The 144,179-nt window shown below is 40.7% G+C and overlaps 1 protein-coding gene and 3 pseudogenes across 2 annotated transcripts; 1 reads left to right on the top strand and 3 right to left on the bottom strand.

Annotated features, from left to right (window-relative positions):
* Positions 1 to 20,735: 20,735 nt before the first annotated feature.
* LOC147001811 (uncharacterized) lies at positions 20,736 to 21,867 on the bottom strand (annotated as a pseudogene).
* Positions 21,868 to 27,464: 5,597 nt separating this feature from the next.
* Positions 27,465 to 34,666, bottom strand: LOC147001810 (disks large homolog 5-like). Of its 2 annotated transcripts, none has more exons than XM_085828966.1 (4): positions 34,537 to 34,666; positions 33,647 to 33,809; positions 32,556 to 32,687; positions 27,465 to 27,659 (listed from the first exon to the last, which is right to left on the bottom strand). In XM_085828966.1, exons 1-4 carry the CDS (start codon positions 34,664 to 34,666, stop codon positions 27,479 to 27,481), a joined length of 606 nt encoding a protein of 201 aa, XP_085685092.1. In that variant the 3' UTR covers positions 27,465 to 27,478. The 2 variants fall into 2 exon arrangements, with proteins under 2 accessions (XP_085685092.1, XP_085685093.1); XM_085828967.1 differs by lacking the exon at positions 27,465 to 27,659 and adding an exon at positions 31,695 to 31,866.
* Positions 34,667 to 62,034: 27,368 nt separating this feature from the next.
* On the top strand, positions 62,035 to 134,482 carry LOC147001808 (uncharacterized; annotated as a pseudogene).
* Positions 109,408 to 117,931, bottom strand: LOC147001809 (uncharacterized; annotated as a pseudogene).
* Positions 134,483 to 144,179: the final 9,697 nt, after the last annotated feature.

The following is a 144,179-nucleotide window of genomic DNA, read 5'->3' as shown; positions in this document are numbered from 1 at the left end:
TTTATATTCAGTTTTTAAATTATTTTTTATATAATTTAGATTATAGTTCTTTATATACGGTAAACAAAAACATTTGGTAAGCAGCTGTATACAGTTTCTTGGCTGTTTATGAGACTTACATTGACACTTAGTTGGATATTGCTGCAAAATCAAATTATACATTTACTACTTCACTAAAATTTTTGTATACTGTAGTGGCAACATTGTGGTTCTCTTCAAATATGGTTCTAGGAGCTTTCATTAACTGGTATAATGAATCATAAATATTATAATGTCCACACATTTCCCTTCTTTTACCCTATTGATTGATCAATAAAGAGAATGTTTTTATGTTTGAATTTTAGTACAATTCTTCATAGTTCTGGGTTTTCTTTCTTTTTTTTTATGTAGAATCAAAGAAAAGGAAGCACACACCCAAACACACATGGAGAGAAACATATATGCTACCACTAGCAATTTCATGATACCTGAAATTAAATTGTATGATTGTATACATGAGTGATTCCAAATGTCTAACAGAGAACTCCTTTAGCTGAAAAACATCTTCATCAAAGATGCTGGGTATAAAATCATCTCAAAAAAAACCACTGACCTTTCTTTTTCCAAATATAAAAGATTTGTAGAAATTAGACAAAATGTTTTTACAATACAAATTGCTTATTCAATAATATCAAATTTCTTGATATTACTTTAAACAAGATATGTATGAAGAATTGATAAGTCTCTGAAGAAAGATATTGAGCAAGGTATCAGAAACCCTAATTTCTTTCTCAGTCTGTTTATCCTTTGTGTAGAGGAAGGACACACTGATTTGTTTGAAATAATTTTATATCCAGTCACTTTGCTGAAGTTGTTTATCAGGTTTAGGAGTTCTCTGGTGGAATTTTTGGGGTCACTTAAGAATACACTCATATCACCTGCAAATAGTGATATTTTGACTTCTTCCTTTCCAATTTATATCCCTTTGATCTCCTTCTGTTGTCTAATTGTGAGAGAGTGGACAGCCTTGCCTGGTTCCTGATTTTAGTGGGATTGCTACAAGTTTCTCTCCATTTGGTTTGATGTTGGCTACTGGTTTGGACTTTGAATTCCTGATCTTTCCAACTTTTATCATGAACAGATGTTGAATTTTGTCAAATGCTTTCTCAGCATTTAATGAGATGATCATATGGGTTTTTTACTTTGAGTTTGTTTATATAGTGGATTATATTGAAGTATATATGTATATTGAACCATTCCTGCATACCTGGGATGAAGCCTACTTGATCATGATGGATGATCGTTTTGATGTGTTCTTGGATTCAGTCTGTGAGAATTATATTGGGTATTTTTACATCGATATTCATGAGGGAAATTGGTCTGAACTTCTCTTTCTTTATTGGGTCTTTGTGTGGTTAAGGTATCAGAGTAACTGTGGCTTCATAGAACAAACTGGGTAGAGTACCTTCTGTTTCTGTTTTGTGGAATTGGTATTAGGTCTTCTCTGAAGGTCTGATAGAACTCTGCAGTAAATCCATCAGGTCTAGAGGTTTTTTTTTTTTTTTGGTTGGGAGACTATTAATGACAGGTCCTATTTCTTTAGGGGATATGGGACTGTTTAGGTTATTAATGTGATCCTGATTTAACTTTGTAACCTGGTATGTGTCTAGAAAATTGTTCATTTCATCCAGGTTTTCCAGTTGTATCCAGTATAGGCTTTTGTAATAGGATCTGATGAGTTTTTGGATTTCCTGTTTCTTTGTTATTGCTCCCTTTTCATTTCTGATTTTGTTGATTTGGATACTGTTCCTGTGCCCTCTAGTTAGTTTGGCTAAAGGTTATCTATCTCGTTGATTTGCTCAAAGAACCAGCTCCTGGTATTATTGATTCATTCTATAGTTCTTTTTTGTTTCCACTTGGTTGATTTCAGAATGAGTTTGATTATTTCCTGCTCTCTACTACTTTTCGTGTATTTGCTTCTTTTTGTTCTAGAACTTTCAGGTGTGCTGTTAAACTGCTAGTGTGTGCTCTCTCCCATTTATTTTTGGAGGCACTCAGAGCTATTAGTTTTCCTCTTAGCACTGCTTTCATTGTGTCTCATAAGTTTTGGTACGTTGTGGGTTCATTTTCATTAAATGTTAAAGTCTTTTTTTTTTCTTTATATCTTCCTTGACCAAGTTATTGTTGAGTAGACTATTGTTCAACTTCCTCATGTATGCGGGCTTTCTATTGTTTTTGTTGTTATTAAAGACCAACCTTAGGCTGTGGTGATCTGATAGGATGCATGAAATTATTTCAATCTTCTTGTATCTGTTGAGACTGTTTTGTGATGGTCAAATTTGGAGAAGGTACTGTTTGGTCCAGAGAAGTCATATTGTTTTATTTTAGGATGAAATGTTTTATAAATATCTGTTAGATCCATTTGGATCAAAACGTCTCTTAGTTTCACTGTGTCTCTGTTTACTTTCTGTTTCCCCGATCTGTCCATCGATGAGAGTCAGGTGTTGAAGTTTTTTACTATTATTGTGTGAGATGTAGGGTGTGTTTTGAGCTTTAGTAAAATTTCTTTTGTGAATGTGGGTACCCTTGCAGTAGGAGCATAGATGATCAGAATTGAGAGTTCTTTGTTGATTTTTCATTTGATGAGTTAGAAGTCTCTTTCTTTAACCTTTTTGATAACTTTAGGTTGAAAATTAATTTTATCTGATATTAGAATGGCTACTTCTGCTTGTTTCATGCATCCATTTGCTAGGAAGATTGTTTTCCAGCCTTGTATTCTGAGGTAGTGTCTCTCTTTGTCACTGAGGTACATTTCCTATATGCAGAAAAATGCTGAGTCTGGTTTACATAAACAGACTGTTAGTCTACTTATTTTTATTGGGGAATTGAGTCCATTGTTGTTAATAGATATTAAGGACCAGTTATTGTTGCTTTCTGTTATTTTTGTTGTTAGAATTGGAATTATGTTTGTGTGGCTATCTTCTTTTTGTTTTCTTAAAAGAAGATTATTTTTTTGCTTTTTCTTAAGTGTAGTTTATCTCCTTCTGTTGGTGTTTTATATCTATTATCCTTTGTAGGGCTGGATTTGTGGACATCAATTCTTTAAATTAGGTTTTGTCATGGAATATCTTTCTTTCTTTATCTATGATAAATAAATATTTTGCTGGGTATAGTAGCCTGTACTGACATTTGTGTTCTCTTAGCATCTGTATGACATCTGCTCAGGCTTTAAGAGTCCCTGGTGAAAAGTGTGTTGTGATTCTGATAGGTTTGCTTCTATATGTTACTTGACCTTTTTCCCTTACTGCTTTTAATATTCTTTCTTTGTTTTTTGCATTTTGGTGTTTTGATTGTTATATGATAGGAGGAATTTATTTTCTAGTCCAATCTTTTTGGTCTTCTGTAGACTTCTTGTATTTTTATGGTTATCTCTCTCTTTAGGTTAGGGAAGTTTTCTTCTATAATTTTGTTGAAGATGTTTACTAGCCCTTTGATTTGAGAATCTTTGCCCCCTTTCATGCCTATTATCCTTGGGTTTGGTCTTCTCATTGCATCCTAGATTTCCTGGACGTTTTGGGTTAGGATCTTTTTGAATTTTGATTTTTTGACTATTGTGTCAATGTTTTCTCTGGTATATTCTACACCTGAGATTCTCTCTTCTATCTCTTTTATTCTGTTGGAGATGCTTGCATCTATGACTTCTGACTTTTTTTCCTAGGATTTCTACCTCAAGTGCTGTCTCCCTTTGTTATTTCTTTATTGTTTCTACTTTGGTTTTTAGATCTTGAATGGTTTTGTTCATTTCCTTCACCTGTTTGGTTTTGTTTTCCCGTATTTCTTTAAGGGACTTATGTGTTTCCTCTTTATGTGCTTCTACCTTTTTACCTGTGTTGTCCTATATTTCTTAAGGGAGTTATTTATGTCCTTCTTAAAGTCCTTTGTCATTATCATGAGATGTGATTTAAAATCAGAGTCTTGCTCTTCTGGTGTGTTGGGGGTATCAATGGCTTGCATCGGTGAATGAACTGGGTCCTGATGATGGCTGGTTGCCTTGTTTTCTGCTGCTTATGTTCTTGTGCTTGCCTTTTGCCATCTTGCCATCTCTGGTGCTGGCTGGTCTTGCTGTCTCTGCCTGATTCTTGAAACTCCTGTGAGCCAGTGATCCTTGGTTAGATGTGTCATCTCTGGGACACAGATAGAAACCATAAGGATCATGTCACAGGCTGCTCAGCAGTTCCTGTATCTTGTGGGCACCAGGTGAGTCCCACTTGACCCAGGTATTGGAGCAGTAGTGGAGTTCTTAGCTGTGATCTTAGCTGTGTTAGCAGTCCTGGGAGACCAGCTCTCTCTGGTCAGAATTTGTGTATGGAGTGCTGTGGCACAGGGTTAGATCAGGGTGCAGATGTATACTGGAAGTATCCATTTTCAATTTTATCAGAAAAAATTCTATATATGGCTTCAATATTACCAGAAATTTCTTCTGTACACATCTTTAATTTTATCACATATTTCACATACATATGTGTTCAGTCTTATCAGAATATTTTTCTATATGTGTCTTCAATTTTATCAGAAATGTATTTTACCAATGTCTGCCATTTTATCAGTAATTTTTTCTATATTTGGCCTCAATTTTATCAGAAATCTCTTCTATGTACAACTTCAATTTTATCACATATTTTTGCTAAATACCTTTACAATTTATTAGATTTTTTTCTCTAAATGTCTTTCATTTTACCAATTTTTTTTGTTTATATGTCTTCAAGTTGATCAGAATTTTTGTATATATATCCTCAGTTTTACCGAAATTTTTTCAATATATGCCTTCAATTTTATCAGAATTTTTATATGTAAACCTTCAATTTTATTACAAATTTCTTCTATATATGTCTTCAATTTTATCAGAAATTTATTCTATATATATTCAGTTTTATCAGAATCTTTTCTATATAAGTCCTACATGTGACAAAAAATTTCATCTATATACATGTTCAATTTTATCAGAAATGTTTTCTCTTGATGTCCTTAATTTTACCAACATCTTTTGCTATATATGGCTTCAATTTAATCAGAAGATTTTTTTCCTAATATGGATTCAATTTTTCAGAATTTTTTCTATATAATTTCTGCTATACATGTCTCCAATATTATCAGAAAATTTTCTATGTATGGCTTTAGTTTTATTATAAATTTATTCTAAATATGACATGAGTTTTATCAGAATTTTTTTCTATATACATCTGCAATTTTATCCAAATTTTTTTCTATAAATGTCCTCAATATTACCAGAAATTTCTTCTATATACAAATTCAATTTTATCACAAATTTCATCTATATATGTATTCAGTTTTACCAGAAACATATTCTTTATGTATCTTCCATTTTATCAAAAATATTTTCTATATAGGTCTTCACTTTTATCGGGAATTTCTTATATATACATCTTTAATTTTATTACAAATTTCTTCTACATTTACAGTTTTATCAAAAATTTCCCCCTTATTTGTCTTCAATTTTATCAGATATGTTTTCTATACATGTCTTCATCATTATCAGAAATATTTTCAATATGCATCTTCAATTTTTCAGAAATTTTTCTATATATATCTTCAATTTTATCAGTACTTATTTCTAATTATGTCCTCAATTTTACGAGAAATTTGTTCTATATACATATTCAATTTTATCACAATTTTTTTCTAAATATGTCTCAATTTTACCAAATTTCTTTTGTTTTTGTTTTTGTTTTTCGAGACAGGGTTTCTTTTATAGCCCTGGCTGTCCTGGAACTCACTTTTTAGACCAGGCTGGCTTCGAACTCAGAGATCCACCTCCCTCTGCCTCCCGAGTGCTGGGATTAAATGCGTGCACGACCACACCCGGATCCAAAATATTTAATAAAGTTAAAATTAAAACATAATTCAGATATAAAACTGTAAACCTTTTAATTTAAGAGAGATGTTAGAGTAGTGTAGCTAAGTTGACAAGTTTGATAGACAACACGTTATTAGTATGTATATATCATACCTTCAATTTCATATAATTGTTCTATGTTCAATGTATATCTAAGAAAAAAAGGTCATTTTAATGAGCAAACAGCAGCATGAGTTATAGATTGATTCAAATGCTATTTTTGATATTTTAGCTTGCAAAATCACACGAGAATCTGAAAGAACCTAGTGGGGAAACCCCCACTCAATTCTCGATTCAAAAGCTAGGGGTTTTTATAGAAAAGGGGTGGGGCTGAGGGAGGAATTGGCGCGGTTTCACATGATTGGTCCATTTAAACATCAACAGACTGTTAGAAGGGCGGGAGATAGGGAGGCACCAGGCCAGTCAGGACATGTAACTACGGGCCTGCCTGGGCATGTCCTGGCCTGTTCTGCTATGTTCTCAGCCTGAGATTTCAAAGCTTACAAACAACTCTTTGGGCTATTTGACATAAATTATATGCATCACAGGTCTCAAGTTTTATTTCCTTTCAAATCTACATGTACATGACTGAGTGTCTCTGTCCCTAATTGGCTCTAATTGGTAAATAAAATGACCAACAGCCAATGTCCAGACAAAAATACAGATGAACATTTAAATTTCCCAAAGAAGGGACTATGAGAAGAAAAAAAATAAAAGAGAAATGCTTGTGACAGAAAATCAAGATAATCAAGCCTACATCTACAAGAGAAAAAAACATACTATACATAAATATGGGGATAGAATAGTCTCATGAGCCACCCCTCCAATTGGGTCTGAGATAACAGAGATAAAATGTAGATTAAAAAATAATTCAGAAATTTGGGTGGGAGAGTATGCGAGCTACACAAAGGTCTAAAAATGCCCAGCCAATACACTGTTTAAGGCATATTAAAAATAAGACTATCTGTGTGTGGGTTTCATTCATGAATCCAAAACATTTGGGCAGCTGTAGAGAAGACATACACACCCACTGAAACATAGAACACTACCACATCATAAAGGCATGTTTGTCTGGACATATTCCCTTTATGGTCAAGTTTGCTCAATAAAATTAATTTTATGACTGGGTCTACTAAAGGTTGCCACAGACCCTCTGGGCCCCTTTGTCTGCATGGAACAGGTCTCTAGTCGCAGGTGGGCAAAGCATTGGATGAAATGACAGACAGATGCACACAGGAGAGGTTGTGTAGAATCTGAATGTAATTTGTCAAATCGAACATCAAACTTTTTATGCAGAAGAAAATAGGGAAGTTGGGTGACACACCAGCAAGGTACAAAGAGGTTACTGGATTCTTACAGAAAACAGAGGAATACAAACACAGAAGGTCTAACAGGAACTACCTGGGATAGAATTCATTGTTAACAACTGGGATCAAAAAGAGCTCCACCTAATGCCTCTTAATCTTAGAAGCCAGGGTCAAGGGCTTCGTGCCCTTGCCATAGTTCCTATTTTAGTCTATTGTATAGTCCACCTTCCCCCTAGGCCATTGTAAATACATGTGTATGGGTGTAACTCAGCTATCTATAGTTCTAAGTATCTACTCTGGTTTCTCCTTAGGTCTCAAACCTCCTTCTTCCTAGATGATGGTAAATTCCTGTGTAGGGCAGTGATTTAGCTTTTATTCAAAGTGATAGTGTAATACCAGAGGCAATTCTGAATGTCACTGAATAGGCAACATTCTTACTGAATTCCAAGCCCATGGTCTGCTCAAGGATTTTCTAGGATGTTGGAACACTGTTGAAGGCTTAGCTATGTCAGAATTCAATCTTAAAAGGCACTTACAATAAGATAATACTAAGAGAGAGCACATGGATCCATACACCAGACTAACGCGGGAATAGGGTATGAGTATATGGGTTAAAGAGAACGCCAGACTCCAGGACGTGAGTTTCCGTGAAACTCTCTGCCTCATGAGTGGCTTCTAGGTCTCTTGGCCTGTCAAGCTGACTCGACCGGAGTACATGGCAAAAGGTGCCATTCTTGATATTAAGATGATCAATTTTGAAATTGTAATTAGGATTTTAATCATCAAGGGCAAAAAGTTATCTTTTCTATGATAATATGAAATTTATAACTATATGGCCCCCATAGCTCTTAGCAGCTATATCCTTCCCAAACAAGGAAGGACTCTAGGAATCAGTGTCCATGCTCAGTCTTGGTGGTCATTGTCTCTCTCCAGAAAACACTTGTCTCCTGGATAATAGGGCCTGCAATCTGTGTAAACTAATGTGTTGTTATTTGTTTCTAGACATCTAGTCCCCATTTGGAGGCAGTCAGTTGTGGTATACTGTGGGTAATTCGGTCATAAAATAGTTTGGAAGTGGCTAAGGTATAGATAAGAACTGTTTTGGACATGTAGAATTTGAACATTTGTTGACAAGTTTGGATACACATCTGGTGGGGAGTGTCTGGTGAGATGTTTATCTCACAGCCTGACTGACAAACCATTGAACACAAAGAATATACTGCATCCTTTGTTTATGTCTCTGGGTCAGAGTGTAAGATCTGAGTTATCTTGTTTTTCTGATCTCTGTCTGCAGGCATTAACTCGAAGCAAGTTCTTGCTGAGAAGTTCCCTACCATGCTGAATCACCACATGCTGAAGGTGGCCCTGGAACTGCTTTATAACAAGTTTTCCATAGTCTCAGAGTACAATGAACAAAATTAGAGTAAAGCAGTAATGGCCTGCAGCCATTGCATTCTTACACAGTAAGACAGCAGTTGTGACCAGGTCCTTCCAGCTGTTGACAGAACCAATCAGACTCCAAGCATTGCAAGGGCAAGTACAAAAGAGATTGACCATAGAACACACAGCTCTTATCTCATCCAGCAATTTAACAACTGTCAAGACTTCTTATAATGAATGTGAAAGATGACACACTTCATTCATGGGAGAAAATGTGGGTTAACAGAGAGGGCACAATACAGTCAACAGGATACTGGGCATAATTTTACCTGTAGTTCAAATCAGTATTCATGTCAATGTACAAGATTTGAAAAAGTTCTACCCTCTCAGCACTTATCTTCCTGATATAAAATTTCATATCTTCTAGTTTATTCATATTCTTCATATGATTAGTGATGTTGCAATTTTGGGGTGATATTTTCCCAGCAGACACTGAAGATAGATAAACACAAATTCATTTGCATAGTTGATGGCCCAGGGCAGGGGAGACCCTTCTGAGTCCTGAAGAGAAGGTTGAGGAAGAGAAAAGCTCAGAGACAGGATTAATCACTGAAAAAGCAGAAAGGCTATATTTGAGTTGGTCTGCTAAGCTATATTCTTCTTCCCAACTAGCACTGTTGGTCACAACAAACACACACTCTTTAGTACAATACCCCTTGCCCTGAAATCCGTAAGCTGCCTCAGACATAAAGATTTGGGGACCATTTACAGCTCATGTCATATGTTATGCCAAGAAAACCTGAAGTTTATAGTGCTTAGCACCATCAATACCTAATCATGTGTTCAAATTCAAAGTGGCTGAGACATCAACAAATAACCAGATTAGAATCCTCCTCTGTTCTCTGCATCAGAGACTCATGTATCCTATAATAATCTAGAAGATGAAGTGCTTCAACTACCTGCCAATAATTGACACATTGTTATTCTCATAGTGCCGTCTCAGGGAAGACTTTGACATTCTAAATGAAATTAAATAGTTCCCAGAAAAGTAGCTGCAAGCTTGTCAATTCCTGCCTCTGTCAAATGAATTGTCAGAAATTCTAGATTCTTGGTCTGTCATTAAGAAAGTCCAAAGCTGGAGCTCTTAATATCTACTCAGGGAAGGCTCAGCTAAAGCCTACCTGTTCCAGGATTTTCCCAACTCTGCCCAGGACTCACTGTGCCTTCCGCAGAATGATTTCATTCTTCCACTTCTACAAGAAAGTATGCCAGATTCCTTCTGCCTTGGTCTGGTCTCTCCTTGATCGCCATTCTCCTTTTGAAATAGCCTGAGCAGCCAGGAAAACATTCCTGATTGTGAACCCAAAAGGCACTGAAGGAATATCCCACAGGCAGTTGCTGTAGCCACAACACAAGTGACATCACAGAACATTCTAGTTCTCTCCTAGATACAAGAGATTGTCCAAGGAATGCATTATTGATGATGTCACTGGGAAAGGCTAAGGCCTATTTGATAACTAGTTCTCCTCAAATTGACCAGTTTCTGTTGTGCATTTCCTGGAGCCTCTCCTGTGACCTGGCAAATATCCTATGGCAAAATCTCTTTCTAAATTCAGAGATTTCTCATCTGCTTCATTAGAAAACAAGTGCTTTCGATGGGAAGCATTGAATAGGACCCTGACATGCATAAGAGATTTTTTTTTTTTTTTTTTTTTTTGGTTTTTCGAGACAGGGTTTCTCTGTATAGCCCTGGCTGTCCTGGAACTCACTTTGTAGACCAGGCTGGCCTTGAACTCAGAAATCCGCCTGCCTCTGCCTCCCAACATCCAAATCTCTAGGGATGGTGAATGTAAGAGATATTTCTCAATAACAAATATACTACTTGAGTGAATTCTTGTGACATACAGTCTAATTTCCCAGGTTTTCCTTGTATCACAAAGGCCAATATCTTTCTCCTATACCTTTAGTTGTATAAAACCTGGATAATATTTTCTTACTGTGCATACCTTGATAGTGGGCATTGTTTCCATATACATATCCATGTGTTTCACTGTTTACAATCGTATCCTTTGCCAGGAAAACTCCCTTTTCTTTAGAATATAAGGGCCCAACAACAGGGTAAAAATAAAATGGCAAACTTTCTGTCCTATCTACAAAATATTAACTTGCACACCCTCCCTTTCTCAAATAAAACCAGACAATTAAAGTAGGTATCAGTGAGCAAAGGTCAACCTGGACTGTACAAATTACTGCGTTGTAGCCTCATAGCCATTACTTATTCAATATCTGTCTTCCTAAGTGTTGGCATGAGGATGCTGGGGGTTGCAATATGATACTCTACTCATAGCAAACATAAGACTCAGGAGGTAGGGCTGGAAGTGGAATGACCTGAGTTCTGGTTAAACCTCAATTTTAATGGGTCCATAAGTTCAGGATGGAGTCCCTTTGGCTTTGTCATCTGAGGCTTCTGCGTTCTTATGCTGGGTGTGCTGAATCTGTGCTACAATGCAACCTATCCTCACAGATGCAAGATGAAAAATCACGGATGTCTTTTGCAAGAAGACATCTGCCTTTGACTACCATCTGGAGCCACACAATATAAGTATGCAGAGCTCAAAATTGAGGTGAGGAGATTGTTGATGCCTTAGAAATTGAGGTCCTTTTCTTACAATATGGGTCCCATATTTTGCCATTGTGATTTTTCCCTGTTTTTTTCACTAAGGGTGGCTTGGTTGTTTCTTGGCCTAAAGGATTCTGGATCTAACACCAAGGGGCCTACTCCATACATGCTTTTTTTTTTTTTTTTAATCAAGAAAAGGGTTGTTGCAGAATCATGCCATGCAGCAGGAAGGTCAACTAGGCTGATCTTAGGTCCAGCTCACCTGGTACAGGACTGAAGACCTGAGGTATCTGGGGAAAGGAAGCAGCACACAGTATCACACAGCTCCCTCTACTGCAACTGCTAGAACTGTAATAGGGTTGTTTGTTTGTTTGTTTGTTCTCTATTATAAATACATATAAAGCTAGCCAGAGTTAGTACATGCCTTTAATCCCAGCACTCAGGTTTTTTTTTTTTTTAGATGTTGTTGTTAGTATTCCTATTGTTTCCTTTGTTTTTTGTTATTAACTCCCACAGCTATTTGCACTGTACCTAGAACATTAAGCCTATGGTCTGTACAATCCTATCATTCATGTTAGTCAGAAGTGGTTACTCCTCAGATGATCTCATTACTCAATTTCAAATAAGGAAAACAGTCACAGAAACATTAGTTACCTTGTATGGTCTCATGGAACCAACTCACCATGACTGTAGAGTGGTATCCCAATATTTTGGGTTACCTTAGATTCTGTTTTTGAGTTGACAGGCCTGTGTGGAAGTCTCCATTTAGGTGGCAGAGAGCCTGGTATAGCTGAAAGAAGGGATGCCCCTGAAGGCTAAGGCTGGCCCTTCAGTGCCTCTGAAGCCTGAGGCAGAGGTCTGCCAGCAACACAGGAACACATGGCCAGAGCTTGTTTGGGACTTAATTATGGATGAGCCCTGAGACCAGGATGAAAAGAAGCCTCCAGATTTCTGTTAAAGGTGGCACAGTCAGTTTGAAGTGAGGGGAATAATGGATCTTTGGAATGCAAGTCCTTCATTTTATTCATCTTTGCTATGTACACAGTATGTGTCAATGACAAAGTCACCCTACTTTACAACATCTAGCCATTCTAGATGTTAAAGTGTTTGCCAGTGTATACATACTAGAGTTAGTAGAACAATATTTTTACTCCCATTTTGTTAAATACTTTAATTTTGTTTCAGTATTAATATAATTTTTACCTAGTCACATTACATGTTGCTTAATGCAACCCCACATTCACAATGTTTCCCCAAAATTCATGAACTCTTATTCTCTGATCAGATGAGGGGCAACTATCTCAGGACATCTCTTCTACCAAAGCCAACTTACCCGGTCCTGTGAAAAGGTGTTGATGGTGCTGGAAATGGATGCCTTCTGCTTGGCTTTCCTCTTGCTCCATTTCCTGAATATGAGAAGTTCATACAGAACTGTCCTGGAACATGGTACTTCATTCAGATGGTTCACAAGAAGCCCTGGTTTTGTTAATGTTCCATCAAACCTACTCCCACTAGTATCCTAAGCCTGGCAAAGGCAATAAGACACAAGACATCTATTCCAGTATTTTTCAATTGTGCCCACATAGGTGGCAAAGTTAAGTGAGGTCACACACGGGACCTAAGAACATACTGCTTCTTTCATAAAGTATGTCCTAGAGGTTTACCATTTATAAAAACAGATAGATCCATATGCACTTGACACTAAAGTGCTCAACATACATTTATTTTGCCACTCAGTTTCCCCAAATATTAGAAGTCCCCAAATTTGGAGAAATTTGAATGAAAAAATATGTCCCTAGGGCTGGCGGTACCTCAAAAATGTGTGAGGACAGAGAACTCTTTGAGAATCAAAGAGACCAAATGTTTACCAAGATCAAAGTTGTAGCCCAATAGGAAAATCTAAATAATAAGCCATTGAGTGAAACATGAAAGTAGGAAGCCATAGGCCACAAAGGTAAGTGTTTCACCTTTAGGCAGATCTATTTCCAATTTTCTGAGGAACCTCCAGATTTATTTCCATAGTTGTCATAACACTTTGCACTCCCACCGGAAATGGAGCATTGTTCCTCTTTCTCCACATTCTCACCAACATGTGCTTTAGCCAGTTTTTGGTCTTAGCCATTCTTCACTGGAAAATGTACCAATCTCTGAGTCCCTTTGGTTTTCATTTCCCTGAAGACTAAGACTTTGCACATTTCTTTAAGTGCTTCTCAGCAATTCAAGTTTCCTTGATGTGAATTTTTTGTATCCTTCTATACCACATTTTCAGATTGGGTTCTTTGCTTTTTTGGTATTTAGCTACTTGAGTTCTTTAGATATTTTGGATATTAACCCTCTATAGGATGTAAGGTTAGTGAAGATTTTTTTCCCAATATGTAGGTTGCCAATTTGTCCTATTGGCTATGCCCTTTGTCTTACATAAGTTTTTCAGTTTTATGAGGTCCCATTTATCAATTTTTAATATTAGAACCTGAGCCATCTGAGTTGTGTTTAGGAAATTTGCCCCTATTCCAGTGAGTTTGAAGCTCTTTCTCAATTTTTCTTCAATTAGATTCAGTGAATCTGGTTTTATGTTGAGGTCTTTGATCCACTTGGACTAGATTTTTATTCATGGTGATAAATATGGATCTACTTTCATTTTTGTACATATTTACTTACTGCCAGTATGGCCAGCACCATTTATTGAAGATGCTTTCTTTTTTCCATTGTATATTTTTGGCTTCTTTGTCAAAGATCATTTGTCCATATGTGTGATTTAATTCCTGGGTCTTCAATTCTTTTTTTTTTTTTTTCTATTTTAAAATATTTTAATTTTACACTTCAAATTTTATCCTGTTTCCTGGTTTCTGGTTCAAAACCTATTATCTCGTGCCCCCTCCACCTGCATCTATGAGAGAGTTCCCACTTGCACACCCACTGTTGTCTCCTTGCCCTGGCATTCCCCTACACTGGCGCATCGAGCCTTCAAAGGAAAAAGTACCTCTCTTCCCATTGATGCCTGACAAGACCACTGTCTGCTGCATATGTATCTAGAGCTGTGGGTTGCTCCATATGTACTGTTTGATTGGTGGTTTAGTCCCTGTAAGCTCTGGGGCATCTGGTTGGTTGATGTTGTTGTTCTTCCTATGGTTGCAAACCCATTTAGCTCCTTCAGTCCTTTCTCTAACTCCTCCATTGGGGACTCTAGGCTCGGGCCAAAAGGTGGCTGCAAGCATCTGTCTCTGTATTTATCAGTCTCAGACAGAGCCTCTGAGGAGACAGCTGTAGCAGGCTCCTGTCATCAAACACTTCTTGGCATCTTTGATAGTGTCTGGGTTTGGTGTCTATATATGGAGTTAATCCCCAGGTGGGAAGTCTCAGGATGGCCTTTGCTTCAGTCTCAGTTCCACAGCTTGTCTCCACATTTCCTCCTGTGACGCTTTTGTTCACCCTTCTAAGACATTTTTTTTTTTTGGTTATTCTAAATGAATTTGCAAATTGCTTTTCTAAGTATAAGAACAATTGATTTGGAATTTTGATGGGGATTGCATTGAATCTGTAGATGCATGATGGCTATTTTTTACCATATCAATCCTGCCAATCCATGAGAACGGGAGATCTTTCCATCTTCTGAGATGTTTTTCAATTTCTTTCTTCAGAGACTTGAAGTTCTTGTCATACAGATCTTTCACTTGCTTGGTTAGAGTCACCTTCAAGGTATTTTCTTTTGTTTGTGACTATTGAGAAGGATGTGGTTTCCCTAATTTCTTTCTCTACCTGTTTATATTTTGAGTAAAAGAAGGATACTGATTTGTTTGATATAATTTATATCCAGCCACTTTGCTGAAGTTGTATATCAGGTTTAGCAGTTCTCTGGTTGTCAGTGCTTCTGACCATTGGTGTGCTGACTCCTGTGGTTGAATTATGGAAAGCTGCTCACCCCTGTTTTTGGAAAGCTGATAGAAGCTAAGGAGGGGGCCATCCTGTTGGAGGACCAGAATACTCAGTAAACTTGGACCCTGGAGTTCTCTCAGACACTGAAATACCAACCAGGCTGCATACAACGGCTGTTATGAGGCCCCCAAAATATATACACCAGAGGACTGCCAGGTCTGGATTCAGTCAGAGAAAATTCGCATAAGCCTCAAGAGAATGGAGGCCCTAGAAAGTTCAAAGGTCTGGTGGGGGTGGGGGCGGAGGTGAGGACATCCTGTGGACACAGGGGGTTGGGGGTGAAGGTATCGGATATGGTATGTGGGTGGACCAGGAGAGGAATAAAATCTGCAGTTTAGCAGAACATGGTGGCACACACATTTAAGCCCTGCACTCGGGAGGCAGAGGCAGGCAGATTTCTGAGTTCGAGGCCAGCCTGGTCTACATAGAGAAACCCTGTCTCGAAAAAAAACAAAACAAAACATAACAAAACAAAAACAAAAACAAAAAACAAACTAAAATATGTACAGCAAAAAAATTTTAAAAATAGAAGAAAGAAAAAAGAAGGAATTCTCTGGTGGAACTTTTGTGGTCAGTTAAGTATATGATCCTATCATCTGGAAATAGTGGTATTTTAACGTCTTCATTTCCAACTTGTATACCTTTGTCCTCCTTCTGTTTCTAATTGCTCTGGCTAGGACTCTGAGTACAATATTGAATAGGTAGGGACTGAGAAGGCATCCTTGTCTACTTCTTGATTTTAGTGGGATTGCTTCCAGTTTCTCTCCCTTTAGTTTGATGTTGGCTACTGGTTTGTTGTATATTGATTTTACTATGTTTAGGTATGGTCCATAAATCCCTGATTTTCCCTAGACTTTTATCATAAATAGATGTTGAATTTTGTCAAATGCTTTCTCAGCATGAAATGATCATGTAGTGTTTTTCCTTGAGATTGTTTAGATAGTGGATTATGCTGATGGATTTCTGTATATTGAACCATCCCTGCATCTCTGGGAAGAAGTCCACTTGATAATGATGAATGATCTTAAAGATTTGTTCTTGGACTTGGTTTTTAAGAAGTGAATTGCATAATTTTGCATTGATATCCATAAGTGAAATTCAGAAGTTCTTTCTTTGTTGAGTCTTTGTGTGTCTTGGGTATCAGTGTAACTGTGGCTCCATAGAGCACATTGGGTATTATTCCTTTTTTTTCTATTTTGTGGAATAGTTTGAAGGGAATTGGTATTAAGGCTTCTTTGAAGGTTTGAAAGAATTCTGCACTAAACACATCTGGTCCCGAGCTTTTGTTGATTGGGAGATTTTACCCATTGATTTCTCTAGGAGTTATGGGACAGTTCAGATGGTTTATCTGATCCTGATTTAATTTTGGTACCTGGTATCTGTCAAGAAAATTGTCCATTTCATCAAGATTTTCCAGTCTTGTTGACTACAGCTTTGTAGTAGGATTTGATGATTTTTTTTTTTGATAACCTTGGTTTCTGTCATTATGTCTCCCTTTCCATTTCTGATTTTGTTAATTTGTATATTGTATCTGTGCCATAAGGTTAGTCTGGCTAAGGGATTTTCTATCTTGTTGATTTTTCTAAAGAATCAGCTCCTGGTTTTATTGATTCATTGTATAGTTCTTTTTGTTTCATTTGCTTGATTTCAGCCTTGAGTTTGAGTATTTCCTGCCATCTACTCTTCTTGGGTATATTTGCTTCTTTTTGCTCTAGAATTTTCAGATGTTCTGTCAAGCTGCTAGTATATACTCTCTCCAGTTTCTTTTAGGAGGTACTCAGAGCTATGAGTTTTCCACTTAACATGGTTTTCATTTTGTCCCATAAGTTTAGGTGTGTTGTAACTTTGTTTTCATTAAATTCTAAAAAGTCTTTAATTTCTTTCTTTATTTCTTCCTTGGACAAGTTATAATTGAGGAGAGCATTGTTCAGCTTCCATGTGTATGTGGGCTTTCTGTTGTTTTTGTTGTTATTGAAGACCAGCCTTAGTCTGTGGTGATCTGATAAGTTGCATCAGATTATTTCAATTTTTTGTACCTGTTGTGGCCTGTTTTGTGAATGATTATATGGTCAATTTTGTAGAAGGTGCCATGAGGTGCTGAGAAGAAGGTATATTCTTTTGATTTAGGATAATATGTTCTATCGATATCTGTTAAATAGATTTAGTTCATAACTTCTGTTAGGTTCACTGTGTCTCTGTTTAGAATCCATATCCATTATCTGAACATTGATGAGAGTGGCTTACTGAAGTCTCCCTTCAGTATTGTGTGAGTTACAATGTGTGCTTTGAACTTTAGTAAAATTTCTTTTATGACTTTGGTTGCCTTGCAATTGCAGCATAGATGTTTAGAATTGAGAGTTTATCTTGGTAGATTTTTTCTTTTGATGAATATGAAGTGTCCTTCCTTATCTTTTTTGAAAACTTTAGGCTGAAAGTCGATTTTATTCGATATTAGAATGCCGAATTCATCTTATTTCTTGGGAATGTTGTTTGGAAAATTGTTTTTCAGCTTTTAATTCTGAGGTAGTATCTGTCTTTGTAAGTGAGGTGCATATCCTGTATGCAGCAAAATACTGGGTCCTGTTTACTTTTCCAGTCTTTTAGTCTATGTCATTTTATTTGGGAACTGAGTCCACTGATGATTGAAAACCACTCTGGAAATCATTTTGGTGGTTCCTCAGAAAACTGGACATACCTGAGGACCCAGCAATACCACTCCTGGGCATATACCGAGAAGATGCTCCAACATGTAATAATGACACATGCTCCACTATTTTCGTAGCAGTCTTATTATAATAGCCAGTAGCTGGAAAGAACCCAGATGTCCCTCAACAGAGGAATGGATGCAGAAAATGTGATGTAATTACACAATGGAGTACTATTCAGCTATTAAAAACAATGAATTTATGAAATTCTTAGGCAAATGAATAGAACTAGAAAATATCATCCTGAGTGAGGTAACTCAATCACAAAAGAACACACATGGTATGCACTCACTTATAAGTGGATACTAGCCCTGAAGCTTGGAATACCCAAGATACAATTAACAGACCACATGAAGCTCAAAAGAAGGAAGACCAAAATGTGGATATGTTGGTTCTTCTTAGAAGGGGGAACAAGATACCCATGGGTGGAGACAGAGAGACAAAGTGTGGAGCAGAGACTGAATGAAAGGTCACTGAGAGACTGCTCCATCTGTCTAACCATTCCCTATACTGTCACTGTACCCAGGTGCTATTGTGGATGCCAACAAGAGCTTGCTGACCAGAGCCTGGTATAACTATCTCCTGAGAGACTCTTTCAGTGCCTGTCAAATACTGAGGAGGATGCTCTAAACCAACCATTGGACTGATCACAGGGATTGCAATGGAAGAGATAGAGAAAGGACCCAAGGTACTGAAGGGTTTTGCAACCCCATAGGAGGAACAATATGAACCAACCAGTACCCTCAGTGATACTAGGGACTAAAGCATTAGCCCAAGAGTACACATGGAGGGAACAATTTCTCTAGCTTCATATTTAGCAGAGGATGGTTTTGTTGGTCATCAATGGGAGGAGAGGCCCACAGTCCTGTGAAGGATCGATGCCCCAGAGTACGGGAATGCCAGACCAGGGAGCTGGAATAGGTAGATTAGTAAGCAGGGGGAGCGGGTAGGGCATTGGGGGTTTTCAGAGGGGAAACCATGAAATGGAATAACATTTGAAATGTAAATAATGAAAATACTTAAAAGTATTTTAAAAGTAATTTAAATTTTAAAAGTATTTTAAAAATAATAAATAAACTGAAGTTCTAAATTATCCAGACATTTTGAGACTTGAGAAGGTCTTGGCTAATCTTCCTAACCTGTGTGTCCTTGTGTAATTAAGACAGGTTTCTTTGTGTGCTGGGGAGGGTAGTTGAAGGAAACAATTTTAATTTTCATCTGGCGGTGGCTTATTCCCTAAGGATGAGGAGGAATTCTGACCTTGTCTGCCAGGAATGGCACGGAACCATACATTGTTGTCCCATTTCCAGGCTGCAGAGCCCCACTGGTTTCTGAGCCTTATTGGTTGTTTGCTCTTGTCTACAAACCCTGTTCTCTCTTTTGGAGTAAATTGTCCCCTATTATATGAACTTAATTTTGTGTTTTGTCTTCCTACAGGATGTTGAGTAGCTGCTTAAGTAGTTTCAGGACCACTAATCATAGTGCTTTTATATAAGATTGAGTGGGAATATTATTTCAAAGTCAGCAGATGATCTCCAGAAAACAAAGAAAAAGAGTCAGTTTGATCATCTCAAAATAAAATAACATGGGAAAAGCTTAAAAACCAGTGACTGGACAAGTTAGTCATTTGGAAGAGTTGTTCATCAGCCTCTGGTTCTATCTGTACCTTCAAAGTCTACTCAAGGCTGGACTAACCTGAAGGAGTAAACACGAATCTCAGGGAGCACACAATGGCCATGGAATACTTTGTCCAAAGATAGATTCAGACAGTCTACAGGATGACAAACAGAACTCACCTGTGGAATGGGAACACTCTGGCCTTACAGTCTTATTCTGACAAAGGCTCCAGAATTCAAGATTACGAACCATAAAACTAGAGCAAATCTGTGTGTAGGACACTATTGGCTCATCAATCCTGGGATGCACCAGGGCATACATTAGGCACATATTTGTTATAAGGAATCCCTACAGGAATGAGAAGATAGGATGAAGACACAAGATCATCCCTCTAAAAAGAAGAGCTGAGAATGTTAACTCATCACCTTATTTGTAGAAAAGTCTGTGCATTCCCTTTTAACTTCCAGCTATGCATCTGTTTAAAAAAGAGAATGACAAAAGGCACAATGGGGAAATCCCAGCATCTTCAAGAAAACACCATTCTCTTCAATCACAGGAGAGTGGGTTAGGAATGCCTCCCCCACCCACCTGTACAACTCTTCCAGGGAAAACAGAGGCTTTAGAATCTAAAGCACAGACTCACATCTAACCAATGAGAGAGGCATTCTAAGTCAGATCATACCAGTCCACAGATACTAAATGATACAATCAGAAAACCTTTTGAGAAGCAATCCAATCCACCCTACCACCCACTGCCCCTCCCTTTCTTTTCTCAGACAGGGTCTTTTGTAGCTCAGGAGGGTCTTGAACTCTGGATCTTCCTGGTTCAGTGTTCCCAGTACCCAGCCTTGAGAGACATTTTTCAAACAATGTTTAACAGTAGGTGTCACAGTGTAAACTTCTGAACTTCTAAGGCCATCAAAAGCCATTTTACAACTATGTATATTAAAAAAGTCACCACTGTGTGTGTGATTGGCAAACACATTCTTGCATATTTCTGCATTTTCTTAAACTTTATTTACATTATGCTCTACTCTTAAAGTTTCCTTCTAATTATCTGCAAGCTGGATAACTATCTCACTCTGTCTCTCAATAATCCCCCCACGGATAGGAAAAGTTAAGTAAGGGCTGGAGGTACATTTCTGGGGTTGTCTGGTTTTGTCCCTAAAAGACACCCAATGCCCCTGGACCCCTTGGGGCATTCAGAGCTATAGCTCTTCAGAATAGCTTGGCTGCCTGGAAGCCATAGCTGGTCTCTTTTTCTGCGCTGTCAAGCAGGGTCACCGGGTTATCTGGGGAAACTCAACTCTTAACTTTAGTTGGGCCACCAGCGACCCCTTGCCCAGCACCTTCCTGGACCCCATGGCCAGGGCTCCCAGCTCACCTGACCATATTGGGGTCCTCCAATTCTCCAGGTGCCTTAGCACCGCCACCTTGAGGATGGTGGAGAGCCACATGCCCTCCTCACTGGTCTGAGGATGGTGGAGAGCCACATGCCCTCCTCACTGGTCTGCACTCACAGGCACTTCAGATTCAGGAAGAGGCAGCCTTTCTTCAAGTTGAGGGCCTTGAACACCTTCCAGTAGGCGCCTTAGCCGATCTCCTTCACGCATTCATACTGCTGATCCGCGCGACTCAGGCTGTCCTCCATGCTGGCTGCAGGCTGCAGGCGCCTCACAGTGGAACCGGGATGCGCACTCGCTGCCTTACAGGCCTCAGGGAGGCACGGAGTCAGACTCGTGGCCACCAGGCTAGAAGGATGGACCTCGGGCACAGCAGCAGTGAAACTCCGCCTATCCAAGTCACCTTGCCGCTCTGAGCTGTGCCATCACTGCAGGAGAGCTCCCATCCCTCCTCTTCCCCCTCCTCAGTGATTACAGAGTCCGCCCACAATCTCTGCACCTAGGAGGAGGAGACAGGTGGACAAGGAGAAAGTGATCAGACTGCCCGGGAGACTTCCACCGGGTTCCACCAGCTCCCCTCCTCCTCCCCTCTACTCGCCCTGGCTGCCTTATCCAGCCAGGTTTCTCGGAGAAAAACCAAGTTACTTTTCTTCCCTAGCAGGGCTCCTGCAGTCTTAGCGAGGAAAAGGTTGCTGGGGCACCTAGGGGATGAGCACCGCGCGGGAAGCAGCAGGATGAGATGTGGCGAGCCAAGCAGCCCAGAGTGTGCCTGGAGAATGTGTGTGTGGGGGGGGGAGGGGGTGGTATGGGAGGAGCCGGCACTTCAATGCCATGGCTCAATATTTATACCTATATCTTTGTTCTCCGCTGCACTCCCTGACTACGGGGTTCTAATCGTGCAGGGTACAGGGAGACCTGGGGTAATTCAGAAGTTGGCTTGAAAGCACCAGTGTTCACAGGTGTGGGGCCCCAGAATGGGGTTGGGGCTCCTAGGATCCTGTAACCTCATGCTGCCAGTATACCAGTGGGGGTGGTCAGACATCTGCTTGGAGATTGTTTCCTTTCTTTCTACGTTCAGTTTTTGTACAGGGAGACATTTGAAAGGGACTAGCTTTCACAAATGGTCTTTGGGGTATGGCAAGCTTAGTGGGAGATGAAATTCTCCTCCAGCTCAGAGGACCTAACTGGTGGATACTCAGGGAGGACAGACCATATGTTGGGGAGGGCTGGGGATACTCGAGGAGGGAGAGTGAGGGGTCCTGGAAGGGGAGAAGTGTCGTGCCACCCACCCCCACCCCCGCACACACACTAAGATCCCGAGGGTGTAGGAAAGGCAGGTCCATCACACTTTCGGTCATCCTGTCCTGAAAAAGTAACTTCAGGACTTTTCTAGCTAACTGGGACTGGTCCTTAAGTTTTCGACCCATGCAAAAGCAACCGCCCTTAAGATGGTGGGGGTCGGGGGCAGTAAACATAGGTCTCCCTGGTGTGAGAAGGGATGGCCCTTGTGTAGTGACCTCCAAGAGTCACAACTGTATTACTCTAAAGCTTCTTAGGAAAAAATATTCATTTGGGGTTCATAAGAAATCAGGAAACCCAGAGCTATCTGCCTCTCATTTCCTTGAAATACAGCATTGGTAATAACTGTAAAGCAGAAATACTGACTTTCCAGAAAAAGACGTCCCAACTACCCATGTTGAGGTTTCCCAGGCATGTTGAGACATGGCTTTCTTTTTAGGTAATATTAGTGTGACTACACATTTGGAGCCTTTTTGGATTTTCTTTATTTGTTTGAAATTGGAGCGTTGCTATTTTTTTTTAATTATATGTATGTTTTGCCTGCTGCAATCCGCACCTGGTACCAGCAAAACCTGCAAAAAGCAAGCCAACCAGGCACCAGGGGCAGGCCCCCACGGGCACCCAGCGGGGGCTCTAGAAATCCCACCAGGACCACATATGTGCACCAAATGCATGCAATTCCTCCAGAAGCCAGAACAGGGCATGGTGTTCAACCCAGAGACTCATTAATAGGATTGTTAGCTGCCTCTGGGTCCTCTGGTGGATAAACAAATGCTCTCAATGGAAGAGCCTTCTTTCCTGTCCATACACTACATTTCTTCTTTGTCCTTCCAGACTGTGTGGTTTTTAATTAAACAAGATCATCCACAATCAAAGATAGAAGTTTATGGAGACCTATAGGTTCAGGTGCTTGAAGATGGAATGCTAATTTCCATAGGTTACCTAGCAGGCACCCATGCAGAGCTCTTGTGGGTTCAAGATAAGGTCATAGAATTGAAAAAGTTGGAGCAGACCTGTCACCTCTCATGTAGGATAACCAGGAAGACTAGGCATGAAATGCCTAATTGATGAAATGCAGAATTGAGAAGTTCCTCAGTGGGTAGAAATGGAGGAAGGAATAACCATTTAAGGCCAGCTCACCAGTGTTGGGATGAAACTTCAAACTCCCCTGCATGGATGGAGCCTGAAATAGAGGTCACATGCCTATGGTGGAGAGCATGTCTGTGCAAGGCTAGGAAGGGAGAGTGATGGCTGATATTGATCTTAACCACACTAGATCTCAGAGTTTATTGAGGTAGTACTTCTTCCAGTGGATGCTTCATGCTTGTGAAGGTCTCCTAGAACAAATCTCATTTCTGAGACTAAATGTGAGTCAGAGACTTAATGTGTGAAGGAATTAATCACCTGGTTCCCCAAACTGTTGCTGTCAAACCATGGCTTTTAACCAGAAGCCTGAGAAGGACTGGGGGATGTGTTAAGTTGCTCACTGTCTTTGGACAACTTCTCTTTCTAAGCTAACTCTGACACAGAAAGGGACACCTGTAAACACACAGGAAACCAATCATTATCACGTGATACGGCTCTTCTTGTCCATCTTTCAATTCTCTGGTGGATCCTGAGCCTTATTTACTTGTAGGTCTTCAGTGTAGTGCTTGGCTGTATTGGTAAATGCTACCTGTCAAGTAGCTTTACCTGATATCTACTAATGCTATTTGTGCAGGTACATAACAGCTTGAAATCAGTCTTTAAATGAGTAAACTGTCTCGAGTATGCAGTGTGAAGTGAGACACTTCCTTTTTGCTTTAAGATAGATATTCCTAGTCTTGAAAGCATTCTCTCAGCCATTCTCAAGGACCAATCTTGTAGCAGCCATACTGACTATGGTGTCTCAAATTGCCACTTGCCTTGTAGCTGTTGTAGCAGATGAATGAAGTTACAGGCCTGGACTGTAACTCAGGGAGCATGGACATTTATTAGGTTCAATCATAGCACGGGGAGGTCAAAGAGAAGAAAAATTACCCCATCTCATCCAGACTTGTTGGAGACAAAAAACTGTGAGGCTTCATGGAAGCTTTTAAAGTCTGCCACCCTCCTCATAGATCCCTCCCAGACTCCATTTATTGCCCTTAATTGAGTAGATATATTCTCTGGGGAAAGTTTTCATAGTTGCGGTATAACCCCCAATGTAAATATGAATACATAGATTATTAAACTCTGTGTCTGTGGTGACTGGCTGATGAGATGGCTCAGTGGATAATGGTAATGCGACCAAGCATAGAGACCTGAGTTCTTTCCCTGTGACCCACATGGTAGGAGAGAAAAAAAACTACATATTTTGTCCTCTGGCTTTCATGTAGGTAGGGGTGCCAAGTCTTAGCCCACAGCAGCTCAAGTTTCCCATTGCTCACTTACTGAGAACTCTCCATCAGATACACACATGAAATTATATGATTCTATGCTCCATTTGAGAGATTCAGTACTTCTTTATTTTTACTTTTGTTGCCCAGAATTAGAAAAACCAAGGAGGCCAGCTGTGGCTGTAGGTCTCTGCATATTTACATTTAAATGGTGATGGAGAGACCATGCAATTAGAGGGACTGCCCACAACAGGACACAATGGAAACCTCTCAGGAGCCTGCAGCAGCTACTTGTAAAAAAGGATGGTGTCTGTGTTCTTGAGAAGCAGGAGACACATTCCTCCTGGGTACCTGCCATTTGAAATAAGGGGCTGCCTGATGTAGGCTGTGATAGAAACATCTCAATAGCCTGTGGAAGCTTTTCAAACTAAAACATAATTCCCCTTTATCTTAACCTTAGCCCTGTACAATCACTGTATAGAATTCATTGTGCATGACTGCTTTTCAGCTGGCCTTCATGTGTATAATTATTCTATTATATCTGAATTTCCTATTTCTTTCTACTTCTGCTTTGGTGTAGTCTGTGAAACTCGATGTTTCTTGATGTAATGATTCTTAAACTATGAAAAATTGAGATATAAGGAGCTCAGTACAGCACACTTCAAAATGTCCCAGGTGTATGCTGTGTGATCTCATCTTGGAAACTATGTAATAACTGTGTAATGATAGTTCCAGATTAATTCATGACTTTTAAAGAAAATTTGAATAATGCATTAGAAAATGAAATAGAGACAACATGTGGACCCGAGAAATGTAAAAGTTATTGATGTTCTGAAATTAGTTTCACACAACATTTGAGAGTAGTCCTGAATAATAAAATATAGATTATGTCATGTGCTGTATGCCAGTCAAACTAAGTCAAAACACTGGGACTCTTTTATGAGAGTTATTGTGTGCAATGTACAGAATCAGAAAGCTAGCAGAAGTACTGAGTTAAGGGTTAAGCACCTCTGACCCATTCAGTGCTTTGGTAGAGGCTTTCCCATCAGAGCCCTACCCTGCAAAGCAGAGGTTGAATCTCCAGTACACACCAGCTACTCAATTGAATGCCTTGTTTCCTTTTGTAAAGAAATGGAGGAGGCCATTCAGCCACCATCTGGGAAGGCTCTATCTCATTTTCAGAGCCACTGCAATTGCAAGATTTTATCTTGGCACCAGCTCCATTGTCTTATGCCAGTATGCTCTGCATTGCTCACTTTCCCGTGGTAGTGTCAGTGATGGGCTCTGCACTATGATTTGTCCCTGTTACCTGGTGTTACTGTTCAAAAATCTGCTTCTCTGATCTAAAGAGAAACTTCAAATCACATTCTAAACTGCTTTTGCTCTGAAAGGTGATGGGTGCTTCTACTTTTTTACAACAAAGTAAACATATCTCATGAAACTCTTTCTATAGGTATGATCCATTCCACTAATATAGCACACAAGGAAGGACAAAAGTGCATATCAGGGGATGGAGAAATAGCTCTTCATTTGAGAATATGTTTCTCAAAAAACCCACATGGCATCTAACAGTCCTCTGTCATTTAGTTCCAGGTGAAACCCCATAACTTCTTCTGGCCTTTGGGAAATGGCATGCAAGTGTGGCACAGACCTACAGAAGGCAAAACATGCATAAATATAAAATAAATCAAAATAACAAACAAAATCACCACTGGGGCGAAAGAAAACAGAGGGAGAAAACTCATAGATCATATGGGCTTGGATTTTGTCTCAGCTTTTAAAAACATCTGGATACTGAATACTGAACTACACACTGTGCTTGTGTTAAAACCCCCAAAAGGAACCAAATGTATTGTCAAGCACAAAATTCACTCTCATAGTCAAGAAAAACAATAAAATCACCAAAAAAATTCCCTATCTCAAAAGGTCCTAAAATTGAATATCTAGTAGAAGTTACCACTGATAGAACACTTGAAGGAAAGCAGAAGCATACATGTCTGTGTTTTCTGACAGCTTTTATATTCCCTTAGAATATGTTTTTATTTCCTGAAAGACATTTCAGAAATACTGATATATTTCCCATTAATTTGTTCAACACTATCATTCACTGTATTTTAGTCGCAGCTAAATATTTGACATGCAAGGATACAGCATGGTGAATTTTTCCATCATGACATCGGTATCCACAGACTTGGACACACTAGACACACTGAATGTAAAATCAATCACTTTTGTAGCTCAGTCTGGCTGAGAAGTCATTATGGAATCCAAGCCCCTTACAGAGATCCACCTGTGTCTGATAGGTGAGAGATTTCAGTAGGGTGATACCACAGCTGAATAAAGAAGTTTCTTATGAGTGAAGAGTTGGAGATCATTGTTTTAATCTTAAGAATACATTCAATTTATTCGATAGTAACTAAAAGTGGGCAGTCAATATGTACAGTGTATAGCCTTATCAAAATATTAAATCAATTACAAAATGAAACAACAGCAAAGAAACAAACAAAAAACTTCTAATGAAACGAAAGAAAACCAAAGAACAAAAGTAATCAGAGCTCAAACCAAAATCCAAAAACAAGAATTGTGCTAAACAGATTTCTTTTGCTGTTATTTTATAACAAAGACTGACAGCAAATGACTTTCCTTGGCAACACAGTAGAAAATAAGTTACTTCTGGTAACAAACTTTACAAGAGAAATTTAAGTAGGTCTCCTTTTTTGGAGTGTGGGTTTGAAGAATATGGACACCCAAGACTAAGCAAATACATGTTACCAACTTTGGCTCAAATCTTTACAATTTTGTAGAATGATTTTGTAATTTTCCTTGATTACCTATCAGGACAAGAAAAATTTACACTCTCAGAATCTTCCTGCCTTCCTAGCAGCTCTTGATCTGTCTCAGCACATGTCTGAATCCCTGTACATGTTCACTCTTGCGGAGCCAGAGCCCAGATGAAATTAAGGGCTATTCATTGCAATGAAACAAAAATAAAGGAAGAAAATGCAGCAGATGATAGCTATGATTACTGGGGATGAGATGAAATATTTGATTCACACATGCAGAGCTTCCCCTATAGAAGTTCTCTTCAAAGGAGACCTTATCCTGGTCTATTCCATGTTCCAGGTTCTGCTGGAGTATTTCACACCTAGGGAAGGAAGGAACAATGGCCCGGTTAGTGTTTTTCAATTCAGTTCTACGTCCCACACTAGATCTATTCAGCTGGACAATCTATTATGACTTATCATCTGCTGAGGTCATTGCCTGCATCCCCAAGTGCCATAGAGCACTTGGGCTTGTAATTATTTCTCAGCTTTTAAAAACAGCTAGAAACTGAGCTGTGAAATACACACTGTACTGGAGTTTAAAAAAAAACCCTATATTACTCCAATAGTCCATGTATAATATATAGAATAATAACATTGTAGCAATCTCTGAATCTGAGTTCAAGAGAGATGTGATCAACCTAGAAAACCATGTGGATGCCTTATGGGGAACCTGCCTAGAATTGAAGTGAAGGTTATGATTATTTCTCTAGTGCAGGATCCTGACAGGGTACCACTCATCAACCCCTATATCTGGAAATAACCAGTGAAAACATATCACATGAAACCCACAGGCACTGCATGGGTCCTATAATCAGCAAGAATGTGTTAACTGAAAATATTTCTAACACTAGGAACTGAATTTTAAAAGTGATGGCCATGAAGGAACATAACAACACACCTGTACATCTAAGACTGTTGTAGAGCACTCTGTCAAATATGCAAATTATTTGAAATCACATAACACTTATACCTTATACTTCAGCAAACTGTTTAGTTTCCTCAGTTAATGCTATTATAAAAATCTCCCAGGATATTTTGGAGACATAAAAAACAAATCTTATATGGGATAGATACATAGTGGGCAAAGCATATAGACAGCTCAGTAAGTGATATGCTTTCCCCTCATGAACCAGACTCAGAATCAGGGATCTTGGCATATTATTCAATCTGTCTTAGCAAGTTCCAAAGGCTGTGTAGGGTAGGCTTCTCTGCCGGCAAAGGATCACGTGTTGGTGGTGGACTAGCCTCACCTTCATTGTTTCAGCCTTTTCCCAAAGTAAACAGTTCCTTCCATTAGAGGCTCCCTTGATCATTGCCTGATGACTTGGTGTTCAAAGGTATGATCCCAGAAAAATAGGAAGTCATTATAAATAGGATTCAATGGATCAATTTTCTTCAAATAGTATGATTGTGTCAGGGATATTTTGAGTAAGGTAAGGCTAACTAGTTGAAGGTCAAATACTTGCATGGATTATCTAACACTGAGTAATAGTTCATGAAAGGGCTGCATCACATGGTACAATTTCACTCTTTAGCTGATGTATATCAGGATATCATCTTCTTCTGGACTACCCTGAGGATCATTACAGACCTCATGTGCCCTAGAGACTCTGTGGATACCAACTCCTTGTTCTGGAATCTCTGGATCAAAGGAGACTTCTTTTCTACTTTCTTAACCTTGCTTCTCAAACACCTACCTGATTTTATAATACCAGACCTGTCTGAAGGTCCTAATTTCTCCCAACCCCCAATTAGGCTGATTCTAACTCTGAGAAAATGATTTTGAATAACAGCAATTGCAGAATGTTACACAAATAACATAGTGTGAGTTCTTTAGATTATCATGATTAATATTATTATCAAGGGGCTCCTGAAACAGCCCTATTTTTGCACCACAGCTATGGGAATTCTGCTGGATATAGGTACAACTACAAGCAACACAATCTCTCAATGATTAGAATCCAAACCAAATTATAAGGCAAATTTTTGCTGAGTAGAGGAAGCTGGAAAGGCAATGGTAGCAAGCAGTGAGGGAAGAATCTGGAATGCTGAAAAGACACAGTGAGCCACCTGACATTACAGTGGGTCTTCATAAATCTTCCAGAGCTGAAAAGGGACATAACATGGATTTTATATACTAACCTCCTCCTCAACTCTATGTACCATATTCCGATGATTTTCTCCAAAAGATTTCAATGAGGATCAGTAATATGGCCCCTAGCCAGTGGAAAGTCTGACTTTACATGAGCTTTCGTGTCCTTTTTTTCTTTCCTTGGGAGCTAGGTAGAGTTACATACTAAATGGACTGCTGTATTTGATTTTTCATGGGTGCAATCTGAAATCTCAGGGGCTTTACTCATCATGCTTGGTCGGTAGAGACGGACATGGTTGCATGTCTACACAAACAGACACACAAACACATATACACACGAAAACACAATTGTATATTCAAGCATCCATACCACAAACACTTACAAAGGCATTTTGCATTACACAAACGCACAACTTAGAATAAACACACTGAGTCACAGCTGATAGACACACACACACACACCAACACACACACACACACAACATACCTCACAAAGACTGACACAAAAACACACACATCAATGAAATTCTTGCTCTATCTAGCATATTTTTGTTGTATGAGCATGTAGTGGGACCTATGATGTGTACAAGGCTTTTAGACTCAAGGGGGCTTTGCAGCCCTGACCTGTACTTATCTCCTTTTCAGGAACTTTTTCTGTGCAAATACTTGCTGGTTCTACAAGGACATTACAATCTCTACACAGATATCCTGGACAACACAGCACTAAATTGCCAAGAAAGAGCTTTCTACCTATAGCCTCCAGTAAGCCCCATTTTGACTCATGACAGTCTGCCCACTAAATCTACACTGAGTCCTTTTTAGTATCCAAGGAAGACTGTGACTTTTGGCCATTACTCAGGAACTTTTCAACACATTACATATTCTGTGATATTAAATCATCCTCAGGATCAGTCAGGAGAAATCTTGTTAAATGACCTTCTATGACATTTCTGAAATGCAGCACTCTGCACCACTATGAGTGAGAATCTATTCTGAAAGAAAGCCTTGTCCAAAAATATATTTAGCAAAACAATGTCAGCAGAGTGATGCACTGTAGGCTTCTATGTATGCCCATGGTTAAGCCAATAAGACAAGCCAGAATCTCCCAGGCAATAACTCTAAGCAGGAAAAATTAAGAAATCTAATACTTATTTTAAAAATATTAGTATTGATTAACGATTTATTGGTTTAAATAAGAGACAGAACTCCACCTGGTAGTGTACAGGAGATGAAAAGCCTACTGGACATCGAACAACAGGAAGTATCTCGTTTATTGAGAGACCTGGGCCCAAAGAAATATGTTAAGAATGACTACACAAAATCAGGTGTCCTTAACTGGCCTTACAAAATACCCACAAAGGTACAGATTGGCATTAGCACCCATAAACACACATAGACAAACACACACATACACATAAAAAAATAAGTGAGCAAAAAACAATGAAGAATCTGTCATACTAGAGTAACAAATATTTTAGACTATGCAGAGCAGGTGTTTAAACTGAGAATTTCAACTTTAGTATTCTTACTATAGAAATAGAAATCCCTAAAGAACATCCTTGGTCAGAATGAGGGGTATAAATGGAGAAATTTTTTCATGAAGCCTCAAAACTCTCACACCAAACCTGAGATTGTGAGAAGCCTTTCCTACATCCCTGCTCATTCAGCCAGCTCCAGACCACAAGGCCCAGGAATGACAACTCCAACAGCACTCAAAGAAAATAGGACTGACAAGCTGCTACTCAGGCTCACTCAGTGTGAATCAAGATCTACAGGGGAAAGGGTTGGGGTGGGGGACAAAAACTTCCAAAAGGCAACAATGAAATCCACTTATTTGTCAGTTCCACTAAGCTATCATCCCTGCAATCTTTGTCCTACCTGGAATCCTACCTGATCCCCATAAAGCAAATGAGCTTCAGGACTTTACTTCTTCCTTCAAAGCTCTCCACTGATCTAAAGAAGGGCTCCAGCACAGCACCCTTCAAACTTAATATCAAGTAGAGTTGTGATGTGTAATCAACTGACCTCCCCTAGTGAACTTCAGATTATAGCAGGGCAGAAAAATATGCTTGCTAAACATATAGTTTCTTGAAAAAGGCTACCTCCAGAGAAAGCCTTGTAGATGATCACCTAAATAAACACTTGGAGGAGACATCGGGGAGTGCCTGGATAAGTTGGAGGACTGTTACATTGGATTGTCTATGTTTATGGTTAGCCATGAGGGCAATCTGCCTCTGATACACATCATCCTACCTGCTACTGCTTAGCACTGGGGATGTATGTTCTTGCTGGTCTCATCACAGAACCTCTTTTCTTCATCATAGGATGCTTCCTGGTCAGCCTGCTCTACCAGCAGCTTTCTGTTCTCATTCAGCAACATCCTTACTTTTTCCTTCAATTGATTGCATTCTTTCAGGAGGTAGGTGTGCCTGAAGCTGAACCACAAACAAACAAACAAACAAACAAACAAAGGTGATTCCCAGCAAGCTTCTATTTGCCTGTCACTCCTCCAAGTACTATGATCCCTGCAAGGGCCCTGATCCCCAGACAGACCCAGACTAGAGACCACAGTATACCCATCAGTCCAAAATAGAGGCAGGTCAAATCCAGGGACCAGCCACATGCCACAAGTATCAAAGGACTTCTGACAACCCTGAAACCAAGAGTGTCCCATGTACATCACAGAGGGGGAAATGTACCTCATGGTTGCGTATATGTCTCTGGTACCAGAAAACCATCAGCAGGAAGACTGCAACTCCCCTCTGAGGGAGGAGAGGAGACCCAAAAGGTATAAACTCTTTCCATTTTTGTCATGGATCCCAGATCTTTTAATCTGCTGTCAGAACCCTAGAGGTCAGGATTGCTTGAGGTTCCCAGCATGGTGGAAATTGGTTCTATACAGAGGATCCTGAATTTGGAAGAATAAAGACTAATGGTCTTGGACGATCTTCACACTTAGGAAAACTGAGTCCAAGAGGAACAAATCCAAGACCCTTGCCTCAAGGGAGGGCTCCTATTAAGAAACAGATGGTATAGAACTAGAGCTCTTACTTTTGTTCAAAGTCCTAGAAGGCCACAAGCATTCCGTGCCTAGTGCTGCTCCTTACCTGTGTCAGGGACTCACCTGTAGGAATCTTTATCTTCTATGAATTCCTTGTACTTCTCAATGGTATCATTTATTGACTGCATCAATTTTTCCATATCCAACATTGTCTTCTCATGTTGTGATTTAATGACGGTGAATTCAATGTTCATCCTATGGTAGAGCATGGCCCAAAGAGTAAATAATCCTCTGAACTAAAGCAATCAGTATCATGTGCAAAAAAGCTGTATATGGACTACCCAAGCCAATTGTATGCCACATCCTTGCTCCTTCAGAGTGGGTCCTATTGGTACTGATTAAATATCTTGGGCAGAGGACAGCAAAGCCAGGGGATAAATAGAGATGGCTGACCTTCAAGAGCTTCTTACGTGATCCTGAAGGAATATACTAGTTTTGTGAGATGTTTCTACTAGACTGTGCCACAGGCTTTGGTCCTTAGATATAAGGTTTTTCTTCTCTTAGTTTTAAGGTAGGGATAATCCTTTGATCCTATTGCTACATGAATTCTCAGAGGACATAACTAGTATTTACAAAGAAAAGGCTTTATAACACCTCCTACCCCAGGAGATTCCTATGTGATACCAAGGTAAACACAGGGAACAAAGTACCCTGATGATCAACTTGGGCCTCTAAGGACTCAACACTATCATGCCCTAAAAAAATGTGCATCACACAAATCCTCAGACCCCATCAAAGGTCTCAGAACCCCAGATCCTGAACAAAACACACACAACTAACTTCACACACACACACACACACACACACACACACACACACAAATTAAAACGCCAAATAAATCCATGTAGGTTCCATAGTCTCAGAGTACCATGAACAAAATTATAGTAAAACAGTAATGGCCTGCAGACATTGCATTCTTACACAGTAAGGCAGCAATTGTGACCAGTTGTTGACAAAACCAATCAGACTCCAAGCACAGCAAGGGCAAGTACAAAAGAGGATGACCATAGAACACACAGCTCTTATCCAACAATTGAACAACTGTCAAGACTTCTTATAATGAATGTGAGAGATGACACACTCCATTATGAGAGAAAATGTGGGTTAACAGAGAGGGCACAATACAGTCAACAGGATACAGGGCATAATTTTACCTGTAGTTCAAATCAGTATTCATGTCAATGTCCAAGAATCGAAAAAGTTCTAACCTCTCAGCATTTATCTTCCTGATATAAAATTTCATATCTTCTAGTTTATTCATATTCATCATATAATTAGTGATGTTGCAATTTTGGGATGATGTTTTCCCAGCAGACACTGAAGATAGATAAACACAAATGCATTTGCATAGTTGATGGCCCAGGGCAGGGGAGATCATTCTGAGTCCCAAAGAGAAGGTTGAGGAAGAGAAAAGCTAGAGACAGGATTAATCACTGAAAAAGCAGAAAGGCTATATTTGAGCTGGTCTGCTAAGTTATATTCCTCTTCCCAACCACCACTGTTGGTCACAACTAACACACACTCTTTATTACATTACCCCTTGCCCTGAAATCCATAAGCTGCCTCATACATAAAGATTTGGGGAACAATTTCAGCTCATGTCATATGTTATGCCAAGAAAACCTGAAGTTCATAGTGCTTAGCACCATCAATACCTAGTCATGTGTGTTCAAACTCAAAGTGGCTGAGACATCAACAAATGACCAGATTAGAATCCTCCTCTGTTCTCTGCATCAGAGACTCATGTATCCTACAATAATCTAGAAGATGAAGTGCTTCAACTCCCTACCAATAAGGGAAACATTGTTATTCTCATAGTGCCTTCTCAGGGCATTCTTTGACACTCTAAATGAAATTAAATAGCTCCTAGAAAAGGAGCTGCAGGCTTGTCAATTCCTGGCTCTGTCAAATGAATTGTCAGAAATTCTAGTCTCTTGGTCTGTCGTTAAGAAAGTCCAAGGCTCCAGCTCTTAATATCTACTCAGGGAAGGCTCAGCTCAAGCCTACCTGTTCCAGAATTGCCCCAACTCTGCCCAGGACTCACTGTGCCTTCCCCAGAATGATTTCATTCTTCTGTTTTTACAAGAAAGGATGCCAGATTCCTTCTGCCTTGGTCTGGTCTCTCCTTGATCACCATTCTCCTTGTGAAATAGCCTGCGCAGCCAGGAAAACATGCCTGATTGAGAACCCAAAAGGCACTGAAGGTATATCCCACAGTCAGTTGCTGTAGCCACAACACAGGTGACATCACAGAAGATTCTAGTTCTATCCTAGATACAAGAGATTGTCCAAGGAAGGCATTACTGATGATGTCACAGGGAAAGGCTATGGCCTATTTGATAACTAGATCTCCCCAAATTTACCAGTTTCTGTTGTGCATTTCCTGGAGCCTCTCCTGTGACCTGGCAAATACCCTATGGCAACCTCTCTTTCTAAATTCAGAGATTTTTCATCTGCTTCATTAGAAGACAAGTGCTTTTGATGGGAAGCATTGATTAGGACCCTGACATGCAGAAGAGATTTTTGTTAGCATCCAAATCTCTAGGGATGGTGAATATAAGAGATATTTCTCAATAATAAATATACTATCTGAGTGAATTCATGTGACATATAGTCTAATTACCCAGGTTTTCCCTGTTTCACAAAGGCCAATATCTTTCTCCTATACCTTTAATTGTATAAAACCTGGATAATATTTTCTTACTGTGCATATCTTGATAGTTGGCATTGTTCCTATCTACATATCCATGTGTTTCACCAAATCTCCTGTTTACAATATCATCTTTTGCAAGGAAAACTCCCTTTTCTTTAGATCATAGGGGCTCAGCGACAGGACAAATATAAAGCGGTAAACCTTCTGTCCCATCTTCAAATTATTAACTTGCACACCCTCCCTTTCTAAAATACAACCAGACAATTAAAGTGGGCATCATTGAGCAAAGGTCAACCTGGCCTGTACTGCATTGTAGCCTCATAGCCATCAGTTCTCTAATATCAGTCTTCCTGAATTCCCAAGTGCAGGCATGGGATGCTGGAGTTGTATCATAATACTCTACACATAGCAAACATAAAACTCAGGAGGTAGGGCAAGGAGTGGAATGGCCTGAGTTCAGGTTAAACTTCAATTTTAATGGGTCTATAAGTTCAGGATGGAGTCCCTTTGGCTTTGTCATCTGAGGCTTCTGTGTTCTTATGTTGGGTGTGCTGAATCTGTGCTATAATGAAACCTATCCTCACAGATGCAAGATGAAAAATCATGTATGTCTTTTGTGGGAAGACATCTGGCTTTGACTACCACCTGGAGTCACACAATACCAGCATGCAGAGCTCACAATTGAGGGGTGGATATTGTTGATACCTTAGAAGTTGAGGGCCTTTTCTTCCAATATGGAGCCCATATTTTGGCAATGTGATTTTTCCTTTGGTTTTTCACTCTCTGTGACTTGGTTGTTTCCTGGCCTAAAGGATTCTGGATGCACCAACAAGGGGTCTACTCCATACATGCTCTTTTTTATCAAGAAAAGGATTTTTGCCCAATTATGCCATGCCAGTAGGAAGGTCAACTAGGCTGCTCTTAGGTCCAGCTCACCTGGTAGAAGATTGAAGACCTGAGGTATCTGGGGAAAGGACGTAGTACACAGCACACAGCTCCCTCTACTGCAACTGCTAGAACTGTAATAGGGTTGTTTCTTTCTTTTTATTACATATAAAGCTAGCCAGAGTGGGTACATGCCTTTAATCCCAGCACTCAGGTTTTTTTTTTTTTTAGATGTTGTTGTTAGTATTCCTATTGTTTCCTTTGTTTTTTGTTATTAACTCCCACAGCTATTTGCACTGTACCTAGAACGTTAAGCCAATGCTCTGTACAGTCCTATCATTCATGTTAGTCAGAAGTGGTTACTCCTCAGATGATCTCATTACTCACTTTCAAATAAGGAAAACAGTCACAGAAACATTAGTTACCTTGTATGGTCTCATGGAACCAACTCACCATGACGGTAGAGTGGTATCTCAATATTTTGGATTAACTTAGCTTCTGTTTTTGAGATGACAGGCCTTTGTGGAAGTCTCCATTTAGGTGGCAGAGGGCCTGGTATAGCTGAAAGAATGGTTGCCAGGGAAGGCCAAAGCTGGCCCTTCAGTGCCTCTGAACCCTGAGGCAGAAATCTGCCAGCAACACAGGAACACATGGCCAGAGCTTGTTTGGTACTGTATTATGGATGAGCCCTGAGACCAGGATGAAAAGAAGCCTCCAGATTTCTATTAAAGGTGGCACAGTCACTGTGATATGAGGGGAGTAATGGATCTTTGGGATGAAATTCCTCCATTTTATTCATCTTTGCTATGTACACAGTATGTGTCAATGACAAAGTCACCCTACTTTACAACATCTAGCCCTTCTAGATGTTAAAGTGTTTGCCAGTGTATACATACTAGAGTTAGTAGAACAATATATTTTGCCCCAATTTGATAATACTTTAATAATTTTGTTTTAGTATTAATATAGTTTTTGCTCTTTCACATTGCATGATGCTTACTGCAACCCCACATTCACAAAGTTTCCCCAAAATTCATGAACTCTTATTCTCTGATCAGATGAGGGGCAACTATCTCAGGACATCTCTTCTTCTACCAAAGCCAACTTACCCCGTCCTGTGAAAAGGTGTTGAGCGTGCAGGAAATGGATGCCTTCCGTTTGGCTTTCCTCTTGCTCCATTTCCTGGATATGAGAAGTTCATACAGAACTGTCCTGGAACATGGTACTTCATTCAGATGGTTCACAAGAAGCACTGGTTTTGTTAATGTTCCATCAAACCTACTCCCACTAGTGTCCTAAGCCTGGCAAAGGCAATGAGACATGATGCATCTATTCCAGGAGTTTCTGATTATTCTCACAGGAGCAGTACAGCAGCCCACAAAGTTGGCAAAGTTAAGTGAGGTTAAACAGGGAATCTAAGAGCATACTGCTTCTTTCATAAAGTATGTTCTAGAGGTTTACCATATCTAAACACACATAGTTTCATAAGCACTGGACACTAATGTGCTCAACATACATTGCTTTTGTCACTCAGTTGCCCCAAATATTAGAATTCCCCTAATTTGGAGAAATTTGAAGGAAAAAATATGTCCCTGGGGCTGGCGATACCTCAAAAATGTGTGAGGACAGAGAACTGTTTGAGAATCAAAGAGACCAAATGCTTACCAAGATCAAAGTCGAAGCCCAATAGAAAGATCTAAATAATAAGCCATTGGGTGAAACATGAAATTAGGAAGCCATAGGCCAGGAAGCTAAGTCTTTGGCCTTCAGGCAGATCTATTCCAATTTTCTGATAAACCTCCAGATTGATTTCCATAGTTGTCATGCACTTTGCACTCTCACCAGAAATGAAGTTTTGTTTCTCTTTTCTCACATTCTCACCAACATGTGCTTTTTACTAGTTTTTGACCTTGGCTATTCTTCATTGGAAATTATTTGGCCTTATACCAATCTCAGTCGCTTTGGTTTTCATTTCCCGGAAGACTAAGGACTTTCTACATTTCTTTAAGTGCTTCTCAGCCATTCAAGATTCCTTGAAGTGAATTTTTTCTATAGTTCTTTATGACATTTTCAGACTGGGCTCTTTTCTTTTTGGTGTTTAGCTACTTGAGTTCTTTAGATATTTTGGAATGTAAGGTTAGTGAAATTTTTTCCCAATATGTAGGTTACCAATTTGTCCTACTGGCTATGCACTTTGCCTTACGGAAGTTTTTCAGTTTCATGAGGTCCCATTTATCAATTTTTGATGTTAGAACCTGAGCCATCGGAGTGTATTTAGAAAATTTGCCCCTATTCCTGTGAGTTTGAAGCTCTTTCTCAATTTCTCTTCAATTAGATTCAGCAAATCTGGATTTATGTTGAAGTCTTTGATTCACTTGGACTTGAGTTTTATTCCTGGTGACAAATATGGATCTACTTTCATTTTTCTACATACTTACTTACTGCCAGTAGCACCAGCATCATTTATTGAAGATGCTTTCCTCTTTCCATTGTATATTTTGGCTTCTTTGTCAAAGATCATGTGTCGATATGTGTGGTTAAATTTCTGGGTCTTCAATTCATTTTGTTTTTCTATTTTAGAATATTTTAATCTTACACTTCAAATTTTATCCTGTTTCCTGGTTTCTGGTTCAAAACCTTTTATCTCATGCCCCCCTCCATCTGCATCTATGAGAGAGTTCCCCACTCACACAAACACTGCTGTCTCCTTGCACTGGCATTCCCCTACACTGGGGCATTGAGCCTTCAAAGGAACAAGAGCCTCTCTTCCCATTAATGTCTGACAAGGCCATTGTCTGATGCATATGTAACTAGAGCCTTGGGTTGCTCCATGTGTACTCTTTGATTGGTGGTTTAGTTCCTGTGAGCTCTGGAGTATCTGGTTGGTTGACATTGTTGTTCTTCCAATTGTTGCAAACCCATTTAGCCCCTTCAGTCCTTTCTCTAACTCCTCAATTGGGGACCCTATGCTCATTCCAAAGGGTTGCTGCAAGCATCCTTCTCTGTATTCATCAGTCTCAGGCAGAGCCTCTGAGGAGACAGCTGTAGCAGGCTCCTGTCCTCAAACACTTCTTGGCATCTTTGATAGTGTCTGAGTTTGGTGTCTGTATATGGGATGGATCCTCAGGTGGGAATTCTCAGGATGGCCTTTGCTTCAGTCTCAGTTCCACAGCTTGCCTCCACATTTCCTCCTGTGACTCTTTTGTTCACCCTTCTATGACTTTTTTTTTGTTATTCTAAATGAATTTGCAAATTGCTTTTCTTAGTATAAGAACAATTGATTTGGAATTTTGATGGGGGTTGCGTTGAATCTGCAGATGCATGATGCATATTTTTACTATATTAACCCTGCCAATCCATGAGAAGGGGAGATCTTTCTATCTTCTGAGATGTTCTTTGATTTCTTTCTTCAGAGACTTGACTTTCTTGTCATACTGATATTTCACTTGCCTGGTTAGAGTATTTTCCTTCAAGGTATTTTCTTTTGTTTGTGACTATTGAGAAGGATGTGGTTTCCCTAATTTCTTTCTCAGCCTGTTAATTTTTTGAGTAAAATAAGGATACTGATTTGTTTGATATAATTCATATCCAGCCACTGTGCTGAAGTCGTATATCAGGTTTAGTAGTTCTCTGGTGGTCAGTGCTTCTAATCATTGGTTGTGTGCTGACCCCTGTGGTTGAATTATGGGAAGCTGATAACCCCTGTTGTTGGAAAGCTGGAAGAAGTTGGGGGGGGGGGGCAACCCTATTGGAGGACAAGAACACTCAGAAAACCTGGACTCTGGAGATCTCTCAGACACTGCAATACCAACCAGGCTGCATACAACAGCTGTTATGAGGCCCCCAAAATATATACAGCAGAGGACTGTCAGGTGTGGATTCAGTCAGAGAAAATGCACATAAGCCTCAAGAGAATGGAGGCCCTAGAGAGTTCAAAGGTCTGGTGGGGGTGGGCATGGGGGTGGAGACATCCTGTGGACACAGGGGGTTGGGGGTGGTGGTATGGGATATTGTAATGGGAGTGGACCAGGAGAGGAATAAAATCTGGAGTTTAGCCTGGCATGGTGACACACACCTTTAATCCCAGCACTCTGGAGGCAGAGGAAGGCAGATTTCTGAGTTCCAGGCCAGCCTCGTCTATAAAGTGAATTCCAGGACAGCCAGAGCTACACAGAGAAACCCTGTCTCGAAACAAAACAAAACAAAACAAAACAAAACAAAACAAAAACAAAATCCAAACAAACAAACAAACAAACAAACAAATCTGGAGTTTAAAATATATAAAGAAAAAATTTTAAAAAATAGAAAGAAAAAAATAAGGAATTCTCTGGTGGAACTTTTGTGGTCAGTTAAGTATATGAACCTATCATCTGCAAATAGTGGTATTTTAATTTCTTCCTTTCCAATTGGTATCCCTTTGTCCTACTTCTGTTGTCTAATTGCTCTGGCTAGGACTCTGAGTACAATATTGAATAGGTAGGGACTGAGAAGGCAGCCTTGTCTACTCCCTCATTTTAGTGGGATTGCTTCCAGTTTCTCTCCCTTTAGTTTGATGTTGGCTACAGGTTTGTTGTATATAGATTTTACTATGTTTAGGTATGGGCCATGAATTCCTGATCTTCCCTAGACTTTTATCATAAATAGATGGTGAATTTTGTCAAATGCTTTCTCAGCATATGATGAAATGATCATGTAGTGTTGTTCTTTGAGATTTTTTAGATAGTGGATTATGCAGATGGATTTCTGTATATGGAACCATCCCTGCATCCATGGGATGAAGTCCACTTGATGATGACAAATGATCTTCATGATTTGTTCTTGGATTTGGTTTTTGAGAATTTAAATGCATAATTTTGCACTGGTATCCATAAATGAAATTCAGAAGTTCTTTATTTGTTGGGTCTTTGTGTGACTTTGGTATCAGTGTACCTGTGGCTCCATAGAGCATATTGGGTATTATTCCTTTTGTTCCTATTTTGTGCAATAGTTTGAAGGGAATTGGTATTAGGTCTTCTTTGAAGGTTTGAAAGAATTCTGCACTAAACCCATCTAGTCCCGAGCTTTTGTTGGTTGGGATATTTTACCCATTGCTTCTATTTCTTTAGGGGTTATAGCACAGTTCACATGGTTTATCTGATCCTGATTTAATTTTGGTACCTGGTATCTGTTAAGATAATTGTCCATTTCATACAGATTTTCCAGTTTTGTTGACTACAGCTTTGTAGTAGGATTTGATGATTTTTTTTAATTACCTTGGTTTCTGTCATTATGTCTCCTTTTTCATTTCTGATTTTGTTAATTTCAATACTGTCTCTTTGCCATCAGGTTAGTCTGGATAAGGGATTTTTTTCTATCTTGTTGATTTTGTCAAAGAATCAGTGCCTTGTTTTGTTGATTCATTGTATAGTTTTTTGTTTGTTTGTTTGTTTGGTTGGTTGGTTGATTTCAGCCCTGAGTTTGATTATTTCCTGCCATCTACTCCTCTTGGGTATATTTGCTTCTGTTTGCTCTAGAATTTTCAGATGTTCTGTCAAGCTGCTGGTATATACTCTCTCCAGTTTATTTTGGGAGGTACTCAGAGCTATGAGTTTTCCACTTAACATGGCTTTCATTGTATCCCATAAGTTTGGGTATGTTGTAACATTGTTTTCACTAAATTCTAAAAAGTCTTTAATTTCTTTCTTTATTTCTTCCTTGGACAAGTTATAATTGAGGAGAGCATTGTTCAGCTTCCATGTGTATGTGGGCTTTCTGTTGTTTTTGTTGTTATTGAAGACCAGCCTTAGTCCGTGGTGATCTGATAGGTTGCATCAGATTATTTCAATTTTTTTGTATCTGTTGTGGCCTGTTTTGTGAATGATTATATGGTCAATTTTGTAGAAGGTGCCATGAGGTGCTGAGAAGAAGGTATATTCTCTTGATTTAGGATGAAATGTTCTATAGATATCTGTGAAATCAATTTAGTTCATAACTTCTGTTAGGTTCATTGTGTCTCTGTTTAGATTCTGTATCCATGATCTGACCATTGATGAGAGTGGGGTACTTGACCTTTCCCTCCAGTGTTGGGGGAGTTACAATATGTGCTTTGAACTTTAGTAAAATTTCTTTTCTGGTTTTGGTTGCCCTTGCAATTGGAGCATAGATGTTCAGAATTGAGAGTTTATCTCAGTAGATTTTTCCTTTGATGAATATGAAGTGCCCATCTTTATCTTTTTCAAAAACTTTAGGCAGAAACTCGATTTTATTTGATATTAGAATGCCCACTTCTCATTTCTTGGGAACATTTGCTTGGAAAATTGTTTTTCAGCTTTTAATTCTAAGGTAGTATCTGTCTTTGTCAGTGAGGTGCATATCCTGTATGCAGCAAAATCCTGGGTGCTGTTTACTTTTCGAGTCTTTTAGTCTATGTCATGTTATGTGGGAACTGAGTCCACTGATGATTGAAAACCACTCTGGAAATCATTTTGGTGGTTCCTCAGAAAACTGGACATAGTACTACCTGAAGACCCAGCAGTAACACTCCTGGGCATATACCGAGAAGATGCTCAAACATGTAATAATGACACATGCTCCACTATTTTCATAGCAGCCTTATTATAATAACCAGTAGCTGGAAAGAACCCAGATGTCCCTCAACAGAGGAATGGATGCAGAAAATGTGATGTAATTACACAATGGAATACTATTCAGCTATTAATAACAATGAATTTATGAAATTCTTAGGCAAATGGATATAACTAGAAAATATCATCCTGAGTTAGGTAACTCAATCACAAAAGAACACACATGGTATGCACTCACTTATAAGTGGATACTAGCCCTGAAGCTTGGTATACCCAAGATACAATTAACAGACCACATGAAGCTCAAAATAAGGAAGACCAAAATGTGGATACTTTGGTTCTTCTTAGAAGGGGGAACAAAATACTCATGGGTAGAAACAGAGAGACAAAGTGTGGAGCAGAGACTGAATGAAAGGTCATTGAGAGACTGCCCCATCTGTCTAACTATTCCCTATAGTGTCACTACACCCAGGTGCTATTGTGGATGCCAATAAGAGCTTGCTAACCAGAGCCTGGTATAGCTATCTCATGAGAGTCTCTGTCAGTGCCTGTCAAATACTGAGGAGGATGCTCTCAGCCAACCATTGGACTGATCACAGGGACTGCAGTAGTGGAGATAGAGAAAGGACCCAAGGTACTGAAGAGTTTTGCAGCCCCATAGGAGGAACAATATGAACCAAGCAGTACCCCCAGTGATCCTAGGGACTAAAGCACTAGCCCAAGAGTATATATGGAGGGAACCATTTCTCTAGCTGCATATTAAGCAGAGGATGGCTTTGTTGGTCATCAATGAGAGAAGAGGTCCTTAGTCCTGTGAAGGCTGGATGCCCCAGTGCTCAGGAATGCCAGGACCAGGGAGCTGGAGTAGGTGGGTTAGTGAGCAGGGGGAGAGGGTAGGGAATTGGGGGTTTTCAGAGAGGAAACCAGGAAATGGAATAACATTTAAATGTAAATAAAGAACACATTTAAATAAAAAAAACTTTAAAAATAATAAATAAACTGAACTTCTAAATTATCCAGAGATTATAAGACTTGAGAAGGTCTTGGCTAATCTTCCTAACCTGGTTGTCCTGGTATAAATCAAGACAGGTTTCTTTGTGTGCTGGGGAGGGTTGTTGAAGAAAACAATTTTAATTTTCATCTGGAGGTGGCTTATTCCCTAAGGATGAGGAGGAATTCTGACCTTGTCTGTCAGGAATGGTACGGAACTATACATTGTTGTCCTGGTTCCAGGCTGCAGAGCCCCACTGGTTTCTGAGCCTTACTGGCTGTTTGCTCTTATCTACAAAACCTGCTCTCTCTTTTGGAGTAAATTGTCCCCTATTATATGTACTTAATTTTGCTTTTTGTCTTCCTCCAGGACGTTGAGTAACTGCTTAAGTATTTTCAGGACCACTAATCTGAGTGCTTTTATATAAGATTGAGTGGAATCATCATTTCAAAGTCTGTATACAATCTCCAGAAATCAAAGAAAAGGAGTCAATTTGATAATCCCGAAATAAAATAACATGGGGAAAGCTTAAAAATCAGTGACTGGACAAGTTAGTCATTTGGAAGAGGTGTTCATCAGCCTCTGGTTCTATCTGTACCTTCAAAGTCTACTCAAGGCTGGACTAACCTGAAGGAGTAAACATGAATCTCAGGGAGCACACAGTGGCCATAGAATACTTTCTCCAAAGATAGATTCGGACAGTCTACAAGGATGACAAACAGAACTCACCTGTGGAATGGGAACACTCTGGCTGTACAGTCTTATTCTGACAAAGGCTCCAGAATTCAAGATTATGAACCGTAAAAGTAGAGCAAATCTGTGTGTAGGACACTATTGGCTCATCAATCCTGAGATGTACCAGGGCATACAGTAGGCACATATTTGTTGTAAGGAATGAGAAGACAGGATGAAGACGCCAAGCTCATCCCTCTAAAAAGAAGAGCTGAGAATGTTAACTCATCCCTTAATTTGTAGGAAAGTCTGTGCTTTCCCTTTTAACTTCCAGCTATGCATCTGTTTAAAAAAGAGAATGACAAAAGGCACAATGGGGAAATCCCAGCATCTTCAAGAAAACACCATTCTCTTCAATCACAGGAGAGTGGGTTAGGAATGCCTCCCCCACCCACCTGCACAACTCTTCCAGGGAAAACAGAGGCTTTAGAATCTAAAGCACAGACTCACATCTAACCAATGAGAGAGGCATTCTAAGTCAGATCATACCAGTCCACAGATACTAAATGATACAATCAGAAAACCTTTTGAGAAGCAATCGCCCTCTACCCTACTACCTACTCCCCCTCCCTTTCTTTTCTCAGACAGGGTCTTTTGTAGCTCAGGAGGGTCTTGAACTCTGGATCTTCCTGGTTCAGTGTTCTCAGTACCCAGCCTTGAAAGACATTTTTCAAACAATGTTTAACACTAGGTTTCAGACTCTAAACTTCTGAACTTCTAAGACTATCAGAAGCCAATTTACAACTATATAAAAAAGGCACCACTGTGGGTGTGATTGGCAAACACATTCTTGCACATTTCTGCATTTTTTAATCTTTATTTACATTATGCTCTACCCTTAAAGTTTCCTTCTAATTATCTGCAAGCTGGATAACTATCTCACTCTGTCTCTCAAAAATCCCCTCACGGATGGGAAAAGTTAAGTAAGGGCTGGAGGGACATTTCTGGGGTTGTCTGGCTTTGTCCCTAAAGGACACCCAATGCCCCTGGACCCCTTGGGGCAGGCAGAGCAAAAGCTCTTCAGAATAGCTTGGCTGCCTGGAAGCCACTGCAGGTCTCTTTTTCTTCGCTGTCTAGGAGGGTCACCGGTTTTATCTGGGGAAACTCAACTCTTAACTTTAGTTGGGCCACCAGCAGTCCCTTGCCCAGCACCTTCCTGGACCCCATGGCCAGGGCTCCCAGCTCACCTGACCACATTAGGGTGCTGGAATTCTCTTGGTGCCTCAGTACTGCCACCTTGCGGATGGTGGAGAGCCATGTGCCCTCCTCACTGGTCTGCACTCACATGCTCTTCAGATTCATGAAGAGGCAGACTTTCTTCAAGTCGCGGGCCTTGAACACCTTCACTTAGGCGCCTTAGCTGATCTCCGTCACGCACTCAAACTGCTGCTGATCAGAGCGACTCAGGCTGTCCTTCTCCATGCTGGCTGCAGGCTGCCTTCGTGACGCAGTGGAACCGGGGTGCGCACTCGCTGCCTTACAGGCCTCGGGGAGGCATGGAGTTGGACTCGTGGCCGCCAGGCGAGAAGGATGGATCTCAAGCACAGCAGCCTAGAAACTCCGCCTAGCCAAGTCGCCATACCTCGCAGCACAGCGCTGTGCCATCACTGCAGTAGAACTATGATCCCTCCTCTTCCCCCTCCTCAGTGATTACAGAGTCCGCCCACAATCTCTGCACCTAGGAGGAGGAGACAGGAGGACAAGAAGAAAGTGTGATCGCACTGCCCAGGAGACATCCACCGGGTTCCACCAGCTCCCCCACCCCTCCTCTCCTCTACTTGCCCTGGCTGTCTAATGAGGCCGGGTTTCTCGGAGAAAAACTAAGTTACTTTTCTTCCCCAGCAGGGCTCGTGCAGTCTTAGCGAGGAAAAGGTTGCTGGGGCACCTCGAGGATGAGCTCCAGGCGGGAAGCAGCGGAACGAGAGGGGGCGTGCAGGGCAGCCTGGAGTGTGCCTGGGGCGCGGGGGAGGGGAGGAGCCGGGCGCTTCAATGTCATGGCTCAATATTTATACCTATATCTTTGTTCTCAGCTGCCCTCCCTGACTACGGGGTCCTAATCGTGCGTGCGGGGTCGACCTGGGGTAATTCGGAAGCTGGCGTGAAAGCACCCGGGGTTCACTGGTGTGGGGCCGCAGAACGGGGTTGGGGCTCCTAGGACCCTGTAACCCCATGCTGCCAGTATGCCAGTGGGGGTGGTCAGACATCTGCTTGGAGATTGTTTCCTTTCTTTCTATGTTCAGTTTTTCTACAGAGAGACATTTGAAAGGGACTAGCTCTCACAAATGTTCCTTGGGGTATGGCAAGCTTAGTGGGAGATGAAATTCTCCTCCAACTCAGAGGACCTAACTGGTGGATACTCAGGGAGGACAGACCATCTGTTCGGGAGGGCTGGGGCAACTAGAGGAGGAGAGTGAGGGACCCTGGAAGGGGAGAAGTGTTGTGCCACCCACCCCCACCCGCGCACAAACACTAAGATCCCAAGGGTGTAGGAAAGGCAGGTCCATCACACTTTCACTCATCCTGTCCTGAAAAAGTAACTTCAGGACTTTTCTAGCTAACTGGGACTGGCTCTTAAGTTTTCAACCCATGCAAAAGCAACCGCCCTTAAGATGGTGGGGGTCGGGGGCAGTAAACATAGGTCTCCAGGTGTGAGAAGGGGCAGCCCTTCTGTAGTGACTTCCAAGAGTCACAACTGAAACACTTCCTTTTCTCTTTCAGATAGATATTCCTAGGCTTGAAATTATTCTGCCAGCCATTCTCAAGGACCAGTCTTGTAGCAGCCAAACTGACTATGGAGTCTCAAATTGCCACTTGCCTTGTAGCTGTTGTAGCAGATGAATGAAGTTACAGGCCTGGAATGTAACTCAGGGAGCATGGACATTATTAGGTTCAATCATAGCACTGGAAGGTCAAAGAGAAGGAAAAATTACCCCATCTCATCCAGACTTGTTGGAGACAAAAAACAAAAAAACAAACAAACAAAAATTAAAAACTGTGAGGCTCCATGGAAGCTTTTAAAGTCTGCCACTCTCTTCATAGATCCCTCCCAGACTCCATTTATTGCCCTAGGGAAAGTTTTCATAGTGGGGTGTATAACCCAGAATATAAATATGAATACATAGATTATTAAATTCTGTGTCTGTGGTAACTGGCTGACTAGATGGCTCAGTGGATAAAGTTAATGGGACCAAGCATAGAGACCTGAGTTCCTTTCCTGTGACCCACATCATAGGAGAGAAAAAACTCCATAAATTGTCCTCTGACTTTCATGTAGGTGGGAGTGCCAGGTCTTAGCAGCTCAAGTTTCCCACTGCTCACTTACACTGAGAACTCTCCATCTGATACACTCATGTAATTATATGACTCTGTGCTCCATTTAAGAGATTCAGTACTTTTTTATTTTCACTTTTGTTGCCCAGAAGTTAGAGAAACCAAGGAGGCCAGCAACAGACCAACACCTGAAACACTGTTAGGGATTATGGATATAGGGAACTTGTAACTGAGGTGTGAACATCATGTGTTCCAAACTGCTCTAAATGGTTTTCTATACATGCATGGCCAACTGTAGTAGATGGTGTTATTTCATTGCTGTTTCTTTGTTGCTATTGTTTTGTTTTATTGTCTACCTCTGATTACCTCAAAGAGACAAAAAAACTGTGATGAAATTTGCACTAATCCCTGTGACCTGTTGAAGGCTCACTAGATGTCAGAGTCAGCTTTAGTGAGGATGATTTGCCTGGATGATGCACAACTGGTCCGGGTCACCTGTACTGCCATATGCTAATATCTTCCTCTGACGAAATAGCAGTTATCAGTGACACAGAGTGAAATGATTTACAGTGCTAGCACTCCTAGGTTTAAGCAGACACCAGTTGCAAAGTACAAAGGACCCAAAGATGGAAGCACATTGCCCAGGCTAACAACAGTAGGCTTTGAAAAGATTAAATTGACCTGGGAGTAGACAGCAGAATGTGAGGTGCAGGCAGAGGCCTAGTACAGAGTGTCTGACAGTTTTCCAGGCTAGAAGGTGTTCCCACTACTAGAAGGTCTTTGGATCTGTGGTCTAGGCAGCATAAGGAGAGCGATGAAAGTCACTGTCTTGTGAATTTGCTGCTGAGACAATTGCTTTCTCTTCTGAATATACACAGTGGAGTTGGCTCAAGGTCAAGAAGAAACAGCCATTGTTGTAGTTCATTCCTCTGAAGAACATTCTCCTTCTCTTTTCAGCCCACATAGATTAATCATGTACAACCTTGTTCCCTGGACACTGACATGACAGGGATATGGTACCACTTTCCTGTTATGTGTACCAGAAGATCACTTTACAATGGCCCAGATGATCTAGTTCAATCTTGCAAGACACAATGATCTAGCCTAGTATGATGCCACTTGCCTTTAATGCCAGGAGAGGCACAGGCAGACAGAATGCTATGAAATCAATGCAATCTGGTGGAGATTATGTATTTTTTTTTTTATTCAGGATCAAGTCAAATAAGATCCTGAGGTTGGGAGGTTTTACGTTTACCTTTTAAGGGGACTTTGTACTTGTAGGAAGGGTTAATACAAATATTCACAGATAAATTGTGGAACCCAGGCCTTCATTAAGCTCCAAGGCAAGTGCATCCAGGGACTAATGGATAATCTGCTTTGGGGATTCTGACTAGGTTAACAGAAGAGTATTAAACGTAGTTATTATAAGGAAATTGTCCCAAAAGTTCATATACAGTAAGATGCATAGCCCACATTTGGATGGGTTTTTTGGCACCATGTATTTCCATTCATGATGTGGGTACATGGTGTCAGGAGACACAGAAGAAGGCCTCATATCCCTTGAAACTGGAGTTACTGACATCTCACACCATTGCTTGTAATCCCAGCACTTGGGAGAAGGGGTCAGAATCAGGAGTTCAGGAGCATCCTTGACTACATAAGGAATTTTAAGTCACCTTTATTACTCTAAGAACTTCTTTGAGTTTCCATCTGTTGCTATGTATTGTAATGCTAAATTCTGTTCCTAGGAAGGTCTGGAACTAGGAGAGAATTCTCCTATCAAAAGCTTTTGTTGTGCAAATATTGTTGCTTAATTTAAAACCATTGGTTAAATAAAATTGGCTACTGGTATTTACTGGAGGTATTAGACATATTTGAGTTTCTAGTTATGTGGTTGTGGGTGGAGAAGTGAAAGATAAGAGGAGAAACTAGAAAAAAGAGAAAAGGCACCATGGAGGAGCTGTACCATGAGCACCTATTGAGGAGAAACATCAGGAATTTGGGGTGCACCACTGGAAAGGTAGCCAGGTGAGATGTTAGAAAAGCAGATTAGGGGTCACCCGACCCACAGTAATTGTCTCTATTTTTGTTTTTTTAAGACAGGGTTCCTTGTATATCTCTGGCTGTCCTGGAACTCACTTTGTAGATCAAGCTGGCCTCAAACTCAGAAATCCTCCTGCCTCTGTCTCACAAGTGCTGGGAGTAAAAGTGTACACCACCACCTCACAGTAAGTATCAAAGCTAAATGATATAACAATGGTCTGAATAATTTGTTTGGAAGCAAGTCAGATTGAGCTTAAATTGGTTCTACTAAAACTTTGTCTCAAAACAGAAGGTGATGGGGAAGGAGAAGAGCATTGGCTGGAGGGGAGAGGAGAGAAGACCATGGAGAAAATGGTCAAAGACATACTTGAATAGAAAGTCTTCAAGAGCCAAAGGATGTGCATTTTTTCATTGAATTATTTATTTCCATCTGATCACAGCCCCTCCCTCTCTTCCCAGTCAGATTCAATGTCCCACTCCCCCCCCCCCAATTCCCTATTCCTCTCTCCCCAGAGAAAGGGACCGGCTTTTTTTCCCCAATACCAACCCACCCTGGCACATCAAGCTGCATCAGGAATAAGTGCATCCTCTCTCACTGAGCCCAGACAGGGCAGCCCAGCTAGGGAAAAGAGATCTAAAGGCAGGTAACAGAGTCTAAATCTGAGGCAGCACCCACTCCAGTTGTCAGTCGCCCACATGAAGACCAAGCTGCATATCGGTTTCATTTATGTAAGGATCCTAGTTCAAACCCCTACATGGTGTTGGCTCATGGTTCAGTCTCTGTGAACCCCCAAGGGTTCATATTAGTTGACTCTGTAGGTCCTCTTGTGGCTTCATAACCCTTCTGGCTATTACAACCCTTCCACAAACATTTCCACAAGACTCTCTGACCACAGCCTAATGTTTGGCAGTGGGCCTCTGCATTTTTACATTTAAAGGGTGATGGAGAGAACATGCAATTAGAGGGACTGCCCACAACAGGTCAAAATGGAAACCTCTCAGCAGCCTGCAGCAGCTACTTGTAAAAAAGGATGGTGTCTGTGGTCTTGAGAAGCAGGAGACACATTCCTCCTGGGTACCTGCAATTGGAAATAAGGGCCTGCCTGCTGTAGGCTGTGAGAGAAACATCTCAATAGCCTGTGGAAGCTCTTCATACTAAAACGTAATTCCCCTTTATCTTAACCTTCGCCCTGTACAATCACTGTATAGAATTCATTGTGCATGACTGCTTTTCAGCTGGCCTTGATGGGTAGAAACATTCTATTATATCTGAATTTCCTATTTCTTTCTTCTACTGCTCTGGTGTAGTCTGTGAAACTCGATGTTTCTTGATGTAATGATTCTTAAACTATGAAAAACTGAGATATAAGAGCTCAGTACAGCACAGTTTAAAATGTGCCAGGTGTATGCTGTGTGTTCTCATCTTGGAAACAATGTAATAATAACTGTGTAATGGTACTTCCAGATTAATGCATAACTTTCAAAGACAGTTTGAAGAAATTATTAGAAAATGAATAGAGACAACATTGGGATCCGAGAAATGTAAAAGTTATTGACATTATGAAATTAGTTTCACTTCACACTACATTTGAGAGTAGTCCTGAATAGTGAAGTATAGAATATGTCATACTGTATGCCAGTCAAACTAAGTCAAAACTCTGGGACTCTTAAAAGGGTTATTGTGTGCAATGTACAGAATCAGAAAGCTAGCAGAAGTACTGAGTTAAGGGTTAAGCACCTCTGACCCATTCAGTGCTTTGGTAGAGGTTTTCCCATCAGAGCCCTACCCTACAAAGCAGAGGTTGGATCTCCAGTACATACCAGCTACTCAAATGGATACCATGTTTCCTTTTGTAAAGAAATGGAAGAGTCCATTCAGCCACCATCTGGGAAGGCTCTATCTCATTTTCAGAGCCACTGCAATTGCAGGATTTTAACTTAGCACCAGCTCCATTTTCTTATGCCAGTATTCTCTGTATTGTCGACTTACCTGTGGTAGTGTCAGTGATGAGCTCAGCACTATGATTTGTCCCTGTTGCCTGGTGTTGCTGCTCACAAAACCTATTCTCTGATCCAAAGAGAAACTTCAAATCACATTCTAAACTGCTTTGGCTCTGAAAGGAAATGTGTGCTTCTACTTTTTTACAACAAAGTAAACATATCTCAAGAAACACTTTCTATAGGTATGATCCATTCCACTAATATAGCACACAAGGAAGGACAAAAGTGCATATCAGGGGATGGAGAGAGAGCTTTTCATTTGAGAATATGTTTCTCAAAAGACCCACATGGAATCTAACAATCCATTTTAGTTCCAGGTGAAACCCAATAACTTCTTCTGGCCTTTGGGGAAAGGCATGCAAGTGTTGCACAGACCTACAGAAGGCAAATCATGCATGAATATAAAATAAATCCAAATAACAAACAGAATCACCACTGGGGGGAAAAAAGACCTGAGGGAGAAAACTCATAGAGCATATGGGCCTGGATTTTGTCTCAGCTTTTAAAAAACATCTGGATACTGAATACTGAACTACACACTGTGCTTGTGTTAAAACCATAAAATGGAACCAAATGTATTGTCAAGCACAAAATTCACTCTCATAATAAAGAAAAATAACAAAATAACCATAAATTAATAAATCCCTATTTCACAAGGTCCTAAAATTGAATATCTCTAGTAGTAGTTACCACTGACAGAACATTTGAAGGAAAGCAGAAGCATACATGTCTGTGTTTTCTGACAGCTTTTATATTCCCTTAGAATATGTTTTTATTTCCTGAAAGACATTTCAGAAATACTGATGTATTTCCCATTAATTTGTTCAACACTATCATCCACAGTATTTTAGCAGCAGCTAAATATTTGATATGAAAGGATACAATATGGGTAATTTTTCCACCTTCAAGTTGGAATCCACAGAGTTGGACACACTAGACACACTGAATGTACAAACTATTACTTTTGTAGCTCCGTCTGGCTGGGAAGTCATTATGGAACCCAAGCCCCTTACTTAGATCCATCTCTGTCTGATAGGTGTGGGACTTCAATAGGGTGATACCACAGCTGAATAAAGAAGTTTCTTATGAGTGAATAGTTAGAGATCACTGTTTTATTCATAAGAATACATCCAATTTACTCAATAGTAACTAAAATTGGGCAGTCAATATGTACAGTGTATAGCCTTATCAAAATATTAAACCAATTACAAAATAAAACAACAGCAAAGAAACAAAAAAAAACTTCAAATGAAAGAAAAGAAAACCAAAGAACAAAAGTAATCAAAGCTCAAACCAAAATCCAAAAACAAGAATTGTCCTAAAGAGCCTTCTTTGGCTGTTATTTTGCAGCACAGACTTACAGCCCATGACTGTCCTTGGCAACAAAGTAGAAAATAAGTTACTTCTGGTAACAATCTTTACAAGAGAAATTTAGTAGGTTTCCTTTTTGGGAGTGTGGGTTTGAAGAATATGGACACCCAAGACTAAGCAGAAAACATGTTACAGTTTGGCTCAAAGTCTTTGAGATTTTGTAGAATAATTTTGTAATTTGACTTGATGACCTATCAGGACAAGAAAAATTTATACTCTCAGAATCTTCCTGCTTTCCCAGCAGCTCTTGATGTGTCTCAGCACATGTCTGAATCCCTCTACATGCACACTCTTGCTGAGCCAGAGCCCAGATGAAATTAAGGGCTATTCATTGCAAGGAAACAAAAGTAAAGGAAGAAAATGCAGCAGATGATAGCCATGATTACTGGGGATGAGATGAAATATTTGCTTCACACATGCAGATCTCCCCCTATAAATGTTCTCTTCAAAGGAAACCTTGGCCTGGTCTTTTCCATGTTCCAGTTTCTGCTGGAGTATTTCACACCTAGGGAAGGAAGGAAGAACAACCTGATTAGGATTTGTTAATTCAGCGCTCCATCCCACACTAGATCTAGTCAGCTGGATAATCTATTATGACCTATCATTGGCTGAGGTCATTCCCTGCATCCCCAAGTGTCATACAGCACTTGGGCTTGTAATTATTTCTCAGCTTTTAAAAACAGCTAGAAACTGAGCTGTGAACTACACATTGTACTGGAGTTTAAAAGAAAAACACTATATTTCTCCAATAGTCCATGTATAATATATTGAATAATAACAATGTAGCAAATTCTGAATCTGAGTTCAAGAGAGATGTGAACAACCTAGAAAACCATGTGGATACCTTATGGGGAACCTGCCTAGAATTGAAGTGAAGGTTATGATTATTTCTCTAGTGCAGGATCCTGACAGGGTACCACTCATCAACCCCTATATCTGGAAATAACCAGAGAAAACATATCACATGAAATCCACAGGCACTGCATGGGTCCTAAAATCAGAAAGAATGTGCTAACTGAAAATATTCCCAAGGCTAGGAACAGAATTTTAAAAGTGATGGTCATGAAGGAACATAACAACACACCTGTACATCTGAGACTGTGGTAGAGCACTCTGTCAAATATGCAATTTATTTGTATTCACACAACCCAAGCACAGTATACCTCAGTAACCTGTTTAGTTTCCTAGTTAATGCTATTATAAAAATCTCCCAGGATATTTTGGAGTCATAAAAACAAATCTTGAATGGGATAGGTACGTAATGAGCAAAGCATATAGACAGCTCAGTCAGTGATAAGCTTTCCCCTCATAAACACAGACTCAGAATCAGGGTTCTTGGCATAGTATCCAATCTGTCTTAGCAAGTTCCAAAAGCTGTGTAGAGTAGGCTTGTCTGCCAGCAAAGGATCACATGGTGGTGGTGGACTAGCCTCTCCTTCACTGTTTCAGTCTTGTCCCAAAGTAAACAGTTTCTTCCATTAGAGGCTCCCTTAGTCATTGCATGACTGACTTGGTGTCCAAAGGTATGATCCCAGAAAAATAGGAAGTCACTATAAATAGGATCCAATGGAACAATTTTCTCCCAATAATGTGACTGTGTCAGGGATATTTTGAGTAAAATGAGGCTAACTAGTTGAAGGTCAAATACTTGCATGGATTATCTAACACTGAGCAGTAGTTCATGAAAGGGCTGCATCATATAGTACAGTTTCACTCTTTAGCTGATGGACATCAGGATATCATCTTCTTCTGGACTACTCTGAGGACAAATACAGACCTCATGTGTCCTACAGACTCTGTGGATATCTACTCCTTGTTCTGCAATCAGTGGGTCAAAGGGGACTTCTTTTTTACTTTCTGAACCTCGCTTCTCAAACACCTACCTGATTTTATACTACCAGACCTGTCTGAAGGTCCTCATTTCTCCCAACCCCCATTGAGGCTGATTTTAACACTGAGAAAATGATTTTGAATAACAGCAATTGCAGAATACTACACAGATAACATAGTGTGAGTTCTTTAGATTATGATGACCCTCAAGGGCCTCCTGAAACATCCCTGTTTTGCACAACAGCTATGGGAATTCTGCTGGATGCATGTACAGCTACATGCAACTTAATCTCTCAATGATTAGAATCCAATCCATATGATAAGGTAACGTTTTACTGAGTAGAGGTAGGTGGAAAGGCAATGGTAGCAGGCAATAAGGAAAAGAATCTGGAATGCTGAGAATACACAGTGAGCCACCTGATAGTCCAGTGGGTCTTCCTAATTCTTCCAAAGCAGAAAAGGGACATAACACATGGATTTTATACACCAACTTCCTCCTCAACACTATGTACCATATTCCATTGATTTTCTCCAAAGGAGTTCAATGAGGATCAGTAGTATTGCCCCTAGCCAGTTGAGAGTCTGAATTTACATGAGATTTTGTGTCCTTTTTTTTTTTTTTCTTGGAAGCTAGGTAGAGTTGCACACTAATTGGACTGCTGTATTTGATTTTTCATGGGTGCAGTCTGTAATCTCAGGGGCTTTACTCATCATGCTTGGCCTCTAGAGACAGACATGATTACATGTCTACATGAACACACACATAAACATATATACACACACAAACACAGTTGTATATTCAAGCATCCATACCACAAACACTTGCAAAGGCATTTTGCCTTACACAAACACACAAGTTAGAATAAACACACTGAGTCACAGCTGGTACACAAACACACACACACACACAGACACACCAACACACCAACACACACACCACATACCACACAAAGACTGACACAAACACACATACATCAATGAAATTCTTGCTCTTATGTAGCATATTTTTTGATGCATGAGCACGTATTGGACCTATGATGTGTACAAGGCTCTTAGACTCAAGGGGGCTTTGCAGCCCTTACCTTTACTTATCTCCTCTTCCGGAACTTTTTCTATGCAAATACTTGCTGGTCATAAAGGGAAATTACAAGCTCTACACAGATATCCTGGACAACACAGCACTAAATTGCCAAGAAAGAGATTTCTATGTATAGCCTCCAGTAAGCCCCATTTTGACTCATCACAGTCCCCTCACTAAACCTACACTGAGTCCTTTTTAGCATCCGAGGAAGACTGTGACTTTTGGTCATTACTCAGGAACTTTTCAACACATTACTTTTTATATGATATGAAATCATCCTCAAAATCAGTCAGGAGAAATCTAGTTAAATGACCTGCTGTGACATTTCTGAAATGCAGCACTATGCACAACTCTGATTGAGAATGTATCGTGGAACAAAGCCATGCCCAAAATATAATTAGCAAAACAATGTCAGCAGAGTGAGCACTGTAGGCTTCTATGTATGCCCATGGTTAAGCCAATAAGAAAATCCAGAATCTCCCAGGCAATAACTCTAAGCAGGAAAAATTATGAAATGTAATACTAATTTTAAAAATACTATTATTGTTTAATGATTTGTTGATATAAATAAGAGACAAATCTCTACCTGGTAGTGGACAGGAGATGAAAACTCTACTGGACATTGAACAACAGGAAGTATCAGGTTTACTGAGAGACCTAGGCCCAAAGAAATAAGTTAAGAATGACTATACAAAATCAGATGTTCTTATCTGGCCTTACAAAATACCCACAAAGGTACAGATTGGCATAAGCATCCATAAACACACACACACACACACACACACACACACACACACACACACCTACCTAAAATCATAAGGGAGCAAAAAACAATGAAGAATCTGTCATGCTAGTGAAACAAAAAATTTAGACTATGCAGAGCAGATGTTTCAACTGAGAAACACAACTCTGGTATTCTTACTAGGGAAATAGAAAGATCTAGACAACATTCTTCTTGGTCAGAAGGAGGAGTATACAGAGAGAATTTTTTTCATGAAGCCTCAAAACTCTCACACCAACTGAGATTGTGAGAAGCCTTTCCTACATCCCTGCTCATCCAGCCAGCTCCAGACCACAAGGCCCAGGAAAGAAAACTCCAACAGCACTCAAAGAAAATAGGACTGACAAGCTGCTACTCAGGCTCACTCAGTGTGAATCAAGATCTACAGGGGAAAGGGTTGTGGTGGGGGGCAAAAACTTCCAAAAGGCAACAATGAAATCCACTTATTTCTCAATCCCACTAAGCTCTCATCCCTGCAAACTACTTCCTCCCTGAAATCTCACATGCTCCCCACAAAACTTTTGAAGGCCTTTACATCTTCCTGCAAAGCACTCTACTATTCTAAAGAAGGGCTCCAACACAGCACCCTTCAAACTCAATGTCATATAGAGTCGTGATGTGTAATCAACTTATCTCCCCTAGTAAACTGCAGATTCTAGCAGAAGAGAAAAATTTGTTTGTCAAACATACAGTTTCTTGAAAAAGGGTACCTCCACAAATAGCCTTGTAGATGATCCCATAAATAAACAGTTGGAGGAGTCATAGGCAAGTGCCTGGTAAGTTGGTGGACTGTTACATTGGACTGTCTATGTTTATGGTGAGCCATGAGGGCAAGCTGCCTCTAATTCACATCACCCTACCTGCTGCTGCTTGGCACTTGTGACAAAGATGTTCAGCTGGCCTCATCACAGAACCATTTTCTTCACCATAGGATGCTTCCTGTTCAGCCTGCCCCACCAGCAGCTTCCTGTTCTCATTCAGCAACATCCTTACTTTTTCCTTCAATTAATTGCAGTCACTCGGGATGTTACAGTGTTTGAAGCTGATCCACAAACAAAGAAACAAAAAATGGTCATTTCCAGCAAGCTTACATTTCTCTGCCACTCTTTTAAGAACTAGGATCCCTACAAGAGTCCTGATCCCCGGACAGCCTCAGACTAGGGTCCACACTATACCCATCAGTACCAAATAGATGTAGGTCAAATCCAGAGATCAGCCACATGTCACAAGACTCAAAGGACTTCAGAAAACCATAACACCAGTAGTGTTCCAATAGTGAAGAGGAAATGTTCCTCATGGTTGCTTATATGTCTGTGTACCAGAAAACAATCAGCAGGGAAAGGGCAAAAACACTCTGAGGGAGAAGAGAAGACCCAACAGTTATAAACTCTTTCCATTTTTATCATGGATTCCAGAACTTTGAATCTGCTGTCAGAATCCTAAAGTTTCAGGGTTGCTTGATATTCCCAGCATGGTGGAAATGGTTTCTATGCAGAGGATCCTGAATTTGGAAGAATAAAGTTTGGAATGTCTTGGACACTCTTCACACTTAAGAAAACTGAGTCCAAGAGGTACAAATCCAAGACCCTTGCCTCAAGGGAGGGCTCCTATTAAGAAACAGATAGTGGGGCTGGAGAGATGACTCAGAGGTTAAGAGCAATGACTGCTCTCCCGGAGGTCCTGAGTTCAATTCCCAGCAACCACATGATGCCTCACAACCTTATGTAATGTGATCTAACCTCCTCTTCTGCAGTGTCTGAAGACAGCTACAGAGTACTTACACATGTAATAAATAATTTTTTTAACAAAAGAAACAGGTAGTATAGAACTAGTTCAAAGTCGTAGAAGGCCACAAGCATTCCCTGCCTAGTGCTGCTCCTTACCTGTGTCAGGGACTCACCTGTAGGAATACTTATCTTCTATGAGTTCCTTGAACTTCTCTATCATATCACTTATTGACTGGGTCATTTTTTCCATATCCAACATTACCTTCTCATGTTGTGATTTAATGATGGTGAATTCAATGTTCATCCTGCGGTAGAGCATGGCCCAAAGAGCAAATATCCTCTGAACTAAGCAATCAAGTATCATGTGCAAAAAGGCTGTATCTGGACTACCCAATCCAATTGTATGACACATCCTTGTTCCTTCAAAGAGGGTCCTATTAGTACTGAGTAAACTTATTATCTTGCCCAGAGGACAACAGAGCCTGGGAACCAAATGAAGAGCAATGACCCTCAAGAGCTCCTTGGGTGAGCCTGAAGTACTATACTAGGTCTGTGAGAAGTTTCTAATAGACCTGTCAAGATATTGAATCCTTTATCCTCAGGCTGGTCCTCTTGTCTTAGAGCTTGGTGGCTCCCACTATCTAGTGAAAGAAGCAGAGAAGTTCTCTCTGGGTCAGCATCTTATATTTACATCACCCCATGCAGTTGAGGTTCTTCTCAAAGCAACACCAAAATTCTGGCTGTTCAAAGCAAGGGTCAAAGTCCTAATCTGTGACTATCCTGGAGTCTAGTTTGAAAAACCCACTGTCATCACTTCTGCTAACATCTTGACAGATGAAGACCCACAGAAGCTCATCAATAATTGTATGAGGAAACAAATATGAAGAAACAGATCAGTCTAGACATATTGGACACAACCACATCCCATGAAAGATTCTGAGGGAATGTTCTACATGGATGGGAACACCTCAATTAAACAAAGAACCAGGTACACAGGGGCTTCGGGGATATTGAAGCTAAAATGATTTGGCCCCAAGATATATAGACTAAGTCTATGGTGAAAGAAAACACCTGTCATCACTTACCAGGAATGTCACTATGCTTTACTTAATAAATATGTGGGTATTATGATATATGGAGAAGGAGGGCTCATCACTGCTGGCAGAAAGAATATTAAAAACAAAGAGAAATTCTTGGCTCTCCTGGAAACTCTTTGAATTCCTCCATGATACTCTTGATTTCAAGGCAAAGCACATCAAATTAATGACCCCCTTGAGGTCTCAAGTAATCAGGTCACTGAGTTGGCATGCCAAAATTTGTTTGAGATCAGTGTAAGCTGGGCATGGTGGCACATGCCTTTAATCCCAGCAATTGGGAGGCAGACGCAGGCAGATTTCTAAGTTTGAGGCCAGACTGGTCTACAGAGTGAGTTCCAGGAAAGCCAGGCGATACAGAGAAATCCTGTCTCGAAACAAACCAATCAAAAAACAAACAAACAAACAAACAAAAAACAGTGGAATCTACTGACATTCAGGTGACATACTGTGACCCACTGCCACCTGAGAATCCATAGTATACACAAGGGGAAATAAGGGATGTAAAAATATCTAAAGCATAGCTGAAACCAAAGTTTGGTGGTGGACACCAGAGGGAAGGAACACTCTGCCAGGAAATACTGGCAAGTTTCTGGAAACAAACCTTCACCAGACTACATGACTGGCATACACACTACTTTCTAATTGCTCATAACAAGGTAAGGTATAACTGGACTTAACAGCATGGCTCAATTCCTCCAAGCAATATGTCAGCTTAATAGTAAAATACATGTAAAGACAGATACTTCTGCTGGAAGTGGGAACATATGAGGGGCCAAACAATGGTCAATTGTGGGAAACTGACTTCACTGATGTGTGTCCTGATGGGGGAGAGTAAGAGTCCATGCTTTTTTTTTTTTTTCCTGAAACCTTCTATGCATTTATCCAGTAGTCAGAAACTACTAAAAGAGTAGCTGAAAAGCTCTTCAAGGTACTTGTACAACAATTATACCACACCCTTTGAATTGTGTCAAACTATAGCAGAGCATTCATAGCCAAAAGCTGTCAATAAACAGTGAATGATTTAGGAATAGATGGGAACCTTCATGGTGCATGCAGACCTCAGAGTTCTGGTCTCATGAGAGTAAAGAAGAGTTCCTTAACAGAAACACTACAAATCTCTCAGAAGAGTTCAGGGAAAGGTGGCTGAGCCTCCTTCTTACTTTGGGCCTATTGTACCCAATACAGGGAGGAATTCATCCCTATACTATTTTATTGGAATGCCTGCCCCATAGCTTTCTAGGCTCAGATATCATCAGCTAGCCAAAATATAACTATTTCTTTTTCATTAGCCATGTTCTCCGGTTCTCCATAAAGGCTCTCCATACGACTACCAGAGAGAGAGAGAGTACACTTCTGACTACCCCACCATCTCCCCAGACACCTTTGGGCCTTGTTGTAGGGATATTCCATAACGGAAGATGGTAGCCAAAGACAACACAATCAATGTGGAAACACTTTGCATGATTTCTACATTCTTACACCTATGAGGTTAGGTGGCATTTTACCATGCACTCAGCACACGCAGGTCAAGAAGGCAGAAGGCACTGATGTCAATGCCAAAGAGAGCCCCTTCTGAAATTATGAATCCATTAAAATGGAGGTTTCACTGGACCCGAGGCCTTTCATCCCCTATCTATCCAATTGAGTCTTAGGTATATCATGAATACAGTATCATATTCCAACCCCCAACAGACTCAGGCCTGGAACTGGGAATTTAAAAAGGTAGATACTGGAGAAGTGAGAGCTAATGGGACCAGGAAGCAGCAATTCAATGTCCCTCTTGGCCTTTGTTCACAGATGCCTATTTTGTCTGGTTGTTTTGGAGATAGAGAGAATGTAAGATTTTAGCTTTTCAAGAAGGGACATAAACTTTACAATTTGATGTTGCCCCTGTACCTAACTTCTTCTATTGCCAAGTACAAGGGAGTTTTCATTGTAAAGAAATGGGGTTGTAAATCAGAGATTGTGTGAAATCACATAACTCAATATATTGAAACAGTGTCTCCTCTCAAGGCAGTTGCACTCTAAAACATATAATCCAACTTGTGTAAAAGTAAAGGTGCAGGAGTAGGTTTTGCCCTCTGGGAAACAGAGACACCTGGGTAAATCAATTGTTTGTTCCACGAATGGACCACAGAAGTAGATTTATATTGGAGAAGATTCTCCCTCATAAAAAGATCCTAACAAAGATGAGCAACCCATGCCATGGCACTAACAAACTCTCCCCATTCAAAGCACTGGACTTGTAGTGAAGCAGAGAGAAATCTCTAGCTTTGGAAGGAGATGTTGCCAAGAGGTATCCCAAGGGGCAAAAGAGAAACTCAAAGAAAGGGCACCTCAGAAACTGGTCAAGATGGGGCAAGCTGGTAAGCCAGTAGGCCATGGAAGTTCCCAGTGACATCATCAGTAGTCACTTCCCAGACAATCTCTTGTATCCAAGAGAACCCTAGAATCTTCTGTGATGTCACCAGTGTTGTGGTAACCAGAGCGGCTTGTGGGGTATTCCTTCAGATGCTCATGGGTTCCCAAGGAGGCATGTTGTCCATGCTCCTCAGGGTATTTGGGAGAGAGAATAGAATACACACAGACACCAGACCAAGTCAGAAAGAGTCCAGCCGCCCGTCATGGTGGGAAAGGGCAAGAAACAACTGGTCATGGAGATGGCACAGTGAGTCCTGGTCAAGGTTCGGGGAGCTGCCGAGAGGATGTGGGCTTCAGCTGGTCCTTCCAGGAATAGGGATTATGATCTGGATCCTTCAGATTCCGCAATGGTAGAACCAGAGTCAAGAGTGTCTGATGATTAGTTTTACAGAGAGCCTGGTATTGAAAAGCCTGCAGTTGCTTTGCTGAGAGATCTTAATTTCCCCCTGAATGGAAAATTAGGCAGAGCAAGCTCTGTGAGAATAGAAAAGTGTTGTTCTCAGGATAGAGTGTTCATACACTTCATCTTAATATAGTTTCCTCTAGGATACATGAACATGTGATGCCAAGAAAAGAGAGGGCTAAGGTCTCAGACACTTTGGTATTGAACACACATGATGTGGACTGATTCACAGTCTGGGGTTCCTGTAGTAGTGTAGGAGCTCTCATCATGCATTTGAAGAAGACTAGAAAAGTGTTGGCTAGAGTGCTAAGAGGTACAGACTTTTTTGTCAGATATGAGCTGACACTGCCCTCCATTTATTATTGCCTGGTGCAGCTTATGCATTTCAGGGCTAGGGTGATTACAATAGGAAGTCAGGCATATGTTTAGTGATGGTGGTTGTGAACAGGGACCTAGCTGAGGAGCCTAGCTTGAAGATACCTATGATGCACTATCAGGGATTCTAGGTGTCTCTAGATTTTCCCCTTCCTCAGGCTTCTGTGTGGGACAAAGCATGGTTTCCCTTTCCCTGCCCTATTATCTCTACAAGGTTACTAGTGTTTTTCTACCTACAGGGTCTGTTGGGGAGCCATCACCCCAACCTCCCAACATCAATGAGCAGGAGAAGAGACTCGAGAGGTTGGAGAAGCTCAAAAGAGAGCTCCAGAACATAAAAAATGCCAGAGAAGAACTTCAGGGAATCCTGGCCAATTACACTAACAAGGATTTAAACGACAGGTAGTCTTTATGCCCAGTTCTCTGCTGACTATCTTAGGCCATCCCTGTTAAGCCCAGATTCCCTCATACCACAGGTGGCTACAACTCCAGGCTGTCTGCATATCCAAATCAATTTTGCTGATTGGACTGTCGACACAGAACTTCGAGTTCAGATAGGAGTGAGATGGGGTCACAGGCACTTTTCATTCCTCCAAAAGTAATTCAGAGGCTGTGGCATGAATCACAACCTGGGGATGAAGGTAGTAATGTGTGAGCTCTCATCCTGCCATTTAAGAAACTTACACAGGTGTTGGTTTGTGGGAGTTGCTAGGTAATGTTTGTTTATAGCCAATCCTTTCCATAATTGACCAGGCTATAATTTGGTTCCAATTGGTCCTGTCAACAGCTGGAGCGGCCTGTCCCACATACTGCCTCTCAGTATGACTGGATTGGCTGCAGTTCATCACTGCTTTTCACAAATTTTGTTCATTATACTCTCAGATATAGCCAAATCATTTTATTTATTTGGCATTCTGATTGTAAGTGTGTGTGTGTGTGTGTGTCTTGTGTATGTGTGTGTCTTGTGTCTGTCTGTGTGTGAGTGTGTGTGTGTGTGTGTGTGTGTGTGTAAAAGAGATAGAGACAGAGACTGACAAAGAGACAGAGACTGAGAGAGATACTGTGTGCATGTGAGCTTGTGTGAACGTTTGTGGATGTGTGTGTTCCTGTGTGTGTGTGTTCCTGTGTGTGCAGCTTAAGATCTAGAGAGTCTGTGTCATGTGATATATCATTGAGTTTTGCTTGACTCCATTTCCAGGCAATAGCAGTGAGGAAGCCAGGGAGGTTCATTCTGAGTAGCAGAGGACTTGACCTCTGTGCTCACCGTGGATGCACATTGGAATCTCCTGGTGTGTTATAAAGGCTTTTCTCTGTAGATATGATTATGTCCTTTGGGAATTTTTGTAGCAATAGAACCAAGGATTGGGAATTCCTTGTCTAAAACCAGGAGGAGAATCATACAGATTTAACGTGGACCCAGGCCTGTGACACAGATTCCTGGAAAGTTCTGGGAGAGTCAGTCTATTCTTTCAAACCCCTTCAGGGAGCTGAAGCAGATCAGCACCCTGCCTTTTCTTCCCTGGGCTTACTGGCCCAAGCTGAAGAGCAATGATTTTAATAAGCACCAAGTGGAAAAGGTAACAAGGAGCTAGGTCCAGTGGCATATATGGGGTGGGGTAGTGCATGATTCAGCTTGAATTGAAATGATCCTTGTATCCTTAGTTCACGGGACAATTTGTTCCTTGGGCCATGCCCTCCCACAGGATCAACTTTGAGACATATATGCTTGAGATGCAACATGACCAGGTGATGACTGACCTGAAGAGAATGCCCAGGGACATCAGTGAGGCCTTATCCAAGTGCAAGGAGTTGACTAAAGAAAATCAGTTCTACTGGTGAGTGACTAACAGGGTCATGACCTCAGAACTAGGCCCAGGATATGTCTGACAATCCTTGTCTTTGAACTAACGTGGGGGCTTAGGTCCTATACTCTTAGTCTCTAAACAGGAAGCCTGCCTCCTTCAAACAAGGCACTAAGATTTTAACATCTTAGACTCATTTTGACCAAGTGTGAAGAGTCTGGGAGCCCCTCAAGTCACTGTCCTTTCCAACTCAGTATCCTCAAGATGGAAAAGGTTTCTAAGATGATGGAGATATCAATCAAACTTGGACCTTTTGAGCTCTGAAAGTAGATTCATAGATGGGGTTTCCAGAAGAAACATAGAAAGATAGTGTGATGCTTGGGTCTCTTCACTCCTAGAGAATTTTGCCCTATACCTACAGATGGTTTTTTAATAACACAGACTCATAAGCACATATAGACACCATGTTCTTTTCTGAAAGATACATGAGTCCCTGAAGGTGTCAGTGTTTTCAAAAGTACCTTGGGTCTTCTGGAAAGTGGCAGTCCTCTGGATTTGATCTCCCTCTATGGCCAATCTGGATACTTGTCTGGGGCTGTCTGGGGATCAGGGCCCATGATGAAGGAATGGTGCTTGGAGGAATGGGAGGAAGATGGATGGGTGCTGCCTGGAATCACCATGTTTTGTTTGTGGTTCAGCTTCAGGAACTGCCACCTCCTGATTGAATCTAAGCTCATCCAGCACAAAGTCAGGATGTTGAGGAGTGAGAACAGACAGCTGCTAAGCGATCAGATTGCATTGGAACAATGCAACATAGCAACAAAAATACGATGTAAAGAAGGCAGCCAGAAGATCAAAGACCACTATACTAAGCAGCAGCAGGTAGGATGAATGAAGCATCATGGGCAGAATGCCCTAATGTGTAATCATAAATACAGTCAAGCCTATGTAACCATCCTGCACATTATCCAGGCTCTCTCCTATGTCTCATCCAGTTTTACACTTCTGTGATCATTTCCAAGACTTTCTGAGTAGTTACCCTCTTTTGAAGAAATTGGATTTCTGCCATGCCCTCTCCTCCTCATACCAGTCAGCCACCTCTAGCTTGCCACTCTAGGCAGAGGAGATCCTGGACCCCTGACAGCAACCCCTCGAGTCTCTATGGTATGGAGAGGTGCCTCGGGATACCACTTCCTAAATTATCTAGGAACCAGGTCCTCTGTTCTGCTCTATGGCAACTCACCCAGAGGGGCTTGGGCCAGTACTCTCCTAGGACAGAAGGGCAGGCTCCAATTTTATTCCTTTATAATTAAAGTCTTTAGTAAGAAACAGAAAGTTATACAAAATATGTATTTTAAACATAGCAATTAGAGATCTTTGCCTATCTTGAACTAAATTAGCCCCCTAGAATTGCATGATGTGTCTTACTATCTTCACCAAGAGGATTCAGGGAACCCTACACTGCATCCCTCACCTGACATTGTTTTACTTAGTAAATCATGGCATGGCTTTGCTTCAGTACAGATTCCCCCTCATAGTTTTTCATACTGCTGCATTTCATAATATCCTTGCCTGTCAATTCACGAGCCTCCTTTTGACTGACATTAGAGATGAATTTTATATCACATTAACAGCAATGTTATGAAAAGATCCTGGATAATAACTGCAGCTAACTTTTTATTGATGCTACCAGGGTCTTCTGAGAAGTAGCCAAGGTAGGTTTAGAGAGCAGAATATATTTCAACTTTGAGCTTGATGTAAGATGTTCTTGGAACTCTGTAATTTAGGAGCTTAAATCTTGTGTGCACCAGCTTGTATGTGCAGAACTTATACCATACTTGTAGGATCAGCCAGTATCTGAATGGAAAAAGTTCCTGAAGAACAAATGAATACAGGCCAGGGCACACTGGCTGGGTTAATCTAAGAGACTTTAACACATCTTAGGTATCATTAATTCCTCAAGTAACAGGAAATGTGCTGTAATATAGCAGTGTTTTCATTGGGGTGAGTGTGTGTGTGTGTGTGTGTTTGTGCTTTTGCCCAGGGTTGTTTGACCATGTGTGTTTTGAATTTGTGTAATGTTAGGTGCTTGTAAGTTCTTTTTTTATACAAGTGTGTATTCATGTATTCTTATTGTATGTGTGTGTGTGCATGTGTGTGTGTGTGTGTGTGTGTGTGTGTGTAGGGATGCACTTGTGTGTCTGTACATATATGTATTTAATTGTACCTATATATAATCATATATTCACTTGTTCAGAAAACATCTTAATCGTTAATAGGCAAAATATTTAATGAGAAAAGTACTCAGTCAGTTCATATTGCCTTGGAAAAACATCAAATACAGCAGCCCATCATCATGCCTGTCCACCTAGCTCACTAGAACTAAAGAAGACAAAACATTGTATATAGTCTGAATTTCAAGAGAATTGAGAGGGAAAAGAATTTAACTGTACTAAAATCATTTGTGGGAAAACAAAGGATTTGGGTAACTGGAAGTAAGGAGGAGGCTGCTGAGTCAAATCAATGTGCCTGAGAGTCAAAAGCGCTGGCTAAGTTTTTGTGTTTCTTGAGTTTCATGTGTTTTGCAAATTGTATCTTATATCTTGGGTATTTTAAATCTCTGGGCTAATACCCACTTATCAGTGAGTACATATCATGTGAGCTCTTTTGTGTTTGGGTCTCCTGACTCAGGATGTTGCCCTCCAGGTCCATCCATTTGCCTAGGAATTTCATGAATTCATTGTTTTTAATAGCTGAGTAGTACTCCATTGTGTAAATGTACCACATTTTCTGTATCCATTCCTCTGTTGAGGGGCATCTGGGTTCTTTCAATATTCTGGCTATTATAAATATGGCTGCTATGAACATAGTGGAGCATGTGTACTTCTTACTGGGTGTAACATTTTCTGGGTATATGCCCAGGTTAGGTATTCCGGAATCCTCCAGTAGTACTATGTCCAATTTTCTGAGGAACCATCAGGCTGATTTCCAGAGTGCTTGTACAAGCTTGCAATCCCACCAACAATGGAGGAGTGTTCCTCTATTAGATACAATTTGCAAAACACATGAAACTCAAGAACGAAGACCAAACTGTGGACACTTTGATCCTTCTTAGAATTGGGGACAAAACACACATGGAAGGAGTTACAGAGACAAAGTTTGGAACTGAGACAAAAGGATGGAGCATCTAGAGACTGCCACACCAGGTGATCCATCCCATAATCAGCCTCCAAACACTGACACCCTTGCATACACTAGCAAGATTTTGCTGAAATGACCCTGATATAGCTGTCTCTTGTGAGGCTAAGCCGGGGCCTAGCAAACACAAAAGTGGATTCTCACAGTCAGCTGTTAGATGGATCACAGGGCCCCTAATGGAGGAGCTAGAGAAAGTACCCAAGGAACTAAAGGGACCTGTAATCCTATAGGTGGAACAACAATATGAACTAACCAGCACCCCCCGGAGCTCGTGTCTCTAGCTGCATATGTATCAGAAGATGTCCTAGTTGTGGGAGTGGGTGTGTAGAGTTGAGGGGGTATGGGAGACTTTTGGGATAGCATTGGAAACATAAATGAGCAAAATATCTAATAAAAAATAATAATACCAAAAAAAATACTTTGTGTTCCTTCTCTGTACTCAGTGAATAGTGACTGCCCACTGGAAGACCAGGGGACTTGTTGCATCTTATCAGCATCCTAGTTTGTTTTCCTCCTTCCCTGCTTCCATTTTCTTTCTAACTTTGCCCATGCTTCACTCAGTTGTTCTTGGCTTGGAGTTTGTCCAGGGTGATATGATTTGAAAGATTGAGTGGCTTGGTGTTGAGAATGTACTAATCTTAAGGTGCATACCTATGGTGAAGTGCAAGAACAGGACTGCCTCAGGCAGCCCCTTAGACTCATGATAGTCTAAAGAACAAACACTGGTCTCTCTGTAGCACTCTGTAACTACTCTCATTCAACATCATTCACTCTGTGTTAAAATCATCCTCAAGGATGTTGGGGAGAAATGAGGATACTCAGACGTTGCTGGTGGATTCAAATCGGGCCGCCTTGTGAGAAGCCATGTCCAACTCTTCAGAACATTGTACTGCATTGGGCAGGGACTTGGCAATTCCAGAACAAGCAGTAGGTGTCCAAAGAGAAATTAGGGCACATCATGGTTTTAGGGATATTCCTCATAGCAGCCCTGACCTAGAAACTATCCATAAGTCCATCAGTAAAGTGGTGAAAATTACACTGAGTCCAGCCTTTCCATGGAGTATTGCCTAGTGGAATAACACATGCAACCATTTGACTGTGAACTATTCAGACTTATTTTCCTCAAAACATCTCTGGCAGAATCTCCTTACAGGGAAAGAAGTTTCACTTAGCATCCTGGTTATGGAGATTTACTAGTTGCCTGGGCTCCTAGCTTGGATCCAGACTCACACAGGCTATGGTAAATGAAGGGCCTATTGGAAGATTCTGCTCACTTTGCAGCCACTGAGGAACAGTGAGCAAGAGGCAGGAACAGGCTGGTCTACCTCCATCCATGTACCTTTGCCGGGAAACCAACCTACTGTGCATAGCCTTGGGAACTTCCTAAGCAGCTTTGGCCACAAACCCATATTTTCATTTTCTGTTTATTAGGATAAAGCACATTATTGACTGAGCTGTCTATAGGCTATGCCTACTATGTTCTTATCCCAGTCAAGATTATTTTCATTTACTTTTTCTTTTAAGAAAAAAAAATATTTCTTTAAAGTATGTGAGTACACTATTACTCTTCAGAAACTCCAAAACAGGTCTTCAGATCCTTCTGAAGACGGTTGTAAGCAACCATGTTTTTGCTGGGAATTCAACTCTGGAAGTCAAAAAGACCAGACACTTACTAAATGCTGAGCTACATCTTCAGCCTTTTATTTTTCAATTAAAGTTTTTTTAAATTCTGGCTCTGTACTATCCTGGTAGGTCTCTGTTATTATCATTAGTTTGGAAAGTAAACATGTTTCTTCAATGAAATACACTTGTATGTTTGAATAAATGTGCTTGTGTCCGTTCAGAAATGTAGGAATGTTTGTGTCTGGATCTCTCTCTGTTTTTCTCTCTCGTCTCTCTCTGTATCTCTGCCTACGTCTGTGTACGTGTGGGGGTATGTCTTCTCTGTCTCTGTCTCTGTCTCTGTCTCAGTCTCTCTGTCTCTTTCTGTCTCTCTATCTATCTATCTATCTATCTATCTATCTATCTATCTATCTATCTATCTTTGTCTCTCTGTGTGTATGTGTGTGCAGGTTCGTCATGGTCTGCTGAAAAGATGCAGCGTCCTTTTGCTGTCTCTGAGATGAGGTATTAGCACAGGATGGTAGTACCTAAGGAGCCATAAGCACATCGGGGCTATTGGTTTTTGTTTTTTTTTTTTTTCCTTCATGAATATCCCTTTAGAGTTCAGTGCTTACCCTTGGAAAGATTTGCATGAAGCACACTCTTGCTGATTACAGTATCCTTTCAATGTGCATGGATTTCCTGTGAGATGATTTCTCTGGGATTCCCAAATATAGGGGTTCACAAGGAGAGCCAAGGAAGGATTCTGCACTACAGAAATAATAAGAGCCTTCACTTCACTGTTTGCTAGGCTCCTTAGAAGGTTTCCTTTCAATGTTAGATTCAGACACTGATACACACTTATTTTTCAATATAAACATTTAGACTATTGGAGAAATGTGGTGTTTTACTTTAACTCCAGCACAGTGTGTAGTTCACAGTTCAGTGTCAAGCAATTTTTTATATTTGAGAAAAACATCCAGGACCAGGTGCTCTCTGCCCCTTCTCCTATGGGGATACAGGAAAGATCTCAGATGAAAGGTCATACTGGATTGTCCAGCTGAGTAAAGCTGGTGTTTGTTGGATCGCTGACATGGCAAGATCTCACCAGGCTTTTTTTTCTTCGTCCCATAGGTCTGAAATATTCTGCAGAAGCTCAAACAGATCAGAGACCAGGTCAAGATCTTGCTCCTATACAACTGTTCATCAGGAGCACTGGGTGTGCAAAGCAAATTAACCACATCTAATCCTTGCATCTAATCCTTGTAACCATGGCAACCTTGGGCTGCATTTTCTTCTTTTTTGGTTTGCTATGGGTAATGAGGCCTTTATTTTGTCTAGCCTCTCGTCCAGCAAGACTGCCTGTTTGGAAGGCTTCAGAGGAGTGCTGAATTACATCAAGATCTGCTGGGCATCCAGCAGAACTCTGACAATGTCAATTGTGGCAGGTCCTGTTGGGTCATCAAGAATTATTTCATGGTGATCAGTCATGTGAATTTGAAAAACTTTGAGGTATCATCTATAACATCTCTCATGTTAGCCTTGGAAGGACTAGTCCATCAGCAGAACACCCACCCCAAAGAGGCACGCCTATATTCATCTTCAACAGATTATTACCATCAGTGACTGCCTTTGCACTATTTCACCAAGGCCAGCAACAGGCTGTGGGTCTGTGCTGAACATCTGCAGCAAGAGAATGATGCTTAGCTTAATTATTTTGTTTGGTTTTTGGTTAGAGTTTTGATTTCCTGGGTCTTTGGTTTTCCTGTGTTTTCATTTGAAGTTTCATTATATATTCATTATCTTTTTGTTCCTGTAATTAATTTGCTTTTTTGCTAAGTCTATATACTGTATAAACTGACTCCCCCACTTTAAGATGTTATTGAATAAAATTAGTGTATTGTTATGGATAAAACATCATCTCTAATCATTTCTATCATAAGGGCATTCTGCATTTATGTGTGGTTCATACATAGTCCTGTAACACTAGAAGTTTCAGGCAGGAATTGGGCTCTTCCAGTATCATGTTGTTTAGGCTTCATAAATTGTGCCCAGCCAGCCAGAACTCCACAGAAAATTGACCTTTTGATGTGGATAATGTGTCAAACTATGTGGATCCCAATGTCAGGATGAAAAAACGATCCATGCTCTATCTCTATAGTCATAAATTTAGCTACAGTTATAATGTACACTCCTGTGCATGACAACGTTGGACAATCAAATAAGAAACACAGCAGTATTTCTCTAATACATCCCAGGAAATAATGTTCATATTGAGTAATTAAAATCTTCTGAATTATAAAGTGATTTGGATAAAAATGACCTTCAAAAGTCATTTCATAATTGAAGGTTTGATACCTACTTCATAGAACTGTTTTAGGAAGGACTAGTAGATATGGCCTTGCTGGAGGAGTTGTGACACTGGAGGTTGGCATTGAGGTTTCAAAAGCTCATGCCAGTCCCTGCCTCTGTCTTTGTCCCTGTCTTTCTCACTATCTCTCTGTCTCTGTTGATCTCACTATGTTTCTCTCTTTTTTTCTATATCTCAGTCTACACTCTCTCTGTCTCTGTCTCTGTCTGTCTGTCTGTATCTAACTCTTTCCTCTGCCTCCTCTATATGTACCAGATGCAAGTTCATCTACTCCTCTAGTTCCATGATGCCTGTATGCACACCTGCCTGCCTGCTGCCATATTCCCCACCTATACAATCCTGGATCACCCTTTCTTATTGTTGGCCAGGCCCAATTGAATATTTTCTTTATACATTATCCTGGTCAAGGTGTGTGCTAGCAATAAAACAGTGAATAAGAAAGAAAAAGAAACTCTTAATCAATGGAAAGATCAGCTACAAGATGGGAGAGGATCTTCACCAAGTGTACATATGACAGAGAGTTCAATTCTAGACAATCAGATGGTGTTAAAAACTAAACACCAGGAAACCTGCCTGTTAAATATTAAAACATTTTAAATTTAAACTTTTCAAAATGTTCTATGGCTGTACAAGGTAGTGCACACCTGTAATCCCAGCAGTCATAAGGCAGAGACAAGAAGAACTGCATGAGCCTCTGGACAGTCTGGTCTATGTACTAGATTCTGGGACAGCAGGGATAAGTAGAGAGTCCCAGTCTCAAACACACTCCCTTCTAATGTTCTGTCCAACTGAACAGAATCTTCAAAAGAAGAGAAAGAAATGGATCATAGATATGTATTTAAATGTTTAATATATTTCATTATCAGAAAAATGCATATTAAAATAGTTTTAACCTTGTATCTTACTGCAGTCAGAATGGCTATTACCAGTAGACTAAATGACCACAACTGTTGGCATGAGTGTGGGATAAGACAATATATATTCACATGTACAGTCATTATGAAAACAGGAGAAATGTTCTGGAAAACATTGCTAGAGATAGATCTTCCATAAGAACCAGCTGTACTACTTGTGGTGGTTTGAAAGAGAAGAACCCTTATAGGCTCATAGATTTGAATACTTGGTCAACAGGGTATAGAACTCTTTGATGGTATTGGGAGCTGTGGCCTTGTTGTGGGGGTAGGCTTTGAAGTTTCAAAAGCCCAGCTCAGGGCCAGTATCCCTGCTTCCTGCAGTTCCAGATATAGAACTCTCAGCTACTACTCCAACACCATGTCTGCCTCTGCATGATTCTGTCAAGACAAAAATGTACTAAAGTTCTGAAATGGTAAGCAGGCCCCTATTTAAATGCTCTTGTTAAAGGGACCTATTCTGGTCCTGGTGTCTCTTTCTAGCAAGTGAACACAGACTCAGACACTATTCCAGGGCATATAGCCAAAGGCATTATCCTAAGACAGAGACTGGGGTGTGCTCATGTTCCTTGCTGCTTCATCCATAATAGGCAGGACATCAAAACAACCCAGATGTAATATAACTGATGAAAGGATAATGAATATATGGTTCATATACACAATGGTAATGAACTGTGACAATATAAATGACATTTACAGGTTAATGGATGGAGACATGAATAATCTTTCTGAGTGATATAACCCAGACCCAAAAAGACAAATACCACATGATGTGTCTTATGTTGATGGTAACATTGAATGTCTAGAGATGTGTATTTAAACTGCAGTATCCATAAAAGGTAATGCACTAGTGTTGGGTTATAGGAGGATATTTCAAGAAAATAATAGAACACAAAATTTGTGAAGGAGAAAAATGAAAACAGTAAGATAGAGTGAGGTAAATGTCTTGGGAGATTGCAGAGGACTGTGGTGGCTTGAATATGCTTGATCATTGGAGTGGTACTTTTAGGAGTTGTGGCCTTGTTAGAAACAGCGTGTCAGTGTGGAGGGTGAGCTTTGCGACCCTCCTACTAAACACATGTCCTGGTGTCTCCTCATATCAATAAAACTAAGACTAAGACCTGATTTTGATATAGTTGAGTGGCTTGGAAGTCCCAGACCCACAGTAGATGGCAAAAGTGTCACCTGCTTCCTACCAGGCCTCTTTCATGGGACCAAAATCTCTCCATAGGAACATGGCCTGTGGTCATTTAGAACAGAACAGTGTTCTCCCTACTAATGAGGTACCTAGAAGATGGTAGGGTTCAGTCAATAAGCTTCCCTTCCTGGACATTCCTTCCTCAGAAGGTACTTAACTTCTAGTCTAACCTCAAGACATGTTATGCTTTCATTTCCATGAAAAACAATCAATAAACAGTTTAGAACCAAGGACTGTTTCTCTCAGCAATCCAACTATGGGTTACATGGAGAAAAAGCCTTTGCCTACAGAGCCTTGCCATCTAAGTCTCCAACAGAAGGCCCCTCGATACACCTGGGCTAGTCACCTCTGAGCTAATCCAGAATTCCCCATTCCCAGATTTCAGGGCTAGTTCTCAGCCTGCTGGCCTTTTCCATGCTCAGCTCCTCTGTGACTTCTAGCAGTGCCTGCATGTCCAAGGTTCTGAGAACCCCTGGCCCTGGCCTCTATGCAGGCCAGCAGGCTCAAACCTGCTGTGAACCACCTGCAACCCAGCACTGTCTGGATGTCAGACAGTGTACTCAATAACTTCTTGGAAACTGTTTCTAATAACATATGCAAATGATCAATCACCATGATCCAATAGGCATCATGCATAGGATGTAAGAATGATTCAATGTTTTGGAATTCATCAAAGTAATATACTATGTAATAAATTTAAAAAATTATTACTTGATCATCTCATTAGATGCTATATCATACCATGGATGAAGGAATGATTCAATATATGGACATCCATCAATGTAATCCACTATATATAATACCAAAATATATTGGACTCTCATTAGATGCTGAAAAAGTGTTTGACAAAATACAATACAACTTCAAGATAAATGCATTGTAGGAATCAGAAAGTCGCAGTCTATATCTGAATATAATAAGAGCAATATAGAGCAATCCAGTTGCCAACATCAAAATATATGGAGAAAAATTTCAAGCAATCCCATTAAAATCAGAGAGAAGGAAAGACTTCCCCCTCTTCCCCTATGTATTCAACATAGTCCTTGACTTTTTAGTCAGAGCAATCAGTCACAAAAGGAGATCAAAGTGATACAAATTGGGAGGGAGGAATTCAAGACATTGCAATTTGAGGAGTATGGGATATTACACATAAGTGAGCCCCAAAAAATCTAGGAGAGAACTCCTAGAGCTGATAAACCACTTCAGCAAAGTCAATGGATATAAAATTAACTCAAACAATCCAGGAAATTTCCTCTACTCAAAGGATAATTAGGCTGAGGAAGAAACTTTTAAAAACTACATACTTCACAATAGTCACAAACAATATCCTGGTATGACTCTAACAAATCAAGGGAAAGATCTGAATGACAAGAACATTAAGTCACTGAACAAAGAACTCAAAGAAGACCATAGAAGATGAAAAGCTCTCCCATGGTCATTGATGAGCAGGATTAATATAGTAAGAAATGTTCATCTCGCCAAAAGCAATCTATGGATTCAATGCAATCCCCATCACAATTCCAACTCATTTCTTCACAGAGATAGAAAAAGCAATTCTCAAATTTATCTGGAATAACATAAACCCCAGTATAGAAAAAACTATTCTTAACAATAAAAGAATGGCTGTGGAAATCACCATCCCTGATCTCAAAAGATACCCCAGGGAAATAGTGATAAAAATGTCATGGTACTGGTATAGAGAGACAAGTAGACTGATGGAATAGAATTGAAGACCTAGAAATGAACCTACACTCATATGGTCACTTGATCTTTGTCAAAGGAGCCAAAACCATCCAGTGGATAAAAGACAGCATTTTCAACAATTGGTGCTTGTTCAGTCTGCATATAGAAGAATGCAAATTGACCTATTCTTATCTCCTTGTAAAAAGCTCAAGTCCAAGTCACTCAATGACCTCCACATAAAACAAGATACACTGAATCTAATACAAGAGAGAGCAGTAGAGAACCTCGAACATATTGGCAAAGGGGAAATGTTCTTGTACAGAACACCAATGGCTCATGCTATAAGATAAAAAACATTGTCAAATGGGACCCCATAAAATTGAAAATCTTTGTAAGTTAAAGAATGCTGTCAAAGGACAAAATTACAGACAGACACCTATTGGGAAAACATCTGTACCAACCCTACGTCTGATAGAGGGCTAATATCCAAAATATACAAAGAACTCAAGAAGTTACACTCCAGAGATCCTAATAACACTATTAAAGAATGGGGTACAGAGCTAAACAGAAAATTCTCAACTGAGGAATCTTGAATGGCTGAGATGTACTTAAACAAATGGTCAACATCTTTAGTCATCAGGGAAATGCAAATCAAAATGAACCTAAGATTCTACTTCACATCACTCGGATGGGCCAAGAACAAAACTCAGTTGACAGGTGATAATGGCAAGAGGAAAGAAGAACATTCCTCCATTCCTGTGGGACTGCAGGTTGGAAAAACCACTTTGGAGATCAATCTGGCAATTACTAAGAAAGTTGGAAATAGTTCTACCTCAAATATAGGTATACCACCATGGTACATATATTCAAAGATTCTCCAATATATTAAAAGGACACATGCACCACTATGTTCATAGCAGCCTTATTTATAATGACCAGATGCCGAAAACAACCCAGATGTCCCTCAACAGAGGAATGGATACAGAAAATATGGTACATTGTACAGAAGGACTACTCATCTTTAAAAACATTACTTCATGAAATTCAAAGGCCAATGTTTGGAAGTTGAAATATCATCCTGAGTGTGGGATCCTAGTCACAAAAGGATACAGATGGTATGTAGTTATTGATAAGTGGAAATTGGTCAAAAATGCATGGCATGCCCACGATACAAATAACAGACCATGGGAAACCGAAGAAGAAGGAAGATCACACCAAAGTGTGAATGCTACAGTTCTACTCAGAAGGGGGAAGAAAAGAATGTTTGGAAGTAGGAGGAGAGAAGGATCTGGAAGGGAGAGAAGAGTAGGAGGTAAAGGAGGTTCTGGTTAAGATACGGGAGGAGATGGGGAAGAACTACAGAGGGAAAGTCATTTGAAAGGAGGTCTGTAGCCATTGGGGAGGGGGAACTGTGTGTAGCCACTATAAAGTCTCAGATGCCAGGGACCCAAGTGATTCCCAGAACTCACTAGGGAGGACATTAGCATAAATACCAAATAAAGGGGAAGTAGGAACTATACAGACCATATTTATTGGATAAGCATGGCAACCTTTGAAGGATGTGGCCACCCAACCATCTCAAAAGTATTAATCCAGAATTCCTTCTCTCCAAGGAAATGCAGGGATAAAGAGAGGAGCAGAGCTTGAAGGAAAGGCCATCCAGAGACTGCCCCAACTTGGGATCCATTCCATCTGGAGACACCAAACCAAGTCACTATTGCTGATGTCAAGAAATCTGATGCTGTCAGGAGCCTGGTATATTTCTCTCTCTCTCTCTCTCTCTCTCTCTCTCTCTCTCTCTCTCTCTCTCTCTCTCTCTCTCTCTCTCTCTCTCTCTCTCTCTCTCTTATCTCCCTCATTTTTTTCCCACAGGTGGAGGAACAATTTTGTTGCTTTTCCCTAAACACAGTGTAACAATGATAGATAACATTTGTATCAAGTTAGGATTATGTGTAATCAGGAGAGGATTCAGTATATCAGTATACAGCAATGGTTCTCAACCTTCTTAATGCTGCAAATCTTTTATGTACTCTTATGTTTTGGTGATACTCCTGCCCCCATACCATGTAATTATTGCAATGCTACTTCATAACTGCAACTTTTGGTATTTGGTGTCTCTTGAAATGCTATGCATGCAGCCAAACATGAGACCGAACCAGGGAACCCAGATTGTGAAGTTAGGACAAGGACTGAAGGAACAGAAGGGGCTTGCAACCTCATAAGGAAAATGACAAAATCAACCAAACCAAGCCCCGCAAAACTCACATGCACTAAACCACCAAGCATATAGTACATGTCGGGGTATCCATAGTTCTAGCTGGATATGTAGCAGAGAAATGCTTTATCAATGGAAGGGAATGCCCTTGGTCCTGTACAGGCATGATGATCCAGGGTTGGTCAATGCTAGGGCACTGAGGCAGGAGTGAGGAGGGGGGTATAGGAGCACCCTCATACATAGAGGCAACGCTAGAAGTGGAGGGGATGGGGTTTTTGGAGGGGGAACTGAGAAGGAGGATAACATTTGGAATGGAAATAGATAAGAAAATCAATAAAGAAAAAGTAAAAATAAAGATAAAAATCACATTTGGGGCAACCCTGGAAAACGACAACCTACAAAAGAGATCAGGATCTACAGATGCAAACCTCACCAACAGAACATAGAAAATAGAATCTCAGGCAAAGGAAATACCACAGATGATATTACAAAGTCACTCAAAGAAAATACAAAGAGTAAAAAACTCCTAACTCAGAACATCTAGCAAATGCAGGACACAATAAAAAGAACAAAACTAAGAATAATAGAAACAGAAGTGGGTGAGGGTTAACAGTTCAAAGACCCGGAAAACATCTTCAACAATATCATTTTTAAAAATCCTTAACCTAAAGACATAGATGGCCTTAAGTTTACAAGAAACCTACAACACACCAAATCGATTGGACCAATACAGAAAATAATCCTGTCACATATTAAACAAAAGTATAAATGTACAGAATAAAGAAAGAAAATATTACAAGCTCTAGGGAAAAAAGTCAAGTAACATACAAAGGAAGACCTGTGAGAATTACATCAGACTTGTCACCAGAAATAATAATATCTAGAAGATCTTGGACAAATCTCTTGCAGACTCTAAGAGAACACAAATGCCAGCCCTGGCTACTATACTGAGAAAACTCTTTATGACCATAGTTGGAGAAACTAAGATATTCTGCGAAAAAACAAATTCAAACAATATCTTTCCACTAATCCAGCACTACAGAGGACACTAGAAGCAAAATTCCAACAGAATGAGTGTAATTATACCCTAGAAAACACAAGAAATGAATAATCTCACAAGAGCTCCAAAGAAAAGGAAAAGCATGCTGTATCTATTCCCTGCCGTATTATCTCTATGAGCTTACTAGTGTTTATCAACTACATGGTCTGTTGGAAAGGCATCACCCCAACCCTCCACCACCAATAAGCAGGATCAGAGAATGAAGAGGATGGAGAAGCTCAAAGGGATCTCCAGAAGATCAAAAATGAGAGACATGAACTCCAGGGAATCCTAGCCAATTACACTAACAAGGATTTGAACAACAGGTAGTCATTATGCCCAGTTCTTTGCTGACTATCTTGGGCCCTCTCTGTTAACCTCAGATTCCCTCATATCACAGGAGGCTACAACACCAGGCTGTCCATACATTCAAATTCATTTTGCTGAATGGATTTTTGACACAGAACTTCAAGTTCAGATAGGAGTGAAATGGGACTCAGGCAATTTTTATTTCTCCAAAAGTAAATCAGAGCCTGTGGTATGAATTACAGTCTGGGGATAAGGGTTGTAAAGTGTGAGTCCTAATCCTGCATTGTAAGAATCCTATACAGGTATAAGTTTTGGGGAGATGCAAAGTACACTGTGTTTATGGCCAATCATGTTTGCAGTTAACCTGGAAGTAATTTGGGTTAAACTGGTCCTTTCAACAGTTGGAAGGGCCTGGTCCCACATACTTTCTCTCAGTAGAACTGGATTGACCATAGTTCATCACTGCTTTTATCAAATTTTATTCACTATACTATCAGATAATGTGTGTTCATTTGGCATTCTGATTATTTTTGATTATTGGATGGGTCAGTGTGTGTGTGTGTGTGTGTGTGTGTGTGTGTGTGTGTGTGTGAGAGAGAGAGAGTGTGTTTTCCACTTAAGAGCTGGAGTGTCTGTATGGTATATTGGGCCTGAGATTTTGCTTGACACAGTTTCCAGCCAAAAATAGTGAAGACAGAGGGAGCCTCACTTCGAGCAATACAGCATATGAGCTCTGCTCACCTTAGGTGCACACTGCAAATGTAGTATCCTGTAGGTACTGATTATGTCCTTTGGGAGTTTATGTAGCAACAGAAGCAAGGATTGACAATTCCTTGTCTACAAACAGATGTGTCATCACAGGTTTAAGGTGGACCCAAGACTATGGCACAGATTCCTGGAAAGTTCTTGGAGAGCTAGTCTATTCTTTCATGCCCCTTTGGGGAGATAAAGTAGGTCAAATCCCTGCTTTTACTTCCCTGCCTCTAATGACCCCAGGCAAAGAGTAATAAGTTTAATAAGCTCCAAGTGGAAATGATAACATGGAGCAATGTCGTGGCCTATATGTGTTGGGTTAGTTCACGATTCAGCTTGAATTAACATAATCCTTGTATCCTTAGTTCATGGGATTATTTGCTCCTTGGGCCATGCCCTCCCACAGAATCAAAATAAGGACATTCTTACTCAAGATGCAACATGACCAGGTGATGACTGACCTGAAGAGAATGCCTCAGGACATCACTGAGGCCTTGTACAAGTGCAAGTGGTGACTAAAGAAAATCAATTCTACTGGTGAGTGACTAACAGGGTCATGATCCAAGCACTAAGCACAGGATATGTCTGCCCATACTTGTCTAAGAACCAAAGTAGGGGCTCAGTTTATATACTGTTTGCCTTTAACCAGAAGCCTGCCTCCTTCAAATCAAGGCTCTAGGATTTTTACCTCTTAAAGTCATTTTTGCCAAGTGTGAAGAGTCTGTGAGCAACTCAAATCATTTTCGTTTCCAACAAATTATATTTGAAACAGAAAAGATTAACACCATGATGAAGATATCAATCAACTTTGAGCCTCGTGGGCTTTGAAAGTAGATACATAGATAAGATTTCCATGGGACACCTAGAAAGACTGTATGTTGGTTGGGACTTTTCTCTTCTCCTAGAGAAGGTCTGCCTTCTACTTACAGGTGATTTTTAAATAACATGGACATATAAGCACACGTGTGCCATGTCCTCTTCTGAGAGATTTGTAAGTCCCTGTTAGTGTCAGGGTTTACAGATGTACCTTGGCTTCTGAAATATGGCTGTCCTCTGGATTTGACCTCTCCCAATGTGATGCTCCTGGGCCAATCTGGACAGTTGGCTGGGGTTCTCTGGGCACCAGGGCCCATTGTGGCAGGGATGGTCCTTGGAGGAGTAGGAGGAAGATGGATGCTGACTTGTGTAACCATTTGTTTGTTTGTGACTCAGCATCAGGCACTGCCACCTCCAGAGTGAATCTAACCATCTCCAGCAAGAAGTCAGGATGTTGTGGAAGGAGAACAGACAGTTGCTAGAGGAGCAGATTGTATTAGAAGAATGCTCCAAAGAATCAAAGAGGCTGTGTAAAGAAGGCAGCCTGAAGACCAATGACCTATGTACCAAGCAGCAGCAGGTAGGATGCATAAATCATGAGAAGCAGGTTGCAGTCATGTCTAACCTTAAACACATTAAAGCCTAAGCAACCATCCTGCACCTTATCCAGGCTCTCTCCTATGTCTCAACCAGTTGTTCATTTCTGTGATCATTTCCAAGACTTTATGTGCAGTTATCCTCTTTCAAGAAACTACATGTTTGGGAAGTAAACAATCCTGCTCAACTAAAAGCTGCATTTCCTTATGATAGATAGGTTGAACACACAGTACACAAGTACATGCCAGTGTGCTAAATGTGTTCTATGTGCTTGCCTCCATTGTAGTAGCAGAGAATGTTGATTGATGAAGTCATTTGCTTCTTAGGGTCATGTGAGATCACAGGCAGGACAAAATTTGCAAGTATTAGATGCCAGTGGAATTGCCAAATGAGTGGAAATCATTGCTTTTTTTTGGGGGGAGGGGGGGCTTGTATGCTTTCTCTACCTTTTCCCTGCATTGCAAGATGGTCTCATCACTCTGCCTAGATCTTGGCTCACACTGAAAGAGCCTGAGCAGGTACTTGTCAGGACTGTTTTCTGTCAGAGTTGCTAGAGTTCTTTCCTAGAGCTTATATTCTGGAGCTGACTGGATCAACAGGGATGTGAGAAAAGCTTCTCTCAGGCTGAGTGTTGGTGTGAGAGATGTGAGGCTTCAAGAATGAAATTTCACTAACAATCTCAACCTAGTCTAAGAAGTGTGCCCCTAAGAAATGTTAGTGCCCAAGGGATGGACAGCAGAGTCCAGCGTCTCACATTAAACATAAGCCTTCCATAGTCCCCATTCAAGTGTTTCTCTACCATCCATTGTTATCTCCTCATAGTTTTCTACTCACTTATGGTTTTTGGACAGAGAGAGCGATATATATATATATATATATATATATATATATATATATATACACATACACACACACACACACACACACACACACATATATATATATATATATATATATATATATATAGAGAGAGAGAGAGAGAGAGAGAGTATGTGTTTGTGTGTGGCATAAGCATGTCTGTACCAATATGTATATTGGTGGGTGTGTTGAAAGTCTAGTTATTTATGTAAGGTTTTGTTCAGTTTTTCTTTTATTTATTTATTTATTTATTGGGACAGCATCTTTTTGTTTGTTTGTTTTTTATTCAGTCTTTCTGTAACATATTCCCTAGAAACCAGGTCTGTCACTGAACCTGAGACTTCCTGTTTTGTTTAAGCTGTCTGACCAGCATCTTTGAATTTTCTGTCACCTCCCAGGTAGAAATCATTGTATGGTTTGATCTCAATTAATTGTTAGGAGGTTCAATTGCTCATAGCTAGGAAGATCATGGTGCTATTTTCTATAATTTTATACAAGCATTTTAGTGTTTTGGGGTTTTTTTATTTGTTTGTTTTTGTAAGTGCCAATTCATTAACAAAGAGGAAGTCAATGCTGTCTGCTTCAGGTGTCAGACACACAACTTGGCTCACTGTGCCTTCTCATGAGTTTTATCTCATCATGAAGGAAACTTCAGAAAGAAGTAGTAGGGAGGGGGTAGACTAGTGGTGGTCTTACCCAAGAAATCTGGGCTACATATTACCCACAGTTGAATGTTTCAACAATTAATGTCTTACTAATCCAAGAGAAGCCATGTTGCCAACACTTAAAAGTGAATGAAAACATAGGATAGTCCAGCCCACCTTTTCTGAATCTTACCATGTGACCTCAGATTCCCCTTCCCAGTCCTTCCCTCATTCATTACAACTTCCAGACCCTGGGTTTGGAGGCCCACCCATGTGAGAAAAAACCGCAAAGCAGGCATGGTACCCTTGGAATACGAGTATGATATGGGGCACAAAAGGGGTGCTCAAAAACAGCTAGCTGAAGACATGAACAAAACGGGGCTCCAAGGATCTCGATGTTCCAATTGAAAGAACACTTAGGAACCTAAAACACCAGCCTATCATTCTAAGATGGGAGTGTGGGGCTCTTGGAGTTCAAGTGGCAGGAGTCCAAGCACCCCAGAGTCTCAAAAGATGGTTCCCTGACGTGGTGCAAAACCATTGGTGTTGGTTGAGGGACCACAGAAGCCAACTTGCCTGGATTATCATGGCTCTCCATCCACTGGTCCTTAGACTCCAGTGGCCCTGGGATCAAGCTTCTTCGTGAAGCTCCACTTCTGTGTCTGTCTTCTGCTGCAGGGCCTTCAAAAAGCACTCTTTTTCTTGCCTGCCTCGTGGATGCTGGCAGGGATCACAGGAGATACTCAGACCCTGGGGTCAGGAGGTCAGGAGACCAGGCCAGATGTGACCTTCGTGGCCACTTCCAATCCAGACAAACGTTCTTGTCCCCCTCCCCGTTGGTCACTGCTAGCTTTCCTTTCTAGGCAGAGGAGTTCCTGGACACCTGACAGCAACCCCTTCCAGCTCTATGGTATAGAGAGGTGAAACAGAATGTCACTTCCGGAATTATCTAGGAACCAGGTCCTCCTATCTTCTCTATGGCAGCTAATCTCAGAGGCGAGCTCCTCGGGCCCAACACTCCTAGGACAGAAGGACAGTCTCAAGTTTTATTGTTTTCTAATTAAACTCTTTAGTAATAAAAAGTTAAACATGTAAGCATTTTAAAAATAAAACTTAGACTCCTTTGCCTCATTTCACTAAGATAAACCCCTGGAATCTAATGAGTGTCTTACTGGCTTCACCATGTGGATTCATGGAATCCTACATTGCATCCCTTTGCTGACGTTATTTTGCTGAGTGTATCATAGACATGACTTTGCTTCTGTACAGATTCCCCCTCATTGTTTTGCAGAGTGCTGCATTTCAGAAAAATCAAGGCATGTTAAGTCACTAAGCTCTTTTTGGCTGACATTACTAACGTGTGTGTGTGTGTGTGCCCACGCGCACACAACTGTTTTTAAATTGGGTATTTTCTTTACTCACATTATCCTGTTTCCTGGTTTCCCATCATGAAAAAAACCCTCCCCCAATTCCCTTTTCACTCCTTCTTACCAACCTACCCACTCCTGGTTCCTGGCCCTGGCATTATATCACATGAACTGTAATGTGTTGTATTGCAGTTACTGGATAATATCTATGGCTAACTATTTTTATTGATGCTACCAGAGTCTTATGAGAAGTAGCCAAGTTAGGTTTAGAGAGCAGAATATATTTTCACTTGGAGCTTGCGGAAGGTTATTCTTGGAACCCTTTTTTAGAACCTTGAATCTTCTCTGGACGCACTTGTGTGTACATAGGACCCAATTGTCTGTTTTATATCATACTTGTAGAAGCAGCAAATATATGCATGGAAAAAGTTCCTGACAAGGAAATCAGTACAGGCCCAGGCAGCACAAGTTGGGTTAATTTAAGAATCTATTACACAGCTCAGGTCCCAATACTTCCTTAGTTGTCAGGTAATGTGCTGTAATATAACAGTGTTTTCATTGGTGTGTGTGTGTGTGTGTGTGTGTGTGTGTGTATGTTTGTGTGTGTATGTGTTTTTGCCCAGGCCTTTGTGAGCATGTTTATGTTTCATATTTGTATAATTGTAGGTGCTTGTTGTAGGTGCTAGTATATAGTACTGTTCATTCATATATTCTTTTCTTTTATGTGTGTGTGCATGTATATGTGAAGGCACATATTCATGTGTCTCTGTACACATATGCATGTATTTTTTTTATATATTCACATAGTCACTTGGTCAGCAAATATCTTAAACAATATAATAGAGAACAACTTAAAAGAGAAAAGTACTCTGTCAGTTCATTTTGCACTGGGGAAACAGCTCTTCATCATGCCTCTCCACCTGGATCACTAGAACAAATGGAGACAAACATGGTGTAAAGTCAGATTTTGAAGGGTTTGTAATGGGAAAAGTGCTTATCTGTATTGAAATCATTTGTAAGAAAAGAAAGGAAGGTGGAACCTGGAATTAGCAATGATTCTGCTGTGTTAAACCCATTTGGCTGAGAGTCAAAAAGGCTGACTAAGCCTTTGTGTTCCTTCTCTGCACTTGGTGAATAGTAACTGCACACTGGAAGACCAGGGGGCTTCTTGCATCTTCTCGGCATCCTAGTTTGTTTTCCTCTTTGCCTGCTGGCATTTTCTTTCCAACTTTGCCTAAGCTTCACTCAGTCTCCCTTCCTTGGAGTTTGTTCAGGGTGTTATGATTTGAAAGATTGAGTTGCTTGGGGTTGAGACTGTCCCAAGCCAAAGGGCCATAAGTATGGTGAAGTGTAAGAACTGGGCTGCCTCAGACAGCCCCTTAGGCTCATGATTGTCAGAAGCACAAACACTATGTTCTGTATGTAGCCCTCTGTAATTCCTGTTATTAAAAACAGCTTTAAAGTTTCACCAGCTCAGGACAGGTATTCTTGCTTCCTGGAGTTCTAGATACAGAACTCCCAGCACCATGCCTGCCCATATGATGCCATGCTTTTGCGAAGACAAAAATGTATTAAAATTTTGAAAATATAAGACCAGTTTCAACCTCCCACACCCAAGGCTACATTTTCCTGTTATGTTGTTCTTTCCTGGAAATTTTCTACTTTTTTTTTTCTTTTTTGATTTCTTCTTTGATATATCATTATCCAGCACTGAGTTGTTTGATCACAATGAGTTTTGTACCTATTAGAGATTTGTTTGCTGTTGGTTTTAAATGTTATTGTACTGTGTTGCAATAGGGTATATGGACTTATTTCGGTTTTGCTCAAATTTGTTTTGTAGCCCACAAACTTGTCTATTTTAGAGACGAGTCCCTGGATTGTTGAGTAGAATGTTTATTCTTTGGTTCTTGGGTAGAATATTCTGCACATATCTGTCCATTTGATGTGTAATATCATTTAATTCTCATGTTTCTCTATCTTTGGCTGTGTTCTGGAGAGTAGAATACTGCAAAAAAGCTCACTACTATTCAATTGGTATTAATCTGCAGTAACCATAGGAAAAAAAAATAAATGGAGACCATGGGAGTAGAATAGGCTAGCAGGATACAGTTGATAAGGTGATATGAAAAGGAAAATGGATAAAACAGGGAGAGGATTAATTTGAGAAGGATGAAGGGGACAATACAGAAGGAGAGGGAATTTGTAGGAATAACTAACTCTAAATTGTTTGAAATAGACTTAAGGGGTCACATTAATTTACATATATAAAAATTATATAACACACATACACACTCACACACAGTCACAAGGAGAGAGAGAGAGAGAGAGAGAGAGAGAGAGAGAGAGAGAGAGAGAGAGAGAGAGAGAGAGAGAGAGAGAGAGAGAGAGAGAGAGTTATGCTACTGGGATAAAAAGTCTTCCCCAAGAGCCATAGGCTATCAAATTAAAAGTCCCAATATAAGGCATGGGAGACATCCTTTGGCTGTGTTTGTAAGGAGTCTCCAAGAGACTCTTAATGAATTATAGACTATTGATTTTTGTGAGGCCAGAGAGCTAGGGGCTGAGAGAAGCAGGCCTGGAGCAAGAGGTACTTGAGGCATGTCCAAACTCTGGAAATTTCATCCTCAGAGTGACAGCAGTAGAATACCTTTTAGAGTTTCAGACAGATTATCTGAAATGGTGTAACTGTAAATCATGTTGCAAAAGAGCTTTTCAGAGAATTCTGCTGGTTGTAGTGTATAAGTGCAGTCATTCATTTCTCCAAGTTGTAGGGTCGGACAAGGTCACTATAAGAAATAACTGTTTATGGACAATAAGAGCTTTTCTCATGCTATAAGCTGAGAACCTAAGAAACTTCACTGTTTGCAGCTAATGTAAAATGTGTAGACTTGGGAATGAACAAAGCTTTAAGTTCATTAGGCTCAACAGCCATTTCAGAGAGAAGGGAGCAAGACCATACTGAAGTCTGTGATGCTGTGTGTAGTACATGTCAGGAAAAGGGGGAGGGGAGCTATGTGCTTCCAGGACAAAGCATCAAGAACACTTAGGTTGCTAGAATTTGTATTCTATACTATATTGTTTATGTTATATTATATTATATTCATGCTACAAAATTGTTGTTGTACATCAAGAAGACATTCATCTTCTTAGGAGTTGAAAGACATGAGCAGAGTTTAGATGATGTTCCAGGTAGGCAGGAGCAGGGTATTTCCACACAGAGGTATATGGGCTTCCCCTCTTGCTGAGGTTGCACCAGGCAGAGCTTCAGAGAAGGCAGAAGCACATCCAGAGCTGCTCAGCATTCAGGAGAAAATGTCTAAGACTGTAAATTAATACTTGTCCTCACCCAACACCAAGAATATTTAATGGAGGTGAGTTAAGTAAAGTTAAAAGACTTTGAGCAAAATCCTGTAACATGTGTCAACCTTGGTCTTACAAAGACTTAACTACAAATCCCCCAAAGAAACATGGCAACGATTGTCTTGATGGGCTATTACATCTGAAACTGCCTTTCTACCTTGTCTTCACAGTTGACCACATGTTGTAATTCAGTGCTACTAAACTGCCCCTTAGGTTTTGATTTTGATTGCTTAGGGGATTAGCGTTTTTGGTTACATTAGTGTGCAGAATTGATTTTTATTTTCCTTTTCTTTTTTCTGGTCACTATTTTGATATTTTGCTGAAGCCATATACACTATATATACTGATACAGCTAAGTAGAGAGAGATTCATTTTAAACCCATACTGAGTGAAAAGTCTGCACTTTTATGAATTAAAAAACAAACAAACAAAAAGAAAACAAGTTCAAAGCCTACACTCTCAAGCCCAGCGTTTTTAGCCAGGTATGGTGTCACACTCCTGGAGCTCCAGAATTCACAGGCAGAGATGGTTTTCTGTAAACTCCAGGCATCATGGTCTAAATCGAGAATTCCCAGACAGCCAGTCCTTCACAAGGGTACATTTTGGGGGGCATGGATGTCATGGCCTACTCTGTGTATAAGCACTTGGTGATAGAAAATGGATCTATACTGTCCTTTAGGTCATATATTCAGGTACCCCTAAAACACGGTATATGGCACTCACATGTTCCTGTAATAAGCATGCTGACCAAATTATGAGAGTCACAACTGTATTGCTCTAAAGCTTGTTATGAAATGAATATTCATTTGGGGTTCATAAGAAATCAGGAAACCCAGAGCTACCTGCCTCTCATTTGCTTGATATACAGCATTGGTGATAACTGTAAAGCAGAAATACTGACTTTCCAGAAAACTTCCTCCCTCTACCCATGTTGAGATTTCCCAGACATGTTGAGACATGGCTTTCTTTTTAGGTAATATTAGTGTGACTACACATTTGGAGCCATTTTGGGTTTTGTTTATTTGTTTGAATTTGGAGTGTTGTCATTTTTTTTATATATATGTATGTTTTGCCTGCTGCAACCCTCACCTGGTACCACAAAACCAGCAAAAAGCAAGCAAGCCAGGCCTGCAGGGCAGGACCCTAGGGGTGCCCAGAAGGGACCCCCTGGACCACAACTGTGCACCAAATGCATGCAATTCCTCCAGAGACCAAAAGAGGGCATGGTATTCAACCCAGAGACTCATTAATAGGATTGTTAGCTGCCCTGGATCCTCTGATGGATAAACAAATGTTCTTAATGGAAGGGCCTTTTTTCCTGTCCCTACTCTACATCTCTTCTATGTCCTTCCAGATTGTGTGATTTTTAATTGAACAAGATCATCCAAAATCAAAGATAGAAGTTTATGGAGACCTATAGGTTCAGGTGCTTGAAGATGGAATGCTAATTTCCTAGGTTAACTGGCACCCATGCAGAGCTCTTGTGGGTTCAAAATAATGCCATAGAATTGTCAAGGTTGGAGCAAATCTGTCTCCTCTCATGTAGGATAACACTGCAGACTAGGCATGAAATGCCTACTTGATGAAATGCAGAATTGAGAAGTTCCTCAGTGAGAAGAGGTAGAGGAAGGAATAACCATTTAAGGCCAGCTCACCAGTGTTGGGATGAAACTTCAAACTCCCCTGCATGGATGGAGCCTGAAATGGAAGTCACATGCCTATGGTGGAGAGCATGTCTGTGCAAGGCTAGGAAGGGAGAGAGATGGTTGATATTGATCTTAACCACACTAGATCTCAGAGTTTATTGAGGTAGTACGTCTTCCAGTGGATGCTTCATGCTTGTGAAGGTCTCCTAGAACAGATCTCATTTCTGAGACTAAATGTGAGTCAGAGACTTAATGTGTAAAGGAATTCATCCCCCGAATCCCCAAACTGGTGCTGTCAAACCAGGGCTTTAAAGCAGAAGCCTGGGAATGACTGGGGGATGTGCTAAGTTGCTTACTGTCTTTGGACTTCTCTTTCTAAGCTCACTCTGACACAGAAAGGGACACCTGTAAACACACAGGAAACCAATCATTATCACGTGATACAGCTCTTCTTGTCCATCTTTCAATTCTCTGGTGGATTCTGAGCCTTATTTACTTGTAGGTCTTCAGTGTAATGCTCGGCTGTTTTGGTAAATGCTACCTGTCAGGTAGCTTAACCTGATATCTACTAATGCTATTTGTGCAGGTAGATAACAGCTTGACATCAGTCTTTAAATGACTAAACTGTCCCGAGTATTCAGTGTGAAGTGAGACACTTCCTTTTCACTTTCAGATAGATATTCCTAGTCTTGAAAGCATTCTCTCAGCCACTCTCAAGGACCAATCTTGTAGCAGCCAAACTGACTATGATGTCTCAAATTGCCGCTTGTCTTGTAGCTGTTGTATCAGATGAATGAAGTTACAGGCCTGGAATGTAACTCAGGGAGCATGGACATTTATTATGTTCAATCATAGCACGGGGAGGTCAAAGAGAAGGAAAAATTACCCCATTTCATCCAGACTTGTTGGAGACAAAAAACTGTGAGGCTCCATGGAAGCTTTTAAAGTCTGCCAAGCTCCTCAGAGATCATTCCCAGACTCCATTTATTGCCTTTAATTGAGTAGATATATTCTCTGGAGAATGTTTTCATAGATGTGGTATAACCCCGAATGTAAATATGAATACATAGATTCTTAAGCTCTGTGTCTGTGGTGACTGGCTGATGAGATGGCTCAGTGGATAATGGTAATGCGACCAAGCATAGAGACCTGAGTTCCTTCCCTGTGACCCACATGAAAGGAGAGCAAAAACTCCATACTTTTTCCTCTGACTTTCATGTAGGTGGGGGTGCCAGGTCTTAGCCCACAGCAGCTCAAGTTCCCCCCTGCTCACTTACACTGAGAACTCTCCATCTGATACACACAGGTAATTATATGACTCTGTGCTCCATTTGAGAGATTCAGTACTTTTTTTATTTTTACTTTTGTTGCCCAGAATTAGAAAAAGCAAGGAGGCCAGCTGAGGCTGTGGGTCTCTGCAATTTTACATTTAAAGGTGATGGAGAGAGCATGAAATTAGAGGGACTGCACACAACAGGTCACAGTGGAAACCTATCAGGAGCCTGCAGCAGCTACTTGTAAAAAAGGATGGTGTCTGTGTTCTTGAGAAGCAGGAGACACCTTCCTCCTGGGTACCTGCCATTGGAAATAAGGGACTGCCTGATGCAGGCTGTGATAGAAACATCTCAATATCCCATGGAAGCTCTTCATACTTGTCTTAGTCAGGGTTTCTATTCCTGCACAAACACCATGACCAAGAAGCAAGTTGGGGAGGAAAGGGTTTATTTGGCTTACACTTCCGTGCTGCTGTTCATCACCAAGGAAGTCAGGACTGGAACTCAAGCAGGTCAGGAAGCAGGAGCTGATGCAGAGGCCATGGAGGGATGTTCTTTATTGGCTTCCTTCCCCTGGCTTGCTCAGTCTGCTCTCTTATAGAACCAAGACTACCAGCCCAGAGATGGTCCCACACACAAGGGGCCTTTCCCCCTTGATCACTAATTGAGAAAATGCCTTACAGTTGGATCTCATGGAGGCATTTCCTCAACTGAAGCTCCTTTCTCTGTGATAACTCCAGCTGTGTCAAGTTGACACAAAACTAACCAGTACAATTGACCCCTTGTCAACTTGACACACAAACACATCACTAGTAAGCCTCAACCCTTACATTCTTATTCATCCTCAAGATCTAAATAACTTTAAAAGTCCCACAGTCTTTACATATTCTTAAAATTTCAATCTCTTTAAAATATCCATCTCTCTTAAAATTCAAAGTCTTTTTACAATTAAAAGTCTCTTAACTGTGGGCTCCACTAAAACAGTTTCTTCCTTCAAGAGGGAAAATATCAGGGCACAGTCACAATCAAAAGCAAAAATCAATCTCCAACCGTCCAATGTCTGGGATCCAACTCACGATCTTCTGGGCTCCTCCAAGGGCTTGGGTCACTTTTCCAGCCATGCCCTTTGTAGCACACACATCGTCCTCTGGGCTCCAGATGCCTGTACTCCACTGCTGCTGCTGCTCTTGGTGGTGATCTCATGGTACTGGCATCTCCAAAACACTGCATGACCCCTTCAGTCCTGGGCCTTCAATTACAACTGAGGCTGCACCTTCACCAATGGCCTTCCATGGCCTCTCACAGTGCCGAGCCTCAGCTGCTCTGCATGACCCCTTCATGCCTTCAAAACCAGTACCACCTGGGTGACCCTTACACATTACCAAGTCCCGCTGCAGAAGGAGTACAACCTTGCCTATCTCTGGAACACAGCCTCTTTGTGCTTTCAGAAAACACTTCCCAGAAGATGTCACCTCAATGATGCTGGTCTCTTCTTAATCACCGCTAATTTCTTAGCTCCAGCTAACCAGCATCAATAGTCCCAGTAATGCAAAGTTTTTGCTTTAGTAGTTCTGGTATCTTGTTAATCACAGCTGATTCTTCAGCCCCAGCTAACCAGAACCACAGAATCTTCACAACCAAAGTAACAATGGCCCTGAAAAGAGTCTTTAATTTTCCCTCTGAAATTTCACAAAGCAGGCCTCCATCTTCTGCACTGTTCTCAACATTATCTTCCAAGCCCCGACACAACATCTTACAAAGCTCTTAACAACAAATGGATCTTCAAGCCCAAAGTTCCAATGTCCTTCCACAGTCCTCCCCAAAACATGGTCAGGTTGTCACAGGAATACCCCACTCTGCTGGTACCAATTTGTCTTAGTCAGGGTTTCTATTCCTGCACAAACACCATGACCAAGAAGCAAGTTGGGGAGGAAAGGGTTTATTTGGCTTACACTTCCATGCTGCTGTTCATCACCAAGGAAGTCAGGACTGGAACTCAAGCAGGTCAGGAAGCAGGAGCTGATGCAGAGGCCATGGAGGGATGTTCTTTATTGGCTTGCTTCCCCTGGCTTGCTCAGCCTGCTCTCTTATAGAACCAAGACTACCAGCCCAGAGATGGTCCCACACACAAGGGGCCTTTCCCCCTTGATCACTAATTGAGAAAATGCCTTACAGTTGGATCTCATGGAGGCATTTCCTCAACTGAAGCTCCTTTCTCTGTGATAACTCCAGCTGTGTCAAGTTGACACAAAACTAACCAGTACAATACTAAAACATAATTCCCCTTTATCTTAACCTTAGCCATGTACAATCACTGTATAGAATTCATTGTGCATGACTGCTTTTCAGCTGGCCTCGATGTGTATAATTATTCTATTATATCTGAATTTCCTATTTCTTTCTTCTTCTGCTTTGGTGTAGTCTGTGAAACTCGATGTTTTATGATGTAATGTTTCTTAAACTATGAAAAATTGAGATATAAGGGCTCAGTACAGCACACTTCAAAATTTCCCAGGTGTATGCTGTGTGTTCTCATTTTGGAAACTATGTAATAACTGTTTAAATTTAGTTTCAGATTAATGCATGACTTTTAAAGAAAGTTGGAATAAATTATTAGAAAATGAAATAGAGACAAGATTTGGACCCAGGAAATGTAAAAGTTATTGATGTTCTAAAATTAGTTTCACACAACAATTGAGAGTAGTCCTGAATAGTAAAGTATAGAATATGTCATATGCTGTATGCCAGTCAAACTAAGTCAAAACACTGGGAGTCTTACAAGAGTTATTGTGTGCAATGTACAGAATCAGAAAGCTAGCAGAAGTACTGAATTAAGGGTTAAGCACCTCTGACCCATTCAGTGCTTTGGTAGAGGCTTTCCCATCAGAGCCCTACTCTGCAAAGCAGAGGTTAGATCTCCAGTACACACCAGCTACTCAAATGGATACCATGTTTCCTTTTGTAAAGAAATGGAGGACTCCATTCAGCCACCATCTGGGAAGGCTCTATCTCGTTTTCAGAGCCACTGCAATTGCAAGATTTTAACTTGACACCATCTCTATTGTCTTATGCCAGTATTCTCTACATTGCCCACTTTCCCGTGGTAGTGTTAGTGATGGGCTCTGCACTATGATTTGTACCTTTTACCTGGTGTTGCTGCTCCCAAAACCTGCTTCTCTGATCCAAAGAGAAACTTCAAATCCATTCTAAACTGCTTCGGCTCTGAAAGGAGATGGGTGCTTCTACTTTTTTTACAACAAAGTAAACATATCTCAAGAAACTCTTTCTATAGGTATGATTCATTCCACAAATATAGCACACAGGGAAGGACAAAAGTCCATATTAGGGGATGGAGAGATAGCTCTTCATTTGAGAATATGTTTCTCAAAAGACCCACATGGCATCTAACAGTCCTCTGTCATTTTAGTTCCAGGTGAAACCCAATAACTTCTTCTGGCCTTTGGGGAATGGCATGCAAGTGTTGCACAGACCTACAGGAGGCAAATCATGCATAAATATAAAATAAATCCAAATAACAAACAGAATCATCACTGGGGGGGGGGGGAAGCCAAGGGAGAAAACTCATAGAGCATATGGGCCTGGATTTTGTCTAAGCTTTTAAAAACATCTAGATACTGAATACTGAACTACACACTTTGCTTCTGTTAAAACCCCAAAAAGGAACCAAATGTATTGCCAAGCACAAAATTCACTCTCATAATCAAGAAAAACAACAAAATCACCAAAAAATTCCCTATCTCAAAAGGTCCTAAAATTGAATATCTCTAGTAGTAGTTACCACTGATAGAACATTTGAAGGAAAGCAGAAGCATACATGTCTGTGTTTTCTGACAGCTTTTATATTCCCTTAGAATATGTTATTATTTCCTGAAAGACATTTCAGAAATACTGATATATTTCCCATTAATTTGTTCAACACTATCATCCACAGTATTTTAGCAGCAGCTAAATATTTGACATGCAAGGATACAATATGGGTAATTTTTCCATCATGACATCAGTATCCACAGAGTTGGACACACTATCCACACTGAATGTAAAACCAATCGCTTTTGTAACACAGTCTGTCTGAGAAGTCATTATGGAACCCAAGCCCCTTACAGAGATCCATCTGTGTCTGATAGGTGAGAGATTTCAGTAGGATGATACCACAGCTGAATAAAAAAGTTTCTTATGGGTGAAGAGTTTGAGATCACTGTTTTAATCTTAAGAATACATCCAATTTATTCCATAGTAACTAAAAGTGGGCAGTCAATATGTACAGTGTATAGCCTAATCAAAATATTAAACCAATTACAAAACAAAACAACAGCAAAGAAACAAACAAAAAACTTCTAATGAAACGAAAGAAAACCAAAGAACAAAAGTAATCAAAGCTCAAACCAAAATCCAAAAACAAGAATTGTGCTAAACAGCCTTCTTTTGCTGTTATTTTATAGCAAAGACTTACAGCCAACGACTGTCCTTGGCAACACAGTAGAAAATGAGTTACTTCTGTTAACTATATTTACAAGAGAAATTTAAGTAGGTCTCCTTTTTTGGAGTGTGGGTTTGAAGAATATGGACACCCAAGACTAAGCAGAATACATGTTAGCGACTTTGGCTCATTCTTTACAATTTTGTAGAATGATTTTGTAATTTTCCTAGATGACCTGTCAGGACAAGAAAAAATTACACTCTCAGAATCTTCCTGCTTTCCTAGCAGCTCTTGATCTGTCTCAGCACATGTGTGAATCCCTGTACATGTTCACTCTTGCTGAGCCAGAGCCCAGATGAAATTAAGGGCTATTCATTCCAATGAAACAAAAATAAAGGAAGAAAATGCAGCAGATGATAGCTATGATTAGTGGGGATGAGATGAAATATTTGCTTTGCACACGCAGATCTCCCCCTATAGAAGTTCTCTTCAAAGGAGACCTTGTCCTGGTCTATTCCATGTTCCAGTTTATGCTGGAGCATTTCACACCTAGGGAAGGAAGGAGCAACAGCCCGGTTAGTGTTTTTCAATTCAGCTGTACGTCCCACACTAGATCTATTCAGCTGGACAACCAATTATTATGACCTATCATCTGCTGAGGTCATTACCTGTATCCCCAAGTGTCATAAAGCACTTGGGCTTGTAATTATTTCTCAGCTTTTAAAAACGGCCAGAAACTGAGCTGTGAAGTACACACTGTACTGGCATTAAAAAAAAACCACTATATTACTCCAATAGTCCAGGTATAATATATTGAATAATAACATTGTAGCAATGCCTGATTCTGAGTTCAAGAGAGATGTGAACAACCTAGAAAACCATGTGGATGCCTTATGGGGATCCTGCCTAGAATTGAAGTGAAGGTTATGATTATTTCTCTAGTGCAGGATCCTGAGAGGATTCCACTCGTCAACCCCTATATCTGGAAATAACCAGAGAAAACATGTCACATGAAATCCACAGGCACTGCATGAGTCCTATAATCAGCAAGAATGTGCTAACTTAAAGTATTCACAAGGCTAGGAACTGAATTTTATAAGTGATGGCCATGAAGGAACATAACAACACACCTGTACATCTAAGTCCCTTGTAGAACACTCTGTCAAATATGCAAATTATTTGTATTCATGTAACACTAGCACCTTATACTTCAGCAAACTGTTTAGTTTCCACAGTTAATGCTATTATAAAAATCTCCCAGGATATTTTGGAGACATAAAAAACAAATCTTAAATGAGATAGATACATAGTGGGCAAAGCATATAGACAGCTCAGTCAGTGATATGCTTTCCCCTCATGAACCAGACTCAGAATCAGGGATCTTGGCATATTATTCAATCTGTCTTAGCAAGTTCCAAAGGCTGTGTAGAGTAGGCTTCTCTGCCAGCAAAGGATCACGTGTTGGTGGTGGACTAGCCTCACCTTCACTGTTTCAGTCTTTTCCCAAAGTAAACAGTTCCTTCCATTAGAGGCTCCCTTTACCATTGCCTGACCGACTGACTTTATGTCCAAAGGTATGATCCCAGAAAAATAGGAAGTCACTATAAATAGGATCCAATGGATCAATTTTCTTCAAATAATATGACTGTGTCAGGGATATTTTGAGTATGATAAGGCTAACTAGTTGAAGGTCAAATACTTGCATGGATTATCTAACACTGAGCAATAGTTCATGAAAGGGCTGCATCATATAGTACATTTTCACTCTTTAGCTGATGGATATCAGGATATCATCTTCTTCTGGACTACTCTGAGGACCAGTACAGACCTCATGTGCCCTAGAGACTCTGTCGATATCTACTCCTTGTTCTGGAATCTCTGGGTCAAGGGGGACTTCTTTTCTACTTTCTGAACTTTGCTTCTCAAACACCTACCTCATTTTATACAACCAGACCTGTCTGAAGGTCCTCATTTCTCCCAACCCCCATTTAGGCTGATTCTAACTCTGAGAAAATGATTTTCAATGACAGCAATTGCAGAATGCTACACAGATAACATAGTGGGAGTTCTTTAGATTATCAGGACCCTCAAGGGGCTCCTGAAACAGCCGTTTTGCACCACAGCTATGGGAATTCTGCTGGATGCAGGTACAGCTACAGGCAACACAATCTCTCAATGATTAGAATCCAAACCAAATTATAAGGCAAAGTTTTACTGAGTAGAGGAAGCTGGAAAGGCAATGATAGCAAGCAATGAGGAAAGAACCTGGAATGCCTAAAAGACACAGTGAGCCACTTGACATTACAGTGGGCCTTCTTAATTCTTCCAGAGCAGAAAAGGGACATAACATGGATTTTATAAACTAACCTCTTCCTCAACTCTATGTACCATATTCCGATGATTTTCTCCAAAAGACTTCAATGAGGATCAGTAATATGGCCCCTAGCCAGTGGGAAGTCTGAATTTACATGAGCTTTTGTGTCCTTTTTTTTTCCCTTGGGAGCTAGGTAGAGTTGCATACTAAATGGACTGCTGTATTTGATTTTTCATGGGTGCAGTCTGTAATCTCAGGGGCTTTACTCATCATGCTTGGCCTCTAGAGACAGACATGGTTACATGTCTACACGAACAGACATACAAACACATATACACACGAAAACACAGTTGTATATTCAAGCATCCATACCACAAACACTTACAAAGGCTTTTTGCATTATACAAACACACAACTTAGAATAAACACACTGAGTCACAGCTGGTACACACACACACACACACACATACCAACACACACACCACATACCTCACAAAGACTGACACAAAAACACATACATCAATGAAATTCTTGCTCTTATCTAGCATATTTTTGTTGTATGAGCATGTAGTGGGACCTATGAAGTGTAAAAGGCTTTTAGATTCAAGGGGACTTTGCAGCCCTGACATGTACTTATCTCCTCTTCAGGAACTTTTTCTATGCAAATACTTGCTGGTTCTACAAGGACATTACAATCTCTACGCAGATATCCTGGACAACACAGCACTAAATTGCCAAGAAAGAGATTTCTATGTATAGCCTCCACTAAGCCCCATTTTGACTCATCAAGACCCTCTCACTAAACCTACACTGAGTCCTTTTTAGCATCCCAGGAAGACTGTGACTTTTGGTCATTACTCAGGATCTTTTCAACATATTACATATTATGTGATATTATATCATCCTCAGGATCAGTCAGGAGAAATCTAGTTAAATGACCTGCTGTGACATTTCTGAAATGCAGCACTCTGCACAACTCTGAGTGAGAATGTATCCTGAAACAAAGCCATGCCCAAAATATAGTTAGCAAAACAATGTCAGCAGAGTGATGCACTGTAGGTTTCTATGTATGCCCATGGTTAAGCCAATAAGACAAGCCAGAATCTCCCAGGCAATAACTCTAAGCAGGAAAAATTAAGAAATCTAATACTTATTTTAAAAATAGTAGTATTGATTACCGGTTTATTGGTTTAAATAAGAGACAGATCTCCACCTGGTAGTGGACAGGAGATGAAAAGTCTACTTGACATCAAACAACAGGAAGTATCAGGTTTATTGAGAGACCTAGGCCCAAAGAAATATGTTAAAAATGACTACACAAAATCAGATGTCCTTAACTGGCCTTACAAAATACCCACAAAGGTACAGATTGGTATAAGCACCCATAAACACACACAGACAAACACACAGATAAAAAAATAAGGGAGCAAAAAACAATGAAGAATCTGTCATGCTAGAGGAACAAATATTTTAGACTATGCAGAGCAGGTGTTTAAACTGAGAATTTCAACTCTAGTATTCTTACTAGAGAAATAGAAATCCCCAAAGAATATTCATGGTCAGAATGAGGGGTATATATGGAGAAATTTTTTCATGAAGCCTCAAAACTCTCACACCAACTGAGATTGTGAGAAGCCTTTCCTACATCCCTGCTCATCCAGCCATCTCCAGACCACAAGGCCCAGGAATGACAACTCCAACAGCACTCAAAGAAAATAGGACTGACATGCTGCTACTCAGGCTCACTCAGTGTGAATCAAGATCTACAGGGGAAAGGGTTGGGGTGGGGGACAAAAACTTCCAAAAGGCAACGAAGAAATCCACTTATTTGTCAGTTCCACTAAGCTATCATCCCTGCAATCTATGTCATACCTGGAATCCTACCTGATCCCCATAAAGCAAATGAGCTTCAGGACTTTACTTCTTCCTTCAAAGCTCTCCACTGATCTAAAGAAGGGCTCCAGCACAGCACCCTTCAAAATTAATATCATGTAGAGTTGTGATGTGTAATCAACTAATCTCCCCTAGTGAACTGCAGATTATAGCAGGGCAGAAAAATTTGCTTGCTAAACATACAGTTTCTTGAAAAAGGCTACCTCCAGAGAAAGCCTTCTAGATGATCAAGTAAATAAACACTTGGAGGAGACATAGGGGAGTGCCTGGATAAGTTGGAGGACTGTTACATTGGATTGTCTATGTTTATGGTTAGCCATGAGGGCAATCTGCCTCTGATACACATCATCCTACCTGCTAAAAGTTAGCACTTGGGATGTATATTCTTGCTGGCCTCATCACAGAACCTCTTTTCTTCACAATAGGATGCTTCCTGGTCAGCCTTCTCTACCAGCAGCTTTATGTTCTCATTCAGCAACATCCTTACTTTTTCCTTCAATTGATTGCATTCCTTCAGGTGGTAGGTGTGTGTGATGCTGAACCACAAACAAACAAACAAACAAAGAATCAAAAAAAAGGTGATTCCCAGCAAGCTTCCATTTGCCTGCCACTCCTTTAAGTACTATGATCTCTGCAAGAGCCCTGATCCCCAGACTAGAGACCACAGTATACCCATCAGTCAAAAATAGAGGCAGGTCAAATCCAGGGACCAGCCACATGCCACAAGATTCAAAGAACTTCTGAAAACCCTGACACTAAGAGTGTCCCATGTACATCACAGAGGAGGAAACGTACATCATGGTTGCTTATATGTCTGTGGTAACAGAAAACCATCAGCAAGAAGACTGCAAATCCCCTCTGAGGGAGAAGAGGAGACCCAAACGGTATAAATACTTTTGATTTTTGTCATGGATCTCAGATCTTTTAATCTGCTGTCAGAACCCTAGAGGTCAGGATTGCTTGAGATGCCCAGCATGGTGGAAATTGTTTCTATACAGAGGACCCTGAACTTGGAAGAAAAAAGACTGACAGTCTTGGAAAATCTTCACACTTAAGAAAACTGAGTCCAAGAGGTACAAATCCAAGACCCTTGCCTCAAGGGAGGGCTCCTATTAAGAAACAGATGGTATAGAACTAGAGCTCTTACTTTTGTTCAATGTCCTGGAAGGCCACAAGCATTCCCTGCCTAGTGCAGTGTCTCAGCTGTGTCTGGGACTCACCTGTAGGAATCTTTATCTTCTACAAATTCCTTGTACTTCTTAATGGTATCACTTATTGACTGCATCATTTTTTTCCATATCCAACATTGTCTTCTCAGGTTGTGATTTAATAATGGTGAATTCAATGTTCATCCTGTGGTAGAGCATGGCCCAAAGAGTAAATAATCCTCTGAACTAAAGCAATCAAGTATCATGTGCAAAAAGGCTGTATCTGGCCTACACAAGCCAATTGTATGCCACATCCTTGCTCCTTCAGAGTGGGTCCTATTGGTACTGATTAAATATCTTGGGCAGAGGACAGCAGAGCCAGGGGACCAAATGGAGATGACTGACCATCAAGAGCTTCTTATGTGAGCCTGAAGGAATATACTAGTTCTGTGAGATGTTTCTACTAGACTGTGCCACAGGCTTTGGTCCTTAGATATAAGGCTTTTTTCTCCTATTAGTTTTAAGGCAGGGAAAATCCTTTGATCATATTGCTACATGAATTCTCAGAGGACATAACTAGTATTTACAAAGAAAAAGGCTTTATAACACCTCCTAACCCAGGAAATTCCTATGTGATACCAAGGAAAACACAGGGAACAAAGTACCCTGATGATCAACTTGGGCCTCTAAGGACTCAACACTATCATGCCCTACAAACTGTGTGTCACACAAATCCTCAGACCTCATGAAAGGTCTCAGAACCCCAGATCCTGAACAAAACACACACAACTAACTTCACACACACACACACACACACACACACACACACACACACACACACACAAAATTAAAATGCCAAATAAACCCAGGTAGGTTCCATAGTCTCAGAGTAACATGAACAAAATTAGAGTAAAGCAGTAATGGCCTGCAGATATTGCATTCTTACACAGTGTCTTAGTCAGGGTTTCTATTCCTGCACAAACATCATGACCAAGAAGCAAGTTGGGGAGGAAAGGGTTTATTCGGCTTACACTTCCATGCTGCTGTTCATCACCAAAGGAAGTCAGGACTGGAACTCAAGCAGGTCAGGGAGCAGGAGCTGATGCAGAGGCCATGGAGGGATGTTCTTTATTGGCTTGCCTCCCCTGGCTTGCTCAGCCTACTCTCTTATAGAACCCAAGACTACCAGCCCAGGGATGGTCCCACCCACAAGGGGCCTTTCCCCCTTGATCACTAATTGAGAAAATGCCTTACAGTTGGATCTCATGGAGGCACTTCCTCAACTGAAGCTCCTTTCTCTGTGATAACTCCAGCTGTGTCAAGTTGACACAAAAATAGCCAGTACACACAGTAAGGCAGCAGTTGTGACCAGGTAATTCCAGCTGTTTACAGAACCAATCAGACTCCAAGCACAGCAAGGGCAAGTACAAAAGAGGATGACCATAGAACACACAGCACTTATCCAACAATTGAACAACTGTCAAGACTTCTTATAATGAATGTGAGAGATGACACACTTCATTATAAGAGAAAATGTGGGTTAACAGAGAGGGCACAATACAGTCAACAGGATACAGGGCATAATTTTACCTGTAGTTCAAATCAGTATTCATGTCAATGTCCAAGATTCGAAAAAGTTCTAATCTCTCAGCATTTATCTTCCTGATATAAAATTTCATATCTTCTAGTTTATTCATATTCTTCATATGATTAGTGATGTTGCAATTTTGGGATGATGTTTTCCCAGCAGACACTGAAGATAGATAAACACAAATGCATTTGCATAGTTGATGGCCCAGGGCAGGGGAGACCATGCTGAGTCCCAAAGAGAAGGTTGAGGAAGAGAAAAGCTAGAGACAGGATTAATCACTGAAAAAGCAGAAAGGCTATATTTGAGCTGGTCTGCTAAGTTATATTCCTCTTCCCAACCACCACTGTTGGTCACAACTAACACACACTCTTTATTATATTACCCCTTGCCCTGAAATCCATAAAGATTTGGGGAACATTTTCAGCTCATGTCATATGTTATGCCAAGAAAACCTGAAGTTCATAGTGCTTAGCACCATCAATACCTAGTCATGTGTGTTCAAACTCAAAGTGGCTGAGACCTCAACACATGACCAGATTAGAATCCTCCTCTGTTCTCTGCATCAGAGACTCATGTATCCTACAATAATCTAGAAGATGAAGTGCTTCAACTCCATACCGATAAGGGACACATTTTTATTCTCATAGTGCCTTCTCAGGGCAGTCTTTGACACTCTAAATGAAATTAAATTGCTTCCAGAAAAGGAGCTGCAGGCTTGTCATTCCTGGCTCTGTCAAATGAATTGTCAGAAATTCTAGTCTCTTGGCTGTCATTAAGAAAGTCCAAGGCTCCAGCTCTTAATATCTACTCAGGGAAGGCTCAGCTCAAGCCTACCTGTTCCAGAATTTCCCCAACTCTGCTCCAGGACTCACTGTGCCTTCCCCAGAATGATTTCATTCTTCTGTTTTTACAAGAAAGGATGCCAGATTCCTTCTGCCTTGGTCTGGTCTCTCCTTGATCACCATTCTCCTTGTGAAATAGCCTGCACAGCCAGGAAAACATGCCTGATTGAGAACCCAAAAGGCACTGAAGGAATATCCCACAGGCAGTTGCTGTAGCCACAACACAGGGACATCACAGAAGATTCTAGTTCTATCCTAGATACAAGAGATTGTCCAAGGAAGGCATTACTGATGATGTCACTGGGAAAGGCTAAGGCCTATTTGATAACTAGATCTCCCCAATTGACCGGATTCTGTTGTGCAATTCCTGGAGCCTCTCCTGTGACCTGGCAAATATCCTGTGGCAACCTCTCTTTCTAAATTCAGAGATTTTTCATCTGCTTCATTAGAAGACAAGTGCTTTCGATGGGGATAGGAAGCATTGATTAGGACCCTGACATGCATAAGAGATATTTGTTAGCATCCAAATCTCTAGGGATGGTGAATGTAAGAGATATTTCTCAATAATAAATATACTACCTGAGTGAATTCTTGTGACATACAGTCTAACTACCCAGGTGTTCCTTGTTTCACAAAGGCCAATATCTTTCTCCTATACCTTTAATTGTATTAAACCTGGATAATATATTTTTACTGTGCACACCTTGATAGTGGGCATTTTTTCCATACACATATCCATGCGTTTCACTGTTTACAATCCTATCTTTTGCCAGGAAAACTCCCTTTTCTTTGGAACAAAGGGGCTCAAAGATAGGGCCAATATAAAATGGTAAACTTTCTGTTCCATCTTCAAAATAATAACTTGCACACCCTCCCTTTCTCTAAATTTCCACCTGTGAAGCTTTTGTTTACTCTTCTAAGACTTTTTTTGTTATTCTAAATGAATTTGCAAATTGCTTTTCTAAGTACAAGAACAATTGATTTGGAATTTTGATGAGGATTCCATGGAATCTGTAGATGCATAAAAGCCATTTTTACTATATCAATCCTGCCAATCCACAAGAACGGGAGATCTTTCCATCTTCTGAGATGTTTTTCGATTTCTTTCTTCAGAGACTTGAAGTTCTTGTCATACAGATCTTTCACTTGATTGGTTAGAGTCACCTTCAAGGTATTTTCTTTTGTTTGTGACTATTGAGAAGGATGTGGTTTCCCTAATTTCTTTCTCAGACTGTTTATTTTTTGAATAAAATAAGGATACTGATTTGTTTGATGTACTTTATATCCAGTCACTTTGCTGAAGTTGTATATAAGTTCTCTGGTGGTCAGTGCTTCTAACCATTGCTTGTGTGCTGACCCCTGTGGTTGAATTATGGAAAGCTGCTAACCCCTGTTGCTGGAAAGCTGGAAGAAGCTGAGGAGTGGGGCAGCCCTGTTGGAGGACCAGAACACTCAGTAAACCTGGACCCTGGAGATCTCTCAGACACTGCAATACCAACCAGGCTGCATACAACACCTGTTATGAGTCCCCCAAAATATATACAGCAGAGGACTGCCAGGTCTGGATTCAGTCAGAGAAAATGCACATAAGCCTCAAGAGAATGGAAGCCCTAGAGAGTTCAAAGGTCTGGTGGGGGTGGGCATGGGGGTGGGGACATCCTGTGGACACAGGGGTGTGGGTTGAAGATATGGGATATGGTATGGGGGTGGACCAGGAGAGGAATAAAATCTGTAGTTTAAAATTATAAAGGAAAAAAATTTTAAAAAATAAAAGAAAGGTAAAAAGAAGGAATTCTCTGGTGGAACTTTTGTGGTCAGTTAAGTATATGATCCTATCATCTGCAAATAGTGGTATTTTAACTTCTTTCTTTTCAATTTGTATCTCTTTGTCCTCCTTCTCTTGTCTAATTAATCTAGCTAGGACTCTGAGTACGATATTGAATAGGTAGGGACTGAGAGGGCAGCCTTGTCTACTCATTGGTTTTAGTGGGATTGCTTCCAGTTTCTCTCTCTTTAGTTGGATGTTGGCTACTGGTTTGTTGTATATTGATTTTACTATGTTTAGGTATGGGTCATGAATTCCTGATCTTCCCTAAACTTTTATCATAAATAGATGGTGAATTTTGTGAAATGCTTTCTCAGCATGAAATGATCATGCAGTGTTTTTCTTTGAGATTGTTTAGATAGTGGATTATGCTGATGGATTTCTGTATATTGCACCATCCCTGCATCCCTGGGATGAAGTCCACTTGATAATGACGAATGATGTTAATGATTTGTTCTTGGATTTGGTTATTGAGAAGTGAATTGCATAATTTTGCACTGGTATCCATAAGTGAAATTCAGAAGTTCTTTCCTCATGGGTCTTTGTGTGGCTTTGGTATCAGTGTAACTGTGGCTCCATAGAGCACATTGGGTATTATTCCTTTTGTTTCTATTTTGTGGAATAGTTTGATGGGAATTGGTATTAGGTCTCCTTTGAAGGTTTGAAAGAATTCTGGACTAAAAACACCTGGTCCCGAGCTTTTGTTGTTTGGGAGATTTTACCCATTGCTTCTATTTCTTTAGGGGTTATGGGACAGTTCACATGTTTTATCTGATCCTGATTTAATTTTGGTACCTGGTATCTGTTAAGATAATTGTCCATTTCATACAGATTTTCCAGTTTTGTTGAGTACAGCTTTGTAGTAGGATTTGGTGATATTTTTTTTTTGATAACCTTGGTTTCTGTCATTATGTCTCCTTTTTCATTTCTGATTTTGTTAATATGGATACTGTCTCTGTGCCATCAGGTTAGTCTGGCTAAGGGATTTTCTATCTTCTTGATTTTCTCAAAGAATCAGCTCCTGGTTTTGTTGATTCATGCATAGTTGTTTTTATTTCTTTGCTTGATTTCAGCCCCAAGTTAGATTATCTCTGGCCATCTACTCCTCTTGGGTATATTTGCATCTGTTTGCTCTAGAATTTTCAGATGTTCGGTCAAGCTGCTACCGTATACTCTCTCCAGTTTCTTTTAGGAGGTACTCAGAGCTATGAGTTTTCCACTTAACATGGTTTTTATTGAGTCCCATAAGTTTGGGTGTGCTGTAACTTCATTTTCACTGAAGTCTAAAAAGTCTTTGATTTCTTTCTTTATTTCTTCCTTAGCCAAGTTATAATTGAGGAGAGCATTGTTCAGCTTCCATGTGTATGTGGGCTTTCTGTTGTTTTTGTTGTTATTGAAGATCAGCCTTAGACTGTGGTGATCTGATCGGTTGCATCACATTATTTCAATTTTTTTATTAGTTGTGGCCTGTTTTGTGAATGATTATATGGTCAATTTTGCAGAAGGTGCCCTGAGGTACTGAGAAGAAGGTATATTCTTTTGATTTAGGATGAAATGTTGTATAGATATCTGTTAAATTGATTTAGTTCATAACTTCTGTTAGGTTCACTGTGTCTCTGTTTAGAATCCGTATCCATTATCTGACCATTGATGAGAGTGGGGTACTGAAGTCTCCATTGAGTATTATGTGAGTTACAATGTGTGCTTTGAACTTCAGTGAAACTTCTTTTATGGCTTTGGTTGCCTCTGCAGTTGGAGTATACATGTTCAGAATTGAGAGTTTATCTTGGTAGATTTTTCCTTTGATGAGTATGAAGTGCCCTTCCTTACCTTTTTTGGAAAACTTTAGGCTGAAAGTCGATTTTATTCGATATTAGAATGCCTACTTCAGCTTATTTCTTGGGAATATTTGTTTGGAAAATTGTTTTTCAGCTTTTAATTCTGAGGTAGTATCTGTCTTTGTCAGTGAGGTGTGTATCCTGTTTACTTTTCCAGTCTTTTAGTCTATGTCATTTTATTTGGAAACTGAGTCCACTGATGATTGAAAACCACTGTAGAAATCAGTTTCGTGGTTCCTTAGATAACTGGACATAGTACTACCTGAGGACCCAGCAATACCACTCCTGGGCATATACCCAGAAGATGCTCCAACATGTAATAATGACACATACTCCATTGGGTTCATAGGAGCCTTATTATAATAGCTAGTAGCTGGAAAGAAACCAGAGGTCCCTCAGAAGAGGAATGGATGCAGAAAATGTTATGTAATTACACAATGGAGTACTATTCAGCTATTAAAAACAGTGAATTAATGAACTTCTTAGGCAAATGAATAGAACTAGAAAATATCATCCTGAGTGAGGTAACTCAATCACAAAAGAACACACATGGTATGCACTCACTTATAAGTGGATACTAGCCCCGAAGTTTGGAATACCCAAGATACAATTAACAGACCACATGAAGCTCAAAAAGAAGGAAGACCAAAGTGTGGATATGTTGGTCCTTCTTAGAAGGGGGAACAAAATATCCATGGGTGGAGACAGAGAGACAAAGTGTGGAGCAGAGCCTGAATGAAAGGTCATTGAGAGACTGCCCCATCTGTCTAACCATTCCCTAGAGTGTCACTACACCCAGGTGCTATTGTGGATGCCAACAAGAGCTTGCTGACCAGAGCCTGGTATAACTATCTCCTGAGAGACTCTGTCAGTGCCTGTCAAATACTGAGGAGGATGCTCTCAGCCAACCATTGGAGTGATCACAGGGACTACAATGGAGGAGATAGAGAAAGGACCCAAGGTACTGAAGGGTTTTGCAGCCCCATAGGAGGAACAATATGATCCAACCAGTGCCCCCAGTGATCCTAGGTACTAAAGCACTAGCCCAAGAATACACATGGAGGGAACCATTTCTCTAGCTGCATATTTAGCAGAGGATGGCTTTGTTGATCATCAATGGAAGGAGAGGTCCTTAGTCCTGTGAAGGCTCAATGCCCTAGTGTAAGTGAATGCCAGGACCAGGGAGCTGGAGTAGGTGGGTTAGTGAGCAGGGGGGTGGGGATTGGGGGTTTTCAGAGGGGAATGCAGGAAATGGAATAACATTTGAAATGTAAATAATGAAAATACTTAATTTAAAAATATTTTTAAAATAATAAATAAACTGAACTTCTAAATTATCCAGAGATTATGAGACTTGAGAAGGTCTTGGCTAATCTTCCTAACCTGGTTGTCCTTGTGTAAATTAAGACAGGTTTCTTTGTGTGCTGGGGAGGGTAGTTGAAGGAAACAATTTTAATTTTCATCTGGAGGTGGCTTATTCCCTAAGGATGAGGAGGAATTCTGACCTTGTCTGTCAGGAATGGCACGGAGCCATACATTGTTGTCCCATTTTTCAGGCTGCAGAGCCCCACTCGTTTCTGAGCCTTATTGGCTGTTTGTTCTTGTCTACAAACTCTGCTCTCTCTTTTGGAGTAAATTGTCCACTATTATATGTACTTAATTTTGTGTTTTGTCTTCCTACAGGATGTTGAGTAATTGCTTAAGTAGTTTCAGGACCACTCATCTTAGTGTTTTTATATAAGATTGAGTGGGATTATCATTGCAAAGTCTGCAGATTACCTCCAGAAGACAAAGGAGTCAATTTGACAATCCTGAAATAAAATAACATGGGAAAAGCTTAAAAACCAGTGACTGGACAAGTTAGTTATTTGGAAGAGGTGTCCATCAGCCTCTGGTTCTATCTGTACCTTCAAAGTCTACTCAAGGCTGGACTAACCTGAAGGAGTAAACACGAATCTCAGGGAGCACACAGTGGCCATGGATTACTTTCTCCAAAGATAGATTCGGACAGTCTACAAGGATGACGAACAGAACTCACCTGTGGAATGGGAACACTCTGGCTACACAGTCTTATTCTGACAAAGGCTCCAGAATTCAAGATTACGAACCATAAAACTAGAGCAAATCTGTGTGTAGGACACTATTGGCTCATCAAGCCTGGGATGCACCAGGGCATACAGTAGGCCCATATTTGTTGTAAGAAATCCCTACAGGAATGAGAAGACAGGATGAAGACGCCAAGCTCATAGCTCTAAAAAGAAGACCTGAGAATGTTAACTCATCACCTAATTTGTAGAAAAGTCTGTGCTTTCCCTTTTAACTTCCAGCTATGCATCTGTTTAAAAAAGAGAATGACAAAAGGCACAATGGGGAAATCCCAGCATCTTCAAGAAAACACCATTCTCTTCAATCACAGGAGAGTGGGTTAGGAATGCCTCCCCCACCCACCTGCACAACTCTTCCAGGGAAAACAGAGGCTTTAGAATCTAAAGCACAGACTCACATCTAACCAATGAGAGAGGCATTCTAAGTCAGATCATACCAGTCCACAGATACTAAATGATACAATCAGAAAACCTTTTGAGATGCAATCGCCCTCCACCCTACTACCTACCCCCCCTCCCTTTCTTTTCTCAGACAGGGTCTTTTGTAGCTCAGGAGGGTCTTGAACTCTGGATCTTCCTGGTTCAATGTTCCCAGTACCCAGCCTTGAGAGACATTTTTCAAACAATGTTTAACACCAGGTGTCACAGTCTAAACTTCTGAACTTCTAAGACCATCAGAAGCCAATTTACAACTATATAAAAAAGGCACCACTGTGGGTGTGATTGGCAAACACATTCTTGCACATTTCTGCATTTTCTTAAACTTTATTTACATTATGCTCTACCCTTAAAGTTTCCTTCTAATTATCTGCAAGCTGGATAACTATCTCATTCTGTCTCTCAAAAATCCCTCCACGGACTGAAAAAGTTAAGTAAGGGCTGGAGGGACATTTCTGGGGTTGTCTGGTTTTGTCCCTAAAAGACACCCAATGCCCCTGGACCCCTTGGAGCAGGCAGAGCAAAAGCTCTTCAGAATAGCTTGGCTGCCTGGAAGCCACCGCAGGTCTCTTTTTCTGCCCTGTCTAGCAAGGTCATCGGTTTTATCTGGGGAAAGTCAACTCTTTAGTTGGGCCACCAGCCTCCCCTTGCCCAGCACCTTCCTGGACCCCATGGCCAGGGCTCCCATCTCACCTGACCACATTAGGGTGCTGGAATTCTCTTGGTGCCTCAGCACAGTAACCTCGTGGATGGTGGAGAGCCGCATGCCCTCCTCACTGGTCTGCACTCTCAAGTGCTTCAGAGTCAGGAAGTGGCTGCCATTCTTCAGGTCGCGGGCCTTGAACACCTTCCCATAGGCGCCTTCGCCAATCTCTGCCACTTACTCATACTGCTAATCGGCGCGACTCAGGCTGTTCTTCTTGCTGTCTGCAGGCTGCCATAGCAGCACAGTGGAACCGGGGTGCGCACTGGCTGACTTACACTCCTCCGGAATGCCCGGGGTCAGACTCAGGGCAGCAGGGCTAGAAGGACTGACCTCCTAGCCCTTGGGTGCAAACCCGGCACAGCCTCAGGGAAACCTAGCCTAGCAGAGTAGCCGCCTCCACAAGGGAGCGCCGATCCCTCCTCTTCCCCCTCCTCAGCGATTATATAGTCTGCCCACAGTTTCTGCACCTAGGAGGAGGAGATAGGAGGACAAGGAGAAAGTGTGATCAGACTGCCCAGGAGAATTCCACCGGGTTCCACCAGCCCACTCCCCCCCCCCCCACACACACACACACACACACTCGCCCTGACTTCCTAATCCGGCCGAGTTTCTCGGAGAAAAACCAAGTTACTTTTTCCCCCAGCAGAGCTCGTGCAGTCTTTGCGAGGAAAAAGTTGCTGGGGCCCCTTGGGGATGAGTGCAGCTCAGGAAGAGAGGGTGCTTGCCCAGCAGCCCAGTGTGCCCAGAGCGCGGGGGAGGGGAGGCGCCTGGCTCATTAATGTCATGGCTTAATATTTATACCTATATCATTGCTCTCCGCTGCCCTCCCTGACTCCGGGGGCCTGGTTGTGCGGGGTACAGGGCGACCTGAGGGAGTTCGGAAGCTGGCGTGAAAGCACCATAGGTTCACCCGTGTGGGGCCGCAGAACGGGGTTGGAGCTCCTAGGACCCTCTAACCCAGTGCTGCGAGTATGTGAGTAGGGGTGGTCAGACATCTACTTGTAGATTGCTTCCTTTCTTTCTACTTTCAGTTTTTCTACAGGGAGACATTTGAAAGGGACTAGCTCTCACAAATGGTCTTTGGGGTAAGGCAAGCTTAGTGGAAGATGAAATTCTGCCTCTGACTTGGAGGGCCTCCCTGGTGGAAACTCAGGGAGGACAGACCATCTGGTAGGGGAGGGCTGGGACTACTAGAGGTGGGAGAGTGAGGGGCCCTGGAAGGGGAGAAGTGCCGTGCCCCCCCTCCCCCGCACACACACTAAGATCTCAAGGATGTGGGAAAGGCAGGTCCATCACACTTTAGCTTGTCCTGTCCTGAAAAAGTAACTTAGGGACTTTGCTAGCTAGCCGGGACTGGTCCTTAAGTTTTCAACCAGTGCAAAAGCAATCGCCCTTATGACAGTGGGGGTGGGGGGCAGTAAACGTAGGTCTCCCGGGTGTGAGAAGGGACAGCCCTTGTGTCACGACTTCTGAACCGCCCCCTGGTATCCTGGGCGGCTGAATGTCGGTAGCCAAGACAGTTGCTCTGTACTCCAAAGGCTAAAGGCGAGGTCCCATGCAAGGTCGAGCGCCCCCTCCTCGTTCTGTTGTTTAGGGATGACCAAGTGAGCCTTCATGTCCCAAGGCAACCTTAGTCTGGGCTGGACCTTGTTCCACTGAAAGACTCTAAGACTCCCAAAGGGAGACACTCACTCAAGCCTCGGGACAGCCGCGCACCCAAGAAGACACTGAGACCGAACTTAAGATGTAGAGAGTAAGATTTAATACAGCAACGACAAGAAAGCACATAAAAAGCACATAAACCAGAGGCTCTGGGGTCGAAACTCATACACCAAGCATCTACCAACAGAGGGGGCTACTTACCTCGGCAGGTAAAGATCAAATCAACCTTGGCCTGGGAGTTTGGACTGGTACACAGATGGCAGTAGCCTCATGGTTAAAGGTAAGCGGAAGGCGGGGACAGCAGTGCAGCGGTGGACAAAAAGCAAGTGATCTAGGTCAGCAGCCTCCCTAAAGAGACTTCAGCCTAGAAAGCTGAACTTGTGGTTTTGATACAAAAGAAAAGTCTACACTGACAGCAGGTATGCTTTTGCCACTGTATAGAACAATATACAGACAAAGAAAGCTGTTGACATCTGCAGAGAAAGACCTAAGATACTGTGAACAGAAGAAATCAGATGGCAGATCTAATCGCCAAACAGGCATCCCAAAGAGCAATAATCCTGGCAGTCTAAAGACTAAACTAAAAGAAGAAAACTAGTCCTCCCTTAAAAAGACAGACCTGACATCAATTGGAAAATAGACTTTACTGAAAAAAAAAATATGTGTATGAATACCTTCTGGTTTTTGTGAACGTTCTCAAAATGGATAAATGAGACTGCTCACATAGTCATCAAGAAGACTATTAAAGAAAATTTTTCCAAGGTTCAGAGTGCCAAAAGCAATAGTGTCAGATAATGGCCCTGCCTTTTGTTGTTGCCCAGGTAAGTCAGGGTGTGGCCAAGTATTTAGAGGTCAAAAATTACATTGTGTGTATAGACCTCAGAGCTCAGAACAGATAAAAAATTAGTTTAAAACTCTAAGACAGACCTTGACAAAATTAATCGTGGAGACTGGCATAGACTTGGTGTTCCTTCCCTATGCCCTATTTAAACGTACTAGAAATACTCCCTCTTGATTCAGTTTTACTCTGTTTAAGATCCTTTATGAGACTCCTATGCCCATCACTGTCTTAAATGATGTGTTTAAACCTATGTTGTTATAATAATGCTCTATATGCTAAGTTAAAAGGCTTGCAGGTGGTCTGGTCACAATTGAAAAGGATCGGACTGAGTACGCTGACGACATCGCGCCAGGGATCCCAACAGCCGAGACAGTGAACGAGCTGGGTACCCCAAGGACATCTCACCAGTTCCAGCCAGAGATCTGATCTACGTGCACCTACATCATGCCCAGACCCTCAAGCCTCGCTAAAAGGGCCCCTGCCTAGTTCTGTTTACTAATGCTTCTCATTCTGTTTTTGTTCCCATGTTAAAATAGAGTAAATGCAGTATTCTCCGCATACAAATATAGACTTCTGAAATTCTAAGATTAGAATTACTCACTAGAAGGAGTGGGGAATGAAAGAGGAAAATTACTGGACACCTGAACTCTTCAACTCAAAGTCCTCTAGTCCTCTTACCCCTCCCATCTAGAGACTGTTCCCGGAACACTCCTGAACTTCTCACCCCAGAGTACATTCCTGAACTCTTTACCCCAGAGTCCGACCCCCTCCCAAATGAAAACTGTTCCAGGAACATTTTTTAGATAAGGGTCTCCTGGAACAAACCTAGTCCTACCCCTCCTAACTGAAGACTGTTCCAAGAACATTTTTGAGATAGGGGCCTCCTGGTACTACCCCAGAATGTTCCAATAGATCGGGTACATTGCCAAAATATAGGACACGACCCCTTGGTTACGAAAAGCCCCTGGAAAGTCCCTGAGAATAACCCTTGGCAGAACCCCTTGGTGACGTAAAACTTGTACTTTTCCCCTTGCCCTTCTCCTATAAAAGCCTGTGAAAAATTTGGGCTGGGCGTCGAATCTCCTCTGCACCTTGCTTGGTGTATGAGTTTCGACCCCAGAGCCTCTGGTTTATGTGCTTTTTATGTGCTTTCTTGTCGTTGCTGTATTAAATCTTACTCTCTACATCTTAAGTTCGGTCTCAGTGTCTTCTTGGGTGCGCGGCTGTCCCGAGGCTTGAGTGAGTGTCTCCCTTTGGGAGTCTTAGAGTCTTTCACCACCACAGCTGCGTGTCCGGAATGGCCTGCATGCCTTTACCTGCCTGCACCCCTCCTCCCCCGCTCGCTCTTCTGCCTGGAATTAAAGAACACATGGCGCGACCCCCACTGGGTGCGAGCATAGCACCACCTGGCCAAGGCAGGGCCACTCCTGGCCCCTTTGAGATCTTTCCTAAAAAGCTGCGGAAAGGACCCTCCAGGTAGAGGGAGCAATGGCCTTGGTGCCCGCCTTCACCCTCTGCGGGTATCCAGCCCAGGCTCCCGGAGGGGGCAGCCTTCCCACCCCCGCGGGCCTACACCGCCCTGACCGGAGCAGCGGTGCCTAGCCCCCTCCCCTCCTCCACGTTTTGGTTGTTGTTGTTGCTTTCCCACGCTGGCTGAATGTGACTTGACCCCATTCCCAAAAAAGTTTGACCTAGTGCTTCAACCTTTCCGCATTCCTCCGCTACTACAAAGGCTGCAGCCTCCTCCTTCTGCTTTCTGTCTCTGCTCTCCGTCTTCACACTCAATGAAATCCTTCATGGGCCTCTCCCCAAGCCTTGCCAAACACAGAAAGGGTTGCCACCAGCGCAGCAAGGGGAGGCCGCTCGCAGGACTGCGACCTTCGCGAGTGAACAAACGCAGATGCGCTCACGCAGATAACGTCCCCGTGCACAGGATGAGTGCGCCGCAGATCCCCAGGCTGCTCCTGCCCAGGGTGTGCATTTGAACTGCAAAGCTTTAAATAAGAAAAGTAAATTTGGGGCGTGAAGCAAGAGTGCCCTCTTGCGGGGCTTCAACCCGGATGGGCTGCGTGCACTACTCCATGCATGATGCACCTTGAGGGGCCGCCAGCAGGAATCCTGGGCGAACGTTTTACTCCTTAGTTGGGAAGATGGGGCCCATACCCACACCCCTCGGGAGGCTACAGAGGGAACTTGCACAGGGCAAATAAACATGGGGTCGCGGAAACACATTCTCCAGCATGGAATCCCACCCAGAAGGTGCACGTTCAATTTTAAATGTGACTGTCCAAGTAGAGTCAGTTTGGGGAAGCTCGATGAAAAGTGAACACATGGGTATTTTAAGCACGAAATCTGTTTAAGCTGGCATAGGACCCTGGTGTCGGGGTGTCCCCGCTGTGGAAGGTTCCTCTAGCTTCCCCCAGCTGGCACCCATAACCTACCCAGTCTCAACTTTAACCCAAGCAGATTCCGAGGGGCCACACAGCCCCCCTACACCCCATTACTCTCAGCCACCCTGATCATCGCCAGGGACCCCGGCCCCTCAGCCCACCCACGCAATTCCGTGGCCCCTTACCTGCGGTCCAGGGGCGCCGGCCTCCTGCGAAGCAGGAGTGTCTGTCTGCCCCAGCACGTGTTTGCCCCTTGGAGTAGGTAACTGACTACTGCTGCCCAGGTGAGCAGTGCTCTGCAGGCAGGAGGTGGGCACTGTGGCAGAGGGCAGAGGGCGGAGGGACGGCAGAGGGCGCCACCCGCGGGGCAGCTGGAGAGGCGGGGGTGGGGGGTGGGAGGATTTGGGGCTTTGGTCCCGGCTGGGGGTCCAAGTGGATGAACATGGGGCATGGACCTGTGAGCCTCCTGACCCAAGAACCACCGGGAGGCAAGTGTGCAAATTAAAGCCTTTTGGAGCAAGTGAGCAAGGCCCTGCCTGACCCTGGCTGTGCTCCCCAGTGATCTGTTCCTAACTGGGAAAACCAAGGGCAGGCGAAAGTTAAATGAAAATTTCTGGTTCTCACTGCAACCACTCTACTGGGGGAATCTCACGACTGAAAATAAGTGGCATGAAAGGGATCCAGTGGGATGCAGTGTCGGAGGTCTGCAGGGTTTCAAAAACTAAGGTCCCCCAGAGTTGGGGTGTTGATAGGGTGAGGCAGGGGGCATATCAGTCTGCTGAGGACAAATGAAAGCAAAATAAAGCAACAGTACTTATGGGGGTTCCACGGGGTGGTAGATAACATTTTCCTACACCAAAAACCGGACCTTATTGAGGAGTGGGGTGTGGGGGGAAGAGGAATGGCAGGATGCAGTGAAGAAAAGAAAATAACAATCTGTCCAAGCGCTTTTCACTTCCAGCTTGAGCTACATTTGTTTTGTTTTCTCTCACTTCCTTTCTGCCTCACAAAACCCTATCTTTTCTTTTTGGACAGAGGCTATGGTTTGGGAATGGCCAAGCACGCTTGTGGTTAAGGATCTATTTGAAGGGGCTGGCAGGGTCACAATTATTAAGTGGTTAGAAACTGTTGAGGGCTCACCAAGGTATTTCTGGAAAGCTAAAAAGATTCAATTTCAGTAGTAAAAATTACTGCAAAATAACAGACACGTGCACACATAAGGAAGAGTGCTTAATTTAAGTGCTTTATTGGGGACTTTGAGATTTGAACATTTGTAAGAATGTCTCTTTTACCTGAGAAAAAAATGGATGCAGCTACTTTAGGTGAGAATGAGAATTTTGGTGAAGGGGAGGAAAGGTCTTCAAGACTTTCTACAAGGAGTAAAAGAAAATAGCTGTCTTTGAAAATAATTCGATGTTTCCCCAAATCTATATCTCTAGATCTCAAAATTTTTAAACTTCTTAAACATGGAGAGAGAAAAAATTACAGGAGGGGTAATTTCTGTACTTTGTAGAAAAATCAACAAAATTCTTCTTAAATTGAAAATATTGCTTGTAAGAATTTTTTTATATTAGACCATGTTAGTAATTTCACCATAGTTTTTTTTTCCTTTTTAAAATTAATTCTGTTGTAATATGAAGCAAGGTTAAAGGAATAAAAGTTGCTATAGAAAACAGCAAACAGTTTTTTACTACAGATGCATTGTAGTAATTTTTTAAATAATAAAACAGTAATGATGTGCCTTTAAACTTAACTTATAAAACACATTTTGTGTTTGAGCGCATCTTCTAAACTAAAACTCAGTTTCTGAGCAAATTTTATTTATGGTTTCACATATATCACATACACAAAGCAAATTATTAGATTTTATACTTATAAAAGCATCACTACCAATCACTAGGCTCTTAGCCAAAGATACAAGTGAGAGCCTCCCCCATTTTATGACTGTTCACACTTAGCAATGCTTTTTAAAACAATTTATTTGCCGGTAATTAATATGCTTATCTTATCTAAAAATAATAGTCAATAAATAGCTGCAGGAACAAGCATGTGGTATCATGCATTCATTTAAGTAAACAATTTATTCAAAAATAGTAAGTGGCAAATAGCTTATAACACAAGAGTGTTTATTCTATACTTTGTAGTATTTTTAATTATAGTGTTAGAAAACAACTGTTACCAAGCAGATGAGAAATGTCATGGTTTAGATTACAAAATCACTTGGACAATGTGAAAAACAACCCCGCAAACCAATGAAGCTGACTGTACCAGATTTTACCCCTCTTGGTGTCCTTTTTTTTCTTCTGCTACAACTTATGTTTTATGTTAATTTAGCATTGTGTACTTTCCTTGGTTATGGTTCACATTATGTACCAGCTGGCTAAAAATTCAGACCTAAAGAAGAGTTACAATGGCTTGCATTAAAATAATAAACTAGGTGTTGGGGATTTAGCTCAGTGGTAGAGTGCTTGCCTAGCAAGTGCAAGGTCCTGGGTTCTGTCCTCAGCTGTGGAAAAAACAAAACAACAAAAACCCAAAAACAAAACAAAACAAAATAATAAACTATAAGGTTGTTTTTGTTTATGTATAACTAACTTCCTCTGTGGGCAGCAAGCTATCATAACCAAATTTGTGCAAAGTTTACAAACTGAATCAAAGTCTGACTCCTTTGTTGAATATCCTTCACATGAAAACACAGCATTCAAGACTCATGGCTGGACTCAGTGTTTTTATACTGATACTGCCTGTCATATTCCACAGTTGCAAATAAAAATCATCTTTGTGAATTTCTTAGAATTCATGAATTTATCTCTAAACTGGGAGTTTTGTGTTACATAAAGGATATGTGTCATGTGGGAGGAATTTTATGTCAAATTGTGTAACTTTTGGTTTTCCCTTGAATAAAAATTAAAACTTATGAAGTTCTAATTTAAAAAATAAAACACAGTGAAGGATTTCTTTGCATACTTCTATGACAGTGAAAGACTGGGGGAATCCCTAGGAATTAGAGTGTGAAGTGAGACTTAGTACAAGGTCTATGGGCACAGAAATCAAATGTTGAAACAGCTTAGAAGACAGATCAGGACAAAATATATTGAGTCCAGACTGATGCTGGGAAGTCAACGAACAATCCAGAGAACATTGGCTCAGCAGGAAAGGAGCAGGGAGGAGAGGTACTTGGGCAGGTCTTGAAGTTAGCCTTTGCTAAAAATGAGTAAAAAATAAATTTTTCATAGTCAGTGCATTCATACAGGAAAGGAGGAGATGATTCAGTCACTAAAGGTCCTAAGAGGCCACAATGAGCTGACATTCATGAGTTCTCCATTATTTATTAAGAACAACGCACTTGATTAAGATGCTTACATGACCTTTACATCCAGCACTTCTCTCTCTGCTACTATCTGTCATGGTGGAGGATTTTGTCAGGGTTGTCTCTTCTGAGCTGTCAGGACACTGGCAGGCTTTTCCTCTCACCTGTTTGGGTCTCAACAAAGTCTTCCCTCACCCACCAGAAAATCTCTTCTTGTAATTTCAGCCTCATTTTGAGGTAGCAAGAGAATGGAAACAATCTATGACATTACAGATGAGGCCTTTGAAGGCAATGTGGGTTAGATAATGTCATCAGAGTAAATTCTTGCCTTTTGCAAAAGCCTTCAAAACAAATGGTTCCCTAGGATAGTTTCCCAACCAGAGAGCAGGATAGCATGTGGCTTATGTATTTGCAATATGGTGTGTGGGAGACAGGCTGCTGATTTTAGATAGTCTTAAGTAGCCAGGGCTGGTCTTGTACACAACCCACTAACATGGTCAAGGTTGACTTTGGATCCCAAAAGCCATCATAAATATTTGAATATCAATAATTAAGAACCACTTCTTCATTTCTAAAATTAGTAAGTGTTTCAAGTCTAAAATAGTTTACCTTTACCTTCTCTTAAGTTAGTATGTAAATAATGATATCATTGTGTAACGATGATTTAATTTTTCCCATTTCTTTTTCTTAGACCTAAATGGTTAAATGGAACCAATGATGGAAATCTTCTGTCAAAGTTCCCTCTCTAAAGAAAATGCTCCTGATTCCTGACTTAGGAACAGAGTGTGGTGTGTGTTTCTGGTTGAGGCCTCTTATCAAGTTAAGGAACTAAACTAGATTTCCTTTTTAGAAACCCATAAATGCGTGCCATCTTGTATCAAAAGTTTCTTCTGAGTGGGATGAGAACAACATTTTTTTTCCACAGAGATATTGTCAAGACTGAAGCTTCTGTGTGTAAAGCAGAGATCTGCTGTACCTTTCCCAACTCAGCCCATGACTCAGTTTATGTTCAAATAATTTATGATCTTATTAGTAATGCAAGGTAGGTGAATACCTCCTGTGTTCTCCTCATGGGAATAGTCTAGACCAGAGTGAGATTATGTCTCTCTTTCTGTCTCTCTCTGTGTCCCTTAATTATGTTTCTGTGTGCCTCTGTCTCTCTGTTTCTCTCTGTCTCTGTCTCTCTCTCTCCTTTCTCTGTTTCTCATGGTGGTTTTGAGACAGGGTTTCTGTGTGTTATTCCTAGCTGGTCTGTACCTCACTCCATACACCAGGCTGTCCTTGGGAAATTCAGGTAAAGTCATGTACCACAAATGCCTACTGCCTGATTCTAAGAAATCATATATACCTTAAAGTATAGTGGAAGTTCATTGTAACAGTGACGGGAGCAGTTGTTCATTTAATCTAGATAGGGGATTAGAATTTAAGTTATTTGGGCTCTCCAGAGTTAAAAAAGATTATCCTGTGCTTCCTCCTTTTCTGAGTTCCTTCTTTCTTTCCTCTATCCCTCCCATGTTCCCTCTCTCCCGCCATACTTTCTTCCTTCTTTCCTACCTACTCTCCTTACATCCTTCCTTCCTTTCTTCCACCTTTCTTAATTCCCTTCTTCATTTGCTCTTGTCTCTTTTTATATCTCTGTTTATTCCATTATTTCTTTCTCTATTTATTTTTGTTAAAATTCTTGAGACTGCTTCTCACACTATGGCTCACATTGGCATGAATCTCATAAGAATACTATGCCTAAGATTTCCAATTGGTAGAATTATCGATAAGGAGCAAAATGCCTCATAAGATTTTTCTCTTTGGATCACTACTTGGCTTTCGTTTTCATTGTATTAGTTTATGTATCCAGGCTTACAAATTATTGAAAAAAATACTTTTCTTGTTATCCTCCCCACTTCTGTCTAATTTGTGGTTGAAGTTACTTATTACTTTCCCAATCTTCTTCAAAAGTTAAGGTCAGAATGATGAAGAAGTCTAAAGCATTCACAGATGGGAGGAAAACAGGAGGAAGCAACATGACATAAGGAAGGGCTTAGATGCAGACTCAGGACAAAAGAGAAGGTGAGTGGACCATTGAGTGGGGTGAGAAGAGGTTGACTAAAAGTGTCATGCCAGTCTGCACTTCCTGGTGTGGACCACATTGCTATGATTGTAAGCAGTTAACCTCTGGAGAAAGTGAGTGAAGCATGTACACACATATGTCTACTTTTATATATTTCCCTGCTTTTCTTTTAAATCCATAATAGTTTTGAAAGAAGAAAAAAGAAAAACCTGACAAGGGTGAACAAAAAGAAAAAGCATTACTATAGAAATCATTCAAAGTCCTTAGTGATCAGGGAAGTGCAAATCAAAATGACCCTGAGATTCCAGGTTACCTCCATCTGAAATGCTAAGATCTAAACCTAAACTGACAGTCCATGTTGGCAAGGATGTGGAGAAAAAGGAACATTCCTCCAGTGCTGGTGGGTTGGAAACTTGTAAAACCACTCGGGAAATCAATTTGGGGGTTCCTCAGAAAATTGAAAATAGATCTACCTGAAGATCTAGCTTTACCACTCTTGGGTCTGCATCCAAAAGATGTCCCACCATACCAAGGGGCCACGTGTTCCATTATGTTCATAGTAGCCTTGTTTGTGATACCAAGATGCTGGAGAAAACCCAGATGTCCCACATATAGAATGGATATAGAAAATATGGTTCATTTACCCAATGAAATACTACTAAGCTACTAAGCACAATGACATCCTGAGTTTTGCACACAAATAGATGGAACTAGAAACTAACATCCTGAGTGAGGTAACTCAGACCCAAAAGGACATGCATGCTGAGGGGCAGGGTGACCCTGTAGCAGGAACCGAGGACACAACTAAGCTAGATCCCAACTAGACAGCAACATCAGCTGATATGGGGCCCCAACACGTATACAGCAAAGGACTGCCAGGTCTAAGTTCAGTCAGAGAAGATGCACCTAACCCTTAAAAGACTGGAGGCCCAAGGGTGTATGGTAGGGCTGGTGGGGTAATAGTTGAGGGAGTGGGAACATCCAGGTGGAGATGGTGTCTAGACAGATATGTGGGGTGGGGAACAATCATATGGTCGACTGGGAGGGGGATAAAATCTGGAGTGTAAGAAGATTATTAAAAAAAAAATAGAAAAAAAAACATAACAAAATCATTCTCTTTACTCTGTAGAAACTAACTTTTGGAGAGAAGACACCAAGCAATGAACTGTCAGAAAGTTGTTTGAACAGAGTGGAAGCTGAAGACATGATGAAGCATACTAAGTTTACAAGGTATGACATCAATACATTAGTCAGTAATGCTCCAGGACAATGTTCTTTTAGGGGGTGTGGATAAATGTAGGATTGTGCATAAAGTTGAAGCCAGAGGTCACTACTGGGTATCTGCCTCAAACACATTAACATTGTAATTTTCAAGAAGAGGTCTCTCACTGATCAGGGACCTCAACAATTGGCTACACTACCCAGTGTACTCGGGGATTTTCCTAGGTGTCGCCCCACTGCTGTTATTACAGGTGCATGACTCCATGAAAAGCTTTAGAGAGGGGAGATAGGACTCTGAACTCAGGCCTCAAGCATTTGTATAATATTATTTACTGCCATATATTATTACATAGGCTGTTATAGCATCTATTATGTGCACATTGCATCATTGTCACAAATACACACAATGCATTTTATAGAATTTTCTCTGTTCTTCATCTCCTGTCACACCACATCCTTTATACTGACCATTTCTCAGACTATTCCCACTAAATTTTGATATCACCTTATTTTTAAGTCCAGATTCAACATGATGAAAGAAAATGTGTGGCATTTGTCCTTTTGATTTTGGCTCATTTCATCCCTTTGACTGTCTTCCATTCCCTTCATTCTCCAGCAGATGACATAAGTGCATTCTAAATAACATTTTCTATTTCCCAGTGTTTTGATCTTCTAGTGTGTTTCCAGGCAGCTTCTATAATGTGGCTTTCGTGTACAGTGCTGCAGTGCACATCCTTGTATGCAGGCAGCTCTACTGACATCAATCTTCCAACTAAATGTCCAAATGTAGGATTGCAGCATAGGATGGCAGTTCTATTTCAAGACTTTGAGTATTCTCTAAACCAAGGTTTGCTCCAGTGTCTATGTTTGTTTACATTCTTTGTGAATAGGGCTCCTTTCCTCACATCCTCCTCACCATTTGTTGTTTGTTCCCTTAATTGTGCACATGCTGACTGGAATGAGATTGCATGTTGGTGTGGTTTTCTTTAAATTTTCATTCCTTTTATGCCTGAAAATATTGAATATGGTTCATTATTTATTCACCAGTTAACTTCTTTTTAGAATCATCTGTTCATCTCATTTACTGTGAACCCCTGTATTACTAGAATTATACCCCAAAACCACTTGTCCTTACTTACATCTTGGTGTGGCTTCTCTTAGGAATTTCTACCTATTATAATAAGATCTTTAATTCGTTGTGATATGACTTTATTCCAGTGTCACATCTTGGAATCTGATTTCTGTTCACTCATATGAGCACCCACATAGCCAGGCACCATTTGCTAAGGGTATCCCTTGTCCAATATAAGTTTGACTTCCTTAGTAGAACTCACATGCCTTTTCTCTGTCAGGACAACTCATTCTGGGTGAAAAGGTCATGGGTGCTTGGTTGAAGTCATATACTTTGAAGGGGAGTTCTGACCTAGTCATGCCTAAAGTTTTCTTGTAGTATCTGTCAATAGGAAACATTTTCCAAAGCTCTACTGAGTTCAAATGTGTACTAATTCATCCACTAGGCATCAAGCTCCAGAAGTTTGAACCAGCCTTGCTGACTAATTTGAACTGACCTTATTTTTCCTCTTACCTCACCAAGAGCACTTCCCTAATGAAAGTGGAGTTTGCAGGGATCCACATGTTCATTTTCTTTCTATCTTGTTTCTTTATACTTCCTCATTGTGTCTAAGTCTCAGGTATTGTGTTGAATAAGGTAGAGAGAGTGTATATCCTGGTCTTGTGTCCTATTTTATACAGACTTTTTCTCTCTCCCATTACTATAATGTTGACTATGTTTGTTGAATAGCAGATTTCTTAGGCTGAGGCATGTTTCTCCTAGTCCTAGTTTCTTCAGGAATTTTATCCTGAGGTGATGATGGACATGTCCAATGCATTTTCTGCAGGTACTGAGATGACAATTCAACTATTAACTTTGAGACTATTTTTGTGCTGAGATACATTTATTTGATTTACATCTATTGTGTTATCTTTGCATAATTATATTACATTTTCATGATGTGTACAATATTTTATTTTTAAATTTATTCATTTTTGAGGCAGGGTCTCTCTATAAAACCCTGCCTCTTTTAGAACTCATGAGACCATGTTGACCTCAAACTCACAGATATCTGCCTGCATCTGCCGCCATTCAAGTGCAGAGATTAAAGTCTTCCTATGCTACCACACCATGCTTTTAAATTTGTTCTGGAATTCAATTTTCACGTGCTTGTTAAGCTTATATGACTCTCGGGGATATCTGTATTGCGGTTGGTGTGAGTTGTCATGATGGTGGTATACTGTTATCCAGTTTATATAAGGGGGAAGCAACAATGATTTTGTGGAATCTGATAGTGTTTCTTACATTTCTTACTCATACAAGCATTTGCTCTTATTGAAAGATCTGTGGCAAAATATGATTGAGAATCTGTTCTGTTTTGGGCTTTTATTGCTTGGAAGACATCATCATGGCTTATCATTCTGTCTGTATCTGATATTTGCAAGTATTGAATGGTATGGGAAGGACTTGAACTGGTGTTCAAACACAAAGGGGCATTACAAAGAACCTCCATAAACACCACCCAAAATTAGTACTTGCCAGCATGCCTCTCTTCAAGGAGCATTAGAAGGTCCAAAAAATAGACTCAAAAATAGAAAGGTAGAAGGCTGGGGATATTGTGAATTCTTTTTATAGTGAGTAATTGTTCTGTAATCTTAAGAGTCCCATAACTATTTACAGAGAAGAAAGGGGACAAAAGAAATTGAAGCACGTGGGTATTTAAAACCTGTACTCAATTAGGTTAGGGAGGGGAGCTGGGAAACTGACAGAATAACAATCAATAAAGCCAGGGTCGGGATGCTATTCAGGTGTGAATTTATATTTCTGAGTGACTTTTCTCCTCTTAACAGAATACTGGCTGATACTTTCCTGAATATTTCAACCAACTGACATTCCTCAACCACAGGGCGTTTAAGCTGATTTCTCTGCAGAGTTAGATTTGAACTGGAGAGCCTGCACCTTTGCCCCTGCTGCCCCTGGCAGCTGTGGTTCTAATAACATGAGTGGGAAGTCACTTCCTTAGCCTGAGAGCAAAATGAAGATCTTTGAACTCAGGAGATATTAAAAACCTATGGACCTTTAAATGGTCCTGAAAGAGCGCCATGGTAGCAATTGTAATTAGGATGGTGTTTGCAGAGGTTCCTTTGTGATGCCCCTTGCCTGTCTCCCAGCTAAAGCATCATTTTCCTAAAGCTCATCAGGGGGGTGTTCAGAGCAGCATCTCTCAACCTGTGGGTCACGTAATTACTGTATTATTCATAACAGTAGCAAGATTACAGTTAATGAATATCATCCAACAAATTTTATTGTTGGGAATCACCACAATATTAGGAAGTGCATGCAATTAGGGAGGTTGTGACCTATTCTTGTTCTAAAGGCTGACCTTTCTTCTTTCTCTGTGGATCCACATAGCCTAGGTTAAAAATTTCCCATCTCCCCTACTGCTTCTCCTTATAAAGTTATAGTCTGTGTTTAATTTCACAAATCTGAAGTTCTGGTGTCTAGCCCTCTTCTGTTTTGTGTTGCCTTTGCTTACTTTTTCTTATGTCTCACCTCTCCCTGAAGTCATGGAGTTAAGATTCCATTTCATATTCCAAAAGACAGAGCTGTTGTGTTTCGGCCATCTTCATAGTCTTGTTTATTCATTTTTATATCCATTCACCTTGCTAAAGATTTTTAAGTCCTTTCTAGAAATTAACTTTCAAAGCAAACTGTCTTAGTGAGGATTTTAGTGCTGTGAACACTAAATCACCAAGGCAACTCTTCTGAGGACAAAATTTGATTGGGGTTGGGTTACAGTTTCAGAGATCCAGTCCATTATTATCAAAGCAGGAGCATAGCAATGTCCAGGCTGGAAGGATGGAGGAAGAGTTGAGAGTTCTACATCTTATTCCATAGGCAAACAGGAGAAGACTGGCTTCCAGGTAGGTAAGATGAGGTTCTCAAACCACATGCTCTCAATGATGTTAGCATTCACAGAATAGCAATTTAATTGTTTTATGGTACTGAGGAAAACCAGTAGTTATCACCTGATACCTTGTTTATTTTCTCACGTGGAAGGTATGCAATGTTAAAACGGAACTCAGTGCATTTATGCAAGAGACACTTTCTGAATGATATGAAATATAACTTCCTCTTTTTTGTGCCTTCCACTTGTAGTCCTTTAAGCTATATGGTCTTATTTGTTTCTCTTCACTCTTCAATATTTTAAAAGTGATTTGCTAATACCCTGTGCTTTTTCTTATTATTTATTTATTTATTTATTTACTTACTTATTTTTGCTATTTCTATCTACATGGTCATCTGATTTATTTACAGCTTTATGTGTAATAGTTTTCTGTGACCTTTTCTCTCAGTCATTTCCCCAAAGATTTAATACTGCCCAGTTTTCCTCTTAGAAGAAACAAATTCATTGTTTTTATATCTTATGAGTTATTGATGTACACTATAATGTATAACTGTTTACTACACATTATACAATGTAAAGCAAAAATTAGCCATTTGCTTGCTTTTTGATGGTGTGTAGTGATTTGAGATTTTATGATGCTTTCCAACTAGCTATTTACTGATAAATGGGCTTTAACATATTCCTAAGTCTGAAGATTTTCAGATAGGGTAAGGCAACATATTTTATATGAAGCATCTGTTCACACGTTAAATGTCATGTAATTCATTTTGGAAGATATAACAAATAAGCTGTGTTTGTTGTAGTTAACACAGTAATAAATAGTAAATTAAGTGTAAATTATGTTTTTATTCTACCCTAGACTAAAATAAATGATTTTATCAGTGTGAGTTGCAGACCATATACAAAGATATTTAACTGAGAAATAGTAAGCAGTTGCTCCTGTTTCTTTATTCATGCACTGTAATATGTAAAGACAGTTATTTTGAAAACAAGCCCTGCAAAAATAAAACATTCTACCTGCAAATCTTCAGCAAATGTCTATTTTTTTTTTTGAGACAGTGTTTCTCTGTATAGCCCAGGCTGTCCTGGAACTCCCTCTGTAGATCAGGCTGGCCTCTAACTCAAAAATCCACCTGCCTATGCCTCCCAAGTGCTGGGATTAAAGGCAGGTGCCACCACTGCCTGGCTAGCAAATGTCTAAAGAGTAAAAACTAAACAGAGATATGACAGCAGGTCCCTACTCTTAGATCAACCTGCTGCCAAGACTTTGAAGGAGATTCAGCATGAGCCTAGTGAATCACAGTTTGTGCATCTTAAGGAAGTCATTTTAAAAGATTTCAAAGTAAAAGTGAAGTGCTTAAAAACATGGAAATATTGTTGCCCCAAGGAAGAAAACCTACCTCGTTTTCTCTAAGGAAAAAATAAGATTAAATATAATTCTAATTTTAAAAACAGTATATGTCATTTGAGTGCAAAGATGCATTTGTGAGCCCACATCTGCAGTGCTTAAAAATGTCTAGACAACAGGATACCAGCTTTGTACATGTCCTGTATATTCTTCATACCCTCAGTTCCATCCCATAATCAGCTTCCAAACGCTGACACCATTGCATACACTAGCAAGATTTTGCTGAAATGACCCTGATATAGCTGTTTCTTGTTAGACTATGCCGGGGCCTAGCAAACACAGAAGTGGATGCTCACAGTCAGCTATTGGATGGATCACAGGGCCCCCAATGGAGGAGCTAGAGAAAGCACCCAAGGAACTAAAGAGATCTGCAACCCTGTAGGTGCAACAACATTATGAACTACCCAGTACCCCGGAGCTCTTGACTCTAGCTGCATATGTATCAAAAGATGGCCTAGTCGACCATCACTGGAAAGAGAGGCCCATTGGACTTGCAAACTTTATATGCCCCAGTACAGGAGAACGCCAGGGCCAAAAAGGGGGAGTGGGTGGGTAGGGGAGTGGGGGTGGGTAGGTATGGGGGACTTTTGGGATAGCATTGGAAATGTAATTGAGGAAAATACCTAATAAAAAATGGGGAAAAAAAGCTAACACACTATTATAGTGTACTGACGTATGCTTAGTGTAACACTACTTCCCTTATAGCTATTGGTCATTGCTAATATGTATTAGTGTTGCTACAATTTTTCTGTAGAATAAGATTCAGGACATGAACCAAAACCTTGCTCCAGTTTTTCTCCTGCAATAACCAGCTGGGCTGCAATTCTTCCAGAACACCTGGCCAACATCACCATACATTGCTCTTTAGTGGTGACATCTTCCATTCTGTCCAGGTCAGTCCTCACAGCATAGAAACTGGCTGGACGTGTATTAACCTCTTCTGGATAGTTTTAGTACTGCAAGGGGATCTATCACACTTTATCTAGATGTGTTGTGTATTGCCTAGTGTCTTATTCTGGAGTCTGGGTATTTCATGTGGATTTGCATGGGGATCCAAAGGATCTCTTCTGGATACCTTTGGCATTGGAAGGTGATTGATAGCCACATTTTAATATTTTGAGTCCCAAAAGGCAATCTATCCCACTCTCTGGAAAAGGCACTTTGACTTCAGGTCAATTTGGGTGAGGTACTTAGGAGGAAGGCAAGAGCTGTCCTGTGTGACATCAGAAGTCCCTTCCCTAGATGTATTTTGACCTGGAGAGCCCTGGCATTGTCTGTGATGTTACTAATGTTATGGTGACTCCAACTGCTCTTGGAGCATTCATTAACTACCTTTGTGGTTCACCCATAGACATGCTGACAAAACTGAGCAAGCTTCTTGGAGGAGAGAACAATGAACATACAGAGACCAGAAAGAGGCAACCACAAGATGGCCTTTGGTCTTATTGTTAAAGAGTAAGAATTAATGGTCCTGGGGAAGTCACTGTGAATCCTGAGCATGAAAGAGGGAGCTTTCTAGAGAAGGTGCTTTCTAGAGCTTGGACTTCCAGTAATGGGAATCAGGAGCTTGGAGCTTCTGGGAAGCAGTTTGTTTGACAGGGAGCAGGAATTGTCAAGGCTGCAGCTGCTGTGCAAGAGCTCCTTAATTTCATTCTGACTGTCAGAAGAGGGCATCAGGCGGCAGACTCCTCCTTCTTGCTCCTGGGGCTACACCACAAGCTGACTTTGTTCTTAAGATGTTCTCTGGATGTCTTTCTTACTGCATGGCAATCTGCCTTATCCCATCTTCTGGATAATTTGAGTACTGAGGATCTAGCACCCTCTTCTGGATATATTTGATATTACATGGAGGACTTTCATCCTTTTCTGCCTGCTTTGAGTATAGGAAAATAAATCTAACCCATTCCTCTAGTCACTGAAGCTACTCCATGACACAGGCTTCAAGGATCGCATGAATTCAGGCTATGTCCTGGACTACCCTCATGCAGTGGCTGCCACATTCTGCCTCCTATATACTGAGACCTTCTGGTGCTTATTAAACTCAGTATCCTGACCCCAGGACAACAACACAGGTGGGGGTTCCCTAGTAAGGGATCCAGGGCTTCAAGACCTCCCTCATGGACCTGTAGAAAAAGAGTACCACTCTAAAAAGTTCCCAGGAAGTCTGTGCCACAGGTCTTGGCCCACCCTGTTACCACCTAGTTTTATATCTTCAGAACACAGATTCTCAGTTGTGAGCTCTTATTACTACACAGAGCAAATAGTCAGTATTTGAGGGAGAAGACTCAACATCAGAATATATGTATATATATACATATATATGTGTGTGTGTTTGTGTGTGTATAACCCCCATGGGATTTCAATGTGCCACGAAGGTGAACACATGGACTAAGAGCAGTGCTGCTTAAAATGGGGCTCCCTGCCCATGGCGACAGTCTCACTTCAAAACAGGCCCCACTGTAAACTACAAACTCTCAGGACCCATAGGGACACAAGCACACACACACACACACACACACACACACACACACACACAGAATTGGTCCTCTATGAGGAGTCCATGTCTGTAGGCTTTTGCTACACTGCATTCTTGCTGGATTCTTTTAAGTTCTCTAGATGTCTGATAGCAAAAACAATAACAGAAAATCCTCCTGGACATAAACCAAGGTCTCAGACCTTCAGGTACTTGTGCCTTGGACACAGGGAATCACAGCTTGGTGGTGCTAAGCACTAGGGAATCCAGGACCTACTTGTATCACATCAGATACTAGCTGACATTGCCCTCCAAGCACAGCATGGCTGGCTAGCTTATGCCATCCAGAGCCAGTAGGACTGCAGTACGGGCTGAGGTACATGACTAGCCACAGTGGTCAGGAATGGAATCTCATCTTGAGAATGCTGCCCTGATTTTAGGGGCATCACTGGGTTCCAAGTATTCATTCCCTCATACTCAGGCCACTATTTGGAACTCAGCATGGTCTCTCCTGGCCCTATGCCGCTCAACCATACAATGTCACTTGTGTTTAGATACCTAAAGAGACTATTGGAAGGTACTACATGGGAAGGCATTGTCCTGTTTTGAATGACTTGAGTACTGAATGTTTTCCCACTGCCATGGACAGTTAAGCACAGGTGGGAGCCACATCTAGTATTTGGAGGGGCATAGATCCTTTTGGTGTCATCCTTTTTGGTATTAGAATTTTCGGAAGTTGTATGAAACTTCTAGAATTTGGCTTTTCTCTGGACTTAGCCTGCCTCTTGGAGATGCTGGCATGGCTACTGTGGGCTCTAGTCTGGTGCTGTCTGGGAACCATGAACCTTTCAGGGTGGGTAGTAGTACTTAGAAGTACAGGTGGCAGATGGAAGCTGGCTGAGGCTTACAAATTTTTGTTCATCATTCAGCACCCTCCACAGCCTTCTCCAGAAAGAAAGCAAAAGGAAAGGTGAACATGTTGAGATGGTAGAAAAGAAACCTACAAGAGTAGCAGATATGCTGCAAGAGTCCTGTGAGGAGGTGAGGAGACCGTGAAGAGTCCCATCAGAAGATCTGTGATGTCTGGGAAAACCAGTATCAGGTAAGCTGGGACAGTAGAAGCTGTCTCTCCACCTATTTAACCACACACACACACACACACACACACACACACACACACACACACACACACTCAAACACACATGCGTATAACCCCCCACCGCATCACAGTTATCTAATGAACAAGAGCAGAAAATACTGGAGGAAAGGCTGTAGTACCTGCTGAAGGTGTTGGTCACCTAAAGACTTGGCAGTAAAGCTGCAGCATCACTTCAATGACCTTCAAGTGAACTTGAGAGCCCAGACAGAGAGAAGGGGGTGCTCATGCTCCTTTGTTCACAATAGTCAGGACATCAAAACAACCCAGATGTAATATAACTGATGAAAGGATAATGAATATATGGTTCATATACACAATGGTAATGAACTGTGACAATATAAATGACATTTACAGGTTAATGGATGGAGACATGAATAATCTCTCTGAGTGACATAACCCAGACCCAAAAAGACAAATACCACATGATGTGTCTTATGTGGATGGTAACAATGAATATCAAGAGATGTGTGTATTTAAATAGAGTATCCATCAAAGTTAGTGCACTAGAGAGGATATTTCAACAAAACAGTAGAACACATATTTTATGAAGGAGAAAAAGGAAAACAGTAGGACAGAGTGACGTAATGTCTTAAGAGATTGCAGAGGAGTGTGGTGGTTTGAATATGCTTGACCATGTGACCTCAGATTCCCCCTCCCAGTCCTTCCCTCAACAACTTCCAGACCCTGGGGTGGAGGCCCACCCATGTGAGAAACAACCACGAAGCAGACATTGTATTCTTGGAACCAGAGTGGGATACAGGGCACAAAAGGGTGCTCAACAATAGATAGCTGCAGACATGAGACAAAACAGAGCTCCAAGGATCTGGGTGGTCCTTTCAATAGGACCAGTTGGCCACTGCTACCTAACCACTCTAGGCAGAGGAGTTCCTGGACCACTGACAGCAAGCCCTTCTAGCTCTATGGTATGGAGAAGTACCTCAGGATGTCACTTCCTGAATTATCTAGGAACTAGATCCTGCGATCTTCTCTATGGCAACTCACTCAGAGTAGCTTGGACCCTGTAACCTCCTAGGACAGAAGGCAAGTCTTCAGTTTTATTGTTTTATAATTAAAGTCTTTAGTAATAAACAAAAAGTTAAACAATGTAAGCATTTTAAAAATAAAAATTAGACTCCTTTGCCTTCCTTGCTCTATGATAACCCCCTGAAATCTAATGAGTGTCTTACTGGCTTCACCAAGTGGATTCGTGGACATCCTACAGTGCATCCCTTTGCTGACATTGTTTTGCTGAGTGTATCATGGACATGACTTTGCTTCTGTACAGATTCCCCCTCATAGTTTTGCAGAGTGCTGCATTTCAGAAAAATCACTGCATTTTGAATCACTAGCCTCCTTTTGGCTGATATTAGGGATGTTTTTACATCACATGAACTGAAATATTGAAAAGTTCCTGGATAATAACTGTGGCTAACTTTTTATTGGTGCTAACAGGGTCTTCTGAGAAGTAGCCAAGGTAGGTTTAGAGAGCAGAATATATTTCAACTTGGAGCTTGCTGGAGGATGTTCTTGGAACCCTCTATCTTAGGACCTCGAATCTTGTGTGGACCAGCTTGTCTGTGCAGAACTTACACCATACTTGTAGTATCAGCAAGTATCTGAATGGAAAAAGTTCCTGACAAAGAAATAAGTACAGGCCAGTGCAGCACAGGCTGTGTTAGTCTAAGAGCCTTTTACACATCTTAGGTCACACAAGTTCCTCAAGTGACAGGAAATGTGCTGAAACATAGCAGTCTTTTCATTGGGGGGTGTGTGTGTGTGTATGTGTGTGTGATTTTTGCCCAGGTGTGGGAGAGCATGCTTATGTTTCATATTTGAGTAATGGTAGGTGCTTCTTGTAGGTGCTTTTATATACAAGTATGTATTCATGTATACTTTTTGTATGTGTGCGTTCATGTGTGTGTGAAGGGATACACTTGTGTGCCTTTGTATATATATATATATATGTATGTATATATTTATATATTCACATGGTCAGCAAACATCTTAAATGGTAATAGAAGAAATCTTTAATGAGAAAAGTACTCAGTCAATTCATATTGCATTGGAAAAACTTCAAATACAGCAGCCCATCATCATGCCTGTCCACCTAGCTCACTAGAACTAAAGAAGACAAAAATGGTGTAAAGTCAGATGTTCAAGAGTTTGGAGAGAGCCGGGCGTGGTGGCTCACACCTTTAATCCCAGCACTAGGGAGGCAGAGGCAGGCGGATTTCTGAGTTCGAGGCCAGCCTGGTCTACAGAGTGAGTTCCAGGACAGCCAGGGCTATACAGAGAAACCCTGTCTCGAAAAACCAAAAAAAAAAAAAAAAAAAAAAAGAGTTTGGAGAGGGAAAATAACTTAACTGTACTAAAATCATTTGTAGGAAAACAAATGATTTTGGTACCTGGAAGTAAGGAGGAGGCTTCTGAGTCAAATCAATGTGCCTGAGAGTCAAAAAGGCTGGCTAAGACTTTGTGTTCCTTCTCTGCACTTGGTGAATAGTGACTGCCCACTGGAAGATCAGGGGACTTGTTGCATCTTCTCAGCATCCTAGTTTGTTTTCCTCCTTGCCTGCTACCATTTTCTTTCCAACTTTGCCTATGCTTCACTCGGTTGTCCTTGGCTTGGAGTTTGTCCAGGGTGTTATTATTTGAAAGATTGAGTGGCTTGGTGCTGAGACTGTACCAAGCCTAAGGCCAATATCTATGGTGAAGTGCAAGAACAGAACTGCCTCAGACAGCCCCTTAGGCTCATGATAGTCTAAAGCACAAGCACTGTGTTCTGTCTGTAGCCCTCTGAAACTGCTGCTATTCAAAAATCATTTGCTCTATGTTAAAATCATCCTTAAGAATGGTTGGGGAAAATGAGGACATTACACATTTCTGGTGGTGTCAAATGGGGTAGTCCTTTGAGACGCCACATATAGCTCTTCAGAAATTTGAACTGCAATTTTCATTGACCCAGCAATTCCAGAACAAGAAGTATGTGTTCACAGAGAAACTATGGCACACCAGGGTTGTATTGGTACTCCTCAGAGCAGCCCTGAAGTAGAAACTATCCAGATGTTACTCAGTCAAGAGTGAACAAGGACAATATGGTCCAGCACTTCCATAGACTGAGTGTGCTGAGTGTGACAATGCAGGCAACCTTTTGGTCTGGAGCTTAGTCAGCTTTTTGTTCCTCAGAATATACCTGACAGAATCACATTACAAGGAGAAAATGTCACTTTGGGTGGTGGTAATTGAGATTTCCTAGTTGTGTGGGCTCATAGCTTTGGTTCCAAAGTCAGGAAGGCTATGGTAAAGGGAGCTCCTATTGGCCAATGCTGCTCACTTTGAGCCCCTGGGAAACAGTCAGCAAGAAGGAGCAGACTGGTCAGCTACCATCTAGTATCTTCTGGTGGGAACTAAGCCTACTGTGCACAGCCTTGGGAAATTGCTAGGCAGTCTAGGATAACAGGTCAAGACCTCATATTTCTCACTTCTGTTTATCAGAGAAAAACAATTCATTGACTGGGATGTCTATAGGCTATGTCCACTATGTTCTTATCCTATCAAGTATTTTTGTTTGTTTGTTTTTGTTTTTTGTTTTGTTTTGTTTTTATCGTATGTCTCTATAGTGTCCTGGGTGATTTCTTATATTATCATTAACTGGGAAAATATCCACTTTCCTGCAAAGTCCTATGCTTGTATCTGTGAACACATGTAATTGTCTATGTTCTGGAATGTGTATATATGTCTGGGTGTTTGTCTCTCCATCAGTATGTGTTTCTGTGTGCATGCATGCCTCCATCGACAATATCATCGTCTACTGACCAGGATGAGGACATATTCGAGGAAAGGCTGCAGGACCCATTGAAGTAGAAAGAACTGGTTACTAAGCAAAAGGACGTGGCTGAAAGGATGCAGCATCATTTCGATGTCTCTGAGATGAATTAGAGCCCAGGATGGGAGGAACCAAGTAGATTTCCTGTACCTATATAACTGACTTCTAGCAGTTTTTAAAAGCTAAGAAAATAGCAGGCCCATGGGATCTTTTCTTTTTCTTTTTTTTCTTTCTTTTTTTTATTATTATTTTGTTTCTTTGTTTGTTTGTCTTTTGTTTTTCAAGACAGGGTTTCTCTGTGTAGCCCTGGCTGTCCTGGAACTCACTCTGTAGACCAGGCTGGCCTCGAACTCAGAAATCCACCTGTGTCTCCCTCCCAAGTGCTGGGATTAAAGGTGTAAGCCACCACTGCCCAGCTCCATGGGCTCTCTTAACCTTCTTTCTTGGGGATGAAGAGAACGAACTCAGCTGAAAGGTCATACTGGATTATTCTGCTGAAGACTGCTGCTGGGGGCTGGATAGCTGACAAGACAGGACCTCACTAGGCCTTTGTCTCTTCCCCTCCTAGATCTGAAATACTCCAGCAGATGGTTGAAGAGTGCACAGATCAGGACAAGAGCTCCTTCAGACAGAGCTGTCCATTAGGAGCACTGAGTGTGCAAAGAAAGTGAACAACTGCATCTCATTCCTACTAACCATGGTAAACTTGGGCTGCATTTTCTTCCATTTCTTGGGTTTCCTACATGGGACGAGGCCTTGATTTTGTCTAGTGTCTGACCCAGCAAGAGTGCCCCTGTGGAGGGCTTCAGAGAAGTGCCTAGGGACATCAAGATCTGCTAGGCATCCAGGAGGAGTCTGAAAGAGTAAATTGTTGCTTGTTCTTATGGTTCTTTAAGAATAATTTCGTAGAGGTCAGTCAAGTGAATTTGCAAAGCTTTGAGCTATCGCCTGTAACATGTCATGCTTAGCCTTGAGAGGACTTGACTATCAACAACCTCCCCAGTGAAGCATGGCTACATTCATCTTGAAGAGATTGCTACCATTATTGACTGCCTTTCCACTGTGTTTCCAAGGCCAGCAATGGGCTGTATGTCTGTGCTGCAAAATCTGGAGCCAGAGAATGCTACTTAGTTAAATTGTTGTGTTTTGGTTTTGGTTTGAGCTTTGATTACTTTACGTGTTTGGCTTTCTTTGTTTTCATTTGAAGTTTTTTGTTATTTATTTTATCTTTTTGTTCCTGTAATTAATTTGCTATTTTCTTGAGGCTATACATTGTATGCATTGACTCACTTTAAGATATTTTTGAAAAAATTAATGTATTCTTATGAATAAAAATGTGACCTCTAACATTTCACTCATAAGAACCTTTTGTATTCATGTGTGGTTCATCCTGTATCAGGCAACAATGGTTTTCTGCAAGTCTCCTCCTGCTTAGGCTTCATAATCCGTTCCCCACCAGCCTGAGCTGCACTGCTCTAGATGTGGATAGTGTGTCAACCTCTGTGGATCCCAATGTCATGATGAAAAAAGTATTCTTGATGCATCCTTGTGCTCATAAATTTAGTTACCATTATAATGTACTTTTCTGTGGATGATCATGTTGGACAAACAACGAAATAACACAACAGTATTTCTCTAATACATCCCAGGAAATATAAACCTTCAATAAGGGAGTGTAAAAAAAAAAAACAGGAAACACAGAACTGGATGCCTCTGGTTTTCTTGAATTATAGCATCAGCTATAACTGTGGTCCACAGATAATTCCAAGACCTTTGGGGAGATGGATTTTTTATTATTGTTGTTTGTTTGTTTGGATTTCTTCTTGATAATGATATTTCGTGCTATTGGCCTTGACAACACATTTGATACCTTTTTTATTTTGGTTTTGAATTATTTCTTTTATATGTTTGCTTGTTTTACCTGCTGTAGATCTGTGCACTATATGTATGCAATTCTGCCAGTAGCCAGCAGAGGGCACTAGATTCCACCTGAACTGAAGTGACAGAGGATTGTTTATTGCTCTTTTGGTCCCCTGAGATACAAATTCTCAAAATGATGAGCTATGTCTCCAGGCCCTGCCATGGACTTTTGTCCTTCCTTGTATGGTGTATTAGTTGGACTGGACCACACCTAAACAAACAGAGAGGTTTCTTGAGACCTGTAGGGACACATACTGGGGTAGTCATCCTAATGGTCTGTACTGCCAGGCTACCATGTAGGGCATTTGTGGGTTCAGGATCATATGCCTCAGCATCTCAGCATCTTCAGAGTTGGAGCAGACCTCTCACATCTCATCCTGGATGACTATGCAGTTGAAGTCAATCAGATGAAATGCAGAATTGAGAAAATCTCCTGTGGGGTGGAGGTGATAAATAAATCATGATGTTCCATCAGAGCAGTGTTAAGGACAAGCATCAGACTAGCCTACGGGGGAGGAGCCTGTAGCAGAGACCACACACCTCTGGTGGAGAATGTTTCCTTTCAAGACTAGGAAGGGAGGAGGATGGTAGATGATGCTCTTTTACCACAGTAGATCTCACAGTATATTAGGATGTGTTTCTCCCAGATGAGTAAGTGACTCTTGTGAAGCTCCCATGAATCATGTGACTTCTGAGACTGGCTATGTCTCAGAGAGGTAATGTGTGGAGGAAGGTAACCATGTGGGTCTCCAGACGGATGCTGTCAAACCAAGGCAAAATGAATCTACTCTGTATGAATGACAGAGAGATAAACACAGAGAACGTCAGTATCGATACAGAGCTACCTCAGTTCCGTGACTGGGGTGATCAGATCATGAGTTGTCTCAGCAAGTAAAGGAACTTGCTGCCAACCCTCCAGACCTGAGTTCCTTCTCTAGGACTCTCATGATCTAAGGAAAGAGCAAGCCTCCCACAAATTGTCTTCGGGTTTTGTCGGTATTGGGGTGCAAGGTCTTAGCCCACAAAAACTAAGACATATAGTTTCCCTTTTCTTGCTTATGCTATAATCTCTGCATCTGATATACTCGTGTGGCTATATTACAGTGTGTTTCATTTTAGAGAGTTCTTTGGCTATTTTAGTTTTGTTGTCAAGAAGCTACAGAAGCTAAGAAGGCCTGCATCAGAGCACCTCTTGACAGATGGGTTAAGGGAATGTGGCCATGGGAAATTTGTAAATGAGCTGATACTTTTATGAGACACACACTGCTCTAAAAGGTCTTTTCTAGATGCTTTGTATAGTAGTCAGCAATCCCTAACAGAACTTATAGGATCAACCTCTCTGTACTTACAAGGGGATCTATTAGAAGGATTAAAGTCTATGGACCAGATAATTCAACAATGTCTGATTATCAGTGGCGAGTCCAAGAATCCGGGGGTTGCTTAGTCCATGAGGCTGGGTATTTCAGCTTGACTTCAGCGTATGGTTGAAACTTCAATAAGCAAGCTCTGATACCACTGAAGGAATGGGCATGCTTGAGATGTGAGTGCAAGCAGGCTACAAATAAAAGCTTTCTTATGTCAGTCCTTATTTAGGCTTCCTGCAGAAGGCATGGTCCGGATAATATCTGGATTAAATTTCTGGGTTAGAGGTGTGATTTCCTACCTTAAAGATCCAGATTTCAAATTAAGCAGAAACCCCTCACAGATGTGCTCTCTGTTTTGGGTATTAGTTAATCCCAGTTGAAAACCAAGAAAAGACATCACAACCATATTCTCTGCTTCAATAATATTCTCGAGCAAAAGTTACAGTAAAAGGTCAAAAGGAAGGAATGAGGGTAACGAAAAGACACAGCTAGTTATCTCTAGGTCTCATGGGCATGACGACTTTTATGGAGCTCATTATGACCATGGATTTCTCAAATAGAACTAAATAACTTTTCTCTCATGTTTTGAAGGACATGAGGAGGAGTAAGAAACCAATTACAAAAAAAAAAAAGAGTCTATTCTTTAAAAGTGGAAATTGAAATTCAAATAAGTATAATATGTCTAGCAGTAAAGAAAGAAAAAAGGCCTAATACAGCAACATTGGACCTGACAGAAAAGAGAGGTTCTCCCAGGACATGTGATTTTGGTTTTTAACTTCTCCAGATCTCTTGGTCACTCCATGCATCATGAGATGGAAAAAAACTTCCTCCCTTAAAAAGGAGAAATCTGGGGAAACCTCTGTGTGTTCCTTTTTTTGTAAACAACAACAAGAAGCATCCAATTGCTTCCAAAGCAAAAATGCTTTATGATTTGAAGTTGTGTCAGAGAGGCAGTGTTGGAGGCAGCAATACTAGAAACAGGGACAACAAAGCTTCCATTTATTTAAGCCTTTGAGGTCATTCAGAACATCAGCTTCAATAGCCTTGTCTGTAAAACAGAATCATATCATCTTCAAATAAGAACATTTTGACTTCTCCCTTTTCCATTTGTATTCCCTTGACCTACTTCAGTTGTCTTATTGTTCGAGATAAGACTTCAAATACTGTACTGAATAGGTATGAAAACAGTGTATATACTTGTCTTTGTCTTGACTATGGTGGAATTACCTTCAATATTCTCTCTTTAGCATGATGCTGGCTGTGGTCTTGTTGTACGTTGCCTTTATGGTGTTGAGATATGTCCTCAATAGCCATAGCTTCTCCAGGATTTTTTTTCATGAATGGATGTTGGATTTTGTAAGAAGACTTTTTGCAACTAATATGATGGTGTTTGTTGTGCCTTTTAGCCATTTTATGTTATAGAATATGTTTGCTGATTCATGTATGGTAAATTAACCTTATATGTCTGGGTTGAAAGAAGCTTACATGATTGAAGAATATTTTTAATTTGATCTTTAATTGGTTCACAAGGATTTTATTGAAAATATATGTGTATAGGTTGACCATTAGAAATTGGTCTATAATTCTCTTCCCACCCCCCTCTGTCTTTCTCCCTTTCTCTGTCAATCACATGGTAATACTGGATTAAAAAGTTTTGATGTACGTGATCCTTTTTATTCTATTTAATGGAATAGTCTAAGAAATGTTGAATGGTCTTTAAATGTCTAATCAAGTTGAAAAACTCCATATTATTGGTTAGTATGGCACTATTTAAATTATTCAAATTATATATCATATACATCTAGGAAACCATCAATTCTTTAAAAGAATATTGTAGTTTGGTGGAATACAAATTTTAAAATACTTGTGTTTTCTCTGTGTCTCCTATCTTCTCTTTAATTTTATTCATTCCACTCTTTTCTTTCTTTTGCTTAACTTGGGCAGAAGTTGTGACAATCTTGTTCATATTTTCAAAGAACCAACTCTTTGTTTTATTGAGTCTTTATATTTTTTGTTCTTGTTTTACTGATTTCAACCATGATGAGTTGGATATCTATGTTATACCCCTTCCTCCACCAGACTCAAAGACCATCATGAAAGATGGGGCAGAAAGACTAAAGGAGCCTGAAGTCAGGGAGAAACAGTGTCTTCTGGATATGGCAGGAGAGCTGCCCACATGACACACAGCAGCTGTGGTCATCTGTGGTCATCTGCACAGCGTCAAGCCAGTCAACAATCCAGGATCGAGTGGGAAGGATCCATGAGCCCCTACCCCAAACTGATGCACTATGGACAGTTAGTTTCTTCTGGTGGAGGGATGAACAATTTTCTGTAAGGATTTATATTGAGGTTATTAAACAATAATTTAATTTAAAAATGATACAAACATGAAATACAAAGAAGTAGAGAGTAATATGGGTGGCATAAATGGGAGGAATATCAACAAAATACATTGTTTGAAATTCACAAATGATAAAAAATCTAAAGTATATTCATCAATATTATGGACATAAAAATGTTTCATTATATAGGGATGTTTCATTAATTGACTTTAATAAATTCTGTTAACTAAAACATGTCTGCCAATCCTGTGAGTTCAATGATAGGGCATTATCTAATTTGTTATAAATAGTGCTTTTAAGTGGCTATTTACAAAAATGTAAACATTCTTTCCAAATACACATCCAACAATAGGCTAATATAAAAATATATTTGAAAAAACAAAACACTATATATCAAGAAAACAAATAATTAAAACAGGCTACATATCTAAACAGAGTATTCACAATAGAAGAAACTAATGACTAAGAAACACATAAGAAATACTAATTGTATATCACAGAAATGCAAATCAAAACTACTCTGAGATCCCTTCTCACACCTGTCATAACTACTAAGGTTAATAAGAGTACTGACAATTCATGTTGTCTGGGATATGGAGCAAGAAAATCATTCATATACTCCTGGTGGGAATATTAACTTCTATAGAAACTATGGAAATCAGTATGATGGATCTTCAGGAAGTTGGAAATTGGTATACCTCAAGATACAACTCCTGGGCATATATCCAGATGTTGATTCATCCTAGTATCGAGACACTGCTCAACCTTGTTCAATGGTGCTCTATTATAATACTCAGAAATTGAAAATATTCAAGCTAATTAATGTTGACACTTAACAGATGAATGCATAAAGAAAATGTGGTGCATTTACACGTTAGATTACTGCTTTATCTGCTAAAAATAAAATGAAAAAGAAAGCATGATATTTGCAGGACAATGAATGGAGCCAGAAAGAGACATCCTGGTGCGGTAAACCAGACCTAGAAAGACAAATGGGGTACATATTCACTTATATGTGGATGCCAGCTATTAATTCTGCAATCTATTTAACTATGTGTTCAATATGCAGTAAGGGACTAGGGAAATGGGTCAAAATGCCCAAATTTTGGGAAATAGAAATTTGCTGATTGATGGCTGAGGGACAGTGTTGGAACAGGATGGTCAAATGAAAAGGTTCAGAGAATAGGAAGACAATGGAGGGCATATAAAGAATGACAGCTAACATTGAGGGCCATTTAAGGCATTGTATGGAAGCCTAATATCGTAGTAGCAATCTAATTATTTTTAAATTTTTTATAAAGGGAACCAATTTATTATAGGGGCAAAGACAGAAGATAAAATATTGACTGGAGCTTGGGTGCAAACTAAGCAGACAGTCTCATGGTCCCCAGAAGACTCTCCACCCCCAAGGTGCCCAAGAATGCCCAGGATCTTAGGATCGCTGATGAGAAGAACAAACATCTGTTCCAACACCACCAGAAGTGCCTAGGGCCAGCAGGAGCAGAGACACAGGAACCCTGCCTGACCAGTAGTTTGGGTTCCTTCCAGTCAGCATGGGTCTACCTCCATTTCAAAGTCAGTGGACAAGCCCACAGTCTCCAGAGGAGGTACTACTTCTAGGCACTCTAACATGCCCAGGATCTTAGGTTCCCAGGATCCCAGGATCCCAGGAGCTGGGTCATACCAAGATCTCATGGTCTCGGAGGAAAATTGACTGCCAAGAACTGTGACACACCCAGAATCTCAGGATCACAGGATCCTGGAATCACAGGATCACAGAGAAAGCTGGACTCTGAGGAGTTCTGACTCAACCAGGATTATAGGAAGGACAGGCTCCAATCAGATTTGGTAAGGGCAGGGAGCACTTGAGATAATCACATGGCTGGAGGCAAGCATAAGAACAGAAGCAACAGAAACCAAGGTTACTTGGCATCATCAGAACCCAACTCTTCCACCATACCAAGTGCTGGATACACCATCACACCAGAAAATCCAGATAGGGATCTAAAGCCATTTCTCATGACAATAATGGAGGACTATGAGAAGGACATAAATAACTTCCTTAAAGAAATACATGAGAACACAGGTAAACTGGTAGAAAAACTTAAAGAGGAAACACAAAAATCCCTTAAAGAATTACAGGAAAACACATCCAAATAGATGAAAGAATTGCATAAAACCATCTAGGATCTAAAACTGGAAGTAGAAACAATACAGAAATCACAAAGGGAGACAACTCTGGGGATAGAAAACCTAGGAAAGAAGTCAGGAGCCATAGATGCAAGCATCACCAACAGAATACAAGAGATAGAAGAAAGAATCTCAGGTGCAGAAGATACCATAGAAAATATTGGCACAACAACCAAAGAAAATGTGAAATGCAAAAAGATCCTAACCCAACACATCCAGGAAATCAAGAACACAATGAGAAGACCAAACTTAAGGATCATAAGTATAGACCAGAAGGAAGATTTCCAACTTAAAAGGACCAGTAACTATATTCAACAAAATTATAGAAGAATATGTCCCCAACCTAAAGAAAAAGATACCCATGAACATACAAGACACCTACAGAACTCCAAATAGTTTGGACCATAAAAGGAATTACTCCCATCACATAATAATCAAAACACCAAATGCACAAAACAAAGAAAGAATATTAAAAGCAGTTAAGGAAAAATGTCAAGTAACATATAAAGGCAGACCTATCAGAATTACACCTGAATTCTCTCCAGAGACTATGAAAGCCAAAAGATCCTGGACTGATGTCATACAGACCCTAAGAGAACACAAATGCCAGCCCAGGCTACTCTACCCAGCAAAACTCTCAATTACCATAGATGGAGAAACCAAGGTATTCCATGACAAAACCAAATTTACACAATATCTTTAAACAAATCTAACCCTTCAAAGGATAATAAAGGGAAAGCTCCAACACAAGGAGGGAAACTATGCTTAAAAAAAAAAAAGCAAGAAAGTAATCTTTCAACAAACCTAAAAGAATATAGCCACATGAACAGAATTCCAACTCTAACAACAAAAATAACAGGAAGCAGCAATTACTTTTCCTTAATATCTCTTAATACCAATGGACTCAATTCCCCAATAAAAAGACATAGACTAACAAACTGGCTACATAAAGAGGACCCAACATTTTGCTGCATACAGGAAACCCACCTCAATGACAAAGATGAACAATACCTCAGAGTAAAGGCTGCAAAACAATTTTCCAAGCAAATGGTCCCAAGAAACAAGATGGAACAGTATTTCTATTATCGAATAAAATCGACTTTCAACCAAAAGATATCAAAAATGATAAGGAGGGAAACTTCATACACATCAAAGGTAAAATTTACCAAGATGAACTCTCAATTTTGAACATCTATGCTCCAAATGCAAGGGCATCCACATTTATTAAAGAAACTTTACTAAACCTCAAAGAATACACAGCACTGCACACAATAATAGTGGGAGACTTCAACACCCCACTCTCATTAATGAGATCATGGAAAAAGAAACTGAACAGTGACACTAACAGAAGTTATGAAACAAATGGATTTAACAGATATCTATAGAACATTTTATCCTAAAACAAACAGATATACCTTCTTCTCAGCATCTCATGGTACCTTCTCCAAAATTAACCATATAATTCATCACAAAACAGGCCTCAACAGATACAAGAAGATTTAAATAATCCCATACATCCTAACAGATCACCACAGACTAAGGCTAATCTCCAATAACAACATAAATAATAGAAATTCCACATACACGTTGAAGCTGAACAACACTCTACTCAATGATAACTTGGTCAAGGAAGAAATAGAGAAAGAAATTAAAGACTTTTTAGAGTTTAATGAAAATGAAGTCACAACATACCCAAACTTATGGGACACAATTAAAACAGTCCTAGGAGGAAAACACGTAGCTCTGAATGCTTCCAAAAAGAAACTAGAGATAGCATACACTAGTGGCTTGACAGAACATTTGAAAGCTCTAGAGCAAAAAGAAGCTAATTCACCAAAGAGGCAGGAAATAATCAAACCCAGGGCTGAAATCAACCAAGTGGAAACAAAGAGAACCATACAAAGAATCAACCAAATGAGGAGCTGGTTCTTTGAGAAAATCAACAAGATAGATAAACCCTTAGCCAGACTAAGTAGAGGGCACAAAGATAGCATCCTAATTAACAAAGTCAGAAATAAAAAGTAAGACATAACAACAGAACACAAGGAAATACAAAAATTCATCAGATCCTGCTACAAAAACCTTACTCAACAAAACTGGAAAACCTGAGTGAAATGAACAATTATCTAGACAGATACCAGGTGACAAAGTTAAATCAGGATCACATTAATGATCTAAACAGTCCTATATCCCCAAAAGAAATCGAAACTGTCATTAACTGTCTCCCAACCAAAAAAATCCCAGGACCTGATGGGTTTAGTGCAGAGTTCTTGCAGACCTTCAAAGAGGACCTAATTCCAATACTCCTCAAACTATTCCACAAAATAGAAACAGAAGGTACTCTACCCATTTTGTTCTATGAAACCACAATTACTCTGATACCTGAAGCACACAAAGGTCCAACAAATGAAGAGAACGCCAGACCAATTTCCCTTATGAATATCGATGAAAAATACTCAATAAAATTCTCACAAACCTGTTTATTTTTAATTAGGTATTTTCTTCATTTACATTTCCAATGCTATCCCAAAAGTCTCCCATACCCTCCCCCC

The sequence above is a fragment of the Mus caroli genome, unplaced genomic scaffold, assembly GCF_978045245.1.
Source record: "Mus caroli unplaced genomic scaffold, Mus_caroli_1 scaffold_12, whole genome shotgun sequence".
NCBI classification, from domain to species: Eukaryota; Metazoa; Chordata; class Mammalia; order Rodentia; family Muridae; genus Mus; species Mus caroli.
Note: the sequence above shows the minus strand (reverse complement) of the source record. Positions and strands in the feature narration are given on the sequence as shown.

Bases quoted from the DNA above. Each gene is read 5' to 3' on its own strand.
- LOC147001810 (XM_085828966.1), bottom strand. From the start codon at position 34,666: ATGTTTTCCTGGCTGCGCAGGCTATTTCACAAGGAGAATGGTGATCAA. The intron at 33,810-34,536 runs GTGAGTCCTGGG...ATCTATCTTCAG, and splicing joins ATCATTCTGGGGAAGGCACA to TGTCTGCTGGGAAAACATCA. The intron at 27,660-32,555 runs GTGAGTCCCTGA...TTCCTTCCCTAG, and splicing joins GAAGATAAAGATTCCTACAG to GTGTGAAATACTCCAGCAGA.